General features: G+C 27.4%; 10 protein-coding genes across 14 annotated transcripts; 7 read left to right on the top strand and 3 right to left on the bottom strand.

Moving 5' to 3' along the window:
• Nucleotides 1-19,562: 19,562 nt before the first annotated feature.
• LOC101515418 (protein EXORDIUM-like 5) lies at nucleotides 19,563-20,921 on the top strand. The gene has a single exon (XM_004495347.4). The coding sequence runs from the start codon at nucleotides 19,719-19,721 to the stop codon at nucleotides 20,760-20,762; it is 1,044 nt and encodes a 347-aa protein (XP_004495404.1). The 5' UTR covers nucleotides 19,563-19,718; the 3' UTR covers nucleotides 20,763-20,921.
• An 11,092-nt stretch (nucleotides 20,922-32,013) lies between these two features.
• LOC101515096 (3-ketoacyl-CoA synthase 11) lies at nucleotides 32,014-34,798 on the bottom strand. Its single transcript, XM_004495346.4, has 2 exons — nucleotides 33,808-34,798; nucleotides 32,014-32,975 (listed from the first exon to the last, which is right to left on the bottom strand). Exons 1-2 carry the CDS (start codon nucleotides 34,570-34,572, stop codon nucleotides 32,196-32,198), a joined length of 1,545 nt encoding a protein of 514 aa, XP_004495403.1. The 5' UTR covers nucleotides 34,573-34,798; the 3' UTR covers nucleotides 32,014-32,195.
• Nucleotides 34,799-44,360: 9,562 nt separating this feature from the next.
• Nucleotides 44,361-48,974, bottom strand: LOC101514772 (U-box domain-containing protein 44-like). The gene is made up of 4 exons (XM_004495345.4): nucleotides 48,703-48,974; nucleotides 46,830-48,155; nucleotides 46,114-46,432; nucleotides 44,361-45,903 (listed from the first exon to the last, which is right to left on the bottom strand). The coding sequence occupies exons 2-4, from the start codon at nucleotides 48,057-48,059 to the stop codon at nucleotides 44,411-44,413; spliced, it is 3,042 nt and encodes a 1,013-aa protein (XP_004495402.1). The 5' UTR covers nucleotides 48,060-48,155; nucleotides 48,703-48,974; the 3' UTR covers nucleotides 44,361-44,410.
• Nucleotides 48,975-56,655: 7,681 nt separating this feature from the next.
• On the top strand, nucleotides 56,656-58,279 carry LOC101514445 (CBL-interacting serine/threonine-protein kinase 4-like). The gene has a single exon (XM_004495344.4). The coding sequence runs from the start codon at nucleotides 56,686-56,688 to the stop codon at nucleotides 57,973-57,975; it is 1,290 nt and encodes a 429-aa protein (XP_004495401.1). The 5' UTR covers nucleotides 56,656-56,685; the 3' UTR covers nucleotides 57,976-58,279.
• A 9,122-nt stretch (nucleotides 58,280-67,401) lies between these two features.
• LOC101514121 (putative ion channel POLLUX-like 2) lies at nucleotides 67,402-79,858 on the top strand. 4 transcript variants are annotated; one of them, XM_073367539.1, is made up of 24 exons: nucleotides 67,403-67,669; nucleotides 68,247-68,323; nucleotides 69,678-69,799; nucleotides 70,503-70,789; nucleotides 71,589-71,660; nucleotides 72,199-72,274; nucleotides 72,389-72,487; nucleotides 72,561-72,715; nucleotides 72,806-72,910; nucleotides 74,030-74,110; nucleotides 74,650-74,734; nucleotides 75,297-75,444; nucleotides 75,851-75,927; nucleotides 76,015-76,095; nucleotides 77,352-77,528; nucleotides 77,626-77,739; nucleotides 78,376-78,471; nucleotides 78,564-78,687; nucleotides 78,750-78,826; nucleotides 78,938-78,985; nucleotides 79,074-79,143; nucleotides 79,243-79,316; nucleotides 79,413-79,523; nucleotides 79,607-79,858. In XM_073367539.1, exons 1-24 carry the CDS (start codon nucleotides 67,467-67,469, stop codon nucleotides 79,706-79,708), a joined length of 2,661 nt encoding a protein of 886 aa, XP_073223640.1. In that variant the 5' UTR covers nucleotides 67,403-67,466; the 3' UTR covers nucleotides 79,709-79,858. The 4 variants fall into 4 exon arrangements, with proteins under 4 accessions (XP_073223641.1, XP_073223640.1, XP_004495400.1 ...); XM_004495343.4 differs by having other exon boundaries at nucleotides 67,405-67,669; nucleotides 74,024-74,110; XM_073367540.1 differs by lacking the exon at nucleotides 76,015-76,095 and having other exon boundaries at nucleotides 67,402-67,669; nucleotides 74,024-74,110.
• Nucleotides 79,859-84,216: 4,358 nt separating this feature from the next.
• Nucleotides 84,217-86,486, top strand: LOC101513779 (small ribosomal subunit protein bS16cy-like). Its single transcript, XM_004495342.4, has 5 exons — nucleotides 84,217-84,353; nucleotides 84,461-84,601; nucleotides 85,669-85,714; nucleotides 85,908-86,050; nucleotides 86,138-86,486. The coding sequence occupies exons 2-5, from the start codon at nucleotides 84,469-84,471 to the stop codon at nucleotides 86,182-86,184; spliced, it is 369 nt and encodes a 122-aa protein (XP_004495399.1). The 5' UTR covers nucleotides 84,217-84,353; nucleotides 84,461-84,468; the 3' UTR covers nucleotides 86,185-86,486.
• Nucleotides 86,487-89,451: 2,965 nt separating this feature from the next.
• LOC101513034 (uncharacterized) lies at nucleotides 89,452-92,951 on the top strand. 2 transcript variants are annotated; one of them, XM_012714357.2, is made up of 7 exons: nucleotides 89,452-89,683; nucleotides 89,789-90,049; nucleotides 90,146-90,284; nucleotides 90,872-90,983; nucleotides 91,198-91,261; nucleotides 91,386-91,739; nucleotides 92,616-92,951. In XM_012714357.2, the coding sequence occupies exons 1-7, from the start codon at nucleotides 89,552-89,554 to the stop codon at nucleotides 92,619-92,621; spliced, it is 1,068 nt and encodes a 355-aa protein (XP_012569811.1). In that variant the 5' UTR covers nucleotides 89,452-89,551; the 3' UTR covers nucleotides 92,622-92,951. The 2 variants fall into 2 exon arrangements, with proteins under 2 accessions (XP_012569811.1, XP_004495398.1); XM_004495341.2 differs by having other exon boundaries at nucleotides 91,380-91,739.
• Nucleotides 92,952-95,291: 2,340 nt separating this feature from the next.
• On the top strand, nucleotides 95,292-103,924 carry LOC101512506 (alpha-mannosidase I MNS4). The gene is made up of 16 exons (XM_004495337.4): nucleotides 95,292-95,685; nucleotides 95,767-95,862; nucleotides 95,962-96,048; nucleotides 96,540-96,630; nucleotides 97,065-97,120; nucleotides 97,371-97,443; nucleotides 97,692-97,801; nucleotides 98,087-98,137; nucleotides 98,709-98,797; nucleotides 98,931-99,012; nucleotides 99,115-99,228; nucleotides 101,145-101,224; nucleotides 101,775-101,910; nucleotides 102,278-102,348; nucleotides 102,440-102,686; nucleotides 103,179-103,924. Exons 1-16 carry the CDS (start codon nucleotides 95,437-95,439, stop codon nucleotides 103,398-103,400), a joined length of 1,854 nt encoding a protein of 617 aa, XP_004495394.1. The 5' UTR covers nucleotides 95,292-95,436; the 3' UTR covers nucleotides 103,401-103,924.
• A 5,545-nt stretch (nucleotides 103,925-109,469) lies between these two features.
• LOC101512178 (auxin-induced protein 22B-like) lies at nucleotides 109,470-110,830 on the bottom strand. Its single transcript, XM_004495336.4, has 3 exons — nucleotides 110,520-110,830; nucleotides 110,135-110,425; nucleotides 109,470-110,027 (listed from the first exon to the last, which is right to left on the bottom strand). The coding sequence occupies exons 1-3, from the start codon at nucleotides 110,702-110,704 to the stop codon at nucleotides 109,952-109,954; spliced, it is 552 nt and encodes a 183-aa protein (XP_004495393.1). The 5' UTR covers nucleotides 110,705-110,830; the 3' UTR covers nucleotides 109,470-109,951.
• A 21,113-nt stretch (nucleotides 110,831-131,943) lies between these two features.
• Nucleotides 131,944-134,751, top strand: LOC101511640 (auxin-responsive protein IAA14-like). Its single transcript, XM_004495335.3, has 5 exons — nucleotides 131,944-132,352; nucleotides 132,992-133,230; nucleotides 133,631-133,766; nucleotides 133,927-133,988; nucleotides 134,398-134,751. Exons 1-5 carry the CDS (start codon nucleotides 132,105-132,107, stop codon nucleotides 134,433-134,435), a joined length of 723 nt encoding a protein of 240 aa, XP_004495392.1. The 5' UTR covers nucleotides 131,944-132,104; the 3' UTR covers nucleotides 134,436-134,751.
• Nucleotides 134,752-144,179: the final 9,428 nt, after the last annotated feature.

Raw genomic sequence — 144,179 nt, 5'->3', positions numbered from 1 at the left:
CTAAAAAAAATCAATAATCCAAAACAAAATTGATTTACGTTTTAAATTTATCATCTCGATTTGATCTGGTTTTAAAGGATTGTAAACCGAATAACAAATTGGCCAATTTTAAGTTTAATCTATCAAATTAGCAATTTTTTTCGAAAACAATAACTAATAATTAGATTTAATGTTATCTTGCGGATATAATCAGAATATCGAGTAAATCATTAAATTGTCTTTTGAAATTTTAGATATCAGTATTTATCTTATGAAATTTAAAATGGGAAAATAATACTTTGAAATAGAAGAAAGTCGGATAATATAGTTTACTTTGTTCCATTAATGAGGTTGACGTAAATGTTAAATGATTACACAAGGAACCTAGTTATTAGCAATCTATTTTCACGTAAAAGAGAAGATTAATTTACCTAATTTTAGAAATACGATAAACTAATTGGTCTGATTTTGAAAACAAAATTGAAACTCATTTTAAACAAAAAAACAGAAACTTTTCATCATTGCAACTCTAACATGTTCATTTATATAATTTATTGTTGTTATTATTCCATAATTTATTATATTCTTCTTCCAATAAACTTCATTTATATAATTCATCCACTGAGAACAATGGAACTCATGATGTTTAGAAAACAAGAATGATGGACAAACTAAACTCATTATTTAAGGATCATGGAAGTGAATAGTGTGAAAGAGAAAGTTGATGGACAAAATTGAGTCATTAGAAAATGATGTCAAAAATATTAAAATATAATTCAACGATGTTTATATTTTGTATTTTGAACCATTATTATTGGAGACATTAATTTAAATGTGTAAATGTAACCTTGTAATTTAAAAATAAAATGTATTCCATTTAATATATGAAATTTATAACTTATAAATAAAAAGGTCACACAAAAATTACAATTACAAACAATTAGCCACTTAGATAATTTTTTTCAAAATAAACTAAATACCAAAATGCATTATTGAAGTTCATTTAACTCTAAATAAGTGTCAGTTGATAAAGAATAAGTTTTAATTACATCATCCAAAATGTACCATAACATTATTCAAATATGTGTCAAGTACATCATCTAAATGATTTCAAAAGAGAAAGACTAATAAATAATAAGTATCCATTATATCATTCAAATATAGCAAAACATAAAATATGATTCAAAATGTTTCATTTTTCAATAGCTTCATTCTTCGAATGTTCACTTATGTTTACTACTCTGGATTTGGGATCACATCCATGAATTATGAATGAAATGCATTAATTCTGGTTCATTTGTTTTTGAACTAGACTTAAAAAATAACACTGTGATAGTTAGTGGTCGGGAGCTAGTCCAGTCATAAATGATAGTGTTCTGATGGGTGGAGGTGGTGGTGCATTAATGATTAGGTGTATACTTGATGGGTGGTGGTGCATTCATGAATGGTGGTGTAGGTCCCTGATGGGAAGTGGTCTTATACAAAACCCATCAAATATATAATTGGTCCTCTAAGTTCATATGTTTTAATCTACAAAAATTATAATCAATATACACAAATTAGTCTCTGAAATTGTTCACCTAGTAATAATTTGGTCTCTACAATCATATTAAAAATTACAATACTTGAGTTATCATTCCTTTTCTGTAGTTCTTAATGCATCTCCTTTAACACGTATATATTGAGACAACACTTGATCTTCATTAGTGTATCCAGATTGGGAAAGTGGTATTTCAGTTTATGGAGAAATTAGTGAACAATCTTTGAGATAACAATAGAAAAAAAATGGGAGAAATAATTAGGAAAACAAAAATGGGGAAAATGAGAAACGAAAAATCAAGAAATTACCTTTAAAAAATGGAAAAAGTTCTTTTCCAAAGTTATTTTTAGTTGCAACAACTCTAACAACAATTTTTCTTTTACAATATCATTTGAGAATCATCGAGTTCAAAATTTCACCTATGGAGGAAGAAAAATAAATGATTTTTCATTTTTTCATTTTCTACGATTTAAAAACCATGAAATAAAAAGGAAAAATGAATTATATAAATGAATATTCTTGGAAGAAGAAGATATGAAATTATAGAAGACGAACAATAATGGGTTATATTGATGGAGATGTTACAATTACAATGAAAATAGAATTTCAAATTATTTTAAAAAAAATTGAGTTTCAAAATCAGTGGCATTGCAACGCAGCGGGGCGGAAACAGGTTTTGTCAAAATTACGTGATAATGATTTGGCAAACAATTGATCTCACCACTAGGCATTGCAATGCAGCGGGGCGGAAACAGGTTTTGTCTCCCCCACTCCTGCACTCGAGAAGTCGGAGAATACACGCATCTGCACTCGTTTTTATTGAATGTGAAATTTAAGTCTCTATTCCCGTCCGTGACGGAGTTCGGATTTCTCCGCCCATATCTATTTATATATATAAAATAATAAATTTAAATTCATATTTATAATAATTAATAAATCAAAATAATAATAATTATACAATGATAAAATTAAAAAAAAAATATTTTCTATAGAGAGATTATTATAATTTTTAATATTAAAAAAATATTAAATATATACATATATATATAATTTAAAAATCACAATAATATTACTAGTAGGGCGAGTTCGGGTGGATATCAACACCTCCAAACTGTCCCGCCCTCGAGTGTTATTATCGGGGAAAATCTGCGTCCGCACTCGCATCCAATTGAAGCAGATTTTCTCCGTCCAAATCACAACGGGTTCATATGGATATCCTTGTCATTCCTACTCACCACGTAAGCATTTAATGTCTGAGAAAAATAACGAACCAACTATATTTTCTAACGCCTTTTAATTTGATAGTCTTATTTGTCTATTTTTAAGTTTTAAGTGGTAAATACTCGACCCCAACAAATTTAATGATTCACTCGTATAATATTCAACTTTTTTTGGAATTAACTCAATTCTTCTCAATGAGTTATTTTTATTTAAAAAAATATTACAATCACCAAGTTAATCTTTAGAACTTTTATTTAATATTCATAATTTTACAATATCTAAAATACTTTACTTTAAAAAGAATACTAAAATACCATATCTTTTTAGATAATATTTGATCGTATATTTAAGATGTCATCATGTAAAAGACATATTTTTTTTCTTTTGTTTTTTTTTTAAAGAAAACTTTAGTACTATTGCCCATTTTGGTTGCAAACATGTACAATTTTATTTTACATTTTGTTTGTCTTTATCTATCATGGGGCTGATATCTCATATGGTGAGGATGCAAATAGTTTTTTAAAGTAGGATATATATGTTAGAATTTTATTTTTCAGTTAGAGATGTTAAAAAAATCCTTAATCTTATATCTTTTAATTGAACAAGCCAATTTAAAATGTAAAAACATTTATACATATAACCTATGTGCTATGATAAGAAGTTTTATAAAAAAAACATCATAACAAAAAGTTTTATATTTCCTAATGAATAAATGAAAAATGTAGTTTATATTAACACTTTATTGTTGCCTTCCTATGTTTCAACTCTCTTATATAATAGAGGGTTATAAAGTTGAACCTTCATGGAATAAAATATTAATATATTCAAGTAGTGAACAAAATACGATTTAGGTGGATTTAAAAGACTTGTTCAAAATAAAAAATTGTGAAAAAATATTAATAATGATCGATGTCATATTTTTTTTTTATTTATTGATTTTTTTTATTTTACAATAAATTTAATTGAGTATTATATGAAGAAAAAAAAAATTAAATTCTTCTTAAACTAACATCGATTAAGTCAATTTTTACAAACAAAAATATACTTTCGAGGAACAATCTTAGTAATAGTTGAAATTTCTAATAATTTTTAGTCCACCGTCTAATTTGTATTCAATTTATTGTACTTTTTTTGTAAGGTTCAAAACTTGTATCTCTGACGACCCAAATGCACAATCTCAATGATTACATATATTATTGCTAAAGTTTTGGAATCAACTAATTTCAATTAGTAAATTATGTTAAGTTACACTTTTTTTTTAGTTTTTAATTTCACTTTGATTTCTTATTTATTTTTTCATCTATTTATTATACTTTTATTAATCAAATTAATTATTTTGTTAGTTCTAACAAAAAAAATGTTAAAATCTATACAAGTGTCATCTCCTATTTTTATTTTTTTAATCTTCTCTAAAATTGAATAATGAATTTAGTAAAATTTTAACTAAAATAAAAATATTATACTGAAGAGAGAAAAAAAATTCAAAATTGTTGAGACTCATATAATCTTTAAATTTAAACTTATAACCTTCAAAATCAATTTAATTTTGATTTAGATTTATCAGAACTCAGTTCATCTCTCTTACTCCTGATTTAATTAGATTTCACTATTACGCCACTTTTAACTCTTTTTCAATTTTTTTTCTATATTGGCAATTATGAAAGGACAAAAATGTACAAAAAGAATAATGAGTTTAAGGATTTTTTTTCTTCTGTTTTTGAGTTTCAAATGTTATATTCATTTAAAAGGTTATGAATTTGAAGCTGGATTTTTAATGAATTTTATGATTGAAGGAGTTTTTTTGGATTTAAAGTTAATTTCATTTTTAAACAATAAAATTTATAAGTCACGAATGTTACATCACATACTTAAAAACACACTTATAAAAATGATCAAATGAATCAACAGAAATATAGTTAAAGAAACAAAATGAAACAGAAAATTAATTAAATGATTAAAATAAAACACTAATATAAATTAAGGAACTAAAAATGTTATTTAGCCACTAAATTACTATATCTTTTTGTTGAGCAATGCCAATATATTCAACAGTGTGTGATGGATTTGCATGGTAAGAAATGACATGTGAATCAAATAGTTTATAAGTTTAATATATTTAGTTCTACCATATGTGTAAAGAGTATGACTTTGTGAGAAAACATTGTCTCAATCCTTTTTGTTAAGTTGTGGGAAGATGATAAGACTGCAAGTTTTAAGTTCTAACGGGTAAGTCCAGAATATCATGAAAAATGGTCAACAAACACATTACAATATATGTAACCATTTATCAAAGTAATGGATGAAAGTCCCCAAGCATACAAAGAGAAAGAGTTGTAGAGAAAAGAAGAAGAAATGAAGAAAATAATAATAATAATAATAATAATAATAATAATAATAATAATAATAATAATAATAATAATAATAATAATAATAATAATAATAATAATTTGAATTAAGATTAATAAATTTATCGTTGAAAAGATATAATGATGTGGGATGACGTGAATAAATTATATATTTAATTATAATACTGTATTAAAATATTTAACAATAAATTTTATAAAAAAATTATTTTAATTTATATTTTATAATTTAAGAGATATATTTATTAATTCACAGAATTTTCACTTTAAAAAAACTACAATGTTTTGAATAAATACATTTTAGTTTGTGATTCTTCTATGGTGCACTTCAAGTACTAGTAGGTGGTAGCTACACTGCTAACATTTATGGGTACCCTTTGGTTCTATTTGGGCCATAGCCCATTCAAGATGCAACGCTATTGACTGATTAATAATATTGGGAATCATTGACTAACTCATTTAGTCATATACATGTATGACAAAATTGATGCTTTTCTCAACATTAAGGACAATCAAATTAATGTTTCCCCGTTCCAACTCCTATCCTCTTCCCTCTTTTAATTTCCTCTTCTCTCTTCTCAAGATATAGTTCTACTTGGGGTCTTTGTGGGTTAGGCCAAATTAATAAAGCAAACTTGGGTCGATTCAAAAAAACAGTTTGGATTTGATAATTGAATGATCATGGCTTTTAAAATAAAAAAAATCGATTACTAAAATTGAGTGTTGGTTAAAATCATTTTCAATCTGCAAGCCCCGCTTTCTTCGGAAAAATATTGTTATTTTTATTTTTATTTTTTAAAACTTAAAAGACCTTCCTTTAATTTTTAGCATCTTGCATTTTAGTTATTTTTATACTTTCAAGTATTTTATGAAATTTTAGACCTCTACGACTATGATTATTTTCATGCTTGCAAGTATTTTATGATAAAACTTATGATTTTGATATTTATTGTATGTTTATATATAGGATGTTAAAACAACAGTGAAAATAGTTGTTTATATAATGGAAAAAATACGATAAATATTTGTTTTTGGATTACGAATATAATTTAAAAAGATATTTAAAAAAAAAAAGATAAATCACTATCAGACCTAGTTCAAAAATAGGTTATTTGATCCAATCTGACTCAATATTGTAATCGAAGATTTATTTTTTAGACTCAAACCAAAATCTCCTATAAATTTTAATTATGATTTTCCCTAATTCTCACTAAAATCAATCTATATAATATCCTAATTCTACATATACTTGTTTTAATAGAACATACGCCTTTTTTTTTTACACAATAATAGTTCTATAAACACATGTTAAATAAAAAACTACTGCCTCTATAATAAGTTACATTTGATATAATATTACTGCCTCTATCACACAATTTATAACTCACTTGCAAACAAAAATGCTAAAATAAACAACCCTTTCAAATTTTAATATATTATTAGCTTGTTTTTTCAATTGTACTTCAAAATTAATATTACATATATTACTCCTAATTTATTATCTTCTACTTTATATTTGTATTAATAATAACAGTGAATCTACCGATAATTGATAAAAAAAATTAATAATTTTATTTATTTATTAATTTATGTGAAATAATCAAATAAATCATTTATTATGTTGCAGATAATATCATAGTTTTTTTGAAACTATATATAAGAAGAAAAAACAAAAATTATTCAAACTAAAAAGACTCATTTAATAATGAATTAACTTTGATATTAAATAATTTCACACTAACTATTATAAAATTTATTATATTCATAATAAAAGTAAAAGAGTATAAAAACCGTATAAACAATAAATAAATCTCAAACAACTTGTAAACTTTTGTAGTATTTGGTAGAAAAAATTTCTCCTAAAAGTTTATCGCATAAGAGATGATAGGGAATATAATGAAAGTAGATTATTTATTGTTGCTCTAGAAGGAAATTAAATTATTTCTTTTTATATTTCCACCGATGGATCATGAAAAATGTTAATAAGTGTCATTAAATTATTGATTAAGTAATCAAAAAATGTAAGTTTGTGTTAGATTAAGTAATAAAATGAGTGTTAAATTTATAAAAATATTTTTTGTTTTATATTATGAATACCTAAATTATTGATTAGGTCATTTTGCATTATTGTTTAACAAGCACAATTAAGCAAAATAAATTACAATGGATAATACAACTAATGTGTTTTGGTTAAGTGTGTTTATTAAACAATGATGCATAATGACATAAAGGTTTCTGGATGAATAATGTGTTTTGCTAATTAATGTGTTTATGTCAAATAATTTTATATAATGTGTTATGTCAAAAAATACATGGATGAATATAATTAAAATGATTTTTGAAAGATATAACTAAATGCCATAAATGTTTCTTGGAAGAAGATAAAAATATTATAAAAAACAAACAAAAAATTTAAATTTATGTTTAGGAGAAATGAGGGGATAGGATGAAAATGAACCATGTTTCTAGAATTTTTGAGATTTTGTTTGTGTTAATGTCCCCACTTGACAAAAAGATTAGGACTTACTATGTATAGACCACTTACTTAACGGAGTTAACTTTTTATTTAGCATTAAAAATTAAACTAATATTTTATAATTTAGAGAATAATTTGAATTTTTAACTAAATTAAAGATCAATATGACAATGTTTTACACTTTAAAAATTAAAGGTTCAATTATAGTTTTGGTTCATCTATTATTATCAATTTACATAATTGATCTCCCTATTTTAAAATTCGACAGTTTTGATTTCTCTCTCTCTCTCTCTCATATTTTTGAATTACAAAACATTGATTTGACATATTTTAAAAATTGTGACATACAATTCTATAATATAAAATCATCTAGATACATTAATTTTTTACGACGTTTTATTCAAATTTCATAGGTATTAATCATTTTATGTCATCATATCATATGTCACATTATTTAAAATATTTTATGTCATTATTTTTTAGTTAAAAAAATCAAAGAAAGAGATTAAAATTATCGACTTTTAAAATAAAGGGACCAATTTCGTGAATTAGTAAAAATAGATAAATTAAAATTATAATTAATATAAAATTAAAATAATAATTTTGATAAGGAATAACTAGGTGGAGTAAATTACAAAACATAAAAAGTAACAACAAAAGGGTTCATTAGGACATTATTCTTTTTATCTTAAAACTAGTAAACCATTTTTAAAAAAACTATGTCAAAATAAATAATCCTTTTAATTTTAAATATATATATTTTATTTATATTATTTAATTAATAATATTTATATCACTTTTAATATAATATCTTTTAATATACATTTATAATATTAATAATATATTAATACTTAATAAAAATAATTTAATATATTTATTATTTTATCTTTTATCTGTACACTTATTTTCATATGTTTAAAAAGGTGAAATAACTAATTAATTGTAAGATGAGAGAGTAATAAAAAAAACAGCTTGCAAGAGAAGAGGACATAAAAAGAATGAAGGTAATGATTTTAGGCTGCGGCTCACTTGGATCATGAACTAATCCTATAGTCTAGTGATGTGATGTGATCTTATTGCAATAAATGGCAATTGCATATATTAAGTGAAATCTTCACTCTGATTTTACATGACATAATGGTAAGTACTTCCCATTATGCTTTTCTGTTTGCATTGGCAGTGACATGTTTGCCATAATCAACCAACCATTCATTATTTTATTAATAATAATAATAATAATATGGGACTGTGGTCTTTTTTTCCCATCTTCTCTTTGGCTCATGAAAGAATCTATTTTCTCTTGCATCTACAACTATATGTATAATGTAATTGTTAGTGGTTATCTTTTCGGCTACTCGCAGTGCTACTGAGATTTGATTTGATTTGATAATATGATAGTAATGTTTGGAGTTTGGATTATTCAGCACATTAGAAATTAATTTAATTTATTCTATACTACTTGACTACTTGTTACCTAATCTACAACTGCCTCAGCTTCTAATTTGTCGTGAACTGGACATCATCGCTATTTTTCTACCTATGTCACCTTTTAAATAATATAAAAGTTAAAACAACATTAGACTTTAATAGATAGCTGATGATAATTAATGATATGATACTTTGTTGTTAAAAAAACAAATTAATGATATCATACTAGTACAATGTAATTGGTTGTTTTAGATCAATATATAAAGTGAAATTACATTTAACTCTCATCTTTTTAAATAACACTTAAATATTTATATTTTTTAAAATGTATTTATGTTTCTTACATTTACAAAAAAAATATTATATATTACATTCTTTTTCTGTCATATATATAACTCTATCTATTATTAATAAAAAGTTATTAGAATATATATCCTGTTTGTGACATTAAAAATATAATTATATATTTTAAAATTGTAAATATTAGATAATAATGTATTTTTATAAATAAAAATAAAAATTCTAATTATATTATATAAAAAATGATAAAAGTAAATATAAATGTGTTAAAAATAAAATTTTGATATAATTTTTTAATAAATATAAAGAAGTTAGATATTTTTTTAAACTAGAGAGATTATAAATATTATTTAAAGAAAACTCAGAAAGCGAATGTAATTTCGTCTGTTTATAATAATGCGAGGTTGTTAAGCCAATTATTCAACGTCAAAATGACACGTGAGTTGTGAAATTGTGATGAAGTTCCTAAAAATTTCCTTAGAAATTCTAGTTGCAGAGAAATATGCTATTTTAAAACTTTAAAATCAACCCATTATTTTATTTCTTCTATATTACCCATGTGCAATATTTTACTACTACCCCGTATATTTTATAAATATTCAGCGGATCATATATTTGCGATGACTTGAGTTATTCAGTATATTTTAATATCTATTTGAAGTTCGAACAATATAAATATTTCTCTATTTAGGAATTGTTCTGTTTTTCTTTTTTTGCGTAAAGGAAGTGTTCTGTTTTGTGTCTAGAAAATCAAAATCTTTTATTATTGTTTTTGGAATCTGGCCAATCAAATTATAATTCCTAACGGCCGTATACAGTTAAGTAAAATAGAGTTTTCAGGTTGAAATATTTACTCTATATATTAATAAATGAAAAATAATTTTTATGAATTAAAAATTTAATTATCGCATTTTGTATTTGAAAAAAATCATTTTATAAGAAATAATATTATTTTGCTATATATTAACTTTTTTTATATTTTTCATAATTTTTTTCAATATTTATTATTATAAATGGTAAAAATTAAACAAAAAATTTTATTTTACTGATACTTTTGATAATAAATTATTTTATTATATAATGTTTTCCAACTTTACCCTCTATTTAAGTACTTAAAATCATTATTAATAAAGTTAATCACTGATAAATTTGTCCTTCCTCTAACTAATTACCGACCCTTAATTAAATTTTGCCCTTTAATTAATTATCAACCGCTACCATTTAAAATTGCCTATAAAAATTTGTTGGGCAAAGGAGATAAACTTTTGCAGTAACAATGTTACACTACTAATAGGCAGTTGGCAGTAGCCAATAGATGATGTGTATGTGAACAAGTGATGGAAAAGGAATATCGTTCATACTCTGAATTTTTGTTTTTCTAGATTTACACACAAATATTAATAAATATGTAATTTAGATTGATTTTATGTTTTTATTATTTATTTAATAAAAAAAAAATTTATTTAATGTGTATTTTTAAATTTTTAAAGATTTTAAAAATATTATTAAATATATCTTATTTTTTAAAAATAATCGATTTTTGGAACAAAAGTAAAACTTGACAAAGGATAAGAGATTGAGGAAGTAATTAATACTGTTGTTGAAGATGTAGTAAATAAATACTATAGCATTAACCAACCATGACAATACTTTTATTTTTTTGAATTCGACTTCCCTCCATTCAATATTTCAACCATTGACACATTTTGGGATAACGGAAGATTCATAAGTAAACTCAACATTTTAAATTATAAAATTATAATTAAAATATAAATTCTATTAATCTCTGTAATCTTAATAAAATATAAATTAATGTTCTGATTATTTTTCCATGTTGAAAATTCAATTTCTTATTTATTTTGTTCATAATTCACACAAAATTTGATAAGAACATTTTATTTTTATCTAAATATTGGTTTTTATACTGCTTTTCCGTTTTTTTTAAATATTTTTCTTTCACCTTAATTAATATGATGTGCACACTTATTAATATTTTTCATTCAATAAAGAGTTAAGAGATAAATTTTAACTCATTTAATCTAAAAATCTACTACACTAAAAATCGACAGAAGAAAATCTAAATTCCTAAATATATGTTTCTACGTTATCAAAAAAACATTGAATCGTCTGTAGTCGTTGTTTCCATACAACATCTACCGTGACGGCAAAGTCGATGGCTTATAAAAAAGAAAATTAAATAAATTTAAAAATAAAATCTAACGTTTTTAATGTTGTTGCACGGTGCAGAGACCTAACTTAGAAGATACTAGTATATATTTTGTAAAAATAAAAAAATACTAGTATAGATCAAAGAGAGTGCATTATACAACAAAACAAATAATATCAAATTAACCAAACCTTGAATTAAGGCAATAGGGCAGTAAAAGAATCAACTATACAAAAGGATCGTGCACTGACAAAGTAATTGTGTTAAGGATCCAGCACTTATTGTAGTATTCATTTATTTTTATTAATTAAATAAAAAAAAGTATGTTGAGTATTTTTTAAACTATCTTTGTTTTTATAATTAAATTATTAGATGATAAAAATTTAAAATTCTAAGTCATAATTTGTTTAATAGTTAAAATTGAATTGTTCGAAAATCAAATTTTAAATTTTTATGATCTATTTAGTCTAATTAATTAAGATTAAACAAATGAACCATCAAAACTTAAATTTATAATTAATTAAGATTGAGTTGTTAGGTCGTTAAAAATTACACTTTTAAGTCATAATGAGTCTAATTAATTAATATTGAACCACAAGATCATCAAAATTACAAAAAAAATAGTCATAATTAGTCAAATTAAGTTTGAATGAACCATTGGATCACTAAAATTAGAATTTATAAATCACATTTTATCTAATTATTTAAGATTGAATTGTTGAATCTTCAAAATTAAAATTTATAATTAATAGTCAGTCTAGTTAATTAAGATTTAATTGTTGAACCATCGAAATTAAATAATAGTGAGTCTAGTTAGAAACTTAAGATTTAAGTTATTGATTTCATTTAGAGAATGATAGAAAGAAGAATAAGATATTGTCTTTTTGATTTAAGGATTAAATCTTAAAGTATGAGTTCTTTAGTTGATGAATTTGATTTTATTAGAGATGATGATATGAGTTTATTTGAAGATTTAAATTATGAATTTGATTAATATATGAATTTTCTAAGTTTTCTTTGAAAATGATAATGAATTTTAAGATTTTTTTTTATAAAAAATATAATATTATTAACATTTTAAGATATAAAAAAACAAATCATTACTTAGAATTAAATTAGAAAACAAGAAGAAAAATAATTGAATTATTACTTGAATTTAAGTTTGAGAGGGATAGCATAAGGTATTTTACTTATATATATAGTTTGTGCATATTATTCACACTAGACATGTTGGTTTAATGGTAAAAAACACTACTAGAAATCAATAAATCAATGTTTTCTTGTTGATTTTTCGCGGAAATAATTACGAAGGTAATACATGAGAATTTTGTTTCGGTTCACATTTATATTAGTAATATTTCCACGGCTTCATATTCAGCAAATATTGTAGGTAAATTTTTTTTACTGCATAGTTATATGCGACTATATTTTCAAAGCAAATCCATATTTTTACTAAAGATTTAGATATAGGTAAACTTCCGTGCAGCAAAGTTCGCATTTATAAGATCATTCTGCAGCTAAATTTCTTGCGGAATTTCATGTCAATTTCTATGTTTTATATAAATAAAGGAAAATGATTTTTTAAACAGAATAAAAAATAAAATAACTTCTATGCTATTATCATATTGATACTATCAATATTTTGACCAATTATTTTTTTAAAATTTATCCACGTTGACATTACTATATTATTTATTAAATTTATAAAGTTTATTAAATTTATTAAATTTAGAGTTTTAATATATTTATCTATAAATTAATTTAATAGACCAATTTAAAAAATATTTATACATAACCTATGTGCTATGATAAGAAATTATATATAAAAAAATTATGACAGTTTTATATGTTCTAATGAATAAATAGGAAAAAAAAACTGAGTTTATAGCTAACACTTTATTGTTGCCTTCCTGTGTTTAAACTCTCCTATATAATAGGGGGTTATATAGTTGAACCTTAATGGAATATAATATATACAATTTCAAATATATTTGAATATTGGTTACGGATAAAAGTGACTTTTAACTAGTTTTGTAAAATCAAATTATATGATTAGTTATAAAAATTAGTTATGATAAATAATTTTTATATAGATGTATATTGATTATGTGGATATGGTATTTAGAAGCAACCTTAATTCTCTTTTCTCTCTTGTTCACTCTTTTTTTTTTCTTTCTTTTTTCGCTTATGTTCTATCTCCTCATTTATTCAATTTCAATTTTTTTCTCTTCTAAATTCCCACTCTCTAATTCTTTATTTATTTTGCAATTTCTATTATCTTCTTTGTGTTTTCCCCTCTCTCGTTTCCAACATTGTATTCAAGTTTACTTTAGTAACATTCATCGATGTGAATTGTTTATCTCAAATAGTTTCGTTTAATTCAATTTAACCTAATTGACATTTTGAAAAATTTTAAAATTATTTTATAAAATAAAACAAAAACATTCTCATAAATTATACTACATTCGAATCTAAATATATGATTCTTTAATCCAAACACAAGAAGTAAAAAATAGAGAGTAATATTAAATTTATTAAAATTGATATTATTTTTACATATTTACTTTTAAAAGGAGATAATTTGTTATTGTTTCTATTATAGTATTTATTGTTGATTCAAAAAAAATAAAATCAGTTGGAGTTATATTTTTTTTTAAACATTTAATGTTGTTGATAATTTAAATATGTCCACTTCCTGCTTAATAGAGAGGTCTTAAGTTTATATTCACCCAATAAAATACAACAATGTTAAATCTCTTTAAAAAGAATTTTGTCGTCCATTATACTCCTATTCAAATAAAAAAAAATACCCGTTCACCAAAAAAAAATTTGATTCTCTTAATTTTGAACAAATTTATTTTAAAATACCAATTAAATCATAAATTTAAGGCTAAAAATCATGTTGGTTCCACAAATTTTCAAATCAGTGATACATGTTACAATCCATTCCCTTTTCATCCCACAAAAGTGAATCAAATATGCAGTCTGGATTTCTTGTGTTTCTTTTTGTGTTTGACTCAAGGAAGCACTCACTAATAAGACGTGAATAAAATAGAGGCCACACACTGTGAATATTAATGGGGGAGTTGTTACACACACCTCTACAAAATTCAATAACACCCCACATTGTTCTTATTATGTTTGGACGTATAAACAACTTTATTTACTGTACATATAGTGAACAACTAGTTTATGCTATACTATATTGTTTAATATACACAATTTTTTAGTAAGTGTGTATTGTATTCAACTAGTTTATGGTATCCATTTTAAAAGTTCGTGGGGTTGTAGCAAAGGGAAGATCTGAAATTAAAAATGAGAGTTAATTTTGTAATATTTTCAACAAAATAAAGAGGTGTTGTTAAAATGTGTAGGGGTGGGGATAACATCTCTCGTGTTTAATCCTTAGCTATATCGATAGGTCCACGATTAAAAAAAACCCACAACATTTTGTTTTGGTCTAAAAGATCAAAATCCACAAAGCTTCAACCGCACAAATTAGTTCAAGTACAATCCACAATTAAAAGAAGCCCGACTAAGCCCACAATACAAATTATTTCCAAACAATTTTTGGGTCAAACCATACTTACCTCTTTTTGGTCAAACTCTGCATTACTAGAGCTCGGAAGAAACTTTTTACACATCTAAAAAAATATGCAATTTGTCATTTGAAAATATATTTTCAGATAAATTATGTCATTTGAACGAATATCTTAAAACATATGTGATTTTTTCAGAAAAATAGAGGTTAGAGAAAATTCCTTCTTATGACTTTTAAGCCCACAATACAAATTATTACTGGGTTGCCATTTCATTGCCCATGGATGATTTGAGAGCGGTAATATTTGAACTCAGTATTATGGACCAACAATAGGTAAATACCTAAGAATGACACATAAAGCCACAATCATGAAAACAATGAGGTAAACTTACAACAACAACAACTTTAAAAACATTGATGGAAAAGACCTATTGCTTATATTATGAAAATTATAGTAAGAAGTATAAATTTGCAATTCCAAAAATGGGTATTATGAAACGATTGATAAAGGCAGCTACATGTGTCTGGAAAACAAAATCTAAGACACGGTCTCTCCAAAAATAAACTCATTATTGAAGCAATAGCCCCCGTATAGTACTGCATAATCCCATGTAGTATATGCTTTAAAATCTAGAGCTAGAAACTCAACCTTTCAATTTTGATTTTACCGGAACACATTTGGAATTTTGCAAGGGACAGGATAATTATTCAATATTTTAAAAGTCAGTGGAAAATTTGGACTTCTAGGGTATAGAGTAAAAAATGTCCAGATAACCGTTAAATTAGTTGGAACTAATACTACTACATAGCTAAACTGTGGATGCATTTTATCAAAATAAATAAATAAATAAAATTAAGAGAAAAACTATTGAGTTACATTTGTATCTATTGTTTACAAAATTATAGAAGAGGGAGGATAAATAGAATGAAAAGGCATCTTGTAGGAGAGGTGGCATAAAGAAAATTATTCGGATGTTCGCAATCAAATGCTTAAGAACTTAAAAGATATTAAACAAAAAAAGAACTTTTAAAGGAGTTCCTATATATTTGAAAATTTACTCATTAGTCTTTATAAATTTTAAAGTATAAAGTTGGTCCTTATAATCTTTAAAATTATCAAGTTGGCCCCTCTACGTTTTCAAATTTTAGTTTTAACCAATTTTTATTTTTTTATTTTATTTTGAAGTTTATTTTTATATTTAAAATTCACAAAAATTTGCAAACACTTCATCAAAACACACTCTTATATGGTCATAATTTGTAGGCATACATCTATTTCTAGGGAAGTTTTTGAAACTTAATGTCGTAATAGGCAAACATCTGTTGAAATAAATATCTCATTAATCATATCCAGAACTTATGTGTGAACAAGAAACTAGGTGAAGTAATTACTCTCACAAAATAAGAATGATAAATTCCTTACCGAAGCTATACGGAAGAAAGTCAATATATTTGGAATACGAGAAGCATTTAACTATGCAAGACAAAACCAGAGCGGCAGAGAAGAAGAAAAAAATATCTGCTAAATATAAAAACTACTTGAGGAGAGAAGAATTAAACTCATGAAAGTAATAATAGAAATTGTAATTAAACATTGAGCTATAAATTATAGAAAGTCACACACAAAAAGAGGGAAATATGTTCTTCGAGTAGTAACTACTAGGAATACACAATCCACCTCCTTATCCACGAAAAGCCCTGCGCAAGGTATCCAAGGAGGGAGAAGAGAATGAAATATGTTCTCTCTGTTCTTATCCATGGAGAGTAATAAGCATCAATTGCTAGCACAATAAAATGAAATTACTGAGATAGAATAGAAAAATAAGAGCACATTCAGATATTTACCTCACCAGGAATTAATTTCAAAAATAGACAACCAATTAATATTGAAATGACATACTAATAATTTTTGATACTAAGAAGTTCTACCTATATCAAATACTGCATCATATCTCCCTTACATTGATCAACGAAAGTGCTATATTCACAAGATTTTAATAGCATATCAATCTGTAAATACTGAAAAAAACACAAATAGTTGCATGAACAATTGAAGCAACAGATTTCAGAGTTCAGACCTCATTTGAATCAGGATTAATTTTTTATTTTACTATTTCCTCAGCATTCAACTAGACAGCTCAAATAGATCAGGCACCCCTTAAAAAATCAATATGAATTAGTTTCTTCATTTTGGTTCTAACTTTTTAGAGCATCAATTAGATCCTTTAACCATGCAAAATTGATCTAATCCTTAATAATCTTACTGTAGGTAAATTTACATCATAGATCATACAACAATTTTAATGCCAGTATGTCACTTTCCATGATTAAGAAACTAACTTAAAGTCAAAATAATAGTATAGATGAATGAAATAAAAACACCTATAATAGGGCTTAATTATTAACTCCATGCCAAAATTTGGAAGAATAGGTCAAAACTATTTGGAACTGTATCGACAGCAAAGTAAATTATTTCGGGTGGAACCACCTAGGTGGGCACTGGGCAGCATTGACTTATTTAAGATAAGTTAATGATTCTATTTTAATTTTACATAAGCTGCCCATGCAATGACAAAATAGAGACTTTCAGAAGTTGAGACTTGAGAGACAGGCTGAAATAACAGTAAGATAGATGTATATGATGTGCTAAATAAACTCGGATGCATTAGTTTATGAAACTTTAATTTTAACATCAAAAAAGAAACTTGGAAGTTTTGGTTCTCCAAGCTGCCTCAGCAGCCTCATGACCTCATATTTTCTCTTGGGATGCGCAGATAAAAAGAAACTAACATATATATATATATATATAATTGGGTAATAATTCATATTTTAAGTATTTGAGGGTTGAACGGTGGGAAACAAAATAACCAAAATAATAAGTAAAATAACTGTTGGGTTTTGCTAATAATTATTTCATCCAAACAAATAGTTGTACACTCAAATGACTATCCCCAACTATATTCTGATGGTTCGAGTTGTAAGGGACTTCAAACAAGAGGTTAAGAGTCCAAACGTGACGATCATGAGAAAATCCGGTAAGAAGTAGAGAACTCACTTGTAGGGTGTGTTTAGTTGGAGGGGAGAGATTATTTAAAATTTTAGTTATTTGGTTCAATTATTTTGAGGGAAGGAGAAGGGAGAGGAGCCAAATACCCTTTTCAGCTCCCCTCCAAAAGTGAGGAATTTGAAGGGGAGATAAAATTTGTCTCCTATTTGGACTCAAATATATCATTTTCTTTAATGTGAACTTAAATATTGTAAGGGTGAACAATACCATTTTATATTTCTCTTCCATTAAAATTCCTCCCCACTCCTCGTGGAACGCTTCTGTTGTATTAAACATAATCGCAGCTTAAGATATTCCCCAACAACTATTAGTCAATGTTAAACAGCACCAGATATTTTATAGTTATAACATGGTTACCTAAATAGAAAATTATCCCAAATGTCTAATTTAGGAGTTTATTCAAAGATAAAAAAACAATGGTCTAATTATTTTTGGTCCATATTAAATAATGCTTCATTTCATCATTTTTCAACTACTTAACTATCAACTTACTATAATAGAGACAATAATTAATTCAAAAGTTATTATTAAGGGAAGGACAAGCTACAATAGGAAAAATTGTCTTAAACCAAACAGTTGTGAGTTGTGATGACAATCGAGGAAGTAAATTTATTGGTTTTAAAAACCCAAAAAAATGAGTTTCCAATATATTGTTAAAAACAAATGCTTCTCTTGTAAAATGGTGCCTAGAAATGGTTCCCTGGTAATAGGTAAATGTGCAGAAAGAGTTATTCAACACTGCAGAGTACCATTCAAATGTTCACTAGCCAAAGAGTAATCATGAATGACAAAATCCAACATTTCCCTTAATAACACAAGAATAAATGAAAGTAAAATTTGGACCCCCCACACCAACATATGTAGGAATTTAGTAAATAAAATTAAAATTTCAAACCGTGGGGCAGAATTAGACGTGTGAAAAGTAAAAATAACAGGCCTTGCGGCCCCGCTTGACGCATATCACGGCGAAGAACTTTGTTCTCTCCAAGGCTGAGGCCTCCTCATCATACTTTATAAACTTTACCATACCCACCAACCAATTTACTTTCTACTTTCTTTTGCTCCCTTCAATGAATAATGATAATCAATTATCAACCTGCAATGTAACCCCATTATTTCAAAGAGTAGTAAAAAAATTAAAAGTAAAAGGAAAGGGTAAAACTGTAATACATTAATTAATTAATTAATACAAGAGCAAGTTGAAGTATGAATCTCACCCGTGTGAATTAGGTGAAAGAGACACAGTAGTACAATGGTAAATTAAAATTACCTTCCTTAATCGTAATATTCTGCAAGTGAAAAGAAGATTAGAAGCAAACAAAGAAATATCTGTTTTACACTTTTGAAAAATGAATAAATAAAAGTAGATAGATATTTATTTATGATTGTTTTTTGGCGAGTATAGTGCGCCCACACATGGCAGCTGTCGCCAGCCAATTTCCCTCCCAATCAAATACACCTCCCCCTTTTCTCTTCAATCTCCATTATTACATTACTATATAATCTTATGTCTTGTGTTATTAATTTTGTTAAATATTAACCTCCCTCCACCGTCTCCACTCTTTAAAATAACACCGCAAATAGCAACTCACTACTCTCTTCACTTCACTTCTCTTCTAACTTGCATTGCACAACCATGTCACCCCTACCTAATTTTATTCTCTTTTTTTCCATATTCCTATTCTTTTCACTTGCATTAACTGAACAATACGAAGATTTTCAAACCCTAAACACCAAATTCAACCCTCGAATTCCAATCCCACCACTCCGAACACTATCTTCATCAAAACGTTTTGAAGGAACTTCCGATGTAGTTAAACTCAAATACCACATGGGACCCGTTCTCTCTTCTCCGATTAACATCTACCTCATATGGTACGGTAAATGGGCTAGACCTGACAAACAACTCATCAAAGATTTTCTCCTTTCAATCTCCGATACCACCGCCCCTCATCCCTCCGTCTCCGACTGGTGGAAAACCGTTTCTCTTTACACCGACCAAACCGGCGCTAACATCTCTAGCACAATCTCAATCGCCGGAGAATATTCCGACCTACGCTATTCCAACGGAAAGCGCCTCACGCGACTTTCAATCCAGGACGTAATAGCAACGGCGGTGAGATCTAAACCGTTCCCGGTCGATCACCGGAAAGGAATCTACCTTGTTTTAACGGCGGAAGATGTTACGATGGACGAATTCTGCCGCGCGGTGTGCGGTTTCCACTATTTCACGTTTCCGTCGAAGGTAGGTTACACGCTTCCCTACGCTTGGGTGGGGAATTCAGGGAAACAGTGTGCGGAAGTTTGTGCGTATCCATTCGCCGTGCCAGCATACATGGGAGGAGGTGGACCGGGAAAACTGTCGCCGCCCAACGGCGACGTCGGAGTTGACGGAATGGTGAGCGTGATCGCTCACGAACTAGCGGAGCTGTCGTCGAATCCGTTGGTAAACGCGTGGTACGCAGGGGAAGATCCGACGGCACCGACGGAGATCGGTGATTTATGCGAGGGTTTGTACGGAACCGGTGGTGGAGGCGGTTACATTGGGGAAGTGATGAAGGATAAAGAAGGAAGAACGTTTAACCTTAATGGGCTTAGGAATAGAAAGTTTCTGGTCCAGTGGGTTTGGAGCCCAGTTTTGAATGCTTGTGCTGGTCCTAATGCTATTGATTTGAATTGACCATTCATTCATTCACATATTTCAGACACACGCTACTCATGCTTGTGCTGGCCCCTACTGTATCATATTCATAAATATTATGTAACGATGTTTTTTTTGTAATTTTATTTCCCTTACTTGAGGAAATTCATTAATATTATCGGTAGCTTTTTTTGTAAATTTCTGCACTTGCGTGTACATTGCTGTTTTTGTGTGTGTGTGTGTGCTGTCCCATCTATATGAGTTTTGCGATCCCTGCTTACACTAATTATATATGATGATGATGGTGATTGAAAATACTAGTAGGTACTTTAAATGATTTGGCTGTGATTAAAAATGGAAAATCGAATTCTACATGACAATTTTCCTTTTGGATAAAAGTGGTAAGTGTTTTTTCTATCGGATGCATTCTTATTAGATGGCGACTGAGCTGAGCAACCCGGAAAGTTGGTCAAGGGCATTAGAAGTGATGAAAAATATGATTGTATTTCCTATTTTGCCTATGTCTTAATTTGTCTTTAAATTAAATTATTTGCAACTTTTAGAATTCTTCACGTCTGAAAAGCTAACGGCAAATAGTACCGGATTCTATATAATATCTTCTTACATTCACTTAAAATTAAATCACTTTAATAATTTTTTTTTACATGTTCAACACTCAATTGAAAGTTTACAGTGCAATTTTCATTTTGGCTTTATGAAAACACTCTTTAGCATTTCGACATAACCTCATATCAAGAGACATGAGGTTGATGGTAGAATTGTTATTACGAAGATTGTATGTTTCAATATACTACTTTTTGCAAGATAATAATTTGTATTTTGTAAAGTTAATAAATAAATTTTTATAATTCGCAAAATTTTCCACAATTTTTAGGTTATTTATAGAGTTACGAGTAGATGACGTCACAATAACAATAATATGTAGTAAATTGGTAAGGTACTTATAGACATTCCAACACTCGAGTTTAAAAAGACATAAAAGGCAAGGCTGCTCCATTTTTTTTAATATGTTGATATACGTTTATATTTAGTTATTCTACCAATATATATTTAACTGTGTATGATGAGTGTCAATTTTACTTAAAAGTTATATAGATTTGAGACACTTATTGATTTAACTCAGTAACAAATATGTTGATTTGTCCCCAATTTTTATAATAGTTATGTAGATGTAATTATTTCATGAGAAAGTATCGAAAATTTCATCTAATCACTTGTTTTGCACCAAGTAGGAAAAGCTAGATAAAATCCGTTAATCCAGAATAAGCTAACTAAGCCAGTTCAAGGCAGAAGAATAGTGATTTATGGCATAACAAATTGACTAAGTCAATCATAGCTCACAAGCCAATTGAGATGGTTCGAAGTGGATCAAATTCCTTCAACACGCAGAAACCTTGGACTGGCTAAGCCAACCATAACTCGCTAACTGAATTTGTCACTTACTCATCTCCTTGCTTATGGTATAAAAGAAAAACTTAAAGTAAAAGGGGACTTTCATATTCAGTTTTTGCGGGAGAGAAACAAAGACAAAATAGAAAGAGTTAAGGGAGAAAAGCTTAGAACCATCGGAAGCCATCTCATTTTGATCATGTTGGCTATCATGAAAATGAGTAACTAATCTTTTATTTGTTATGATTGGATGTAATTAATTATACTCTCATGTATGTCTTTTGATATTTATATACATGTTCTAGTTAATTATCAATTTCAATAGTTTATCTTTGAGCTTATAGTTTGTTATAATTTGGCCTCTTATAATTTGATTATTGATTTAAAGTTTAATTGGAAAATACCATTTTAATCTAGATTTAAAATTGATGAACTCTAATAAGATTGTTATCTTCAAATTCACTTTTCTCATATTTTACTTCACTCAAAATCTTTATACCACAAACATTTCGCAATCAAAATAACATAAGATCTCAAATAAGTTTATTTGTAAAAAAAAAAAAAATAGCAGAAACAAGATAATAAAAAAAATTACCATTCAAATGCTAAATTTAACGTGTTTTATCAACAACGAAAATTATCAAGACAAAACTCAAATAAAATAAAAGTTGAGTTTCTTAAAAATAACTCAATAAAAGTTGAGTTTCTTGAAAATAACTCCAACTAGTCACTCTTATAAAATAAAAAAAATAAAAAAGTGGCCTCAAATATTGTCACTATTATAAACAAAATTTAACTACTTTTAGTTTATTTCATTATAATATTCATAATACACTCTTATTTTAATAAAAAGAATATTTAATGATAGTAGTTGACAGTGTTTGCCATCTAAAGAGACAATTTAACAAATTTAGATTATGTTTTATATGAAATCTAACAAACTAATTGCAATTAACTAATTTTCTTAACATTAGTGAAAGTAGTTATTTTTACTTATAATAGTGATCGAAAAGAGTAATTATTTATATTGAAAACATTACTACTCTATCAAGCAACACATCAATTATAGATAAATTTTATAATTTAAAATATTGGCGAATTCAACTTTTTAGATAATTATAAGTTTTTATTTCCTTTATTCTATTTCACTTTATATTTCATATAGAAAATTATTGTGGATTTCCTTATTTAGTAATTAAGTTTAATACATTGATTTTAAAAATATATTTTACTTTATTTTTAATGTTCGATCCCTCATAAAATTTATCATAACTTCGCTATTGATGAAGGGTGCAACTTCTGGTAAAAACTCTACAATTTAAAGTTTACGAATCAAAAGTTTCCTTTAAATTAATTATTACTATCTATCCACATTTCATTTTTCATTTCAAAAGTTCTTTTAAATTTATTATACATGTTACGAGGAAATAACCATTATAATAAAGTATAGATTATTAAATGCATTTCATGTTTTTATATAAAATCAAAATAATTAAATACACCTAATTATCATTTCTAATAAGTATAACAATTTGTATTTTTGCTTATACATGAATTTAGAGGGAGTACACGTTGTATCCATTAGTCGGTTGACTCTTTTGAAACCTTTTAATTCCTCTCGGCAAAAATGATAATTTGTTCTTCCTTTTTACTAAAAATAGTATTAATTCTTTTGAAAATGATATTGAAATAATACAACTCAAAGTTGCTAAAATAAAAATGTATAAATTTACAAATAGATTCATAATATTAAAGTTATTAAAGTGTCTGAAATATTCATATATCTAAAAATATAATATTAAGACGTCACAATTATTGATTAAATTTATAATTTATCAAAGTTGATATATCGATCTAAATTAAACACACACCGTGTATCAAAACGAGAAATTAAAACAACATCGCACCAAAATAACGAGCAAAAACAACATTGCACTAAAATAAATAATTCACAAAAAGAAACCAGACCAAAAAGTTAAATATATAAAAAAAATCATTTACTTAAAGAAATAAAAAATAATTTAGAAATATATATATATTTTAAAAAAAACACTAAACTACCTCTTTTAGATGAAAAAATGTTAAAGAAACAAAACGTAGGCCTATAAATTGGAGGCGGCTGCTATTTAAAAATGATAAGTTAATAAAAAAAATGTATTAATCAATTTACTTGTCTATGTAAACATTTTATATGTTTATTCATATATCAAATTAAACTCTACTTTAATATCACTATTATATTTTTCCTTAAATTATCTCCACAAATATATGTATTATGTATGTTTATATTAGATTTACATATAAATCTAAAAACATTTTACAATAATAAGGCAATATAAATTAAACACATTATAAAAAATTCATTATTAATTTTCTTTCGTTTAAATAAAGGTTCATTAGTTTATTATGTTATTATTCCATAAATTAAATTATACGATCGCGCATAATTTGATTTTTTATTATTATTATTATATCTTTTTAAAATTAATTAATATACTTTACATTGAAATTTATATATTAAAATATCCTATTTTTGTAGACATTCAAGAGGTCGTGATTTTTTTCTTTTAATAAGAAGTCACATATTCGGAATGCGACAATCTACTAAAAAAAATTAAAATTTATAGATGATCGTATCTGAGAAATACAAATTATCGATTGTTCACATATAAATTTCAATTTAAATTATGAATAAAATATGTGGTTATCTATGATCTCGAATTAAGTGTCTTTTATTGTAAATTTTTTTTATATAAAAATAAATTGTGTTCATAAGTGTTTTTAGTAAATTAATTAACAATTTAAAAACAATAAATTTTTATGTTAAAAAAATTACTTTTATATTTTAAAAATATTAAGAATCTATATGAGAGACATGATAAAAGACAAGATAAGAATAAATTATCATATTCTGTCTAAATTAAGTGTTTGATGAATCAACGTGATATGATAAGTTAATCAAAAACTCAATCATATCATGTCTCTCTAATGAAATTTTTATCCTGAATATAAGTTGGGTTATAAACCAATAAGATATGATAAGAACAATAATTTACTCAATTACGCTTATAAAATATAAATATACAAATGTAAATGTAACCAAATATAAATATAAAAATAATTAGTAGAATATGGTCTTAAACTTAATAATAAAATATTAATAATTAATTTAAAAACATTTATGATTTTATCACAAGAATAATTTTGTCTTTTTATATAATTTAATAAATTAATATTCAAAATTATAAAAATATAAAAATTAATTGAAATTTTGAAAGAAATATAATTTATTTACAATGATATTTCTGCCATTTACATACAATATATATCATATCTTTATTTATATTATAACAAATAAAAGATTTATCTAACTACTCATGATTTTTTTAAAATTTTAAATTATTTATTTATTAGTGTCAATTGATGATTTTATATATAAAATCATTTCATTAATTATTTAAATTTTTTATAATTAATTTATATTATTTAAAATATAATAAATTTGTTATAAAAACTAATATATAATTCTTCTAATAATTATTATTTAAATATAATATATATTATATTAATAATATATATAACATATACATAATAAAATAAAATATTATTATTATTATCTTATTTCATATTCATATCAAATTTCATATTCTTTATGCAAATTTTTATATAATATCATATCTCTATCCTCTCTTAAACATGAATCTATTAATTTTATGACAAATATATCTTCATTTGGTGTCTTATCTTTTTCATAAAAAAAAATATCTAGTTGGTCTTTGGTATTTGTCCTAGGCTCCAGTACTTTCTACCAACCAAATCAAGCACATGCCTGCCAGCATTGAACCTCGGCACCTAGCACATTTAACGGTCCCTTTTTACATCACATTTAATGGTCATATGCAAATAAATAGTACCAAGTCAAATAACGAAAAAGCAAATACTCCACTAATTATGTTATTAAGTTCAATAGCACTGTGCAGCTAAGCCTTTAACTCAACCCATGTCGACGAGAAGCTTTTTATTTTTTCTCAAGGATATAAAAAAAATGGAACTGTACTATAATTTTCTTTTGTTTTTTTATTTGACATTTTCAAAAATTAATGTAACATTAATTGTTTTATTAATAATATCTTTAATTTATTAAAGAAAGAAAGAAAAAGAGATAAATTGAGATAATAAGTTATTAAAAGTAGAGTCATTTAACAAATGTTTAAAGATATTTGTTACAAAACTAAAAAAGAAAATAAAAATAATATATTATATAAAAAATATCAAAATTTAAAATTTTAAGAAATAAATTTAATTAATAAATTCTTTAAAGACATTTATTTCGTGTTAATAATTCTAAAATACTTGTTAATAAACTAAAAGAAATGTATTACAAAAAATAACAATTCTATATAAATAAGAAAAATTTGTGATTATCTTAAAACCAACAACTAATAAAAATAAATGAATGAAATGATTTTATTCGGTAGACAGATAAATCAGTGAAAACAACATTCTAATAGAAGAATAAAAGCAATTCCCCCACTTGGCACATGGTAATCATCAATTGGTTATGTTTTGTTTGGCAGGTTTGCTTTTACTTTCGACATTATTTGATTTAATGGAATAGGTAGAAAATATAAAGATAAAATATTATTTTAATCTTTAAAAAGTGAAGTAAACTGTTATTTTAATGTCTAATTTAGTAAAAAAAATACATTAGTTTTTGACATTAAATTATATTTTTAAAATACTTTAATAATAATAAATTGATTTTTTGTTTTTAAAAAGGCAAATGGATGATGGTCATGGACTAAAAGAGGAAGAGCAAATTGAATTAATAGAAGTAAAAGGAAATGAAGAGAGAGTGAGAGACACCAAACTCCAAAACCAAAAGTATAATCTAACTGATTCATGATTCATGATTCATGATTCAGGCCCACTTTAATTGGAAACTTTATTGTATACAGCTAATCTTATGTCCCAGCTCCCAGCTTCTCCAAGGTACTCAATTTTACCCAAAGAGGGTGATTCAGACTCTCTTTGCTCAAAAATATAATTAGTTGAGCCATAATTTTATACTAGTGGATAATATTTCTTAAGTCAATTTCAGATTATACATTTCATATAAACTACAATATGAATTCAAATTTGGTATATCTTTCTTTATCCATATTAGTGTGTAAATTTCGTGATATAAATTTATATGAAAAAATGTTCGTTATTAAATAATTTTATTTTAATTATACGAATTTAAATATCATAAATTATTCACTTTAAATTAATTGTTTGAACTTGAAAAACAAACATTTAGTATGGAAATATCTTTTAGAGAAACATTTTTTTTATAATATATTTTTTTATGCTTTTGAGATGAAATTTAGGTAAGTTGTAACACATTGATAACAAAATTCACATAAAGTAGACTTGGTATATATTTTTCACAAAAAAGAGGAGTAATTTTATTTTTGTGTTGTTCATACTGTATCATCTTCACCTCTTTATCATTTTAATTTTTAATATAATGTTAATATTAATATTAATTACATTCTTTCCAGTCTTACTCACTCTTAAGGGTTTATTCCTTTTTCATTGGAATCAACATCTTGGTGACAAGTTCATTTCTTTATAAATTTTATTTTGGAGATGATGAATTTTACAGTCAATATTATTTGTTTTCTTTTATTGCTAAAATATATATTTATAGTTTAATTGATTGATCTAAGTATAAAATGTGTTTTAATAACTAATAAGAATCAGAAAAATTTACAATTCAAAAAAGAACGAGATGACTACTCTTATAAAAAATATACCCTAAAATTACAAAAACAGAACATAGTAACGAAGAATTGAATAAAACTTCAAATCAAGACACATAATAGGATTACTCTATTTTTGAAGTTGTAATAGAATCTCTTATATTTTGATTTTAACCACTACTAAAATTGAAGTTTGATACTATCCATCAATTGATTAAGATTAAACTCAATACGTTTGAAAATGGAGCTATTACATTACTTCCAAATTAAACTAATGAAAAGACCCTCAAATTGATTAGAGCACCAAGTACACCCATCCATATATTTCTAACTAAACACACATTTGTATGTCAGGAAAGCAACATCATAAATAAAAAAAGGGGTATTATAGATGGAGATTGGGTCAGGTAAGCAAACAAGGGCCAAAACTCAAAAGGTAAAAGCCCAACATAGGAGTTTTTCAAATTTATTTAGATCTCTTTATACTTATATAATTTCAAATACATTTTATATTGATTACTCTATTAACAGATTAATTTTAGTCGCTCTAAATCACATCACGTGGTATGTGTCGTTCTAAAGTGCAAAATATTATTTTTACAATTCGATTGGGTAATAATAGCATCTGTTTTGAGTTAAAAAAAATTGCAACTGTTTTAAAATATTGACTTTAAATTTTACCAACAAATATAAAGAATAAGTTGTGAGTAAAATAATACATTTCAAATTAAAGATTATAACTAGTCAAAATCTTATAATAACAAGTTGAGGGTAAAACGAAATTAGAAGCTCAATTTAAGAGGGATATAAGGATAAATAATTTGAATCATTTACAAGTTTTGTAAATAATATTTTATCCAGTCTTGTTTATAAGAAAAAACTCACATAATTTTTTTTGCCTCACATGTAAAAGTCACTAAATTCAACTATATTCAATACCATAGTTTCAAAAATACTCCATATTTGGTTCAACCTGTTGAATGCCATAAGTATGTCTAGGCCTGTATATTTATTTTTTTTACTAAAAAGCCATTGTGTTTTAGGAAAGAAAGTATAGTGATAAGAAAAACATAACTGTAATCATTTAAACAATACTTATAATGTATGGCTCATTATGAAATACATACACGCAGAATGTTTGTTTTGATCGCAAAAATCTGGAACTTATTATTCAATGCACTATTGCTGTATCACTATATTTGTGAGTTCAAAAAATTAATAAAATGATGACAATTTTTGCATGTATTCTACGTTTATATTTTTATCCCACATTTTATATAATTTTTTTATTTATTTAAGAAAAATATTTTTTTTACTCTACGATATTCAATTTAAGTTCCCGAAAACTTTAAAGAAAGTTTTCCAAAACACTTAAACTTTTGTACAAATGTATTTTAAAAAAATCGAACTTTGTGTATCGAATTTTTTTTTCAAATATTTTGATACACAAATGTGTTTTAGAAAATTTAAACTTTATGTATCAGAAAACTTAATATATTTTTGACATTTTTTCAAGTTTTTCAAAATACAAATGTCTTCAAAAATTCAAACTTTGTGTTCTAATTTTTTTTTGAAGTACTCCGAAACAGTACCAAAAACATAAAGTATATATGTTTTTTTATTTTTAAAAATGATAAAATTAAATTTTTAATAAAACAGAGGTAAGAGTATAAATTTAGGAGTATACACTAAAATTTTCTACATATATCATATACGAAAATAATTTGAAGGCTTAATTTAGAGGCCCAAATTTTTTAAAGCTTAAGACCTTAACCTCACTTGCTTTGGACTTTTGCCGGCCCTATTACAAATATATTAATTTATTTTTGTTTCATTCAATAATTATAGAATAGAAAAGAAAAATAACAATTTAATTATTATAGTTTCATTTAATCATTTTTGTAAATAAAAGGTTTACTTAATTACATAAAAGTTCATGATGATCAACAAAACATATTTACCTGTCATAAATAATTTTAATATGTTGATATGAAATACAAAAGAAAACAATTTTCTTTTAATAAGGGAAGTATATTAAATAAAAGGTGAAATACTAAGGACGGTTGAAACTATATTTGTAAACGTAAATAAATAGGTTGTTATCAAAAGTATACAGTTAATTTATTTAAAAATTCTGCTTTATATTTTAAAAACTGCAACAAATAGTATTATATCCGCATTACAAAATATGGTTGGAATACTCGAGAAATGGTTGGAATACTCGAGAAATAGTAAATTTTGTTTTGAAATATTTTTTATTCAATTTTTTGATTTTAAAAAATTAATTAATAATTATTTCAATCAAAATTCAAACTCGATTTATCTTATATTATTTTTCTTTAACTAAAATTTATTAATTATTTAAATCAAATTATTTTGAACTATCACTTGTGTGTTTACCTCTTCCGGTCTTTTATTTTTTATTTCGAAAAGTTGAGATAATTTTAACAGTCTACCAAGGACACTATGAATATTCCAATGTAGTGTAATTTATGTGATAAACAACAGCATTATAAACTCTTGGCGGTGTTTGTTTTGAAGTATTATATCATACTTTTAAATATTTATTTTTAAGAAAATTATTTTCCAGTGTAATTCATAATTACAATTGTGTATTGGGCTTACTTTTTGATGCATTGAGTTTAGAAGTTGTCTTTCTTGTTTAGTTCTTTAAATCAATTTGAAATAATAACGAGTAATATTCGGAGAAAAAGATATCGCATGCAACTATTTAGTTTAATAGTAAAAAGATAAATATTTAATATATATTTTAAAGATTCGACATCTGCAAGTTATATTTGGGGAGGTAAATATAAATATATTTAATAAACCTTAAGATTTTTTATATGTTGAATTGAGGCACCATTTTCATTTTAAAATTTTTATTATTAAAACAACTAGTCATGATATTTGTATATCTTTTATCTTCTTACATAATTCAATACTTTATTTTTTTTGATCTACCTTCTCATCATCTCACCAACACATTACATTTATCACTTTATTTTTTCTTTAAGTGTTGTATGAGTTTTTATGAAATATTTTCCTAAAATAAAGAGCAAATTGCTTATTGTTACTATAGATATTTGTATAAAAATGAAGAATGATATATGACAACATCTAACACTTTTAAATTATAACCATCACTCTCTCATGTAAGATTTGACCATTATAAATTGGTCAAACACTTCATTTTTGTGTATTATTTTATCTTTTCTTGTGTATTTTTATCTTTTCTTGTGTATTTTTATCTTTTCTTATCCAAACAAAAATGGAAAGATGTCACAACTTCCAACCCAACCAAAACAAGATCAACAAAGGAAGTAGGGACTCATAAAGTGATTTGGAGGAGTTGAAATGAGAAAGAAATAATGAATTAATTTTTTTTTTAACAAAAATTAACAACTACTTCATTTATATCATAATAATTGATTCATTTAATCGTTTTATACATATTAAAAAAAATTTACTAAATTATTTTATTAAATATTAATGCATTATTAATATTATAAATATATATGAAATATATTGATTTAAAAATAATATAAATATTATTAATTAAATAATAGAATCGAGAAAATTATAGATGAGTAATGTGGGGATGAAAGAAGTAATTATTAATGACTAATTTTTTTATAACAAAACATCGACAAAGGTAATTGCAGTCAAATTCCTAATATTGGAAAACAACCGTCAAACCAACCCAAAAACAATAGGACTAACGAAGTTGAACAACACTAAATAAATTGAATCAGTATTGAACCAACGCTAACCGCAACTAAAATATAAATTAGAAAGTCTCACCACTTTTAACCAAAGAATCAGCTGAAAGCACCACAATGATGGATCTCAAACCAACCAAAAACAAAATCTGGGGTCCATAAAACATGAAAACAACTTTACGAAAACCTTTTAAAGTGGGACCCACAAGATAAGTCTCAAACAAACTAAGCAGCTGGTCGAACCGTCCTTTTTTCCCCAAATTTATTCTACCTTTGTAAGGAATAAAAATTTCCATATCATATTTTTGATGAGTTTCACATTAATTACATCCAACCATATCAATATTAAATGAACAGCTTTAGTCAAACATGAACAACTTTAGAACAAGAGACTTAGATTATAGATAAAAATTATGAAGAAGAAAAAATCATGTAATAAATGTTCAATTGGACAATAATTATCCACTTGTTCAACATCAACACACTAGAACAAGTTGGCAAACTAAAAATTTATCAAGTAATTAATCTTTTTCTTCTATTTTTGCACACTTCCTAAAAAAAAGATTAAATGTAAAAATTCCCCAAACAAACACCTAAGTAATAGTTGCCACTTTAGGCACATGAACAGGAAATTGATGAATCTCATCCATCCAAGGATTTATCTCCTGAAGAGGATCAACGGTCCTCAATGCACGCCACACAGCACTATTACACTTAAATCCAGAACCAAATGCAATTTGCCAAGTTCTATCACCTTTTCTAATTCTTCCTTTAGATTCAGCATAAGCCAATTCATACCACAGTGAACTACTAGAAGTGTTACCAAATCTATAAAGTGTCATTCTTGATGGTTCCATATGCCAATCACTAAGATCAAGATTTTTCTCCAATTCATCTAACACTGCTCTTCCACCAGCATGAATACAGAAATGCTCAAAAGCAAGTTTAAAATCAGGAATATATGGCTTAATCTTCATTTTGAAGACTTTTCTTGCAACCAAAGTTGCAAAAAAAAGAAGCTGTTCTGACATTGGAAGGACTAATGGACCAAGTGTTGTGATGTTGGTTTTGAGAGCTTCTCCAGCAACTGACATTAAGTCTTTTGATAGTGAAACACCAATTGTTTTTTTGTCATCTTCTTCTTGAAACACACAACCGTATGATTTGTCATCTGCACCTTTGTGTGTCCTTACTGTGTGGATCAGTTGGTATTTTGCTCTTTTGCTGTCTGATGTTTTGTTGGAGAGTAGAATTGCTGAACCACCCATTCTGAAAAGACAGTTTGATACTAACATTGATCTGTTGTTGCCAAAATACCAGTTCAGTGTTATGTTTTCCATGCTTACCACCAATGCATATGAGTTTGGATGTACCTATATATTCAATTAACATACAAAGGTTAATACTTACTACTTAATGTATTCAATACATCATATATAAATCAACACAAAATTATGTTAGTTTAAATTTTAAATTAAATATACGAGTTTTTCGGATTCATCTTTACTTTTAAAGAGAATATATAACATCGACATCCATTTCAAACTAAAGACATGTTATATATCTATATAGGTCAATGTCAGACACAATATAACATGGACAAATAGAGTTTCGTTCAATCAATTATATTTTTTTAAATTATTATCAGTGTGTCTATAATAATACATATCTATATGTGTCGATAAATAATCGTAAAAAAGAAACAATTTTTGGTACATGAATATCATAAATTTCAATTATGATGATAAGGATTACAAAATTTGTTAACTTCAATGCTTCATTCATGAAGTTAAAACACTTTAAAGGGTCATATGTTTGGAGTTATTGTCAATAGTTTGGGAGAGTCTTATTAAATAGGGTGGTGGCTATAACTTCTAATATTACAACTGTCAGTAGTGGGTGATGCAATTGCTTTAAGAAATTTCTCACATGAATGGACTAGTTATAAATTTGGTCCACACACTCCACATCATATTTACAATTGTAACATAATATATTTTAGTACATTATTTCCATTTAACTTTATATAGTCACCTCATAGAAATGTTTATAAGCAGAAAATAGTATTGAAAATTTGGTATATCTGTCTTTAATTCTTTCATATATTATTTATATTTTATTTTGAGTATATGAAGAAATAGCAAAAGAATAATGAACTTAAACAAGAGTATATGAATTTTAATCAAAATTTTGAAATATTAGTACCTGTAAGAGCTGCTTAGCAAGGTCAATAGAGATAAGTCCAGCACTACAACCCATGCCACCAAGATTATAACTTTGAATATTCCCTCTTAACTTATAATGATTCACAATCATAGCAGATAAAGATGGTGTAGGATTAAACAAACTACAATTCACAATCAAAATCCCAATATCCTTAGCCTTAACACCAGTTTTCTCCAAAAGCTCATCAATAGCTCCAAACATAACTTCCTCAGCTTCTTTCCTTGCTTCAGCCATACAAGGATTTGGTGGAACACTCAAAATTGCTGGGGGCAAATAAGTCTTTTGTCCTAAACCAGACCTCTCAATAATCTTCTTTTGAAAAGCTAAATTCTCATCAGAAAAAGTACCTGTTAACTCAGACCTATGCATGAAAATCTCTCTTGTGCATGTGTAATCTTGTTTTGGCTTATAACATGCAAAATCAACCAAGTAAACACCTCTTGGACGACTCATGAAGTAAAGGGTCACTAGAAATACCATTAAACTTGAACATAAAGTTACTGATACAAGATTGAATTTCAGATTTTCATAAAGATGAACAACATCATGGTATGATATAGTTGATAAATGAGCTGAAGCTGCTCCAAAAAGTGGTATAAGAAAAAGATACATAGCTTTTGAGATTAAGTAATGATAACCAAGTTTCACATATTTGAGTTTCACTGATAGAAGAAAGTTTGGAAGTTTCATTCTTTCTTCTTGTGGAGATTCAACAGAAACTGTTTGATTCTTTTCATCTGCCATTGGTGTTGAAAATTTTGAAAAAACTCTTTCAAAAGAGAATGGCTTTGTGTGATTTTTCTTTTCTTTTTATTTTTTTTGGTTCTCTTAATGGCAATAATTTTTTTGGTTCTAAAGTACTAAATTTTGGAAGCTAGAAATATATCATATGATATGTTTGCCTAAACATGTAAATGTGAAAAAAGAAAAGGAGGAAATGAATGTAATGTAAAAATATGAAAGATGAGAGTGTTTTAAATTAAGGGTGTGTTTACAACGAGATGGATTTATAGGAATTGAAGGGTATAGTTGATACAACTACCCCAACGAACTTTTAATTGTTATCTGTGGGGGCATTGAATTGGCCAACTGGAAAACAGAGTTTTTTTTTACATAAACATTTTTTGTCATTTTTATTTTGCCACCTTTTTATGGCAATTTATTTTCATTTCACATTCATTGATTAGATACAGCAAGAAATAAAAGGCTGCAATAGCATATGCATGCATGTTAATTAGTAGGCCGGTGAACAGTCCACCACTTGGGTCAATATTTCACATTGCTCATTGGTGACCTATACAAATAAATGATGTTACATTTATAGAAATAAAAATAAAATTGATCTTACATTTATCACTCTATACCAAATCTTTATTTTATTTTTATTCTTTTCACTTTTTCTTTGCATAAAGGAAATCCTCCATGCACGTATACCAAAAAAAAAATCCAATTGATGAGGCAAATTTACGCACATAATTTGATAAGCATTATATTTAATGATGAATCACATAAAATTTCATAAAAATCCTAACTTTGTAGTTAAGTAATCTGAAACTCATTATTTAATTATATTAGTATTATTTAAAAAAATTATTATATGTTTATTTGAAGTTATTTAATATAATTTTAAATAACTTTAAAATTTTATTATAATTTATAGAGTTGATATATTCAATCAGAATTTTTTATTTGACAATTGATTTATAGAATCTCAATTATAAATTGTGACCAAGTTATTAATTCTTTCAAACATGGTCATTTACCGTGCAAAGTAATATATGCATCCGCTGATCTTCAACATACACTTACACTTCCACAGTTTTAAAACAATTCCTACCAATTACTTGTACCTAACTTTTTTAATAAATAAGTAAAACCTTAAAATAACTGTTAAATTGAAATCAAAATTTAAGTTCATAATAAAGTTAATTAATCTTACCAAAACAATAATATATTTGTATTTTATTTGAAGATGAGCTCATGAATTTTGAAAAAACATAATTATTTTTTAATAATTTTAGTCACAGTAAAAATAATTTTTTTTAGTCGCTACTAATATTATGTTATTATATTTTTAATCATTGTTTTTTGGTCTTTATAAATGTGATTTTAGTACTTATCTAAAAGGAATAAAATCAAGTAATCTATATATTGGAGGGACTAATTTGAATATGAATAAATTTTACAGAGATTAAAAAAAAATGTTAATGAACAAAAAATAAAAATTGCATATTTCCAAGGATTAATTTCTTTTATTGAGATTAAAAATAAAAAATTATATATTTGTAAAATTATATATTTAAATATATATTGTAGCATTAAATATAGAACATTTAGTGACCTTGTTGAAAGTCTGAAAGCTGTTTCACTATTGTTTTACAAAAGTTGAGAGATTATATTACTCCATTCATCTCTATTTATGAGATTTTTTGCTTTCCACGCTTATTAATAAAAGTAGAAAGTGAACTTAATGTAGCTATTTTATGCATAGATGTTCCTCAAAATTACATGTTTTTCTAATGGGTGTTTATAATTATGGACATAGGAAGTATTATTCATGTTAAGGTCTTTGAATGAGTAGGGTGACATATCTTTAAATAGACTAGTTAGTTAATAAGTTAATGATATTAAATTTTATTTTGAGATTTAAGATAACATATAAGGAATCTTAATTATTATATACAAGATCCTATTAATATTTTATTTTACAATAATATTTTAATTATATCAAAAATTGTTGTAGAAGTCAATGAAAGTTGATTTAGTTGATAAAAAAATGGTCCACCTCCCACATTGTCATGACTGAATTGTAGGTGTATATATATAAGTGTTATTTGAATCTTGATGTCTACCTTATCTTCAATGACTCCCTATAACTCAACTGATCTAAACTTTCTTTTAATATTATAAAAATTGATCTTGAATATTATGCTTAAATTACTGACAGTTTTTCAATTAAGAAAAAGTATAAAATATAATATATATTTTTTTCTTTTATAATTCCAAAGTTTTAAATTGCATTATTTTTAATTTTTTTTTTCTACATTTAAATTCTTACACGATGTTATTTATATTTACTTAATTAGTAGACCATCCTAATAGGTTTAGAATGATTTTTTTAGTAATGTGTACTCTAATGTATTTGTTTTTGGTAGTGATCTATAGTCTAATTTGTTTATAGCTAAATAAGCTTCGAAACAAACCTCAACTTTGTTTTCTTTTTTTTTTTTTTTTTTTTTTATAATAATAAAATAATCTAGTTCGACGTGGACTTGATGTATGCTTGTACAACCTCTTACTACAATGACAACAAATAGAGACATTAGTTCAACCTCTTTATTTCATATATTCATTTTTGGGCAAAGAATTATAAACAAATCTCCTAAACAAGAAAATTACATAATATAATAATTGTCATATTTGCTAAAAAAAAGTAATTCTAAAAAAAAGCGTCTCTTTTAGTTTTTAATTTAATCTTAATTATATTTTTTAATTGTATTATTTAATTAATATTATATTCACAACTCTCAAATTATTATTCAATTTAAATTTCATAATGAAAATACATCTATAAGTTAATAAAGATCGAGTGAAATTATAATTCTCTTTCTTTTATTGCTGATATTTTCTTAATAACTTTAAAACTTCACTTTTTCTCAATATAACAACATAAATACTTTAAGAGTATAGTTAGAACACAAGAGTCACTTTAAAAATAGAGATATTCATACGTTTGAACAATTTATTATTTCAACCGACTCACCCAAATTAATTCACCTTATATATTATTTGAATTTGTTCATATACAAATTCAATCTAAATTAACTTGTTTAAACTCAAAGATGTTTGATTCAGGTAATAGACATTTGATTTTATATTTATGAGTCTGTAAATTTAATCCGTTCATCAGAATATATAATTTCTTAAACTTTATTAATAAGATAATACAAAACTTTTAAATATTAATGTAAAAATGTTTTAATTAAATTTAAGTGTTATAATTTTAAATTTTCAAAATATAATATAAGATATTTTTATTAAAAAGAAAGTGATATAACACCATATTTTTTTAGAATATTTTAAAAATTTATATCTCTTATAGTTGATGATCCAACTCAAATCAACTTACTAATTATTAAATTAGGTTCAAATTTAAAATTAAATAAATAAATATTTTATCAATAAAATTTAATTAATAGATTTAATCAAAATCAATGGAATACGACCCACGAGCACCCCTATTTATTGGTTTGAAATGGATAGGGCATATTAATTGTGAGCGTGTTTGAGTCTTTGAGAGGGGTCGGAGGAAGAACATACCATTCTTTGCTTTTTCACAAAATTTAGTATGCATTCATTTCTTTATAAAAATAGTTTTAATTAAATTACTATTAAAAAAATAGTGAGGTTTATATTATTTTAAAAAATTTGTAGGTAGTTAATCCATTACCTAATCAAAATTAGTTACATAAAGAAATTTATAAATAATATCTACAATTTAATGTTTTATTCACTTGAAAATTTCCTTATGCAGTGACTAATTTTTATTAAATGATGAGTATACTGTTCACAAATCTTTAAAGATAAACAAGAAAAAATCTAAATAAAGATAACTATTTTTGTTCTCTCTTATAATATTAATAACTATAGATTAAATATGTAAAGACAAATGTCAACAAATGCCCAACATTTATTAAAAAACTAAAAATTAAATATATTAATTTTATATTTTTAAATCTTTGAAAATTTAAAAATTATTTTTTAAATATAAAATTTTTATTTTTGTTTCTTTAATAAAGATTTTTATGGTACTTGTTAGTAAAATATATATATATATATATATATATATATATATATATATATTAGTATTAAATAATTTTTTATAATAAAAGAGTGAAGGTGTAGAAAAGAGGGATACTAGTTGACCTGAGAATAAGTAAGTCACCGCTTACTCGCGTGCACTTGTTTGGATGTGACTGTGGAATGCGTGTCAACAATTTAATACACTTTTAGCCTTTTTGACAGTTTCATCCAACAAACCCATAACTATTCCCTATCTTAAATGCTCTAACTTCCCACCAAACACCCCCCCAATTGCCATCTTGCACCATCTCAACCACACTTCACGTTACCAATCTTTATATTAAATATTCCACAAGTAAACTGCCAATTTTGGGTATAAGATTATGGATAATGTACCTACTAATCAAAATTAAACAAGTACTACTTATATAATTTTGTCTATTCAAGGACAGATTAATCATTATATGAGTTAAATTATTGGTTCTTCCATTAGGAGGAAGTTAGCAATGTTAGACAAGAAATATGCCTTACACGAAACAACCTACGATCTTTACCTTTCTTTCTTTTATTATATACAAAAAGTGTTCTTAACATACTTAGGATGCTATTGGATCAACATGATTTTATAGAGATAAAATATAATAAGGAATATGATAGAGATAAAATAATAAATAATTAATTATTATGATATGTGTTTATGTTTGATGTGCACATAAAAATAAATTTGATATAATTAATTTATAATATTTAGTATTTGGTACACACTTGATGATTAAATAATATGATTTATATTATGATAAAATAATAAATTTATCTTTATAATCTGTTTAATTTTTTTCTTTTAAAATAACATTCATATATTTTTGTTTATAAATAAACAAAAAATACTTTAAAAAAATATAAATAATTTATGAAGTAATTTTATATACTTGAAAATATTTGTTTATGTTACTAAAAAAACGTATAATATTAAAAAAAACACATATTATAGATGATGAGCAAATAAGACTGGAACATATATAATATAGTATTTCAACCATTCAACATCAATAAAATAAAAAACAAATCACATATATGATTGGAATATATATAATGAGAAAATGTTTCAAAATATAAAATAAGCTAGAAAGTCATTTGTTCTAATATGCAAGATTCGAACGCAATGAGCAAATGTTTTAAAATAGAAAGTCATTCACTCTAATATAATTAGCAAATGTTCCAACATAATATCAGGAAAGAGGAGAACGGGGAGGAAAGAAGAACACGGGTGGAGAAGGAGATGGTAGGAAAGGATAAAAATGAAAAAATATTTATTAATGTTAATCAATTTTAAAAAATGATTATTTTAACCTATCTTATACAAAGGATTAGAAAATAAGACCCATTTAGAAAATGTTTAAAAATGAAAATAAGACCCATTTCATTCGATAAATAAAAAAAATATTGAAAAGAGAATTAAATATTTATATATATAAATAAAATACACTATCGATGTAAGATTGTTTTATATTAATAATCAATCCTAAACACATTAAACATATACATAACTATCTTTTTCAATTTCTTTTTAATATATGTTGACAAGATAGGATTGATTTCATGTGTAATGAATAGTCCTTATTAATTCTTATAAAAATATTGAAGTTACTAATATAAAATGTCAGCATATTTAAACAAATTGTACCATCATCAATAATCTAATTCATAAAATACATTTTATGTTTTGATTAGTTCTCTAATGCCGTTACTGCTATTGAGCTTGTTTAGCGATCATTATAATTAGTGGCGTGTTTGCCCCTTTAACAATAAGTTGGTGGTGGCCACTTGTCATTGGAGCTGTCAATTTGACAAATCCTTTAATTATTGGCCCCAGTTCACGTGTTGGAGGGGTCAAAAAATTTATAATTTAAAAGTAAGTTCCAGCCCCCTAAAATTTTGTGGGTTTAGTGGGCTATAGGCTCACGTTTTCAAAAAAAAAATTGTTCTTTTTTTTTTTATTTTAAATTTTTGACAAATTTTTTTGATTTTTTCACTGATAAAAAAATTTAATTTTTTTTTAAATTTCTTTTTATTCTCGAAAAAAATAAATTCTTTTCGAGAATCTTTTATTTATTTTTCTTTTTTTTGAAAAAATAAATTTCAAAAATTTTTCAAAAAAAAATCTCAATATTATCAAAATATTGGGGGTCTATAAACCTCCTGAACCTCTCTCTTAAGTCCCATAAAATAATGGGCCGAAATTTTTAAAAAATTATTTTGATAGGAACCTAATATTAAAAATTTAATAAAAAAAATTAAAAGAACTTAGTAATTGAAAGTTTTTTTGACAGCTCCACTTGTCATTCTCATTTCTCATTACAAGGTTCCTTGGCGCCTTCTCACAAGAGGAAATATTCATCCATGTCTTTTATGGGAGTCACGCATCTACAAGTTTTAATTAGTAGAAACAAAATCATACATTTTAAATATTTATAATTATCACTAATAACAAATTTGGAGATTATATGAATGATATTATTTTGTAGCCACAAAATTAGAGACATTTTAATATTTATCAATTATTTTTTTCTATGTGTTTTTGTATTTTAAATTATTGCATTATTTTTTTCATTTTCAATACTATCAAATACATCTTTTACTCTTAATGTGACCAAAATTATTCAAGAAATATACAAGCAAGTGGGGCAAGCTAGCTGCCCCCAATTACCTTGATGTATATCTATATCTCTGTTAACAGGTGGTCTTTGACTCTTGATTGTATTAAGTCGGAGTTCTCTAAAAATTGAATTTTCTTGTCTATTCATAAATTTAAAAGATCGTAATTTAGTTATGAATATTTATACTACACTCTTCTTGTTTTTTTGTTTGTTATAATTTTATCAATTGAGTTGTTTTGGTAAAGTTTTTCTAATGCAGTTTTTATAATTACAATTTTTTTTTTTTTAGATTTTGATCTGGTCCCCATGTTTTCTGTTTCTTTTTTATTTAATAAATTTCTGAAATATTGTTCGATTACTAAGAGTTAACGTGTCAACCTAATTAGATTTTTTTTTTTTCCTTACTAATACAGCACCTCATGAGCCATTTATAAAAAGGAAAACAAATTTCTATAACGAGCATTTTGGAGAATATTTTTTTATAATTAAATTTTAAAAATTAAATAAGATTACTTAACTATAGCAATTATTTATTAGCATACATTATTTTTTTAATATTAACATTGGAGAGAATAATTTATTTTAAAGTATGGCTGGCTATAATAGGAGGGGAAAAGAGGATATATTTTAAGTGATGATTAATCGGTTTAATTTTTAAGAGGAGGTGAAAGCAAACTCCCTCTTTGATCATTTTTTTGATTCCCTTCCATCTTAAAGGTATTTCAAAGGAAATAGGAAGAGAGATAACTAAATCACCTATAAATTATATAAAACATTTCTCCATCTTTTAACTCAAAACATAAAATTTGATTAAAATTTATGTCTTTTCTTCTTTAAAACCAACTCTCTCCTTCTCTCTATTGAACCTATAAGAGGCCCTTAATTATAATCATGTGCACATTTTAATCCTTGTCGTGTGTGAAGAAATCTAGTTATACTTGTACATATAGGCTAAAATCAAATTAATGATGAAAGAGACATAAAGATGAATGGAATTAAGCCAAGGTTGACTTTGGTGGATGTCCCTGCGTTTCAAAAGATTATATTTCTATGTTTTCCAATTTTTAGATGAAAGAGATCCTTTGATTGTTCTACTTTACACAATTAATGGACTATCCATAAACCTACCAATTCAATACAGGTCTATATCAATAACTTTTACTGCAACTTGATCATTATTCATATACTCCCTTCCTCCTTTATGAGTAAATTAAGAGAATAAATCAATAGTATACTTCATTCGTGGGTCTATTATTAGAGTTATTAAATGAATTGTCTTAGATTGGTATATACTAATCTAAAGTCCTCAATCACATGAATGAATGAGTTAGTCTGAACTGCCTTTTATTTTTATTTTTATTTTTATTTTTATTATGTTGCCATTTTTTAAAATTGGTATACTCAATATAGACAGTAACATAATGGATCATTCTAATTCGTTTTTCTTTCAATATTTATTTATTTATTTATTTATTTATTTATTTTAATTTATAAAAATTAATATAAATATAAAGATAATAAAATAAAATTATAAGATAAACACCACATAAATGATATATTAAATGTGCTGTCTAATTTAAAGTATTTTGTATAAAATGTAACTTTAGATATAACAAAATGAAGTTTTATATAACCAAATATATAATCAAATATGACATTTTCTAACAAAATATTCCCTCTGTCCTAAATTGTACTCTATCCATTTCGATTTATAACAAAAAATATTAATGTATTTGATATAAAATTTAGAGTAAATGATCTATTAACACTTTTGCTTATAAAAAGAAAATAAGGGTGAATGTCACTATGACAATTTCCCACAAATTAACAAATGTAGTTAGTATTGTATGAAAAAGAAAATTATAAGTTACTTTATACAAGTACCCACCATTAACTGTATGAGAAACATAAATTCAAAATATTGAAGAAATATAGAGTAATAAATAGTAAATCACATAATAGAAAAAGAAATATTTATGATTAATTGATATTGTAAAATAACATATGATTTGAGATAAACCTATTTTGTTATAATGACATATAATTTGAGATGGAAGAAGTAATTCACAAAATAGATAGCTGGTCTAACAATTCAAAATGGATAATTTTTTGGGCTAGGTCTCCTTGAGTAAAATAAATGGTTATGATCATCCATAATTTCTAAAACTAAATCAATATCCACCACTGGATTATAACATAATAAAATTAAGGCCATAAAATTTAAAGTTAGTAACTCCATATAAAAAATAGTAAGATATAAAACATTAAAAGTTGTATCACTCCATCCGTCTCAAATTGTATCTTGACAATTTCACACAAATTAAAAAATATATGTAATGTTGTATGGAAAAAAAATTATAAATTATTTTACAAAAATATTCTCAATTAATGGTATGAAAAATATAAATTAAAATAATTGAAAAAAATAAAGTAATAAAAAATGAAAGGATATAATAGAAAAATAAATATTTATGATTCATTAGAACAAAAGTATTTTTTAAAGAATGATATATAATTTAGTACGAAGGGAGTACGTTGTATTGAAATTATTATTTTTCTATTATAATAGGTTATAGATTTAGACCACGAAATTTAGCTTTTTTTTAGGTAAAGTATAATCTAATCCAATAAGTAAAAAGGCGAAACAATTATACCAAATAAATTTACATGATCTGGAATGGTTTCACAAATCACTATTAAAAAAAAAAATCAATTAATACTATGATTTAAAGATTTTTATGGTTAATCTTTATATCTAACAAATTCAAGCCAACCGACTGAAAACAATTTGAATGTCACCGATTGTGTTCCTATTTCTTTGAATCTTTTTATAAGAGAAAATAAAGTAGAAAAAATAAATAAATAACTTACTTCTATTTTTCAGTTATATGAATTAGTATGAAGTCCGCCAACCCAATTTATTTTTAATGTAAGTTAAATAGATTAAATAAAATGATTCGTTCATTTTTTGAATTTATTTTTTAAGGTTCGATCTATATTAAAATATGGATTAAACGGAACTATATGATTCAATTCGTTTTGATAATTTTAATAATTTCTGATGACTCATGCTAATAATAAATCTCTTTTATATATAAGCAAACTATTTAGGGCCTAGAGTTTCACTCAAAAACTCCAGAGATAGAAGATGATGAAGACTTTGAATAACGTTCAATCAATGATAATACCTTAGCAGCTTTCCTTCTAAGATGACCATCTCCATATATATTCATGCCAGTAAGACAAACTAAATGTGATCTAGCTGTCACTCCATAGTATTCCACCATTTCCTTTGACACAAACACCTTCTCCATAAGTCCTAAAGCTTCTGCCTTAAGGGACTCACTACCCCAATTCAAAATCTCCAATAAGGGTCTCATTGCATTTGACTCATGCAACAAACGAGCCCCCCTTTGTGGAAATTCCTCCAAAACCAATGTAGAAAGTGTTTGTATTGCTTCATAAGCAGTTGCATGAACCTCACCATGTAACAGCTTTATTAAACCAGGTAAAGCATTTGCTTCCAAGAGACAAAATGTGCTGGTGACACTGCACACACTGTCGTGTGCTGCGCATAATGGAACGCGCGATGATTTGAAAAACCAGCAACCCTTTGGTTTGGATGCAACTGTTAGCTTTGGAGTGCTCATAGAAAGATCGCCAATGAAAGCTGCAGCTATTGCCTTTGCTGTGACTGAACCGGTATTGAGAAAATCAATAAGCAATGGATATATTCCTCGGTTAACCAAATCACGTTGTGACTCGATGTTTGTAGGATCTGTGAACCTGAAGAGAGCGCTGAGAGCATTTTCTTTTGCTTCCATTTTTCCGGTTTTTAAAATGCTTATGATTGCATCAAGTCCTCCCATTTCAATCAACATTGTAGTTAGTTTTCGTTCCGATTTCGGTAGGTTAGCTAGTAAACCAGCTGCAGCCATTTGTACATTATCATTGTCATCATTCTCTAAAAATCCAATCAAAGCTTCCAACCTTCTAGGCTTGAAGAGGTATTCAACTACTCCTTCCGGTTCGTGCTGAGAGAAAAGAAATAGCAGGTTTATCGCAGTCTCTCGAATTTCTGAGTCAGAATCATCAAGAAGTGGAAGAATTAGAGATACACCATTGGCTGCAAGAATTGCTTTCTTCACCAAACTAGTCTCAAACTTGCAAATACCGAGAAGAGCGCGTAGTGCAGGCTTACGAAGGCTGTGACCTGAGTTGGAAGTTTTCTGCAAAACTAATAATTTTGTGATGATGGAATCTAACTCAAGCTGTTGCCCTTCTCCGTCAACAAAGAAATCAATTCCATCATCAGAAGAAGAAAGCTTCTCAAGAATTTCCGAGCATTTCATGGCAATGAATGATCTCGTCCGAGGAGAGAACATTAAATCTAGAATAAGAGGAACACCGCCGGAGGAAGCAATAATTCCTTTGTTAGCATGAGATCCGGCTAGTTTAACCAGCGCAGACAATGACAGATCTTTTGATTCGATACTTCCAGACAGCATATCTATTAAAGGAGTTATAACTCCTTCCTTGCCAAGGAGCATCAAATTTGAATCATCCAAATCCAAATTAACTATAGCTTTTGCCATTGATATTCTCGAATCCGGTCCTGTGAAGTGTGATGAACAGCTAAATTAAGCGCTTATAGCATTAACACTAATCATATTAATGCTTATGTATAAACCATTTCTACAGTAAAAGATAAGATAAGCATAATCTTTTCTGCCATTGCAGTGCTAACTATATTTTCAATGTCATGAAAATCATTCATCTCATAACAATAAACATGTTTCAACTAGAAAACATTCCACCATGTTACCTCGAATCATGCGATCAGCTAGTGGCTTATACCAGCCACAATTAGCAGCAGTGATAATGCTGCTTTCATTTATTTCAAAAAGCTCCATCAAAATCTTACATGCAACCTCAGCTGAATCGTTTTCTGGGTCCTTTGCAAGGGTTACAAGGTAAGGAACTGCAGTATGGTTGTCAGAAAGTTTTTTGCAAAAACATTGATTCCAACCAGATCGGTCTTGAAGTAACTCGTGTAACAAATCAATTGCTGCCTTTGAAATGTTGGAGTCGCTCTTTAAGCACGAAATAATATGATCCCATCCTTGAGACTCGGCCACTTTCTCCTATAACATTTTATGAAATTGTTTAATTTAAATTGGTCTACATCAATCTTTATAGTATATCATTCAATAATCATGTACACAAATTTGTAAGAGAAGAGGACAAAAAATGAAAGTTTGTTCAACAATATAAGCATTTAAAAAGATAAAGAATTAATTTGACACGAAAAAAGATAAATAACATATTTGAAACTTTAAATTAAGTTAAAGGACTCTGGTATAGTTTTACCAAAACATAACATTCAAAAGGATAAAGCAATAGTATAATCAAGGTCATATTTTCACATTGGTTGTGGCTAATTATGTCTCTCCCCTTCATCCCACTAAATTATAAATTGCCAATCCTCAAGAAGGAATTGTGTGGTTTAACTGAAGCAAAAAAGAAAAATGACTTCCTTACCTTGTTTCTTGCATGTCCCTCAACAGCATCTTTCAAAGTGATCAAAATCTTCATCTTCACTTCTCTGTCATTAGACTTCCCAAGTTTAGAGATAACAATATCAGTAAGCTCTCCAATAGAGATCCAATCCTTGTTAATAGAATTCTCCTTTATTAGAGCCTGCATTTGGCTCATGGATTCTTGCAGGTCACAATTTAATAACAAATTTTCCCTAATAGACCTTATCAAGAGACAGTAATTAAGTTCTCTCCACTCTTCAATGGACTGTCTTAGTGGAATATTAGACCTTAAGCTAGTATCTTCAAGAACCTCTTTTGTTTCCGGGTCGGTTTGATTTCCATCGTAAAACCAAGCTTCAATAGCAGATCTCTCACATGTAGTACCTGTGCAAAGGCTAACAGGATCAACCATCACACCTCCAGTTATACAACAAAGGAAAGAATTAAGTGGCATGATATATTTCTCCCTTGAACCATATCTCTCTATCACTTGAAGCCTTTCAAAGTATTGATTCTTAACTTCTTCATAATCCCTTGCTGCATCAGCTCTAGAGAGTAACTTAATGATCTGCTCCAAGAAAACAAATTCGGCCTTTTCTTTCCGAATTGCAGCTTCTTCTTTTTCCTTCTTAATGCTGGCCAACTCTTTTCCTATCTCAGATGGTTCCACTGGCACTCCAACCGCCCTCGCGATCTCCTCAAGTATGTCGTTCGCAAAAGCCTGATCTTGTTTCTGTTCTCTTAGTCCTTGGTTCAACTTGTCAACAATTTCAAGCTGAGATTGCGAAGCCTCGAACTCAACCCTTTGCATCTCATCCTGTAGTCTATGAACCTGATCAGAGATTCTTGATTGCAATCCAGTATTTGCAATAGGAAGTGTAGCCAGAGACTTTCCGATATCCCTCGTGACTTGTTTAACCTCCTCGACTATGGACCGACACTTAACCAATAAGTAGAAACGTCCGCGATTCTTGTACTTTTCAACCAAATTGTTTGCTTTTTTAACATCTTTTTCAAGGGACTCTAGAGCAACTCTTGTAGGTAGTGAATCATTCAATTCTTGAAGCTGTAATTCCTTTAGGACCGGCTCGATATCAAATAGATGTTTTGAAAGGGCCTTGAAACTTTCTTTACCAATAAGAACATCAGATGCTGCATGAGCTGTTCTCAAAACCTGGTTTGTTACCACAGTTAATATTGTACCTATAGGTATGAGTTCCAAACCTACCATGGTAAAAATTTTTGCACTGGTTGATTTTTCTACTCAAACTAAACTCTGTAATCAAATTCCTATAGACCAGTCCTCTTGTAGAGCATAGAAAATATTCTGCATCAGTTCATTAATTCTTGAGTAAGCCACTAAACAGAGAAAATATTTAATTGGTAATACACGTAAACAATTTTTGGCATATATATTTTTACATAATAGTACACTAGTAATTCTCTACTTAACTTTGAGAAGTCAATAACACACCATTTAAGAATCCCTGATAGAAACAAATTGAAAAATTGTATCTAAGCAGCAGCAACTAAAATTTATCATGCTGGGGACAATGTTGTCTATAGTGCAAGCTAAAAGCTAACAATTGGAAAAAAACTGGAAATCAAGACATAATCCAATGACTAACTAATGAAGAGACATTATATATTATCTATGAAGCAAGGAAACTAGTTAAAAAAAAAAGTGCAATGTTGGTTCGTGGACATGTGTCAGACACTCGAACACGTTTTTAATTTGAAGTATCGGTGCTAAAAAGATATTTATAGAACTTTAGCAAATAAAAATAGAAGTATTTAAGGAATAATAATAACCAAGGAAAAGCAAGTGACATGTATTGTAGCAATAAGAAGGAAAAAGAGAGTGGTAGAGTTACCTCAGAAGTTCCAAATTAGGGAGAGAAGCAGAGCAGAGCAGAGCAGAGCTGATTGTGGATGTTGTTGTTATTTGGCAGTGAAGACATTATTTGGGAAGAGAATAATTGAGCTAGGCAATGGTTTAAGCCTTTGAGGAAAATACCAGGAAAGTATGTATCATTTTCTGATATTTCTGTTTGAATGGAAAAACTTTAACACGGTTTGACAAAGGTTCAGAGTGCAGAGAGGGTCACAGACCAATCCGTGGCATACTTTCTCTCCCAGAGTACGTTTTTTTTTTTTTTTTGTCTGGTTAATAAGTGCCTTTATGACATATGTTAATAGTATAATCTTAAATACAAAATAAATGATATTTTATTTCTGCGTTTCTAAACATGTATGTAAAAAATCATTCAAAAACTTTAAAGAAACATATGAGTTGATTTAAAAATATAGATAAAAATTGTTGATATAAAATATTTCAGATATCATTATTTGAAGAAAAAATTAGAGAGATTAAAAATAAAATATGATATAATTGTAGGAATTAAAAACTTATTAAATCCATTAAGATTTTAAAAAGACTTTTTTTGTGATGGAAAAATTTCGAGGCATTCTATCGAGATTCTAATGTAATTAAAATAAGTATTAGAGTATTCAAATAAGATTATTTGAATTTTTTAAATAAAGTATAGAAATTTAGTGGTATTCAATCAAACTTTTTACAACTTATAAAAAATTTTATAATATTAAAAAAAAAATTAATTGATTGGTTTTTTAAGATGGATCTTATTGAATTTTATTAGACTTTTTAGTAGAAAAATCTTTTTCTACCGTATCAGATTTTTGTAGATTCTCATTTCTTTTATCTATTATGATCTCTATATATACCTTCACATATTTTTTAAATCTTTTTATCCTCTCATCTTCTATTCTCATCTTTCTCTCCTCTCTCATATCTATAATCTTTCATTTCTCACTTTTTTTATTCTCTCTTTAGTTCTTTAATACATTTACAACTCTCTTTTTCCTCATTTCTCCCTTTTCTCTTTTTTTGACACTAGTAAGAGGGTAGTTTATCACATCATCTCAAGTTATATGTGTATGCATTGTTATAATAAGTAAAAATAAGTGCGAATGCTAATTTTTTAAATGACCCCTATTTTAAGCTCAACTTTAAAGTATGAGATTCCAATTTTAGAAGTTTAATGTAATCTATAAAGCAATGCATATCATTATAATGACCTTTAAAATAAAAATGAGTTGATAGATAACCTTCTCAATACATCATTGAAAATTTTAATTGATATGATAATGAGAATTAATATAACTTTAAACATCTTAAGAATTTTTTTTCTTATCTATTTTCATTTAAAACTTTAAATGTTTCCTAAAAAATTGAATGAGTTATTTGAAATCTTATAAAAATAGTCTTTTAAAATTTGCAAGATTTTTTTATGTCATTTAAAAAGAATCTTCTAAAATATGAAGACTCTTGTAAATCCTATAAAATCTTACACTGTCTTTTTAAAATCCGCATGACATTTTCAAGTAAATAAAGTCTTTTAAAATATCAATCCAATACAACCCTGTTTACATTAAATATTTAACAATAATATCTAGTTTGAACTATTGAATTCTTCATGTTTTTATATATATATAGGAGAGGCTTCAGAGATGGTTTGAAAGCTTAATACAGTAGTTGTGCATGTTTCCCTACGCATCAAAGAGTGTTTGATGCACATGATATATTATAAATAAGATATGAAATAAAGATACGATAATGACATGATAAATATTATCATATCATGTGTTTGATGCATACTTGATAATAAAATATGATAATAGTATTTTATTTAAGTTTGATACACGCCTGATCTTGACATGGTTTAATATAGGTAAAATATTTTATGCGGTTTTTTAATTTAATTCCAGATAACAATTCAGTCATTTATTTTTTTTCCTCCAATTTAATCATTTATTTAATTAATAATTTGATCCTTTATGTTTTTAAAATATTAAGAATATTATTATTTTTTACAAAAACATGAAAAATTCATCATCTTCAAAAAAAAAATCCAGAAAATTCATTATCAATTTCAAGAAAATTCATATATTCATCAGATTCATAACTCAAATTTTCAAATAAACTTATATCTTCATTTCCAACAACATCAAATCTATCTAATAAAGAACTCACACTTTAAGATTTGAACTCCAAATCACCAAGACAATATATTTTTCTTTTTTCTATCATTCTCCAAATTAAATCCTTAACCTAAATCTTAAAATGTGAGTTTTTTATTTGATGTAGGAGATGAAAATAAGAGTTTATTTGAAAATTTGAATTATGAATTTGATGAAAATATGAATTTTGTTGAAGATAATTACTAATTTTTTGAGTTTTGTATGAAGATGGTGATTAATTTTCTAGATTTCTATAAATAAATAAAAAAGATAATATTGTTGACATTTTAAAACATAAAATATCAAATCGTTACTTCAAATTAGATTAAGGATCAACTCGGGAAGAAAAAACAATGATTAAACTGTTATTTAAAATTAAGTTAAAGATCGCAGGATGTATTTTACCTTTAATATTATATATCATATTTAAATAATAAAATTACGACCATAAAACAATTACATATTATTTTGTCTAAATTAACTTACAATACTTTTAAATATTATGATTGTTTTCCTTGCATATAATTATCAAAAAGTTCTACAAATTGTACATTCTTGATTTGTTTTATTCTAATTTGTTCACATCTTTTTTTGAAACACTATAAGGATAGTGTGAACACAATACTCATGAGCAAGATCATCTTAAATATTTTAGAGATTTTATTCTATTATTAAAAATTGAATATTTAATAAAAAAAATGTAATTATAATAATAAAAAATTTATTTTGTTTAAAAAAAAACTCAAATTACGTTATTTAAATTTTAAATAACATGTCAATACAATTTAAATTTAATATCAACTTTTAACTACTTAAATAGAGTCTTCCTTCTAACACTTTTAGAAACAAATTCATCAACTATGTAACACAAATTCAAAGTAATTTGGAACATGACGAGTAACACAAAACCAATTTTTTTTTCCATCTTGTCTTTGTCTTGTCTTTACTCTTTTGAGATCGAATCAGATCCATCTCATTGCTTACGGACCAAAACATTTTTAAAGGACGAATCACATCTTATCCACCACTATTTAGAGATCTTGTCCACCCCTATTCACTACTACTAGATATTATACTTGTGGGATGTGTTGACGAATTATATTTTTAGAATAATATTTTTCTATATTTTCTATTTTTCTATAAATATTAGATTTTAAAATTTGTTTAAAAGCACAATAAAAAGTATATCCAAAAAGTATACTAATTACTAATAATTGATGAAAAAAATTAAAAAATAGTTCAACCATTATTATGAACAACGTAAATAATAACAAACTATGAGTTCTATGGTTTGAATAAAAGATTTAAAAATTCAAATTTGTTGCTTTTCGTCTTTAATGAAGTCACTGACAGAAAAAAAAAAAATCAATTTTACTCTGTGTAAAATAAAATAAAAATTTAATTTATATAAAGTTATGATAGATACAATTTTAGTCAATGTTATTAATTTATTATATATTTTTGAACAAATTTTTATAAACATGTTTACCATGATTTAAAAACTCCTTCCATAAAAAATATCTCAAATTTTAATTTTTAAATCCATATTTTATTTGAGTTTTATATATTTAACATATTTATATTTAATTCATCATGATTTAAAAAAAATCTAAACTTTTGTAAAAAAAAATTTATAATATTCTAAACATGTTTGTAAAAAATTATTTTAAAGTTTTAAAGTTGAAGGACCATTTAACATGTTTTATTTTAGTAAGGACTAAAATTGTTTGCTAGATAATTTTATATGAACTACAAGTTGTATTTTTATGTTACATAGACTAAAAATGAAAGATTGAAATTTTATAGGGACTAAAAACATATTTAAACTCAATTTTTATATACAAAGATTAGTGTTTTATATTAGGGTTAAATAAATTTTTGGTCTCTATAAATATACTATATTTCATTTTTAGTCATTTTAAAATTTTTATTCAAACAATGGTCCCTTAAATATTTTTGTCAACAATTGGTGTCTCTACTTTTACTTCAACTCGTGCACATCGTTAAAATATTTGAATGATTTTCCAAGCATGTTTAAAATATTATAAGTATCTTTCGTAAGAAAGTTTAAATTTTTTAATAAAAGATGAATTAAATATGAATTTTTAAGCTCCAAAAGCTTAAAAAATCATATTTAGTTAATCTCTTGTTAAAAAATTTTAAATTTTTCTAGACAAGATTATTATAATGTTCTAAATATGAATGCACAAATAAATTATTTTAAAATTTAGAATATATATATATATATATATATATATATTAATTTAAAAGTAGAGGCTAAAGTTGTTGACAAATAACATATAAGAAAATATTATTTAAAGAAAAATTTTAGAGAACTAAAAATGGATTTTGATATATTTATAAAGACAACAAAATTATCTAACCATTTATATTATATTCCATTTATGTTGATTCTTTAATTATTTTTTTGTTTGAAAAAGTAATTTTTTGATTATTAATGATATGAATGTGTTTTTATCCTAAAAAATATCGATTATCTATCTCATTGATGGAAGAAAAGAAAAAAGAAAAATAAACTAACACATTACAAGATGTTGACAATTAGTGGTAATTTTTTTTACAGTTAGTGGTAATTGATCATGTTAAGACAAAATCTCTCAAATGATTTTAATGATAACAAAATTACTTAAAAGATTATGATTGTGGTTAATGACTAATATGTGCTTTTGAGTGTATTCATATAAGAAAATAGGCTATTAATCACCGAGGCAAAAAGGAGAAAAATCTGATACAAAATTAAAGGACTGAAATTCCTGAGGATAGCCTCGTGAAGATGATGAAGTCTCAAATCTGCACATACCTGTCCTCTCTAGAACATTTGCTTTTATTCATTAAAGAAATGCACAACAAAGTCAAAGAATGAATAAATAAAAGTATCTGAAATAAAGAAGTTAGAAGGACAAAAGGAAAAGGACAAGAATAGCTAGATCTAAGTCTAGAGGATGACAGAATAGACTGAGGATGGTCCAGCAAAGTTGAAAGCAACCCATCAAGCATGTGCAAAGGCTAAAATCAGACCATTTATTGTGCTTGCACGAATTAATACATGAAGAAGTCAAGTTAAAGAGAGACAACAACAAACAAGCCAAAAATGGAAGATCACATGTGAAAACAGATCTGATCCTCGGACTGAGTATGACAGTCCTATGTAAGAGGGTAGTTTTTCTCTCTTGTCAACATCACCTCAAAAGTTGAAATCAACCTAGTCTTTAAAGTTTTTGAAAAGGTTGCAGCTCACATGGTCAAAGAAACAGCTTTGCGCTCTTGATAAAAGAGAATAGACAAAGACATCTCAAGATCAAGTTACAAGGAAGCTGTGCATGCGCGAGGATGGCTTCTGCCTGGCCTAAAAAGCCGAATGGCAGTTCTGTAATTATGATGCAAAACCTTGGATATTTTGTAATGAATTCCAACGGTCATCAAGGAGCTTGGACATCTATAAAATGCAGCAAGCTCTTCATCATACAAGACACAACACAATTGCATAAAAAGATCAAGCATCTTAAAGCTATCAAGAGCAACACCTATCCTCACTACATGCTTTCTTCAATCCTGCACTATATCTTTGTATTTAGAATCAATCACTCTCATATTACTTTGCCATTTCCATGTGAGATACACTTGGAAATATTTGAAAATTGATTGTAAGCTTGGTGAAGCTAAAGAATACACATTTTGTAATCATCCTCAGCGTGAGGTTGATTTGTTTGAACTTTAGTAAAATCTCACAAGGGTGTGAGTACTGGACGTAGCCATCTTTGGGTGAACCAATATAAAATTGTGTGTCTCTCTCATATTTCTCTCTCACTCTTTTGCTCAACTCAAAACTGAAAGTTTGAAAAACTCATCATCGGACTAACCATCCTCAGCGAGAGGATAGTTTTAAAAACACTTGAAAATTATTTTTTACAGCAAAATCTCTATTCAACCCCCATTCTAGTGATATTTAGCTACATCAGATCAATCATCCAAAATTGATGGCACAAATTAGTTCGAATCGGTTAGTTTTTATTATTTAATTTCAAAAATATTTTTCTTGTTAAGTAAAGATATCAATGTTATACAGACAAAAAAATTATTAATTTATTATTAAATATATTAATAAATATTAAAATATATGGTATTTTATCCCTAAAAAAATTCCATTATTGTGTGTAATGTATTAATGATTCAACGGATCGTCTGCTAAAATGTTGGTTTGAAAAACTTATATAAAATGCAGTGATAGAAATGGTATGGAAGAGTCTTAAATTTTAGTTCAACAAAAAAAAAACATATTATTAAGTTGAATATATTTTGAATTTGAAATTTTACTATGTGAATTTTTTGTAATAATTATAAAATCTTCTAAAAAATAAATGATATCGAAGAAGACTCACACAACCAATTGTTGAACTCAAAAGGAATGTGTAAATGTTCCGAAAAATTAACTGCGCGTAAAATTGGCATGGGTGGTCAACAACGACAGCTTCTCCGATTTGCACCAATTAAGACGGTGTGATTGGCTTATATGGTTAGGTGTGGGAAAATAATAATAATTGCAAGTTAATTATATGCTTTTGCATATTATAATTCCAGATTATTCCCAAGTTGTCTCACACATACACACCTCTAGGGTATTAGAAAAAAAGAGAAGGAAAATCAAATACAAATGATATTTTTGTGGAGTGGACGACTCAATGAACGGTCACAACATAGTGCATCGGTCTTAATAACCTTTTTCTTGAAAGAGAAGCATGTTAGATGATATTTTTGTTTAAGGTATTTTGTCAGCTATTGGTCATTATCATTAATTATGATCATATGTAATATATTGTTAATTGTTATTTTGTGTTAGTTGGCTCTGCTTTTCGACGAGTCTCACTCTTTTTGTTGATTAGCCATCAATAAGCTTTTTGAGACCAACTTGCATGAAGCGTGTTTGATAATAATAAATTAATCATAGTACATGATGCGGCGTTGTGAAGAGTTATAAAATTTTAAATTTCCTATCGCGTGTCCTTTATTTCAAACCAAAAAAAGATATCTCTCTGTACACTTTCACTTAGTACTTCAAATGCACTTAGGTTGGACCGTAAAGTAAAAGTTAATATTAGAAAAATTATAATTGTAGCACTATATTTGAAAATCCAAAGATACTACTATATTTACTAAAATTATTCACCAACCAAATATAGATTGAATTATAGTTATAGTTGAAAAATGTGCTCCCACTCCCAAAGATTTATATGTCCATCCATGTCTTGGATCTTTTTGAGTGATGTCTTAGATTATATATGAGTATTATAAATGAAAAATGTTATTAGAAAGAAATACTTCATTAAAAATGGTCAATTGAATTTTTAATAAAAAATTAATACCAATAATATGATTAAAAAAATTTAGGATTTTAGTTAAATAAATAAAATATCTATAATTTTATATATTATAAAATTTGCATGAATAAGGAACTTGTTAACCAGACTCAAAAAATAGAGTGAGTGATTGATATCATTCTTTGAACACATCTCCTGTAGGTTGAATATTGTAAATGAGTATATATTTGGGCCGTCATAAATAAAATAGTCCAGTGAAGTCGGCATTACCTTTTCCGATAAAATAAACCCAATACCCGACCCGAGTACAAAACGGAAATGTGATGACTTGGCAAGGCCTCAAAAGTTCTATAAGAACGGTATTCATAAAAAATAAAAAAGTGGAACCCACTAATACTGATGATATTACTTTGTTGAACAGAAGAAATGTTGTGTATATAAACCCATTTCAAGAGAAGCATATATTCTGCTAAGCAAAGCATGGAACCAACATTGCAACGCTCTCAGTCTCATCCCACCATTCTCGGAAAGTACCAACTAACTCGCCTCCTCGGCCGCGGCAGCTTCGCCAAGGTCTACCAAGCCCGTTCCCTCCTCGATGGCGTCACCGTTGCCGTCAAAATCATTGATAAATCCAAAACCGTCGATGCCGCCATGGAGCCTCGTATAATCCGCGAGATCGACGCCATGCGACGCCTCCATAACCACCCTAACATCCTCCGAATCCATGAAGTCATGGCTACTAAAACCAAGATCCATCTCGTCGTTGAGTTCGCCGCCGGTGGTGAGCTCTTCTCCGCTCTCTCACGCCGAGGACGCTTATCCGAATCCACCGCTCGTCGCTACTTTCAACAGCTTGTCTCCGCACTTCGTTTCTGCCACCGCAACGGCGCCGCTCACCGTGATCTTAAACCACAGAATCTTCTCCTTGACGCCGACGGCAACCTCAAGGTCTCCGACTTCGGACTCTCTGCTCTCCCGGAACACCTCAAAAACGGCCTCCTTCATACTGCCTGTGGCACGCCGGCGTACACCGCTCCGGAGATTCTCCGCAGGAGTGGCGGTTACGACGGGTCCAAAGCCGACGCGTGGTCCTGTGGCCTAATACTCTACGTACTCCTCGCTGGTTACCTTCCGTTCGATGATTTAAATATTCCGGCGATGTATAAGAAGATTTCCCGGCGAGATTACCGGTTTCCAGATTGGATTTCGAAGCGGGCGCGTTTCGTGATATATAGGTTACTTGACCCGAATCCTGAAACCCGAATGAGTTTAGAGGCTCTGTTTGGGAACGAGTGGTTTAAAAAATCGCTTAAAGACGAAGCGGAAAAGAGCGTGTTTGGGTTCGATTACGGAAAGGAAGGGAAGGATTTAGGTTTGAACGCGTTTCATATAATATCCATGTCTTCGGGTTTGGATTTGAGTGGTTTATTTGAAACGACGTCGTTGGAGGGTGGGAAGAATAATACTGATAGGAGGGAAAAGAGGTTTATTTGTAGTACAAAGATGGAAGTGGTTGAGGAAAAAGTGAAAGAAGTGGGAAGGGTTTTGGGGTTTAAGGTTGAGGTTGGGAAGAATAGTGCAATTGGTTTGGTGAAAGGGAAAGTGGTTTTGGTAGTTGAGGTGTTTGAGATTATGCCTTCTCAACTTGTTTTGGTGTCTGTTAATGTGGTTGAAGGTGGGTTGGAGTTTGAGGATAATCATTGGGGGGATTTGAAAGCTGCTTTACAAGATCTTGTGCTTTCTTGGCACAATCAAGAATCTTCATGAATATATTATACATACATAGTACACAATGGTTATGATCCTTGTTGAAGGATCTCCATGTTGAGTCAATGGAGTGGTACCCTGTAAATAGTTAGTTGCTAAACATGACTTATTAAGAAACAGATGACTAAGAAACATTAGTATATGATGAAGAATCATGCTGGTTAATAGATGTTTAGTGAGATATACCTCTTCAATTGATTTTTAGTTAAATTACAGGTGTGTGTTTATTTATGTTGGTTTCTTCCATTTCGTGTTTTAAGGAAAAAAATATATAATAATTATTAATGTACATGAGAATTAATGATGCTAATGTTTTAAATTTCTTCTGCCTTTAATTTGAGTCATATAGGAAAATTTATGGCTTTAGTGGTGATTAGGGATTATCATGTTATTAGATCCTATAGTTCTATTCATATCAGCAATTTCTTTGTTCCTATTATGGCTAATTAATATGCAAAGTATTCGTCACCTTTATTTTTGTCGTATATAATAAGACAATATATTAATTATTTTGTCTTCGTGTAGGAAGGCATGCAATACAAAAAGGGAACTTGTAAGGCAGCAAAAAAGATGAATGTGTATGTGTTAAACTCAAATATAATTATATATCAACTAATTTATATATATTTAACGTCATTATTCATATTTAATATTATTATTCAAAAAATATTAAATAGGTTTGTCTTGTTGAAACAATTTTACACTAATAACTAAATAAGTAACATGAGTATTTGATTATCTAATTACTTTATAATAATAATTACAATCATACAATAAGATGACAAAATTAATTATTTTATTTTTATTTTTGATTAAAAATATTTCTTTTATTAATTGTCTATGTTTTCTTTTAATTCGTTAATTTGTGAGGAAATGACCATATTAAGATAGGTCGTTTAGTAAAGTATATTTCTTGTTTACATATAAACATATTTAATTATCATCTTTAATAAATATAAAAGTACATATTTTTACTTACTATAATTGAGTTGAGGAGTACATAATTATTGCTTTATATTTTGTTTTATTATAAATTTAAGTGTAAAATAAATTAACCTATGTTAACTAAGTATAAATGAAAATAGGTCATGCTAGAAAATCAAAATTAAAAATTTTGAATTGAAAACAATAAATTATAAGCTAAAAAAAATTAAAAGTACAATTTCCTTAAATTATTACTATTGAGATTCATGTTTTAATCTATCCATTTTTATTTATAAATAAAAATAGATCAACAAAAATTAATATATTTATTAATTGATTTTCTCTCTTTTTAATTAACTACTTCTTTTAGTTATAAATATAAATAAAAATTAAAATATATTTGATTCAATATTTTATGATCGGAGGAGTATTAACAACTAATAAGGAAAATGTCAAATATTAATAATCGGAAGATATCAAGACATCAAGTTTTATAATTCACATATGACGCGGGCACAGTTCATATGAATTTAAAGTATGAGTTATATTAACAAAGTATTTATAAAATAGAAATTTTGTATCAGACAGAATAAAAATTTTAATTTTAAAAGTTTAATATACAATTTTCAATACACTTTTTAATATAAAATTTCTATATTTAGATACTTAACAAGTGCTATTATAATAATTGTTAACATTTTTTTTGAAGTATACTCCTTTTAGTCATTATGATAAGTAAAAAATATCATTAAATTTTGGTTGTTATTAATAAAGAAAAAATTAACTAATTTTAATTTATTTAATGTTAATATTCTTAATATATTTATACTTTAATATAAAAAAATTTATGTTAGTAGTTGACTGTTTGACATTTAAATAGATAATTTTATAATTTTATATTATATTTAACATAAAATCTAAAAAATTAATAACACTTAACTATTTTCTTAATGAATGTAAAAATAATTATTTTTACTTATAATAGTGATTAGAGTATATCATTTTTCATATTAATAGAGATATGGTAAAAAGAAAATCATAATAGATTTATGATGCATAGAGTAAGTAAACGGTGTTCCAATCCAAATTAGAGAAAACATAAAGATCACTCAACACTTAAAAACAAAGTTATATTTATCTCATTTAAATGACATTATGGGAGATCCATTAATCAATTATTCACATAGACATGGACATTCTTGTATCCATTTGAAAAAAAGAAAAAGATAAAACAAGGACGTATAGTCGATCGATTTATTCAATCAAGAGGCTTTGTTATTGGGACTGCAAAGTGACATGGTCCTACCATATTGAGCATGTCTTCCAACTTTCAACGGCTTCAAATTAAGCATGCATATGATAATTTCTTAAATTATGGGATAAGTTACACAAGTACTTTGTTTATTCAAGCCACTATCCCATGTGAGTGTGGAACCATCAAGCAACCCCGTTTAAATAAATCCAAATACTTTTTTATATGCTCAAAACATATCTTACATTATTCATCAATGTCAATGTTACTTTCTCTCTAATTAATTTCTTCTTTTTAAGTGTAAAGTTTAACATTTTAGCTGAAAGTTCACCACATCATTCATAATTGTAAAAAAAAAACTATGTTTTAATATTTTCAAATTGAAAAAAATACTAAAAATGATATTGTAAAAATATACGAAAGTATTATTTTTATATCGTAAATGTACCGTGATATATCTTAATTATTTATATGGTAACATCACATGCAAGCTTTAAGCAATATAATTTTTTAAAGGCAATATGTATAGGAGTGCGTTTTGAAGATATTTTTTGTCCACATTTGGATTTATACATATCTATGACTAAAGATATTTCTGAATTACATATTTCAATCGGTGTATAAGCTTTCTAAATGCTTCGATTACACACTTGACTGCTTAATTACTACGGTGCCGACATCAATAGAAAAATTTAATCACCTTTTAAAAGCTTCTAAGAAAGGGACCAATTGATGATGTCCCTACTTCAAAGAGATAAACTTAATTAGATATTTTTAAGAGATAAAAAGAAGGATGTGTAAGTTTCTATTAGTGATAACAAGAAAATATAATAAAATACTTACACCTACAATTCCGTCACTCTTTCATTTTCAGTTCAATCTCTCTTGAGAAAAATATAGTTGATTCTAAAGTCTCTGTTTTTCTCATAGTATATTTTTCGTAAACGATAATTAAGGCTTTAATTCACATAAGGACAGCTTTTTTTAAAGAAATTCAATACCGTAAAGTTAACTTTACAGTCACTTTTATATTACATGATATTTATTAAAAGTAGTGAATGTAGTTTGAGTTGGGTTAGTTACTAAGTTGATTAAACATAGTTAATGAATTAGTTAATTGATTAAATTTAGTTAATTGATCAGTTAGTTACTTGGTTGATTAAATCTGAAAGTGTTTTAAGAATAGAGTTATTGTATTTATTATTTTGTAATTTTTCTTTTAAATATTCACCACCAGGATAGAAGGGTCTCTCTTATCTAAATTTGTTTTTTGTTTCGAAGAAAAAAAATCCCTGAAGCTTTGATGGGTTGTTACTGAAAATTAACAAAGTAAATAAATTCATAAACATATAACAAAATTTTGTAAATAATTAAGAAAGTTCTGAATTTGGAGCAATGATAAAAAATAGAATTACATGATTTATTTTTATAAATACTCATTCCCATTTTGTCAATCCTTATAAATAGAAGTACATCACATTCACCACGATCATGCATTTATTTTGCTTTTCAATCATGCAATAAAAATAAATTTTATTATAATATGTTTTTCAAAATATAATCGACGAATATTATTACTATTTTTATAAATACTCTAAATATAATTGAAAATTATAAGGTTTTGTCTAAGATCTCATGTATAAGTTTATTAATTTATTTAGTATCTGAACTTATATAGTTTTATTTTCAAATATCCACTTTTGTAAAAAAATTAAAATAACCACCTTAAAATATATTGTTTACTAATTTATTTTTTTACTAACTTCACTAAAATCTAAAATTATAGTCAACGGTTACACATTCATACACTTAACTCATAGCACTAACTCCTATTTTTCATTAATGAATCAACTGCACTTAACTCCTTCTACTAATTCTCCTATTATTAACTTCTTAATATTGTCAACTTCCTAATTACACTAATTTTTATTTTTTATTTTTTTAAGAGCAGATCAATCGTTTAAAAGTATACTCAATTTGATTGAGTTCCACAGTAATGAAAAATAAAAGTTAATTTAAAAAAATAGTAAATAGAGAATTAATTGCTCAAAAGATAAATATGTAATTTATATTATTCATCTACAAAAAATATAATTAAGTTCTGTAACATTTAACATTTTTATACATAAATTAAACTTTTATTTATTTATTAGGAATCTTTAAGATGTTATATCAAGTACAAACAATCATGGTAGCAGATCTTATAAATTAAAGCAAAATATTTGCATTTTTCGTGTCCTCATATTTTATGGCATATATTATTTTAAAACATATAGATAGAGGACATTGTATATTTATTTGTACATAATATTATGTGAATTGATTTGTAGTTTTTTAAAAGTCAAGAATTCATTGGTAAAGAAATATACGACAAATTGACAAAAATCTTTATACGGTAATACAAAATTCTAAATTATTGAGTCTAAATATATTATTTTTATAACTACTTATATAAAATAAATTTTAATATCATATAGGATAATGAAACATGCTTCTAACTCAAAGTCTATGTTTGACTTACTTGTTAAACCAAATCAAATATGACAAAGTAATAAAATTTGTACACAAAAAATATCCTATACTTTATTTTATATTTAACTTAATATCTATTTTTCATATTTTATTTATGTTTTTTCTTTTTCATATTTTTACAGTATCATTTCTTAACATCTTTGTTTGTATTTTTATATGAAGTTTTGTATATATGTCCTATGTCGACAACTTTATACACTAAACATAAACATGTATGTTTCATAGGTTTCTTAAACAATTCTACTTTTGTGTATATAATTGTTTAATAGTTACACACTTACACCATTCAAATTAATTTGAATCAAATATAAAAATATACCAAACTCACATTTTTATACTTTACACATGCTAAACATTTACTATATTTATAGGTACTAATATATAGATATAGACTAACGTCCAAATGGTCACAATAATATTAAACACCTTTTTTTCATTCAACTACAAAATATTCATATCAAATAAGTTGACTATATAATACTTTTTTGTGTCAAATAATTGCATTATACTTTTTTGATAATATATATTATTGTAGTTGGTTGAAGGATATACTTTATTATCTAAATTTTTATTTACATAATAAATTATTTAAAAACAATAATATACTATAAAAGTCATTTAAAAACAATCTTAAACAAATAGGTCCATTATAAATAGAAGAAACTGGATGAAGAAAAGAGAGGAGGAATTTTGGACACAATATACAACTCAAAGTTGGATGCCACGTCTTTGGGATTCAAATTACTTAAAAATATAGAGAAAGAAGGAATTTAGTAAGCAAGTAATATAAAGAAATTAGAGAAGAAATAATGCAACACAAGAACAAGTAATAGAAAAATTTGATCCAAATCTTGAACTCTATACTAGTATTCGTTTCTCTTTTGGAATATATTGTTGTGTACTTAATTAGAGTTATATATTGAATGTCTTCTTGTTTTGATATTATGAGCACAAAGGCATACAAAAAATATTTTAAGAAATATATATTATTGTTTGTGAAAAACAAAAATTTCATTTACTTTTTGGGAATATTTTCTATTTTTATATTCTAAATTTATGTTTATTTTGAATTGATATAATAAGAAGATGGAAGATTTATATAGTAAAAAATTGTGATAAAAAAATGAAAGAAAAGATAGAAGAATGAATTTTTAGAAATAATAAAAATAGTGTTGTCATTTTCAAAAATGCCAGTTAGACCTACTTTAAAAAAATGTAAACGAAAGTAGTGAGGAAAATATATCATCTAATTTTTATTAATTAAAATGAAAATAAAATAAAAAAATATAGGAAGTAAACGAGCCCTAAAATTTATATGAAATGAGAATATTCCATATATTTAATCTTTTTCCTCAAATGTACCACAAAAATTATGAGAAATAAAGTCTCCAAAAATATATATACTGACACATCTTGTCTTCAAATTTCTCACAATGATTCTCCCTTCAGTATTAAGAATCCACAAATCCAAAAAATAAACATAATTTCCATTACCACAAGTCATGAAGAACACAATGCCACAAAGTTCATGTCAACTTCAAGCCTAGGTCCTCCACCTCCAAATCATATTTGAGAATTCGAATTAGAGAAGTAACCTAACTGTGTTTGGACAACAAACAATGGATATGGATGTTTAGTTGTCTTTTTGCCAATTTTTAATCTTCGTTGGATACCTCAATTTAGTGGTTGTTATAAGTTTAAAGTTGACGCAACAAACCCGATAAATGAGGGTAAGTGGGGTATTGATGTTTTAGTGAGAGATGTTGATCATTTAGTTATTGCTGCTAGTTACTGACAAATCATTTCATTATCAGATTAGGAGATAGATGAAGCTATAGATATACGAAAAAGTTTAAAATTTGCAATATTTCTTGAATCTCATAGTTTAATTAGATGTTTTAAATGTAGTTGACATTGAATGCTAATGAAGAATCTTTCAAATATGTTGGTTTTATTATCGAAGATTGTATTAGTTTTAATGTTTGTTTTTATAAGATCAACCAAACCAGAGGTAGAACCGAGATTAGATTTTTGTGTTGATTAATATTTTTATATTATAAAACAGTTTTATATTGTTATTCAATAAAAAACCGTCGTTCTATTCGAACAACAGTTCAAATACCGTATCGGAAAGTACAGTTTGTAGAATCTCAATATCTACGGGCTTATTAGTTAATGACAATTAGCACATACAATCCGGCTTCTCGCAGATTTTCATAACTTTGCTGGGATAACCTTGCTGGGCAAAAATGGGATATGCATATGAAATGGGTGCTCCAGTTATTATATATATCATGAGCAATACGGAAATCACATATAATTAATTCCAAATAATTATACAAAGGTGGGGTGACAAAACAATTTATTTATTTTTTGGATGTCAATGAATTATTTTTACAATGTGTATGTCTTTTAAATTATATATATATATATATATATATATATATATATTAATTCATATGCGTTAATAGTATAATTTTTTATACATTGTTGATCGATTAACTATATTAATAATCTATCGACACTGTTTGTTTTAAGTTGCAAAAATTAAGGAAGTTTTTAATAAAACAAATGAAACTTAATTTGTTGTTGCTACAAATATATGAGTTAGACCTCAACATATAATTTAATTACTGCATCTAGGCATCGAGCACTATACAATACACATTATTACATTACGTACTTACAATTTATCATACTATAATAGTATTATATTATATATGAGTAGCGTGTAAAGTAAAATATCATAGTTGTTAAAACAATATTGAGATCTGCAACTTAGATTAACTAACAAAATAGAAGACAAACAATTACAGAAGAAAAAACGAAAACGCAGAATGTTCAGAAAAACTAGAAAACGGAGACCGATTAACTTTCTCCGTTTTCTGCAGTTTTGTAAAACCTGTTTTCCTTTCTGCAGTTTTCTAAAACCAGTTTTCTCTATCAATGCAAACGAACATAAAGAAGAATAAGAGAAGAATAACACCAAGAATTTACGTGTTCGGTCTCAATTGTTGAGACCTACGTCATGGGCAAGCAAGCAAGATTAATCCACTATGAATCTTTGAATTTACAAGATTAAAGTCTCCTCAAGATTGTTCTCCTAGTATCTATCAATATTGAAACTCAGCAATACTAGTCTTCATCACAATCTCTCTTTCTTTTTCTTTAATCTCTCTCTATCTGAATTTCTATGAATCATGAATTGCATATGTCTCTCGTAGTTTTTCAGCTCTCACTATTACAACAACATTACTTTTCTGCCACTACATTTCCTCAATGCACTTACAACTATAGTATTTAAAGGCATTTACTTAACTAATTATAACCACCTTGTCATAACTAACTTGGCCAAATATAATTATAACAACTCTTAAGCATAATTAACTTTATGATTTGAGGCACACATTCACAATAGTAGTATGTAAAGTAAAGTAGTATGTTATGAAATTGACATATTTTGAAAGAGTTGGAGTTTCATTGGTAATTATTTTATCAAAAAATTAAACTCAATTAAAAACATGTCAAATCATTTAAAAATATTTATTAAAAATGTTTAATCAAAGTTGTTAAATTTGCTTATTTTTTTAATCAAATAATCTCTATATTATTTTTTTTAACAGTCAAAGTTAATAATTAATTATTATTATTATTTTTTTATTCGAGTTTAAACTTAAATCTTCTTACTTTTTAAACTTTATTTCAAACCAATCTTCTAAGTTTTTAATCCTTACTTTAAACCAGACGAACTATTCATCCCACCCCAATAGTAATTATACTTATATGACATAATCAATAATTCAAGTCACTTAAACTATTGACCCATCAAATGCTTTTGTACTTCTATGAGATAATACTTATTAAAAGGATGACTTGACTTTCCACGGTGGAGGGCCTTAATGACCCACAAGGGCCACCCCACAACCACACTATGTACTCACTCACCTCACTTAACCCTCATGCTAAAATAATTAGGCAGATCCTAGTCTCTTATTTTCTTCACTTTTTTTACTTAAACTTCGTCTTGATATAAAAAATGTTAGAAATTTTATAAGTAGTAAACCTAAATGTTAAAATTTATATGGATTAAAAATCCATTTAATTTTAAAATTTACAATATAAAAAATATATTAATTAAAATGAATAAGTATATATATATAATTTAAAAATAGTAAAATTCTTTATTGAAAATAGTAATAATTTGAATAGTGTAAATATTTTTTTTATATGTAAAAATAAACTTAATTCATAATAAAATAAAAATAATATAATCAAACGTAGTAATAAAAAAATAAAAAAAAAGTTAACAATACACATAATAATTAAAGTAAAACTTTAATCCCAACGAATAAACTTATATCTTCCTTTAAGGAACGATCCAACTTTTTTATTTCGGGAAAATTAATCCACACTCAACTCCGTCAAAATCACGATGGATGATACATGATAGATCTGTGTGGATATCCCAATTAACGGTTCCGGTGCTATTTCTGATATCTATGATGTGTTAAGGCTATGTTGATTATAAAGTCCCAAATCAAGAAAGGGACCTGTGATGCTTTCAAGTGTGGGCATTTTTGAGTTGTATATGACATTTGGCAAGGTGGAATACCGCAAATACCCCTTGACAGATAATTATATCTTTTATACGCTTAGGATTCAATATCTGATCTGAAAAAGTACAGATTAAGTCAGTATTCAGTCTCTTAAACAAATATTAATCCACGAGAATATACGGTCTGTAAAACAAACAAACAAATTTCGTTTTTGTTTTCATCGTGGAATGCAACCACTTATGATGGTTTATTACTTTTTTACCCATCAACCGCAGCAATTTGCACAATCATCATATACTGTGTATTGTTGTGACTCACTTTCCACACGGAACAGAGCAGCGATGTCTCTCACTCAGTTACACATGCACACCTTTCTGCCATCTATTCCAAGGCACATCCATATTTCATCATCAATCAACAATAATTCCAGGTACTTTTTCATCTTCAACTTCTCTCTTCTTATTTATTGATTTTTTTCTTCTCTTATATGCCATCCCCTTAGGTTGAAATGAAATCGATGAAGTTTTTTTATGAATTTTACACGAATCAATAAGTAAAATGGTTCAGTTACTTGACAGTTTATGTTGATTAACATAGTTTATTGTTGTCTTCAGTGGATTTGAATATCCTCATTGTTGAGATTTAACTTTTTGATTCATTGTTCCACTATTGTTGAGTGATGAAGGGATTATTTAATCTGTGTAAATATTTTATGTTTTTATTTTTTAAAATTTATGTTAATTTTATTCGTCAATATGAATGTATGAACCTTTTGAAGTGAACAGTTGTTTACAATTTTGGAAATCATGAAAATGTTAGGAAAATGTTTTTATTATTTATGGAAATGCATATTCATTAACTAATATTTCAGATAAAATGAACACAAATTTTAGAAACTAAAAACAGGAAATGTTTTCACAAAGTAAATCGTCCCTTAAGGTTTTCTATATTTTGAATGAGTTTGTTATTTGAATCATTTTTGTGTTTGATTGCGTGATACTTCACAGGAGGTTTATGCCCTGCAACTTAAGCTGGCTTAGGTCTTCACCATTACGTGGACATGGTATTAGACCACACACTGAAGGTGAGTTGCATGAATCAAGTGAAAACATTGATGGAGTTTCTTTGTTCAGTTTCTTATCAGTTGAATAAGTAATGCTGCTTTATTTAGACATACAGAATGTTTAACATGTCAACATTGAAATTTTGTTGGATAATATATATTGGCTTCTTGTTTATAATGAAGAGATTTATGTACCTATTTAATGTAATATTTTTGGTTTCACTAGTCGCGAGAGATAATCCCAATATTCACTCAACCAAACTTTTTGTTCAATTCTTAATACTGCCATCGTCCCTATTTATAAGTCCCTTTGTCACTTTTCACATATATTAAGAAAAGTTGGTAATGTAATTAATGTGTACATTTTGTGTATGACTATTACTGAATTGTTCTTTGAGTATAGGTATTCAATATTGACTTTTCATCTTTCAAGAAGAATTAATAAAGAGATATAAAAAATAATAAAGGTATCTAGTAATTTGCGATGAAATTTATATTTAGAGACAATTTTTTCTTCTAAAGGAAGCTTATAATTAGGGATAGAGGTAGTAGTTAAAATGGCTTGTCTTTGACTTTTATCTTTAGAAACAAAAATTTACTTCCCTCGCGACTTGAGTTACTGGTTTGTCTCAATATGTATACTTGGAGTTCATATGTGACTTTGGAGTTTTATTGACTAGGTTAATTTTTCAAACTGCTCTTATATTGCTGATCTACTTATTTCCAATTTGTGATCACAATTTTAACCTTTCTATTGTGCCCTCAATCTATCGGTTGTTCTTGTAATTGACATATGAAATTCTTTCTTTTACTTGCTTTATCATCTCTCAGCTTTTGAGTTCATTATACACAACATTAGGTTACTAGGAAACAAAATTAATAATTGTTTTGTGACTAGTAATAACGAGTTAAATAATATTTCCCCCTTATTCTTGTGTCTATGAAATTGTAAAATGAGTGATCTAACTGATGTCAGATTGTCAGTTTTCAAAATGCATGGATAGGGTGATAAATCTTAAATTAATTACATTTATTATTATTAGATATTGTATTTTCATTACCTTCTCCTGAATGAATGTAGACTATTATCTGTCTCCTTCTTATTGTTCAAAATATTTTTTTGTTTTTTTGTTTATTTGCATGACCTTCTATCTGGAGGTTTGATCTATTATTAGCTCTGACTATTCTAAAATGCTCCTTTTCTATTGGAATAAAATAATTCTGTTACCAATTTTTAATATTTCCTCTTTTGGCGGTGCTTATCATTTCCCATGATATATGCTCTTCATTGTTTGATTCTAAATAATTTCTATGAACGGACTTGATTGTTAGCTCTTACCTAAAACTAAAAGCTTAATTGATGAAAACCCTGTAGGGAGATGGGAAGTTGATTTTCACAGGCCAGCTTTTGAGTGCAATTCAAAAACTAGTAAACATATTCCAGAAAATTTGAGAACCAAGTTCATTTGGACGGAGAAAACAAATAATAGTTCTCAGGTAAGAAATGTGTGGAAATTTTTGGATAAAATGTACAAATTTATTGATGGTATATATAGTAAATGTCCTATTTTCTTTGGATCCAGTGCACAGTGTTTCTTCTGCTCATGCTGGCATTTTATATTTTGCAATTATTTTTATTCTTATCATTATACTACTACAGTCTACAACAATTGCAAACATGTAGTTCAAAGTTATACTTGATGATGAAAGTTATTAATGCTTCATAGTATTAGCACTAGGTCAGACTGACTTTGTGGAAGCATGGAACTTTGTATTTCATTTATGACTCATTCTATAACAGAGCATCTAGACTCAACTTGAATTATAGTATTTGCTGAGTCACATTGGATTATGGTGTGATGTGCTCATCAATTTGTAACATATGGAAGGTTTCTAAAACTGGCTCAAGTACATGCTTGAAGGTAAGTTTATGTTGATTATGTTCTTTGAACGTATCATGACAATTCTACTCATAAAGTGCCTCTTTGAACTATTATATAAAAGTGAAATAAATATGTTTGCTAATAGATATAATCTTGTCCCTGGAGCTACGTTTGCTAATAGATATATTTGTATTGTTGTGAAATATGTCAATATCATGGCTGCTTTATTTTCACATATGTTGGATCAGTGGATATATTATTAGACTTTGTAGTGTTTATTGTTTGCTAAATTTCTTCAAATTCCACATGTGTTGCAGGGTCCACAGGCTGAAAACATGATACTGCAATACATGTTGTACTTTGTACTGAAACTGGCACATACAAAGTTTGTTGATCTGATGATAAATGTTGTCCAAGCAATAATTCGAGATGTGCCTCAGACACTTAGTGGAACAAGCTTGCCACTTGCTTGTATCTCTAATGCCTTGAATAAACCTAAGCCTCTTAAATTAGACGTGTCCTTGCCTTCTTTTCATGATATTAGATGGAGCTTCGCTCGGTTGTTGTACTTATTTAACATACAACTTGAGAGAAATGTTGCCACGTAAGTTGATCACTTTATTTTTTATTTGGATAAGAACTTTTCTATCTGTTGGTTATTTAGGTTAATAGATTTTAAGCTACTCACTTGACTAAAGCTTTTTTAAGTTTCGTCATTTTTTTGGTTAAATATGTTTTTGATCCTATAAAAAAAAATTGTCTAAGTTTTGTTTTGGTCTCTAGAAAAACTTTCATATGCTTTTAGTCCCCATGTTTAACAAAAATAGTGTTTTCATCCCTTTTTGTAGGGACCGGAATCAATTTTTTCCAACTTATAGGAACCAAATTTATATTTAACCCTTATGGGAATTTACGGATTTAGGAGATTTAGAGCATATGGTTGGAGAGAAATGCAAAATTGTTTAATAATCAATACTGTATTTGAGTCGTGAAATCAACCTATTGCAAGACTGACAATATTAGATTTGTGATGGGTCCAATCCATCCTTGGAGCTTGCCATGACAGGAGTTTTATGGCACCAAGTTTCCCTTTCTACAATCTAAAGAGCTTCCTTTGTGTAGAAAAGTTTGCATTGCTCCCTTGGGTGCTATGCTTTTGGGACTCTTGGGCTAGCTATTGTAGTTGTTTCAAGGGATGAGAAAGCTCACTTATTTGAGGTTAAAAAGGCTAACTAATAACTGCTAATTTATTTAAACACATTGGTAAAAAAATGTGAAAATTAAATTGGCTTTATTCAATGGATGGAACCTATGGGTCTTGTTTATGTTACAAACTCTTTACTAGTATAAAAAATTGCTATATACATGCTTGTTGTCTGAAATATTTATATGGACTCTGTCAGGTTCTTTGTGGTGCTCCTTGTAGCATGCATCTCGTTTGTTGTCATTGGTGGTTTATTGTTCTTCAGGTTCAGGTAATCGTAGATAAATGCACTCTTATTGTTAACCTATTCTTATTTTGTGGTTTTCTTATAGTAAATGGATTTCTCTTTGCTCCTTAGAAGCCTTGACAAAAAGGAAAAGAATATTTAAAATTATTTTTTGTTGAGAAAGAGCACAAGAAAGTAGATGTGTGAATCTGTGTGTAAATTACACACTGAGAATAGTTACAGTACTTTCATTATTTTCAACACTGCCTCTTGAGCTGGAGTATATAAGTCACCTGCACCAAGTTCGTTACATATGTAACAGATTTGAGAACTTCTCAATGACATTCTGAAGATACCTACCAATTGGTCATTTGAGTTGATGGAGCCATTGACACTTATCCGCTGTATTTTTTTTTCAGCTTTAGTTTGTTATTACTGAGTTATGGGTTCACTTTTATGGCTCTCCTTTGCTACCAACCTAGTTAGATCTTGGCAGCTTAAAATTATGATGAACTAGTACTTGATTTCAGTGCTGCTGTGCTTATATATGTTTGTTAATCTGGGCGAATATTACACTTTCTAGGGGCCATAAACAATCTCTGGAAGATTGTCTTTGGGAGGCCTGGGCATGTCTTTGTTCATCATCTACTCATTTAAAAGTATGTTCAGACGTATTTTGGGTTTCATAATCTGGTTTTTGTTATTAAGTCCTTTCTCATTGCTCTTAAACATTTACTGTGAAACCAAATGACATACATTCTGTTGGCCTGCAGCAACCAACACGTATTGAGCGTGTTATTGGCTTTCTTCTTGCAATATGGGGTATATTGTTTTACTCTCGCCTTCTAAGTACCATGTCTGAACAATTTAGGGTAAGAACTGAAGCATTAAGTATTCCTTAAGCAATATTTTCTGTACATGTCAACAATTAAATCTTCCCAACAGAATAATATGCAAAGGCTCAGGGAGGGGGCACAGATGCAAGTTTTGGAGACTGATCATATCATTATTTGTGGGATGAATAGTCATCTTCCTTTCATATTAAAGCAGCTAAATAAGTATCATGAATTTTCTGTCCGCCTAGGAACCGCTACAGCTAGGTAAAAGCTTCAAACGAAGTAGTTACCAATTGCCCCTATCTTGTGTTTTAATTGCTGGCTTCTGTAACGCACCTTTTCATTTCTATGCAGGAAGCAGCGTGTCCTTCTTATGTCTGATCTTCCAAGAAAACAGATTGATAAGATAGCTGACAATATTGCTAAAGATTTATATCATATTGATGTTCTTAGCAAGAGGTATCGATGCTGGGTAATTTCCTTCTTATATCATGGAAGCAACTTTTGTTATTATTTTTTATCACGAGTGCATGGTGGATTTTAGGGGGAGGTATTGTTAGCATATATCATTAGGATATAACTCGGACAGTTGTTCTGTTAGCTGGTTAGTCCATTAATTAGTTTGAAAGGATTAGAAGGGGATATGTTAAATAAATCAGGACTATAAAAAAAATCAGGGAAAATCAGATTAAGGGGATTCTTTCAGTGTATTTGATAGGTTTAGGATGGAAGTAGAGATCCTTCGAGAGGAAATAAAAATACCCTTGGGGAGAATTCTATTTTCTGTTTTCTGTTCAATTTTCAATAACACATTTTTATTATTTTGATTCTTCCTGTCTTTCTTTCATTTCAACTTCTCAGTGTTCTTAACACAGTTTTTCCGGTATCATTTGGTTGATTTTAGAGAATGTAAATAATGGGGGAAAATATCACATTTACCAATAAATTATCAATGAAGGATTGCTTATTTTCTAGCTTCGTTTCCTATAAATTTATAATCGTTAAGTAAGGATAAATAAAATGCAAAGCCATTATCCTCTTTTCTTTTATAAAAGTAACATCTTGCTGTATTTTCAGTACATTGTTTCTCTGTCAAGCTGGAAAATAGTAACTGAAAAAGGAATAAACTCCTAAACTTAGGCTATAGCCAGATCACAACCTAAAATAAAATATGAAACAAATGTTCTCCTAACGATTACACATTTACAGAAAATAACCCTATAATTTTAGGGTTAATCCAATCTCTCGATTCTTGGGTTCTATAGCATAGCAACATAGTCCTGCAATTTCTTTTTTATTATTAAAGTAGAAACCAACAAAAACAGTTCACACCATCTTTACACTTTCCCTTTTTGGCCCTTTCAAACCCTTTAAAGTTAATTAATATGATCTGCTTTAAAAAATTCAAAGGACACTTCACAAACCCAACATTTTCAAAAAGCTCCTAATTTGGACTATACATGGCTGCAGAGTTGTATAAAATTGCTCTGTTTATTTTTTAATTACATAAAAGAAAAAGTAATTAATTTAACTTTTTTTCATGATTGATACTTGAAAGTTTTGGCTTCACAGTTGCAGCCTTACTTTAACAAAATCATTTGAAAGAGCAGCTGCCAACAAAGCTCGTGCAATAATAATACTGCCAACAAAAGGGGATCGGTAAGAGTTGATGTACTTAAGCTAATTGTACAGTGGTTATCTCAACAAGCAAGAGTTGACTTATTTTCATTAATTTATATTGAAAGTGCATGAGAGTGTGAACTAATGATGTTAGAGAAAATTGTTATTATTAATCATCATCATCTACGGCATAGTGGTTTCTATTTCCAAATTTAATCATCAGTATCTGCTAAAATTGTTACCGTGATTATAGAAAAAGTGAGAAAGAAAGGAGAGAGGAAGAGAGAGATAGGTGAGCACGATTAATCATCAAGTTAGTGCATCCCATTATATGAAATCCTCTTCCTCTTTCTAACTCAGATTCTCTCTCCAAGTGACTTAATTGCTAAACATTTGTTGTTGTAGTCAAGAGATATTTTTTGCAGACTTTTTTATCTATCAACTAATTATTTGCCCCGTAATGTTCAGTTATTTCCATAGATAGCTCGAGTTGTTTTAACTTTTACTAAATTTGACTGTTACTTTATGCTGAATTTACTTTTATTAGGTATACTGATTTTAGATCCTTTATATGTTAGGTATGAAGTTGACACAGATGCATTTCTTTCTGTTTTAGCCCTTCAACCAATTCCGGAGATGGAATCTGTCCCCACCATAGTTGAGGTTTGTTACTCATGAGCAGCTTTATGTAAAACTAAAGACAAATTTAAAATGCAGAGAATAAAACTGCAAAATATTGAGGAAATTATGATTTCATTCCTTGAATCAAAATAGATACAATGCTGGTGTCCCATAAGTACAGCTCGGATGGTAGATGCAGGTACATTTGATATGTTGGGGCGCGGGTTTCAACCCGTGGTACCCTTCTTTCTTCACATTTGTGTTTGAGTTTCGCCGCTAGGCCCTTTAGAACAAATATATATACACATACACACACACACACACACACACACACACACACACACACACACACACACACACACACATACATACATGCAGTGCTTATTTAAATAAGCAGATCCGAATCTAAGAAAGGAAACAAATCAGAATCACTATAATAGGAGGGATTGACTATATGAGATCCCTTGATTTTAGACAGCGGTCCTGCATAATATAATATAATAAAGTAATTACATAACAATTAGTCAATAAATGACCGATTCTCAGCCATGATTTAGTATCCAACGAAAAATTGATTTGAAATGTTCTTAATTAATGTATGTAGGTTTCAAGGACCCAAACATGTGAGTTATTGAAGTCAATCTCAGGATTAAAAGTAGAGCCAGTAGAAAATGTTGCATCCAAATTATTTGTTCAATGCTCTCGGCAGAAAGGGCTTATAAAGATCTACAGGCACTTGCTAAATTATCGAAGTACTATATTTAAATGCTCATGTCATGTTTGTAAGGGTTGCTCGTTTACCTCTTTCTTAGATTAATAGATTTTGTATAATGGTATTTTATATATGTTTTGCTTTTTAATAAAATATAGATGGATTTCATGTAATTTCTAAATGCTTTATTTGATAAATTCTTCATTTTTCACGGTTCCTATATTTTAGTTAGTTGTTATTGATGTAAATGAACATCTTTACGTGTTTATAATTCTGGCCTTAAATTTTGGTAATGTTATCAATTTCCCATATTAGTTTGTGTTACACTATAGTAGACTGAGATTTTGTCTTAAATTTGAAAACCAGTTAAAATCTTTATTGATTTTTATTTTGTATCCCTGCATGTATATATTCCTATATTTAATGCTTTTTACTTCTGCTGGCAGAAAATGTATTCCACCTTTGCAGCTTTCCTGATCTAGAAGGAATGACATATAGGCAAACGAGACATAGATTTCGAGAGGTAATTACTTTCATCAAATGTAATTTCTTGACTGAAAACCATTTATATACTTTTACATTAATGTTCTCTATATTGATATTATTTCAGGCTGTTGTATGTGGCCTATACCGGAGTGGGAGAATATACTTCCACCCAAATGATGATGAAATTCTGCAGCAAACTGACAAAGTATATTGACTTACAGATAACTAACTCATTTATATCATATATGTCTGTTTCTACCTTTAATCTTGGATTTTGTGAGACTTAAATGGTTCAAATGGTTGTCTAAACAAGCAAGGGCTCTGGTTAATGTTCCAGATCATTTTATCTGGCAAATGTTTGTAAATTGCAATAAGAACAAAACCAAAGATCGAATAGTCAGTAAGCTAGAAAAAGAGAGTTTGATGTAGAGACATGAATAATTTAGAGAATAATACATTTTATGACCTTGGCCTAATTTCCTTTTTGACAATTTCCCTCACGGCAGTTCTCTCAATGCCAAACTTTGTCCTTTTGAACTGGAAATTCATAGCTTGGCATTTGTATTACAAATAAAATTTTCTCTTTTATTATGGAGAGTGGGAGAGAATTGACTCACATTTATTATGCTATGATATTTACAAATTCACATGTATGTGACTTTGGGCACATCGAAATTAATATCCACTAGAATAACCTTTTCAGCTTTTGTATATCCATTGGTCTGTAAACAAAATCGGTAACCTTTTCAGCTTTTGTATATCTATTGATCTGTAAACAAAATCGGTAACCAATAAGGTGGTTCACTTCTATTGTACGACTATGTCGTATATTTTTTTTATATTAAGCTTGTTTGTACTATTTGACTATTTGTCTACCCAGTTTAAATTACTTCTTTGTTTTCTATAGTTTCAGTTGTAACAATGTTGCACTGCGAGTACCATATTTATTCAATCAAGTCTTTCCATTATGTGTCATTAACATGGTTCTTTGGTACTTCTGAAGCCAGAGAAATGTCATGCTCTGTACCATTGAATGTATATCTCCTCAGTTACGTGGGTCATCACTATTTCTCACTATAACAATTTGGATCATGGACAAAACCGAATAGGAGTGTTTTTGGTCTTTCTAGTCCCATCAGAAAAGTACCCAATGTAATTAATGTTCTCTAAAAGGTCAATATCTTTAGGTACTTAATACAAGAGTTACAGTGTTGTTTGCTTGATATCTATCAATTTAGTGATGGTTGTGTTCCTGAAATACTGGGAATCGGGATAAGGAAAAGAAGCTTTGTGTGGGGGAACTTTGCCTGTGGCAGTATGGCTGGATCAAACCTGATCACTACCCACAGCCACCCACTTGACCAACAGGATAAAGGCCTGTTGGTTAGTTTCTATTTTTACAACATCAGTCAATTTTCAAAGTGTACAAGCATTCTGATATCACTCAGCTTTTTTCGCTAGGTACTGTTCATTGGATCCCTAGAGGATAAAAAGCAACAAATTGTAACCCCAAATGGGAAAGAAGGAAAGCATGGAATTCATAATGAGGAAGTACATGAAAAGGATGTGGATTATGCCTTCGAATTGAGTAAATTTAGACTTTCTAATATTGTAAAACGTCGCAGATCAGGTTCCAAGGTGTGACTTCCTGTTCTATGCTGTATAGATGTTTTCAATGTGTTATTCTACGGGTACTATTTGAAATGCTTAACTTTTATCAGTTATCACCATTTAGGCATCAGACGGGAAGCTAGGACCAAAAGAGTGCATTCTTTTACTTGGGTGGCGACCTGATGTAGTAGATATGATTCAAGAGTATGATAACTATCTTGGTCCTGGAAGTGTTTTGGTATGTTTATATCGTTAGAATCTTTGTTCATCCACACATTTCTGTAAATGTATACTTCAACCAATAAAAACTGAATTATTCTTCCCCTAGTAGTAGTAGTAGTAGTATTTTGTGAAACTTCATCGACCACACTTTTGTAAGTTTGGATTTGCAGCTAGTCCTGTTATTGAAAAGCTTCAAGGAGTTTAATCGAAAATTGATTACTTACCCAACATATTGTGGGCGTGTAATAATGAAATTAAAACGGTGATCTGTATAACATTGTGATCCTCTCTCATTTCCTGCACCTTTAAAAGTGTTATTGCCTGTCGATGTCGGGGAAAAGCAGAATATACATATTCAAAGTGTCTATAATGCACATAGATGTTGTCAATCAAGTGAAACAGATATTTTAATGAATCGACGTGGTTTACTGTTTGCTATAGTTGCATTAACCTAAAATGCATTATCCTATCAGATACTTCTGGTTCTGGTATGGACAAATCTTAATTCTGAACCACCAGCAGATTGATTTTTTTAGAGATTGTGTAGGGTTGTCTTTCTAGGTTATGTATGCATTCACTTGAAGTTAAATACTTGTGGTTTCATTTTTGTGTAATAAAATACTTATGGTTTCTGGCCATAAATAATATGCAGGAAGTATTATCAGACACACCACTAAAGGATAGGATTATTAGAGAAAGCAACAGCATTGGTTATAGCAAACTCAAGAATGTCCGAGTTTCTCATAGGGTATTGTCTCATGCAATCGATTAATGTGCTAAAAATTTCTTTAAATTTGTTTTTCTTTTGATATGATCTTTTGCTTCTTTTGGATACTATAGATTGGAAGTCCCATGGACTATGACACTGTAAAGGAAGCCATTTTGAATATTCAGACTTCTTTGAAGAATGAAGACATTCCTTTGTCAATTGCTGTGATATCTGACAGAGAATGGCTTCTTGGAGGTAATTATGCACACACAAATTTGTAACTGAAAATGGCATGCTACTGACTATTCTCTTTGCAGATACATCTAAAACAGATAAGCTATCTTCTTATTCTATCCTACTTGCTGAAAATATCTGCAACAAACTTGGAATCAAGGTGATACATATAACTTTTCAATGATTATAGGAATTGTTCATTTTGAAATATAAATTATTATTATGAGTAAAGAGGATTAAGTATCGTTGGATTAAATTGGCTGTTTTGCAGGTACAAAATCTAGTTGCAGAAATTGTCGATTCAAAATTGGGGAAACAAGTATGTATCTTGTTGTTTTGGGCTTGATCTCCCAAATTTTAGATTCTGGTATGTTTTGTTAATGGTAATTATTTATAAAATGCTGCAGATTACTAGAATCAAGCCATCAGTGATCTACGTTGCAGCAGAGGAAATAATGAGCCTTGTAACTGCTCAAGGTCATTAATGTTTGTCCTCTTCTTGGTTGAGCTTTATTTAATTGTTGTGGTATTTCTTCTGTGTCATTGTAAAGTTTTTTTTTTTGAACTTGAAATCAGTTGCCGAGAACAGTGAACTAAATGAAGTTTGGAAAGACATACTAAATGCAGAGGGTGATGAAATATATGTAAAGGTAATAATATCAACATGACTTATTTGCCTTACTTATGCTTTAAAGTGCATATAGACTTTAAATTAGAACATGGTGCATTTTTTTTCTGATACACAGGATATTGGCCTTTACATGAAAGAAGGAGAAAATCCATCATTTGCTGAGCTTTATGAGAGAGCATATTTAAGGAGAGAAGTGGCCATAGGTTATGTGAAAAACAACAAAAATGTATGACAATTGCAATTCAAGTTTGATTTGAATAACAACAACAATTGGTTTGAACATGTTACTCATAACTTTTCCATTTTCAGGTAATCAACCCAATTCCAAAGTCTGAACCCCTCTCTCTTGAATTGACTGACTCATTGATAGTCATATCTGAGCTGGAAGGTGAACAGCCCATCGTTTTGTAATTATGAGGCTTTAATCATGTTGAGAATGATTTAGGACAATTCTTATTCCTATTAGGATGATTGGTATTCTTGTGTACATCTCTCCTTTTTCAAGCGGGGGATTTATTTAGAATAAATAATAAATAAATTTGTTACAAAACGATGTTTAAATGTAAAATATGGAAATGGAAATTTAATTTACTTTCTTGCACTGCAAAATAAAAAATGCAATTAACCCGTGTCCCTAGTTCAATAATGTTGTTAACATTTTGATTTGCCCCATGATATCGACCTAATTTCTATATATAAAGTTTAATTGCTATGATGTAAATATTTGTTACATTGTCAAGTATCCTCCAATCACAGCTTGTGGCTTTCACACGTACATTCAATTATATTTTAGGTTTTAGTCCCTATTAAATTGACTCTTAACAAAATTGGTCCATGCTATCAAAATACAAGCTTAACAAGGCAAAAGAAATGATGACTGGATGAACAATTTTAATGACTCAGCATCCAAGTGGCATGTCTCCACATAAATAAATAAATTAATAATATAATCTAGAAACTATTTGTTTTGAAATAAATAAATCTGAAAACTTCATTAAACAATTCGCCATAAACTCCATTATACAACAATGCACTATTAATTTCTTATAAAAAAAAAACAATGCATCTGCAAAGACACCATAATTGGTACAATCATTAACATTCAATATAGATTCTAACAACAAATCTACATTAACTTATATTTTCCTAAATCGAGTTTAGGTTGATAATTTCAATCACTTCAATCATTTTTCATATAATTTCAATCAATTTTAAGGTTTATATTGCAAATAAATTATTCAAAACTATTTTATTCGATTTAAGACATTTCATATAATCTTTTTTAAAAGCCAAATCATATATATTAACAAAACTTATTCAGAACACACAAAGTATGCCATGGGTAAGAAATAACGATCGAAGTTGTTACAATCATATAGTTCTAAAATCTAAAGCTTATAAAGAACCCTCAAACTACAATTAACATAAAACCAGCTACAACACGCAAACACCAAAATTTGCTAATTAAGACATCAACAAATACAATGATCAACAACACCTAAACGCTCAACAAGATTAATCTATTATTAATTTAGTTTAACATTCAAGTTTTTATCCTGTTATTTAAGTTACCGCCATGATAATAGTTTTATAAGATCAAGCAATTGATTAATAACACATACATTTTACTTAAAAATTATATAATTTCAGGTTTCTCAAATAGACCACATACATGTAGGCCAAAAAAATGGGCACAAAAAAAAATACATTTGAGATCAAGGATAGACCCATTTGATGGGGTGTGCCGTGTGTGGACAATGAATAGCACTTGGTTTTGAAAAAATAATAATTTTTTTAGTATTTGATACACTAAAAAAATGATACCATAAACAGAAAGAACAAACAAATCTATGTTTATAGATTGTCTATATTATACTTTGATTTTTTTTAAAGTGTGAATTATTGGTATAATAGTTTTTTTTTTTATCTTACAATAGATGATAAATTCAATACAATTAACTCACACAACTGTAAAGTATGAGTTCGAATTCGGACAAGACGTTCGACCTAACAATATCAGTCAGTTGAGTTAAGGTTTAAAGACCAGTATAATAGTCTTTAAATATATTAAAATTACAACAACAACAAAAATCTAAATGTATTTTTATTAGGTATTTTGATGTTTAAAATTGTCTCTAGTTGGTTAATTTAATCCTCAAGTATATCTGTTATTAGTCAATTTGGTCTATAAAATTAATATTAAATGAAATATTTGAAGATGTTTTTGTAATTTTAATAAATTCAAAAACTATAGTGACAACACATCACACAATTAAAGACAAAAATGACTATTTACTCGGTTGATAATTTCAATCACTTCAATCATTTTTCATATAATTTCAATCAATTTTAAGGTTTATATTGCAAATAAATTATTCAAAACTATTTTATTCGATTTAAGACATTTCATATAATCTTTTTTAAAAGCCAAATCATATATATTAACAAAACTTATTCAGAACACACAAAGTATGCCATGGGTAAGAAATAACGATCGAAGTTGTTACAATCATATAGTTCTAAAATCTAAAGCTTATAAAGAACCCTCAAACTACAATTAACATAAAACCAGCTACAACACGCAAACACCAAAATTTGCTAATTAAGACATCAACAAATACAATGATCAACAACACCTAAACGCTCAACAAGATTAATCTATTATTAATTTAGTTTAACATTCAAGTTTTTATCCTGTTATTTAAGTTACCGCCATGATAATAGTTTTATAAGATCAAGCAATTGATTAATAACACATACATTTTACTTAAAAATTATATAATTTCAGGTTTCTCAAATAGACCACATACATGTAGGCCAAAAAAATGGGCACAAAAAAAAATACATTTGAGATCAAGGATAGACCCATTTGATGGGGTGTGCCGTGTGTGGACAATGAATAGCACTTGGTTTTGAAAAAATAATAATTTTTTTAGTATTTGATACACTAAAAAAATGATACCATAAACAGAAAGAACAAACAAATCTATGTTTATAGATTGTCTATATTATACTTTGATTTTTTTTAAAGTGTGAATTATTGGTATAATAGTTTTTTTTTTTATCTTACAATAGATGATAAATTCAATACAATTAACTCACACAACTGTAAAGTATGAGTTCGAATTCGGACAAGACGTTCGACCTAACAATATCAGTCAGTTGAGTTAAGGTTTAAAGACCAGTATAATAGTCTTTAAATATATTAAAATTACAACAACAACAAAAATCTAAATGTATTTTTATTAGGTATTTTGATGTTTAAAATTGTCTCTAGTTGGTTAATTTAATCCTCAAGTATATCTGTTATTAGTCAATTTGGTCTATAAAATTAATATTAAATGAAATATTTGAAGATGTTTTTGTAATTTTAATAAATTCAAAAACTATAGTGACAACACATCACGCAATTAAAGACAAAAATGACTATTTACTCTTTTTTTTTTTTTTTTTAATATTATACATATGACAAGAGATGAAAGAGATATATAGTGCATTCACTAAAAATTTGTTTGTATCTTCTAGTTGAGATAATTCATTCCACGTACTTATATTCTCTAATAAAAAGAGATGTGAATCATTATCATTAAACACCTTGATCATATTATTAGTAAACCAATTCACATGTCCGCTCTCCAAACCATCATGAATCAATTGAATATCTTTCCATCATACCGACTATTTACTTGATCCACCTATCATCCCATCATGTGCCAAATTGCATTTATGCGACAACACTCTAAACCACAACCTTCTTGATTTGTCCTTAATATGCAACACCATTTTTCTGATAAAACAATATCAAACTCACAAATTACCCACACCTAACCCATCTTTATCATGTTCAAGACATGTCTTATTCTATTTAATCCAATGAATCTTACTGGCCTCTTTATTACTCCATAAAAATAATTTTTTAAAAGGGTTCAATTTTAGAAATGATACTTGAAGGAGCATTGAGACACTCACAAGACAACTTTAAGGAGTAAAATGTGAGCACCCATAGATAGATACAATTCTTCAATCTTGAGAACCTTCATCTAATTCTATTTATAATTGTATTTTACAAAGATAACTTCCTTATATTACCATAAATCGGGATAGTAGGGTATTTAAACTAGCTTAACCCAATTTACTACTTAGCAGCACTCTTGTTGCTTCTTCCAACCAATGGTGATTAACATTAACACCAACAAGTAGACACTTATGGAAAAACAAGTAGACTTCTATGGAAATTCACCTAAAGTCATGGCACTAATTCAAAAAGAAATTTTGTTTTAATGACTCTAATATTAAACCAACACTTTTTCCCCCAAAATTAAAATATTGTCAACAAAGAGTAAATTTGACATACTACATTACACTCGTCTCCATTGTCAATATGAAAATCGTTAAGACAACTAGTAGAGACCAAAACACACAACATATAAGCCTTTAGCCAAATAATTTTTCTTTGACGGACTCCTATTTTCTAACACAATAGCAATTGTCGATCGAACACACTACACTACCAAACCTCTGTCTTGTTGAAAAATTCATTCTCATTGCACTATATTTAAAAATCTCTATTCCACTAAAACAAAATATTTTCACAATCTACCTTAAATAAGTTAAAATCTATTTTTTTTGTCTTTGTTTCATTTTATACTTCGTTAGCAATCAAGATATCATCCAATATCTGATACTCTTTAACAAAAATAAATTGTAATTCATAATTCAGACCATTGTCTTTCTCTAAAATTAATATAATAAAGATATAATTGAATCCTTTAATAAACCTACAATTTAAATGAAACTCATTGAAAAATTTAATAAAATCCATCATAATTGCTATTTTACACTTAATATGCATATATTTTTTTCTTAAACTTTAAACACAGTAAAAAAAAAATTAAACTGAGTATTTTATTATATTTTTTCAGTTTTTCCCATTTTGAAAACGAGGCGATGAAAAAAACAAACAAAGCAATATAAAAGTTTATAAGATAAGAGGATTGGGAGGGAACGGTAACCGCTAAGGTTGAAAGAGAGAAATACTATCTTCGGAGCCAACCAGGTTTGTTGTTTCCTCTCTTTTGCTTCTCAAATTTATTTATTAAAGTGGTTGAATTGAACAATGAAGTTTGTATTTTCATCAAAAATTGGGTGTTATTATTATTATAGGTGAAAAGATGGTGGTGAGTATTCGATTAGCGAGACTTGGGTGCACTCACAACCCTTTTTATCGGGTTGTTGTTACTGATAGCAAAGCTGCAAGAGATGGCAAGAACATTGAAGTTTTAGGTTACTACAATCCTATTGCAGGTTAACCTCATTTCTTCTCTATCTTCATTTTCTTTTTAATATTTCTCTCTTTTCAGTGTTGTTGCTTCACTATGTTATTGTTATGTTTAATTGCAATTTTGTTCCTTTCTCCTTAATTATACTCAGAATCTGAAATTTGGTTTCCTTTTAACTTTTTTCAGTTATGGACTAATATTTTACATACATTGTGAATGGCATTTTCTAAGTTTGTGATAGGTTCATTAAACAAATTTATGTCTATGAAGTGTCAATTTTTAAGAGTTTGAGTTTGTAATCTCAGAAGGACAGTTCAAATTCCCTTGGGAGGTCTACACAAGGAGAATTAAGGTAGGAAGTGTCTGAGGAAGATTGGGGTGTGGATTAAAATAGGGAAGTCTGTAGAGAGAATTTTGGGCTGGGAAGGTTGGGAATGGAATTGGAGGTCTTTTGGGGTGAAAGAAGGGAAATTTTGACTCTGGGTAGTGCCCTTTTTTGGTTTCTTTCTTTTTCATTTTGTTTACTATCCAACCATTTTTTGGTTGGGTCACAGATAGTTCTCTGTTTGTAAGGAACTTTACTTGTATGTCTTGTAAAGAAAGTTCAGTGTTCCTTTTATCTTCCCGTTTTTCTGTTCTTAATTTGGCCCTTATCTATTTGCATCTTAATGGACCCAGTTGTGACTTTAATTAATTTATATATAAATTGAGTAACATATTTAAATATAACAAACTGATGTATTTAAAGTCGCCAGTGGGTTCATTAAGATGTTTTACTTTGTAAAGTATCATGATGCATAAATTTTTATCTGAATCACTATTTTTTGCTAGAGAGTAGATGATACTATATACTCTGATGCAGGGACCTGATTTTATCATTTAAAAACATGGCGAGATTTTGGATTTTGTTGCTTCAAAATATTATTGAGGGACCAAAACTGTTGGTCGTATTGCCATAGTAAAAAGATTACAAATGCAAGTTGCAAATGTTATGCCTAGTTGTTACTGTTATGTGTACCAGTTAGGGATGAGGAAGATGGTTAAGTTGATACACATCAAATCCTTTTTTAACTTGATTTACTTTTTGTACAGCTAAAGATGACGAGAAAAGAGTGAGTATCAAACTGGAACGTGTGAAGTAAGTAACTTTATTTAATTCTAGTTTATCTAGTTATTTTTTTACTGGTAATTTATCTACTTCTTCATTCACAATTTCAGGAAAATTAGTGATAATTTTGGGGATTGTCGACCTCGTTCCATCTTTATGAATTTGATATGACAGAAATCTCCATCATTCTTTTAATAGCATAGATTTTCCTCATCTTCTTTAGGTATTGGCTTTCTGTTGGTGCTCAACCTTCAGAACCTGTGGAGACTCTTTTATTTCGAGCAGGTTTACCAGTGAAACGTAAAGGCGGAGCGTTTGATAACTACCCTGACCAGCCAGCCAATGCCAATGACAAAGAAGTTGATGGTAAACTGACACTCCTTCCCTTTGAATCTCTTGTAGTATTGTTTTTGTATTCTTTCTTTATCTCATTTCATTTGCTATTTATTTTAGGTATATCTCCAGAAGCTGTATTGTCTATCGGCTTACAAGTTAACTGAAGAGAATAACAGCCATATGTTTGGAGAAGGTGGGTTGTGTTGTGAGTGTCATTCAATGCAATGGCAAACACTTTGATCAAAGTTTGTACTCTGTTAAATTGATATGTCATCTTGCTGTTGAAACATCAACTGTTTTTTCTTCTGAAACTTACTTGGAAGATGTCAGTACAATATTTGGATGTAGCTTATTTGATTATTGCTTTATTCCTCTACCTGTCATGTATGCATGCCTGACATTGCTGTTTACTCTTTAAGTTGATTTTTATGTTTATGGACTTATGATCACGGGGATTCATTTTGAATATTATTCTGTTGCCTTTTTATTTATTTTTTTGTTATAAAATATATTATGCAAGTAATTATCATCGTAGAAAATGTTTTTAAAAAATATAAATACTTTTGTAGTTATAGTTGTTAAGGCACTTCTGCGATTTTATGCTATCTTGTCTTCGACAAATCATAAACCTCTCTTTGGTTATTTTTTTATTGCTAGTTTTTTTTTTTTTCCACAACATGATAAGCATTAAAAACATTAAATATTTTGTTTCTTAGGAACTATGTAAAAATCTTCACAAACCTAAATAATATTTTTGTGCAATCTTTCAGAGATGCATGAATATTGAGTTATTCTGAAATTTATAAGAATGAATATTGAATTTTTAAGTTCTTCAAGATCTATATAACATATCTAAACAATATATTAAATGATAAATAGTGTTTCAATCCTTTCAAGATTCATAAATATTGAATTCTTCTTAAATTTACGGGGAGTAAATAAACATGATATATATTAAAAAAAAATAATATGTAGAATATTAACATGGAGATATTATGAAATATATATGCCCTGAACTTACTATTCTTAGAGCTTCATGTGGATAACTTGAGTGAATTAATCGAAACAAAGACATGATATAAGAGAGTAGAGATGAATAAGAAAAAAAAAAAGTGAATAATATTAATCTCTTATTGTCTTTTTTCTATTACAATGTGAGTCATATTTATAACAAAATTTGATTTTGTTGTGGTTTGAAAATCTTGATTTCACGCATTTGATTATAGGGTTAAAAAAATGACGATGTTAATATTATAATTAAAAATATCAAGTTTGAATATGAGTTGTTCGATCTCGATTAATCGACTACAAATATTTCAACAACATGAATGCCAAGATTTTCAGAGAATCTGCATCCCATTGGAACAATTTGGTATATTGAGTTTCATAATGTTTAGACTCGTGCGTAAATTGAGTTGTGATATTTTAAACAAATGTAATTCAAGTATGTTGAAGTAAACTTAATTAAAGTATATCTATATAAATTTAATTTAAATACATTTATGTAAACTCACTTGTGTAAATTATGCATTTTAAGAATTTACACAAACACAATTCAAATATGTTAACATAAACTCGGTTTATATATGTTTAAATAACTTTTAAAATGGATATATAATTAAGAATAATTTTGTCAATTTGAGCCTTTTAAAAATCCACAAGAGGTGTAACTTGGAATTATAAGTGAAACCAAAAGCTTTTAAAGTATCGTGATCATGCAAATTTGGTATTGGTGATTTTTGAGCAATTTTTACCTCTAACTTTAGCCCCTTTATGATTATGAAGGGCCCTTCAATCTTACATCATTTGGCGCATACATATCCAAATGAAATGATGTGGCAATGACGCGTTGCCTTTGAAAAATCAAGAGTCTTTGATTGTGTTTGAAAATTGAATTAATTGAATTGAAGTTGAGATTGTGAAGAAGAAGAATGATGAGAAGGTGTGCGACAAAAGCGAGCATAGTCAATAACCTGCTTAAACTAAGAAACAGTGAAATCTGTTATATAAGTATTCATCATATGGAGTTTGTTACATTTTTGTTGAAGAAGTAGGGGTTTGAGAAGAAAGGACACATCCATGTTTTTCAAACCAACAAAAGCAACTTATAGTATAGCTATTTCTTCTTCCATCTTCATCTTTTGTATAATTGCTTCACCTACCACCATGCTTCACAGGGAAAGAAGAACAAGACTGAAGAATAAAGTGTAAAAAAACATGGGATGTTGAAGTTTTTTATTTGGGTTTGGTTTTAGAAAAATAAAAAGAGGTTATAAAAGAGTCGGGGGACGAGAAAGTCAAACAACTGTATCAGGTGCATATTGGTTGAATTTTTGCTTTTTCTTTCATTTAGTTTATATTGATCAGAAATTTTTTAAGTGAAAATTCGTAGCAATCATGAAATATTAGATAATAAAAATATATTTATAAAAATATTGATTTTTTTTATATTTTAATTATATTTAAAAATGTAGATAATTATTTATTTTACAAAATCTTTTAAATTCTTATCAACTACTAAAATTTAAAAAATAAAAATAAGAATGTTTCCACAAAATAAAGGATTGTGATTTAAAGGTTTAAGATAACCAATTTAGAAATTAACTAAACTTCAAAGTGAAAATCGCTAAAAAAGCAAAACTGGTGAATTGTAAATTTTGGGGATACTTGCTCAATTTTTTTAAACTCAATTTTTTTTTAAAGATAATTTCTCAATTATCTTTTCAAAATATAGAATCAAGAAACTATTAATATAAAATAATTTTATAATGATATTTAATACAAATTCTCTATTTTATTCTATTATCTTTTATTGTTATTTTAAAATTGACCTTAAAACATGAAAAATTGTAACTCTTATTTTTTATTAGACATGAGTAAAATTGTTTTGACTTAATTATAATTGTAGTATCTTTATTTTTATTGATTTACGAAATTAGTCTCCCTATTTTAAAAATCGACAGTTTTAAATTTCTTTTTAGATTTTTAATTAGAAAATAATGACATGAGATATTTTAAATAACGTGAATATGATAACGTAAAATGATTAATACCCATGAAATTGAAATAAAACTCAATAAAAACTTAGCTTTTAATTTCAAATTTATTTTTATATTTTTTATTTAATTAATGACATATAAATAATTAATGTATCTAAATGGTTTTATATCATAAAATTATATGTCTCGTCAATAAAAATATCTCAATTTTATATTTTTTAGTTCAAAAATCTAATAGAAAAACTAAATATGTCGACTTTTAAAATAACAAACTATTTTCATAAATTGATAATAATATAAAGACTAAAACTGTCAACTATTAAAATAAAAAATTATTTTCATAAATTAATAATAATATAGAAATTATTTTTCGTTAAATCAAAATTAGAAGTAATAAAACAAAATTTTAATCAGAAATAATCCCTCCGTCAGGTTCCGCGGTGTTATGTTTATACAATAAAAAAGCTAGACGAAGAAAACAATAGAGAATCAGAAAACCTAACCAACGAACAAAAATACCCAAAACATAGACATGGCTCACGGCGGTGACAACAAGCGGCGCGTGAGGGTTAACCCCGCAAGCCGTCGATCCAACGCTAAGAAATTCAAACCTCCCGTCTCCCTCAAAAACCAGATTCGATCCGCAGAACGCATGCTCAGAAAGGTAACCTCCTTCCCTCCTTCCCTCCTTCCCTCACTCAACCCCTAATCCCAATCCTAACAAACCCTAGTTCAATTTTTTTTTTCTTTCAAAATTTGGAATTAGCAGAATTTACCATCGGAGGTTAGAGAAGCACAGGAGCAAAAGTTGGAATCACTGAAGAAGCAGCAGGAAGTTCACACTCGCCTCGCCGCCGAACGCAAGATATTCTTACGCGATAGAAAGATCAAGTTCTTCGAGAGAAGAAAAATCGAACGAAGAATCAGACGCCACGAGAAGCTTCAACGTGCTTCGTCTTCATCATCTTCTGCTCAATCTGCTTCTCCTGATCAGCTTGCATCGCTCAAACAAGATCTTCAATATGTTATGGTTTGTGTTTCAGTGGTTTTCAAGTGACAAAACAATATATATTTATATACTTGCTAATAGAGTTGTGTATGGCTCCATTTTAATTTCAATGTGCAGTACTTTCCCAAGAATGAGAAATATGTTCCTTTATTTAGTGGAAGTGATGATCCGGAGATAGTTGATAGGCGAAATGGGCTGCGCAAACAGATTGAAGACAGGTTAACTGCTGCTGCTGCAACTGGCAAGGATTTAGAAGGTGGTTCATTATCTTTGCTTTCATTTTATTTTTTTGATATGTGAATACTAGTTTTAATCGGTATATAGCATAGTAGAATTTGAACAAATCGTTGCTATAGCATAGTAGAATTTGAACAAATCGTTATTGCTCTGGGATACGCCCTTGCTCTTTAATACAAAGTGTTGCGAAATAGTCGCTATTGCATAGTGGAATTTGAATAAGTTATTTTCCACAATCTGCAGTTGACAACACTGGTGTTACTATGTTATGTTAGTAGACAGAGTTTGAACACTTGACCTCTTTCTCAATCTCGTATAGGTATCCCAGTCCCAGCTCAACCAATTGAACTATGCCTTGGGGACTATCACTAATTTCATTATTACAGATTCTAATTTCTATACCCTCCTATTAGATTGATTTTAGAATCAAAATATTGCTATTGCTACTTACCCTTATTTTGAAGTGCTTGGTTTTAGTTGGTATGAGCTAAACTATGTTTGAAATTGGGACCGTGTCCTTTGGCTATATTTATAAATGTGCCCTTTGTATTTATGCCTTTTTCCTGTTTGATTTAATGTCAACGTGATTTTATGCTACTGTTGCAGAGACTGGCAGCGAAGATGATGGGCACTTGGATCTCACTGATGATGATTTTTTCCTTGCTGGAAGTTCTAGTGATGAAGCTGATGCAGATGATGAATGGACAGACAAAAGCAGGTTAGCTGAGATGTTTTAGTACTTGGTCAATTATATCACTGAAAACTCGTATATACATGGTGTGCAGTCTGGTAAGGGGAGATTAGGATGTAAAAAGTAGAGTATATTCTACTGGTTTTGTTTTTGGGAATTGTATTAATGATTGAGACAATGTTAACATACATTGTGTTTTATTTTGTTGAACTGAACGTATAAAATTATCTATTGGTTGCAGAGAGCAGGCTTCTAGTGCTTCTGGAAAAGCCGTGTCTGGCATGTCCAGTGATGAAAAAAATCAGGTGTGCAGCAAGAGTAACAATTAATAATTTGTTGTTTTAATTTTAGATTTACTCTAATACTGAATAGATAGTCACACATTATTTTGCAGTTTTTAAATATCTTCGCTCATTTTTGTAGAGGCAGATTTCTGCTAGAGCTTTGATGCCTCCTCCTCGCCCTTCGAACAAATTGTCAAGGTTTGGGTCATCTTCAGGCCAAAGTTCATTTAAACAGAGATCTCAGATTTCTACATCCAGCCACACATCAAACAGAAAAAGCAGCTCAGACTTCAGAGTAAGGAAACCCTCAGACTTCAGAGCAAGGGAACCCTCAGACTTCAGAGCAAGGGAACCCTCAGACTTCAGAGCAAGGGAACCCTCAGAATTCAGAGCAAGGGAACCCTCAAAATCAGGGACAGGTCATGGCAGTAGTCTAAGCTCCAACTCTGATGCTCACAAGCCTCGGAGAAAGAGAAGACCTAAGAAGAAAAATAAGCAGGTTAATAAGCTGTACTTATTCTGTGTCTATTCTATTATATGTTGCATTACATATTTTCAATTAACTTGCATTCTAACTCAAAACTTCATTATATAAGTTTAGAAGATAAGATTATGACCTTTTTAAGTGGTCATATCATGTGACCGTTAAAAGCTTTTTATTGCGATAATAATTCACATATGAATGTTTGCTAAGGATTTACTCTTATCACTCTTGCAAAAAACAACCCTCTCAGTAGATGCATTCCCTATGTATAAGTATATTCAGTCATTCACTTCTGCTTTCTGTGTTCAAGTCCCATAGCTTTCTCATATCTTTTAGTTTAATTACTTTTCCATTGTGCAATTAAGGTAATGGCTTTAGTTATTGTTGTTTAATATGTCTCATATTCAATAGTTTGTGTATAAATGCCTATAATCAGTATTCGAATGTGGAATTTTATCAAGAAAATAGTTTCTTACTGGGTTTTCTTCATTGAAATGGGAGTTGAAGCCAGAATCATGAGAATATGATAAGAGGATTAATGTGTGTTTGTTTTAATGTCAACACATACCAAAATACACTTGACTTAAATTTCTAATTTGTTGTTATTGTGGCAACTATGTTCAGTTGAGTGTATTTGATGCCAAATCGACAACAGTCCAAAACACACTTTACTGTTGAATACTCAAATAAATATGAAATAAAACAGGATGTGGTATGTTTCACCATACAGTGTGGGCTTAAAGTCAATACTTACATGTATATATGTGCCATCTTTGGTAAACCACTTACCATTGGTTTCTTTGTTTATCAATGCAATGCATCCAATATTTACTCTCCTCTCTACTATTGATGTCTCAATTGTAATACACATTTTTTATTCTCCACCTGTAGGCATGATGGCTAAGCTGAGCATTGCTATGGAATTTGGATTTAACTTCTTCACATTCATTCAAGATTATTACAGTTGTTTTTTATCTGGATGGGTCATGTTCTGCGGTGGACATCCCGGCGGGAGCCTCTTTTACTGGTCATTATTATTATGATCATATATGTACTGACTTGTTAGGTTAGATTGAATTTTTCATTGTAGATTACTGTGGGGTCTTTAAATTTGACCACAGGTTTCTGTAAATTAAATTTCAAGTTGTTTACGGACAAACCAAAAAATTTGCATTATTATTGTATTGACAGATATGGGAAAAACATAATTGTACTGGTTTCGCCGCAGTTAGCTGGATCTTTTACAATTTTTAGATTTATGGATAACTCATTGACAAGATTGGTTGAAGGATTACCATGTTGTAGAATTAATATAGTTGAGATGAGTCCTTGACAATCTTTGTTTGAAGTCAGTACTTTCACAAGTTTGAGTAATGGATTCAATGGTTATACCCTATAGGGTCTCCGAGATTTAAGTCTTAAATAAGTTTCTAAGAGGAATGCTAAGGTGATAGTCTCAAGCACACTCCCTTAAATACATCTAAACACATAAAGCCACATCACCTTTTTTTATTTTTTTATTTTTATATATATATATAGATATAGATATATATATGTTCTTTTACTTGGTTACCGACTATACTAAATTGAAAATTTTAAACTTTTTATTTTTTTAATCGGTCTTAATTCCTGGTTTTCTACACTCCTGTGCTGATATCAAACTTTTCTAAATTTCTTTGGCACTTTTCCATGCACCTTGTTCTCTAGTTAAAAGTTGTTGCTGCCATTGTATTGGCAAGTCAATATGCAACCATGTTGTAGAATTAATATAGTTGAGATGAGTCCTTGACAATCTTTGTTTGAAGTCAGTACTTTCACAAGTTTGAGTAATGGATTCAATGGTTATACCCTATAGGGTCTCCGAGATTTAAGTCTTAAATAAGTTTCTAAGAGGAATGCTAAGGTGATAGTCTCAAGCACACTCCCTTAAATACATCTAAACACATAAAGCCACATCACCTTTTTTTATTTTTTTATTTTTATATATATATATAGATATAGATATATATATGTTCTTTTACTTGGTTACCGACTATACTAAATTGAAAATTTTAAACTTTTTATTTTTTTAATCGGTCTTAATTCCTGGTTTTCTACACTCCTGTGCTGATATCAAACTTTTCTAAATTTCTTTGGCACTTTTCCATGCACCTTGTTCTCTAGTTAAAAGTTGTTCCTGCCATTGTATTGGCAAGTCAATATGCAAAAAAAAAAAAAAAAACACCATTGGAAAGTTGTATTGCTCAAAGTAGGGAATACAAGCGATGCAAAACACCAAACAACAAAACCTCATTGCCACATCAGTGTTTGGAATGCTTAATATCAATTTTGTTTTTGTCCTCAACACAAGATTTACCTTCAATAGATGGAAAAACTGAAATAGGGAAAACATTTAATAATTTTGCAACTTTAATGATTTGATATTGCACAATACTCAGTTTAAAAGTAAAATTGGAACTTTAACATGAATAATGGGTTGCAAAATGAATATCTAGAAATTGATATTGAACAACCATGGGAATTGTGGAGAAGATGTAACAGTTAAATTACAAAAAAATAGAAACTGTCCTGTTGTCTTTTGACATGTAGAATCGATTACCAGGTAAAGGAATGGAAAAGAAGACATGACGTGGCTTTATGTGTACGAGTATTTTTAAATGAGTGTTAGAAAGCGTGACTTTAAAATTCCTCACTCTATAATTGTCATAATTAGCACATCCATTTTTATTTTGTTCTGGTCTTTGTGACTTTTTCTCTATACAAGAATCTCTAACTTAGTTTTCTTTTCATTTTGGTCCGATCAAGTGCATATACAACAAAGTGTAATTTTTGTAAAATTACAGTAATTGTTAGTAATTTTATCAATGTCAACTCAAAATCAAACATATCTTAAATAGTGAGATTGTTGAGAGAAGTTTATTTGATGATGATACCTGGCACGTACTTACCTTAGACAAGTTTACATGAAGTTATAGTTTGAAAAAAAAAACAGAAAATGAAGGACTATTGCTATAATGGATTTGTATCTGCAAAATGTCAACATTTACATGGCCATTTATTTATTTGATCAAACAGAAGAGGAAACATTTATTGAAAGGTGAGAAGCAAGGAGATTAGCTTGGGGGAGAGAGGGAAAGAAGAAGAAGGAATATTTAGGTGGTATAAAGAAATATTTCATAGAGGTTAAAAAATACTTTAGTCCTTAATTTAAGAAGAGATTAAGAGTCCGTTTGTTAGCATTTATTTCATGATTTTTTATTTATTTAAAAATAACTCTTTTTGAACGCTCTCATCAGTTTTTTACGAATTTTTTGTAAATGACAATTAAAAAAAATTAAAATTATTTAAAGTGAAAAATTATTATTTTTTTAATTAATCTATAACAAATGGATCTTAAATACTTTATAAGTTAATATTACATTAGTATCGAGTGAATATTTATTATTTCCTCAATTTTTTTTTTCCATTTGTACGATTTCATTAAATTTCCTTATAAAAAAAATCATTTTATTAATTTTAAAATTAAAGTTAGAAGTTTTGTCAAATATTAAAATTAAAATAGGTGGAAAAATTGATTTACGCTAAGAAGCCCTTAAAACTCATTTGGTAACGGGAATAGCAGAGAAAGCGAAGCTAGAAGGAATGCGCGAAAGGATGAATAGATAGTTTGAGCGGTGTTATTGTTTATCATATCATAGATTTCTGTGTTCCAATGGAAGGTTTTAGGAGGAAGACGTGCATTCAGATCCGTTCAATGTTAGCGTTTATTTGTTGTTGTTACTTCACGCTATCTCTCGCCGATAGCGTCACAAGAGAAGAAGCTAAGCAACTAAGAGATGAAGTTGGTGAAATGTTCTATCACGCTTTCAATGGTTACATGGACAACGCTTTTCCACTCGATGAATTGAAACCTCTATCATGCGCAGGAGAGGATACTCTTGGTGGTTATGCCTTAACCTTGGTTCGTAATTAAATTCCACTTTCAATAACTATTTTATGATTCTTTGATTCATTGGAAATTCTAATTGAAATTGAAATGCAGATTGACTCGTTGGATACTTTGGCTTTACTTGGTGATCGTGAACGTTTTGCTGCTTCTGTTGAATGGATTGGTAAAAATCTTCGCTTTGATATGATAGTGAGTAGAGTCAACTAACTTATTCAAATAAATTAATAATGAAATGTTAACTTGTTTATTTGCTTATTGTTGTTTATTCTATGTCTGGTTGGATTGCAGAATAAAACCGTTTCTGTTTTTGAGACTACTATAAGGGTCCTTGGAGGATTGCTTTCAGCTCATCTAATTGCTTCTGATTATGCTACGGTATATCAGTTATTATTATTTTATAATAATAATACACGTTAATTGTTGAGCTTAGGTCTTGTTTAATGACGGATGAGAAGTCATTAAGAATGTTGATAGGAATGGAATGTCACCTTGGACCTATTTGGATTGACTTATTTGAGTTTATCTAATGACATAAGCATTTGTAATTCTGTTGGAGAACTTATGAAAACAACTTATGATAGCTTATTAATATAAATTCTCTGGGATAGCTTATGAAAACATCTTATAGTTTATACGAAAACAATTTGACTTTATACAAAAGGTGGTTTTTAAGTGCTTACTTGATTCACCCTTTAGGTGGTAGGATAGTTATTTTTCAGGCCTTTACTTGTCCATCATTCCATTTCTTTTGGGGGATTATATATTCATTCATTTTACTGATTTGGCATATCTTTTATATAAGAACATCTTAGTATTCATGGACATTTAAGGTCTTAAGTGATTCTCGTCTTGTCTAATGTCTGTAGGGTATGAGAGTTCCATCGTATGATAATCAGTTACTGAACTTAGCTGAAGATCTTGCAAGGAGGTTGTTACCTGCATTTGATACTCCTACCGGTATTACTTGATTCATACATAATTAGCTGATCTTTTAGTATGTTTTTGCTCATAATTATCTTTTTCAATTCCTGAGAGGATTATTTTATCTGCGATATTTTTTCAAAACTAAATATATTATTTCTAATTTGCACATTGATGGCATTTGAACGCCACTGGTTCACTGACACTGACACATACAACTGAAGAATGATAGCGTATATTTACGGAAAAATTCTTAGCGCTTCATATAGAATGTTTAAATTTTGAGGGCTAAAATTTGGCATGAATTTTTTTAAAAGGAAAATTTTAATCTGGAAAAAGATGGAAAGTGCGATGAAAGGGAGGATAATGTATACTTAATAATTCAAGATGGTGGAACAGAGAATGTTGTTTTACTATTTCTTCCATAGTGCATCATATGTTGACTGTTATATGCCATTTCCTATTTTCAGGAATCCCATATGGGTCTGTAAATTTGTTACATGGAGTTGATAAACAGGAAAGCAAGGTAAGGTCTCCACCTATGCTTTCTCCTTTATGTTAGAAGATGTAGGTTTATGTTTACTAGTCAATGATCTGGTAAAGTAGCTAATAGTGTCAAATGATGTATAAGAAACAAGTGGGTGTAGCTGATTTTAATTTAGCTCAGGAAATGGCATCTTTGCTCCACTATTTTGGTTTTTAAGAAATAGGAAATTCTTCCAAGATTCTTTCTCTTTTTTCTGTATTATGTTAAACATTAGTTCTTTGGTGCTTAGATAACTTCAACAGCTGGTGGTGGAACCTTGACTCTTGAATTTGGTGTTCTAAGCCGTTTGACAAATGATCCTAGTAAGTTTACCATTTTACCTTTTTATCTTTTGTAAATTTTGTAGGGTCTTATAATCTGTGTTATGATTCCACAATTTACAATCTTGTTGTTGTTGTTGTTTCTGCATCTTAAATGTTACCTGTTTTCTCTATCCACAATTTTTTTGCTGCTTTTGCCATTTACTTTGGTTTTTAGCTTTTTTTTACTCGTCAATTTTCTGCTCGTCAATTTACTTTTAGTCCTTTCTGTATGAATTTTTAACATGCAGTTTTTGAACAAGTCACCAAGAATGCAGTGCTTGCACTTTGGGCACGGCGTTCAAAGCTTAACTTGGTTGGTGCTCATATTAATGTTTTTACAGGTGAATGGACACAAAAGGTACATAACGCATTTTATTTTTTGAAAGTTCCACACTGAAGAGATTTAAGGAACCCATGCATGCATCAGAGATATATAATACATTAAACATTCTTTTTTTCTTTTGGCATTTTGTCATCTATTTATCTGTAGTGAACCAATATTTAAAATAATGGAGCCATGAAATATATAGAATTTTATGTCCTACTTTCTTTAGCATTTATAGTGCTTTTATTCCTATTATCTACCGGTGTACCTTGCAAGCTATGTTAGTTAATAGCAGTAACTCTCTTTGCCTTTCTGCAGGATGCTGGGATAGGAACTAGTATTGACTCTTTTTATGAGTATTTGTTGAAGGTTAGTAGCAGGAATTTAGTATGATGAAGCCTCCACAGAGCAATTTGTACTGAAAATATAATCTGTATTAATCTGCAAAAGTACCCCTGTTCCGTATTACTATCTAGATTTGGTTTAGTATACCAAAACATATCTATGATGTTGCATGTATTTTGCTTACATATTTCGTGTCATGTGTTTTCCTGTGTGTCTGTATTCAAGTGGACAAACGTTTTTGTTTTATTTGCTTCTGCTTTACTGTATAATTTACTTTGTATTCTTCCTATCTTGTACATTTCTCTTCTTTTGCTTCATTGTTTTATCTAATTTAGAAAAGAAAAAAAAAACCTTATATATTTTTGATAATTAGAAACTACTTTTATCTGCCCCCCGCCCAAAAAAAGAAAGAGTAGAGGTAATAAGGACTATAATTTTTATTACAAACTTTGAACCTAGTCTTGTTGTTGGTATCATCTTATTTATGCTTGTCAATTATCAGCCCTATCTATTTTGCTTACATGAAAAATACATGTAGTGGTTAAAGATCCTTATTGGGGAAAAATGATTTTTTTTTTCATACATGATCTTTCAGGCTTATATATTATTTGGAGATGAGGAGTACTTGTATATATTCCAAGAAGCTTATTCTGCTGCGATGCATTATCTTTACCACGACCCTTGGTAAAAGCTTGTGGCAATGCGTGCCACCTTATAAATATACTTGACTAGCTGTCTAAGTTCTTTGAAACTCATAATTATGTTTATTTTTAATGTATTTCAAGTTTGAAACTTGGACTTGTATTAATGCTTCTAGGTATGTAGAAGTTAATATGGATTCCGCTGCTATTGTCTGGCCATTGTTTAACAGTCTACAGGCATTTTGGCCTGGCCTTCAGGTTTTTTTCTTCTTGTTTTGTGATATAATGTAGTCCTTTTAGTTGATCTGTATAAATAATTATTAAATGGTTTAGGCTAATCATAGCAAGTATTTTTGCAAGGTTTTAGCTGGAGATATCAATCCTGCAATTCGTACCCATGCTGCCTTCTTGAGTGTCTGGAGAAGATATGGTTTTACCCCCGAGGGCTTTAATCTTGCTAGTCTCAGTGTTCAGGTATATTTAGTTTTGACACTTGAGAACCAGTATGGCTGTTAAAAAAGGCTTGTTTAGATATAGATAGAGTTTTCTTTCTATTTGTAGTATTTTAAAGTAATTGGTGATGTATTGCACCCGAATTTGAACAACATCCTCTTCAACTAAAGGTCAAAGTCTCTGTTCATATGATAAATAAATTATTTTATCGAAAAAAGAATCTCATTAGAAAAAAATAGGAAAGTACAACTACGGGGATTAGGGGTGGACAACCGGTCGGATATGGGTGAAAATTGTCAATCCACCGCTAACCGAATGCTATAGTGTAAGAACCATCTCCGACCGTTTTTGTCAACGGGTTTGTCAGATGTCGGATGGGTTGTTACGGGTTTGAGGTTTTCAAAGCATAGAAATTCATTCCAGATTTTAGAATGTTAAAAGATGGAAAGAAGAAATAGAAAACTCGATGAATGACAGAAAGGAAGTCCATTCCGACTGTCTAGTTTCTGTGTGGGTAAACATCTTGCTTTGAATTCAAAGAGAAAAATCTCTCACAGATGAATTAACTTGGTTGCATCATAACCATGAAAACATTTTTGGATCTTGCATTCAAATATGAGGTGAACTGATGGTAGAAAACTTAGATTGAGAGAGTTGAAAAGGACTGAATGTGGAATTTTGAGATTCAAGTCTGCAATATAGTGAGTATTGTTTTGTTGGAAAAAAATTATTTAAAGAGGTATTTTTCAAAGACAGATTAAATGACTAGAGTAAAAAGAATTATAGATTTAATATTATTATTAATTAGAACATGAGTCCCAAAAACTCAAACTCATGCATCGTTTCCCATACTTCTGAAACAATGAATAGAGTGAAGTGACAAGTCTGTAAGAATACTCGATTACTCCAACTAATCTTGTACTATTTTGTCTCCTACACCTATGAAACTAATAACAAAGTAGAGAAGTTGTTTCTTTAGTTCATTCTCGGTCGGTATCGGTTACTACTGGATTGCAATTTGCAGACCAGACTCGACCAAGTGCATCTGTTTATACTCGACTTTTTTGCTTTGGTTACCCGATTGCCGATGTAAACCTGACCGTTTGGCAAAAGCTGAATTTGGTTTGCACGGTTTCGGGTGGGTCACGGGTTTTTGTCCACTCCTAACGGGGATGATGAGATCCTTCAAACATAAATGTCAAAAAATTGAGATTGCAACAAGGCTGCAGGACTATATCAGATATGGCTCCATTCATAAAATCACTTGAACCGAGATCTAAAGAGAATCAATTAACGAATTCTATCCCATATCAAGTTTAAAGGCAAAGATGCATCCTTGTTTAGAGCACCTGGCTGCAGTCAACTGCAGCAAAATATGGTTAAGACAACAAGCTGGCAAAACTCAACTTGAACCGTAGAAAACTTCATAGCAAGTCGGCACCAATAATTATGAAGAGTCCCGAAAAATAACAAGAGGCCTACTCTTTTGAACCGTAGAAAACTTCATAGCAAGTCGGCAAAACTCAACTTGAACCGTAGAAAACTTCATAACAAGAGGCCTACTCTTTTGAAGTTAGATCTTAACATAATATCAGAGAAAGAGCAGCTTGAGATATATGACTTAGCAAGTGTTTACTCTAAAACTAATTGCAAGATGACCATTATTGGTTTTATCATTTTATGTAAACACATTTAACGTGTTTGTCTTGTCGGTGTTAGTCCTGGTGCAATTCAAGCAGTTAATGACGGATTGACTGGGAGATTTTAAAATATAAACCGGCCATTCAGTTGACAGCCCTTCATTTTCATTTAGCCAAATCTAAACCTTTTTATTGCCAAAAGAAAAGTATCTTACAATTTCTTCTAGGAAGAAGCTTTTGCTTGATTATCTCTAATATTTATGATCAGTGTATATTTTTTTTTTCTCATTATATCAGCATGGACAAAAGAGTTACCCGCTGCGGCCTGAGTTAATAGAGAGCACGTATTGGCTATACAAAGCTACCAGAGATCCTAGGTCGGCATATATCTGCTTTTATTTTGCAGTACCATTAATAAAATTTTGCTTGATAATGTCTGCTTAATATAGTTCTTCAACTGTATACTGTACATAGCCCTTTTTACCAACATAAATAAGGCTATCTTTGTACTTACAAATTCAAAAGAAGCGTTCTCTCTAAAGGTTCTGTCTCTCTCTCTTTACATGTTTGTTGCTACTTCACTTTTCATTGCAGCATGAAGGCTGAAGCCTTGAACCAGTCTTCACTAGCCTTGAGCCGGCACTTAGAATTCCTAGTAGCCATTATAGATAGATAGATGGTTTTCATGTATTTTGGTGGATTTTTTTGTTGCTATTCTTCTTTTGCCTTTAGAGGATGCACTGTCATTCACAATTTTTTTCTAGTGGTCTGCAATTATGATCTTTTTTTTTTCTTTTCTTTTTCCTGCAAAATAGGAAATTGAGACAAGTTGTTCATGTTCAACTTTTATAACAGTTTTTTTATAGCTGTGGTGTAAGTTTTGTTCTATTAATATGAATTTTAATTCTGTCGTGTATTTCTTTGTAGATATCTTGATGCTGGGAGGGACATGGTTGCTAGTTTACAGTATGGGACTCGATGCGCTTGTGGATATTGTCACATTTCAGATGTTGAAAACCACAAACAGGAAGATCACATGGAAAGCTTCTTTTTAGCTGAGACAGTAAGAATTTATTTCTTATTCTAGATGATTTTGAGAACAACTTTACTCGTGCCCTCGTAAACTTTTCCAAACCCTGAAAACTAAAAGTTTAGTACATAATATTTTCAGTTGTTTCACTGAAAATCACTGTCAAATAAGGTTAGTCATCTTTATTTAGGGCTTCAACTGGTGTTTCTAGTAGTATTGCGGAGATTATGATTTTAGGGGTGACTTTGGTAAAACATCAATTGCTAGCTCTTGTAAAAGCTTCAAGTTTTTGGGTGAAAATCAAGGAATGGGTTTATTTTTTATCCTGCCTTTCATTTTTTGTCTTCTATGATTTGTTTGAAAGAGGAGGAATTTTGCTAATGGCCTATGTTACTATTAGGTCAAGTATCTTTGGCTCCTTTTTGATTTAGCCGTGGGTCCTGATAACCTTGTGGAAAATGGACCATACAAGTGAGTAGGCTTATGCATTTACAATTTAGTGGCTGGTCCTTATTATACTATGAAACTGAGTTGCTTCTCTTTTCTGTTTGTTGTGAAACAGGTACGTATTCAGCACTGAAGGTCATTTACTGCCTGCTACTCCTCAGATCTCTCTAGTGAGGGAACATTGTTTATACTATGGGGCTTATTGTAGAAGTGGTGATTCGAGACAAACTTATTTTGTGTCCGAGGTGGACAAAGATAAGCAAGAATCAAATGATAGTAGATTTTATGGGAGCCGGACTAAAGCTACATATTCATCAGAGTACACTACTTCTGAACCAAGTGCCTTTTCTGGTTTGATCAAGGTACTCTCTCCTCCCATCACTCTCACGGATTCATGTTGCACTTGGACCTTCTATTCACATTATTTATCTTATCCCAATCTAGGACTTTAAATGGATAAATTTATTTACACTTATTTCTTTTTAATACATTGGAAGTATAGAAAATTTGGTTTCCACCAAAAAATTTATATTTCTTATTCTTTATATATTTTAGAAGATAAAAGTGGTTCAATGATAGAAAGTGGATCATAAACTAAGTGGAATGAGATTTTTATCAGAACCATGGTTCCCATCTACACCACACCAGTGGGGTAACAGACGTATGACAGCTATACATAGTTGACAAGTAATGGCTGATTGATAATGAATTGATACACATATGAAAGAATAAATGACAGATGGTTCTATAGAAATCTGATTTGGGTTCCTATGTGATTTGGAAAAAAATTAAATTTTATAATTCAAATTAGAAACAACTCTTTCATGTTTGAGTGTTTTGTTATGATTCTGCAGGGTTTCTGCCCAGGACTAAATCATGGACAGAAGTATGGTTTTTCATACGTGCATTCAAATGATGAACGTAATGATTATGAAACCATTCAACAGAAAGAATCAACAACTGTACAAAGCCATTCAGTAATTGTTCTTCCTGCCCAAAGTTCTCACCATTCGGAGCCTGATTCCGGCAATGATCATAATGATAGTCAGACTACTGAATCAGATGTTACTTCTTGAAGTGAGTGAGAGCTCTGATGTTAATAGTGACCAAGGTGCTGACCCAATTTATGGATGATTAGATCTCAGTTAAGCAAGAGGATTGGCGGGAAGGATAAACATTTTCAACTTTATAGTGCTGTACTTCTCTGGGCTCTCCACCTGAAATATAAATCGGAGTTTTGGTAGTATGTTCATAATTGAGAAAGCATAATAAGTTTGATAATATAGCAACTGTTGATACGGTGAGCAATAACATGGAGCTGAAAGTGTTGAATGACGATTGAACTGACCCGGTAGATGTACTTCTTAGGTTGTGCTACCAAAGAAAGGTCTGAGACTGTATGCAGCCTCTTGATCATCATCGGCCTCGTGTACAAGCGTGTAATGTGATTTATTTTGTTGTATCATTGTCTCTTGTTGGTTCTTGTAACCTATTTTCCCAGAGGTAGTGTACGTGTGATAGGCATTGTCAACATCAAATTAGACCACAATTTCAATTGCTGATAGACTAGCAAATCTTAATCATCCATTTTGTTCATTTATATGATTCCTCCGAGGGGAATGGTGAAAATAGCTATGCAGAGCTATTTTAGCTGGATTATGTTCTCATGTTAGATCAAGCATTACATGATTCATGGTATATTTCATCCCTCAAGAAAATCTGTTATTTTCGAATGAAAATGAAAGGAAAGAAAATAAGGAAATTTATTTCACTCATTTGATTGAGCTCGGGAGACATGATATCATCTAGATCGTTATTTAATTTTCTCACCTAAAATGAGAAGGGGGGAAAATGGAAATAAAACAGCCATCTATTTGATCACTTGAAAATGGAGTATGGTGTGCATTGTAGATGGAACTAAGATTATATGTTGCTAACGCACTTTCTAAACATTTTTTTCAATACACTCTAATCCGTTGAAGGTGAAATTTAAATGTCGCACTAAATTTATCCGAAGCATACATGATTTAATTATGACACTCATTTGAATTTCAAACAATTAAAGAATGTTTGTGTAAGAGAAAGTATGTTGATAAACTCCTCTTCAAGGCCATGAAAGAAGCAAGTGGTGGAAGTCTTGCTGAGCCATGTTAATTTGGGACTATGCTAATGACTTTTATTGTATTCTTTGATAACCCAAAGGGAAAAAAACTTTCATTCAACATAAAACCCACTATGCGAATATTTGATGAGGAGCAACTCAGGGTTAAAAAGAAAGATCGAATACATTCTTACTCTCGCTCTCTATAGATGGAAAAGATATCAATAATCAATTTCTTGCATATGTGATTATTAATGTTGTGAACAAAGACAATTGGAAGTGGTTTTAGAGTCTATTTTATGAGACGGATGAGCTCAAATAAGTTGAAACTGGCTCTATCAATAATAGGGTGACTCCATATCACTGTGTATAAGTGTGGACATATCACTATCAACTTATCTTAAGGATTTATATTATTTACATTTTTTTTAAATCACACTTAGTATAACAATTAATTTATACTTAACCAGCTTCTTTAAAAAAGGATAATGGCATAATAGTACTATAATTTTTTGTTGATAGGATAAGTATTTTCTGACTTTGTCCTTAAATTCTAGTCTAATAGACTAATTCTGATATTGTTAGACTAAACATCTTGCTCATATTTAATTTTATGATTGCACAATTGTACAAGTTAATTATAATATAATTTATCATTTAAAATAAATAAAAAATATTTTCCAACGTTAATATATCGGGTCTCTTTCCAATGTGTTGTTTTACAGCACATGAGAGTGGGAGCATATGTTCCCTTTCTTATGTAAGCAGTATTTTTTAGGTCAAACAGTATTTTGAAACATTTAATGTTTACAACAATTATTTTTCTTTACTTGTGCACTAAATCTTGTTTCCTGCTACATTGTGCAACAGTGAGGACAATTTCTGCTCCCATGTCAGTAAAATATTACTAAGAGTGTGTCTTTCCCTTAAACTTTGCCGGGAAGAGGGATCTTAATTAGCTAGATTCATTCATTAGCATTATTTTATATTGTTTACGTAGTTTCTTTCGATACCAAATAATAAATTTACTATGTTCATATAATTTATTTCATTATGACTAGTGCTCTGTTGCTAAGCAGAGAATATTGCCACAAAACTGAAGCTATGTCTAGTGAATATTATTATTTAACAACCCTTTTGTATGTTAATTTAATCAAGTTAGTTATTACCCAAAAATTTCCTCAAAAGAAGTTATATATGCTAACACCAATATAGATAACAATACGCATCTTATGAAGTTGTTAAGTGGGGACAAAACAAAAGCAAGCACGAACACAATCTGAAAGTGATGCACTTTCATGTCATGCTGAGGATTGTTTAGTAACTTTAATAGATTTTCTCATTGGTCGAGAAGATTTTCTTAGAAAATAAATAGTTAATATTTTGTAGCAACTGATGTCTGAATCTTATATAAGACATATTCTAAAAGGCATCTGATTAAAATTATTATTAAAGGGGGAAAAGTAAGTTTTACCGATATATCACAAAAGAAAATCATATTTTATACTTTTTTTTACTCAAACAATTATATTGTATCCTGAAAAGAATTTCTATACAAATGTAAATCTTTTTTTGTCTAACGTCACAAAAATTACATTGGACCGAATCCAAGGCAATTGAATGTTATATAGTATTAAATTTATGTAGCAATAATTTCATAAGTTTCTAAGTATACAATTAAATATTTTGAGGAAAAAAAACTATATATATACAACTGGATGCGAATTCTCAAATTAACTATAAATTATTATTTAAAAGACATTGAGTTAGTTATTTTTATATTAGTTGAACGAGTTAAATTTTGAAATATATATTTTTTATTTATTAAATTATCGATTAAATTATTGTCTCAACCTTAAAAATCACAATGATCATGTATCAGTACTTTTAAAGAGTAGTTTGATTTTTTACCACTTTTAAATATATAATAGATAGTTGAAAATTTCCACCCAACGCAGCTGTGAAAATAGAGGAGGTCTTAGATGGTTACAAATATTTAGACACAAATTTTAATACACCTTTAAAATATTTAAAAGAAAAATAAATAAATAAATAATATGTATTTTGTGTTTATGTATGCCCAAATAAATGTTTCCAACCAAGTATTTTTGAAGAAAATAATCATCTTTATGTTTAAAAGAAAATCCTATTTATAGTTAAGAAAACATATTTAAAACGAAACTCTGGAAAGAAAAAAACTTTTCAAGCGTGTGCGGACAGCAGAGATAAAAAAGTGAATAATCTTTTTCTTATGTTCCTCTTCTTTTCTTTTTGACGGTTTGTTACACTTTCTTTCTTGCTTTCTCTTTTCTTTTCTTTTCTTTTTTAGACATTCTTGCTTTCTCTTTTCTTTGGACTATTTATGGTAAGAAATAATATTAGGATACACGGCTAAGGAACATTTTATTATGTCGAAAGTCACCGAGTTAAAAAGAAAAGGGGTCAATGGGTTTCGATTACACAAGCATGATAATTAGTATACGTACTAGTATGTTACAACTTCAACGTGGTCATTTAAATTTAGTTCCCTTTAGTTTGTTTTTTTTTTTTTTTTAATATTCTTCGTCGTTTAAATTAGATTATTATTTATGAATTATTATATTAATATTTATAAAATTAACTTTTAAGTTACGACTCGTTTATATTTTGATCATTTAACACAAACTGAGATTAAAACTTAGATTAACTTTTTGGACGTATGGTAAATTGAGATTACTTAGATTAAAACTTTTTGTCACATTTTTAAAACTTTGTTTAACTAATAGATTATTAATGAGTTTTGATTGCATAACTTGCATGATGTGAATATCTAATGAGTTTTTAGCTGAATCACTATACTTTGTCTCATATTTTTCGTGAAACTAGCCCAATGACGCATACGTTTGTTAAATATGGTTTAGAACATTTGATGTTATTCCTAATTTTTCTCCACCCCCTATTAGTTTTTAAGAACTGTATTGCTTTTACTAGTTAGTTTTTTCTTTGGTTTCCTTTTTTGCAGTCTCCTTTTCTTTCATTAAAAAAATAAAAAAAAATAAAAAAAATAAGCATAGGATACTTTCTAACCCCAAAAGAAGGCCCACAGAAAATATGGAGCAAAAAAGGCACGATGAAAATGTTATTAAAATGAAGCTTCCTGTTCTTTGATACAAGTCGATTATACAGCCTCCCTATATAAAAATGCCGCCACCATTAATTAGGTGAGGTGCATATAGTCCATATTCTCTATACGCGTTTTCTCAACTCTAATTAACTAACCTTTGACTCCATTTATTCAAATCATAATTACAATTACAAAATAATTAAATAATATGGTATAATTGGTGCTATGTAATCAAATTTTAGGTATGTCGTTATGAAACTGATTTTTTTTTTTTACTAAATTAACTGATTTGTTGAACTATTAACTTTATGTAAGATATCATTATATCCAAAAACAAAATATAATTGGTTGTTTCAGTGTCCTTTAATTTAATTTTAACTTTAATTTTAGGTAATTATTTATTATTTATTTGATTTTTTATTTAATTTAAATAATAATTTAATCATTTACGTTTTAAAATATTAATATTACCTTCTTTTTTTTATACAAACCTAAAAAAATCGATCTTCATCTTGAAAAAAACTTAAAAATTCAATGTCACCGTTATACAAACTTCTCTTGCTATTAATATTCTAAAATTATTTAGAGAATTGAAAAATATTATTCTATCTATTCTACAATAATTAACCTATTTAATCATTTGAAATAAATTAAGACAAATATATAAATAAAAAATAATTTTATTAAATAATTTTTGTTAAGTATTGAAGTATATTGCCATAAATATAAAGTGAAATGTATTGAATCAGAAGATGGCAGATGAAATATTAATTAAAAGTATAAATGTAAAAATAAAAGAGAAAAAAATTATATAGAGAAAAATTCCATTTTTTCTTTAAACTTTTTCTTCTTTATTCACCGGAAATAAGTGATTTTGGATCATCTTTTGACCTAGAATATCTCATGTGCATCTTTTTCTCTTATTTTAATCTAAATAAGTGATTTCTACGTAGATAAGATTTTATTTCGTGTTTTCGTTTTTGTGATTTTGCTGTTTCATGGTCTGTTCAACGCATTTGAAGGCCAAAAGTGAATTTTAATATAAGGCTTAAAGTGAATTTTCTAAATTTTAATATGACATCACTAAATTAATATAATTGATATAAGATTTACATGTTTTAATTTTAAAAACATTAAAGTATGAGATATTTTTATTAAGTAAAATTTTTTTTTTTAGACCTTTTGATAAAGTAAAAAACTTGCCTCTGCTACAATGCATTGTTGTTTGATTTTTTGTCTTAATACATTGTTCATTTGATTTTCTTCTTGTTGTTGTGTATCTTTAATTTAAATTGGAAATCAATTAGTGATTCAACCAATAACTAAGTCCTAGATTCAAAGACATGGATATTCAATTACTTTGATTTTGTCACATTATTTATAGACATATATCGTTTTATGCTGTTAACTTATGTTTTGAATTTATTTACAGATTCATGATTTACATCGTTATGAATTTGTGTTTTTATACAATATACGCTACCAATTTAAATAAATAACCAATTTAAATAAATAAATAAATGAATATCAATTTTGTTTTATTACTCATCAAGCTTGAGGATACTCTTAGCAGAAACAAACTTGTTCATGACTCAAGATTTATCTTATTTGTTCATCATAGAACTAGCAGTCATTAACATCACTTTAAGAGATTATAAATTTTATAATTTATTTTCCCAAACTTAAAAAAGAAGATAAGATAGCAGGGAAGAATACTCATTTCAATTTCAGAAACAGGTTAACAAACCAAAACTCAATTTTATCTTGTTATAAATTTTAATTAGTTAATATATATATGTGATGTGATCCAAACAAAACACTAACCTAATACAAGTAATAATCTACCTTAATATATATATATGTGATTATGAATGAGACATGAAACTTACATCCAATAACAAAGAATATTAAGTTACCAACAAATAAAAAGAAAGATCAAAGTTAAAGGCACATGCTTAATTTGAAGTCCATTCAATATAACAAATTTATACAACAACACTTGAGTAGTAGTATATTACACTGTATTCTTGCATCAATACAAGAAAAAAAACTTGGATAATTAAACAATAATAGTCTATAACATCACCCTTTTCTATCCCTTTCACATGAAGCAAATCTCTATGAGATTTCTCATTTGAAACATGTAGAAAAAAAAAAATCAGTGGAAATAACATGATTGAATAGCATCCAACCCTGAATGCTAAAAGTAACCAGAATGAAATAAATGTTTGAGGAAACTAAGAAACTGCACTGTATCTTCCATTTCCCTTCCTTAGAGCACAACTTCAGATAGGTATGCTTATAGCATAGCATACACTACAGTGATTCAAAAACTCATTAGTTCTTTCCGAGAACACAAGCTGTTAGGTTCTTTCTTTTTTCTTCCCTTCACACCAAAACACTTCTTCTCTTTTGCATAGGAACTAAACACCACATCCTATACCTCTAGCTTCTGATCCTTTCATGATTCTTAGTCTTTTGCAAGAAGTCACAAACATGCTGCACAAAACAAAAATAAGTAAAGTTCTATCAGCTTTCATTCAACCACAAAATTAAACAAATTTGGGTCTATTTATGGAAAAGAGAAAAAGAGAAAGAGAACTTACTCCCATGGAACATCTCCAACTAACATCCAATCACCATCCTTGTCTTCATAAGTAGGTTCATAATCAGATCCTTTATAACCTTCTTTTTCAGAGTAGTCACCTATGGTTAACTTGAACATATTTTCCAAAGCTTTGAGGAGTTGTGAGTAACCTCCATAGACCCTCAAATCAATCTTTCTAAGGTAAGGAGCTCCATCCAAGCTCACTTTCACATAGATCCCAGAAGCCTCAGCCTCTTGCAAGCTGTTCTTCCTATAAGATCTTATTGGTGGCCACCCCACTATTTTAGCCCTGTCATATCAAAACATTCATCATAAAAAATCAATATTCCAATATAGAAATGAAAGAAAAAACAAGTCTTGATATTAATTTTTGTTAAACTTACTTTGAAGGAGGTGCTGCATCAGTGTTAGAACTTTTTGAATCACACTCTTTGGAAGTTTCAATCAATGGTCTTTTGTTGTTTTTAACAGAAACAGAAAGAAGTGTTTCCTCTGTCCCTGGAAGTCCCAATCTAAGCTCAGTAGCCTTCAAGTTAAGATCAGTCTGATATGCCACACTGTTTTCCATCTTCTCACTGATTCAGATAATGTTGAAGACTTTGGAGATGGAAAAAACAAGTATGCAAGGTTTAATTTTATATATGATGAAGAAGGAGAGGGTGGATTTATTTATTAAAAAAAAGGAGAAAGACAAGGAAAAGTGTCGGTAGAAGGAGGAGCAAGATGTCCCTACAATTGTATAAGGGAAAGAAAGGAGTTTTGGGAGAGAAATGAGGAGCGTTGGCTTAAAGGAAGAGGAAAGGGAACATGGCCATGTGAAGGGTAGGGTCCTCATGCCATGTGCCTCTCATTAAAAAACATCTATAACTCAAAATATTAAAACAAAACTACGACTTCATTCTTTTAAATTGATTCATTTTTCTGAAGGAATTCTTTAAATTTTTTTCTTCTTGAATTGGTCATTAAAATTTTATTTTTTTTATACTGTTAATTTTTTGTCTTTTTACCTCATTATAAACAACTATTAATGCAATTAAATATCATTTAATCATTAAAAATTTACTAAATATTGTAATAATATGTCTACCATATTGCTCTTATATAAAATATCAATCAAACCTTCTAAACCATTATTGTAAAAAAACCTTCTAGACTTTGTTTATAATTTTATTTTATTTTTTCTGTAATTATTTAAATACAAAAATAATCTTTTAAAATTTGATAATAAATTTATATTAACATAATCAATGTCATATTTTCTTCTACTAGGTTGGATAATTTTCATTTTGTAATTTTTAAATATTATTGTGACACTCGCAAGTGTTGGGTAGACCCACCAACAATATTTGAACACTTGTTACAATTTGTAATTTACAATAAAATATCATTAGTATTTATTTTTATCTGAATTCACTTACTTCTCATAGAATTGTCCCTGTGATAATTAGGAGTTCAACCAAAAAAAGATAAGTAAAGTCCGATCAAAATTTTTTTTATTTAAAATTCAAACTCAAATTCTCCTAAACAATTCATCTTTAAATAAATTTTACTATCCACTTCAAACTGATCAATTGGTTCAATATTATTATTAAAATGGCCGACAAATATTAATAAATAATAATAATAATAATAATAATAATAACAATATTTATTGGTCATTTTTACCACTTATGAAGTAATTTATGCTATATTCGTCTCTAAATATAAGATATCTTCGACCAATGTACAAAAATTAAAAAAGAAAATCTCATATTAAATTTATCATGTATACTTTCTTTTCAAAACTATTTTTTAATTATCAAAAGAGATATCTTTTACCGAATCTCCAATGTCGAACTAAGAGGCATCACAATTATTCAATAATTTATATTTGTTTAGTTCAAAATTGATAAGAATCATAAGGGAGCTTATGATTCGGATTTAGTTGGTTTTGGAAAATTAGAAATCATTCCAAAGACAATTTAGGACTCAGAGATCCAAACTACACAATTTCCTAAAAATGTAATTCATGAGGTATTTGGTTTCAATCTATCTGGTTCAACTAACACTAATCATCAATGAGAGGATCTTCAATATCCAGACATGTGTTGTTGGGTCTTTGAGTGATGTGGTGTTAGAGGAGGACAATGTTCAAAACTACCAAATCTCTTCTATTTTGGTTGTCAACACTTTTACATAATCGTTCCACTGTTACTGAAGAGTCTTTTACATGTGATTTCAAAGGCAAGAAAAAAATATTCAAAAGGAACTTATGTTATATATATAATTTTTATCGAATCATCAAAGTAGTATTCGAAAGATACATCTTACTATCATAAAAATCTTTGAAGGATATAACTTACTATCAAAACATTTTTTTGCCGTTATAAGGTCAAGAACTAAATTGACTAGCATTTTGATTATTCGAGAAATAATTGGAGTTTTGACTGAGTCAGAGATCAAATGACAACGCCCTAACTCGGATGGACTATGATGGCGATTTACCATTTTTTAAATAAATTTTTAGCTTCAAAAATTATTTAGTCTTCTAAATCTTTACATTTAATTAGGGATATATCTGTGAAAAACTAATTAATGCTTCTTTGTAACTTGAAGAGTGTCTTACATAAAGGAACAATTTTTTTTACAAGAGAGTCTTATATATAGATATAAAGATAATATTATACTTAGTTAGGGGCATATGTACACATACGACATTGGGGATTCAAGCCCCCACAAGACAATCAAAATTTACTTTGATATAATTCTATTAAATTTTTTTTTCTCCACTAAGTCTACTAACTACACTTATCCATTAAGCACAAATTCATATTTTTACTTTTTACTTTGTAACTTTTCATCCACTGATTCTCCTAACTTTTCACTTTGATAGAATTTTGTCACAAATAAAATGTCTCCTAACTTTTCACTTTGATAGAATTTTGTCACAAATAAAATGTACAAACATATAAAAATATACACGGTTGAATGATTCTTTAATTACATATATAGAGACCGATATATTTAATAGTATTGATAATAAAAAATCATTGTATATTTTTAAAATATGAACACTTGTAGAAGACAATTGTAATATATAAAAACTTTTATGTATTTGAGTTTGGTTTGTTGTTATAGTAATGTATTTTGTAAAGATTCTATATTTTTCTTCACTCAAAATACATAGACTATTTTCTAGCTCCACCAAAAGAAATTTCTAAATCCATCACTGTACATAGTCATATTTAATTAGTATAATTAACATATATAATCATTTCATGCAAATAATGTTTAGCATCTTAATTTATTTAGAAAGCTCAACACGGGTTATTCTTAAGAGTGTTTTTCTAAAACTTCGAAGAGTTTTCAACAATTTAACTCTTTGTTTCGATGTAACTAATGATGTTAAAACTTTACCTCTTCGGTGTTAGTAATAGTTTATCTAAGACAATAATGCAAAGCGCAAATAAGAGTTTGAGTAATTATCTCGTCCCAATGTGAAAATCTGACTCTATAAATAGGCATCGAATCATGTTTATATGTCACATGTTAGCTTTTAGTACAACAACTTTGGACTGTCTTTCCCAATACCATGGATCAAGTCACACATTGTCTAATTAATACGGTAAACCAAGAGGGAAGTCAAAGCTATAGATTCATTCTTGTTATACTTCTTCCATCTAAAAATAATTGTCAAAGTTGTCCATTTTATATAGATTAAGAAAAGATAATAAATGAATTCAAGAGAACGATATATATATCATATCAACAATTAGTTAATTTTAATCAAGATGATAAAGGTTCAATTTGTTGTTCGTGATGTATAATTTTAAATTATAAAGTTAAGTTATTATGTAAAATAACTTTATTTCAGTGAATTTACAAGGGAATGCTAAATTTTAATTTTGTTTAGTTTAATGAACTTTATTTATGTGAACTCTATTTTATTAAATATAAGAAATGCTAAATGTTGTGTATCAACGTATGATTCTTTTACAATTGTTTCACTATTTATTTTAACTCTGTGTATTTAGTTTTTATATCATCAAATTCTTAATAATAAAATAATGACAATTTGTAATTTATAAATACATAAATTATAACTTTTTATGTTATGTTCAATTATATATTTTAATTGATAATTATACCATAGTTTAAAATTTATATTTTCATATTCGTATTTAATATGTGTGCTCAATTACACTAATTATATTTATTTATATACAATAGACAATTTAATACTCCCTCTAATTTTTATTATAATTTTTTTAATCAATTGCACGTTTATTAAGGAAATCAATAAAATTAATAAATTTTTTGATTTTATAAAAATATATATATATTTACAAAAATATCCTTATTCATTTTCTGTAATTTTTCCACTTACCAATATCTATCTAGAATTAGTCTATCTAAAAGTTTTTTTTTAATTATTGAATCAATGTATATAAAATTGTTACAAAAAATTAATAAAGAGTATTATAAAAAGGATAAAATAAAAAATAAAAAAATTAGTTAAAATTGGTTACAAATAAAAATAGATTTTGTTTATGTATAATAAAGAACGGAGTAATAAGTACACATTAACTGTACAATCCGTTTGACTTAGTATACCTAAAACACTCCGTCTTTATAAATTGACGGACGAAGTATATGAAATAAGTTATTGTCACAATCCGTAATTTGTTAATTAATTTTAGAATCAATGATGGTTGACTCTCAGATAAATATATGAAAATTTATTGGTGTACATTCATTGACACTATAAAAGAATGTGATATATTAATGGTGTTATATAAAAGAAAAATAAATATAAAAAAATTATAAATATATGTATCATTGTCATAACTTTGACAATTTCATAATATTTGTCATAATTTTAACAATTCTACGATAGTCACCTTTTTCCTACCATAATTAATATTATTAATTCATAAATAAAAAATTATAATTTTAAAAAGTAAGTAAAATAATTTTAAATATTAAAAATTTTATTGGAGTGTAAAGCGAGTGTATACTAAATATGAGGTTTACGTAATAAAAAAAGCAATACTACTAGGATAATTCTCAATCCAAACAGAACGACGTAATAAAATAAACTTATATAGCTAAAGAATGAGTTGCTTTATTAGTAGTTGATTTCACATGTCATATTAGAAAAGAATGAAATAAGAGGATTGAATTAATGACCACAATCATCAATTCACCACCATCCCAAAATAGGACTTGTCACTAGGAGGTTATTTGAATGCAAAAACCACATTAACATAGTCACCTCCAAGTCAAAACATTAATTCTCCACAAAGTAGCAGCTATAACAAAACCCTTAATCAATGTTGATCTTGTAATATGGTTGAGAAGGAGGAGACCAATTAGGGTTTTCGCTTTTCAATGATACCCCACGTTTTACTATTATTCTCACCAACATGAATCAATTTACCTTCAAAGCAAAATTTGTTTCTAACATGCCAAATTTCACGACTAATGGACAATATGGTATATATAAGAGTTGGTTGGTGGTTAGAGTGAAAGAGTTAATGATAAAAAAAATATCATATATTTGATTTTTTTTGTTTCTAACAAATAATAATATTATTTAATAAATATTAATTACTAACAATAGTTATAGAAGAAAAACCTAATGTGACAATATACAAATTTTTAAAGTGATCAAGACCGACGAAAGATTCAAAAATATCTAAAATTACAAACAAAATTGTTAGTGTAGTCATACATTAAATATATTTATATTTACGTTTTGAGAAATGCTAATATATATTTAATATCTTAAAATTAAAAAATTTAGATTAAAGATTGTGTATTTCATTTTTTTTAAAGTTAAAAATTGTTGTTTTTAAGACATAATTATTATTTGACTATTTGTAGTATCATTAACACGTATCCTTAACTCAAATTTAATGTTTATATTAAACGTGGAGAGCTATATGCTAAAAGACTCTTAAATCCCTACAGATTAATAATGATATTCAAGTTGTATTTATACGGTGTCAACTACTTTTTGTGTTTAAATAAAATTGTTGAATATAAAACATAATTAAAATAGAACTTAAGAATATGTTTAGCAGTTGGATATTTGAAAGTTTCAGAGGAGAGAACTTTAGAGCGATAATTAATTATATAAAATTTTAATCGAACATAATTTATTTTTTAAAATATTTTACGCGTGTCTTTAATTTAAAAAAGAAAATAAATTATTTTCTCCTTTTTATATGAACCGGCCTTGCAATCTTGATCTATTTTAAGATATATCGGCAAATTTACTAACAAATTGATTCCAATATAAAATGAGAGAATCCTCTTAGAGGAAAAAAAACATGTAAACATGACAGATCTTTAGGTACGTGCTGCTGCTTAATGTAACCAAAAGAATACACATTGCAACTCAAACAATAAGGTACAGGATGTCAAAAGCTGTAAATGTTGGACATAAAGCTAAAATCACACAAGTCGGTGCTATTATATGTATATGCTTCTTCCTTAAACGGTGGCTACTTTCTAATAACTTTGACGCTTTTTAAGTCTATTTGTTTCAATATGACTCATATTTAATGTTTCAATATGACTCATATTTAATGTTTCAATATGACTCATATTTTGCACCTTTGTATTTAAATGTAAATTAAGTTTAATAGAAGAATATTTCTATTATATAAGTCAATTTAATATGTATTGATACAGTTGATATTTAAATTCATAATTAAATAAGTTATTATTTAATATTTTTTTAGAAAAATATTTAAAAAATTATAATAACTAAGAGCATCTCTAAAATGAGAGATATTATTATACTATTTTTTTTTTATTAAGGATCATTCTCTATTATCCACCCCATTAGAGAATAATTAATATGTCTATTAGACAGTAAATATTTTATAGTTACTTTTTCTTTCTTCTATGACTACGAATCTCACCACCAAATAAGATAAATAATGTGTATTTGTTATTATTGTTGTTAAAAACTAATAATATAAATTTATTAGTGAATTTTATTTAGTAACTTTTTTTAGAAGTGACGGATTAGAGTAATTGATTGTTCGTTAAGGACTATAATTACAAAAATATAAATGCATGGTATTTACACATGGAACCATACGAATCACATTTACACACTCATTTTGGAAATTTACTATTGTGGATGCTCTAAATAATATTCATAAAAAAGTATCGCTAAAATAACATTTAAAATTTTCTAAATTTATTGTTAATATATCTTAAATGCAATTTTAATAATCTTATTTTAAAAATTGAGTTTTTATCCTCTAATTCAATTTTTTTCATGACTTTCACCCACTCTATTTTGGGGTTACTTTTTGTTGATGAGGCCTATTTATTAACGACATAGAAATATTTATGTGGTCGCAATAAATATCCATGTCATTAATATGTTTATTAATTATTAAAATAAAGTATTTAAAAACTGAAATATGAGCAAAAAAACGAATAGACCACTTCAACAAAAATAACCCTAAAATGGGATGATTGTGGAAAAAAGTGAAATAAAAACTCGTTTTTTAAAATAAGAAATCAAAAGTTAAAATTTTATAAAATAAGGGATTGAAAATTGTATTTAAACCTACTAATAATAGTGAATATTAAATATATATTAAAAAATAATATAAAACATTTATATAATGTTTATAAACAGTGAAAAATAGTTGAATCATGTGATCAAATACATTTAGTTGAATCATGTGATCAAATATCATGCTGTGTTCTAAATTCTAAATTTTAACAATATTCTCTTGGATTTGTTGTATATCCCAACAACTTTTTTAAATCTCCACCTCTCTCAAATTTTATGTTTGTTGAGCTAAAAAAATGTTATCTTTGATTTTTACTTTTATAGTATACAATTTTTTTTCTTCCAAATACACAAATATAAAGACAACGTTATGTTAGTATTATAAAGTTAACTCTAAAGATGAAGAAAAAATATCAATTATGATACACATTTTTTTTCTTCATTCCTTGAAGATACCTTTTATATAGTAGCAACTAAAAGATGGTTTCTACAGTAAATAAACAATATAAACCGTAAAAGAATAACTTGTGTATGTTCTAATATGTGAACAGCCTATTTGAAAAAAAATAAAAAATTAAAGTATTATAACTAAATAAGATAAATGATCAAAATTTTAATTTTATCTAAAACTTAAGTTTGATCTAATGCGTCTATCCATTTCAATTCTCCAACTCTAAACACTAATGAACATAATGAATATGGTATACTGAGTATATATTAACTATTTCTCACTAGAACTGTTAATATTTTCTATATTAATTTTTGTTATTGTTCATCTTGTTTTATTTCCAAATGAAGAGTAGAAGCTAATTTGTTCTTGACTATGGAAACTTGGAAATTAAGTGGATAAGATTTGATTTTTTTTAAATATAAATAGACATTGTTAATTAAAAAACTTTATATGCCTATTATATAGTATATTTATTTAGGAGTGGGAATAGCCACAAATTAACTTTTAGAAATTTCGATTTAATATGATATTATATTTATATTTTTTTTAACATCTTCAAATATGCCACACAAAAAAAAGGTACATGAAATAAGAAATTGAAGAGGTTAACCAATTTATAATTGAGAACAAAATATAAAATCAATATTTTTACAATAATAATAATTTAAATTTACTTAACTAAGCATGCTCTCCTAGTTCATCTAAAGTTATTAATTTTTTATAAACATTAAAAAATATATTGTTAAAAAACTTTAGTTTAATCTATTTAAAAAAATATGATGAGATTTAAGTCTAACTAAGCTATAAACCTTTACTAGTGTAACACTCGGTTAAAATCGTTTTGGTACTATGGTGATACACAAGGTCTACAATAACAATATGTATGTGTATATCTCAAAAGATTTGTTAAGCTACACCTATCTATTTTTTAGAAAGAATATATTGGCACATTATAACTAAAACGTTGAATACACTCGAAGGTGTATGTTGCTAAAAAATGAGTTGATGTGCTTTATTTAGTGCAAAAGCATTTTTAAATACAATATTTTGGTTGATGTTTAGATTACAAGTACTTTAGAGATCTTCTATTAGAGCAAAGAGTAAAAGAAATAATGTATAAACAAATAAAGACTAGACAAAGGTTCTATCCTCTTATGACTAGACGAAGACAAACAAATCAAGACTTTACTTCAGCTTGACAATGTAAGTCTGGTGACACACACCCTAGTTGTTGCAAGCTTCAGTTGACTCTGATATATGAGCAATGTAGTACCTCGATTGCCTCTAATGAATCCAACATGGATTACATTCCTCTACCTCTGTCTCTAACAAGCGTGACGAGTAAGTGATTGTCTCTGATAATCTCATCAAACGTCTGACTTTGAACTTTTATGTATCTTTTAATAAAATCAACACTCTGACAAAATCAATGCCTCTGGAAAAATCAACGTTCTGACAAAAGTTAATGATTTGATAATCTACAAGACATCATCTGATCAATGAATCCTCTGTTTGTGCACATTCTGTGATAATCATCCATAATCATTTGTCTCTGATAATCTACATTCTCTAATAACCCGCTTGCTCTGATGGTCTGTAAGACAATACTTTAAATGTTGTATCCTTTGATCCTATATCCACTGTTTCCTCTTATTATCAAATATATTTCAATGATTAATTTCTAATAATCAGTTATGAGCTCAACGAATAGATTTATCTTCAATGGTTCAATTGTTGAAACCCACGAAGATACAATATGTCTTTCTGCAAATAAAGTACACAAGTCTTATCCTGAAGTACAAAGGTCATACACCTCCAACGAAAATATATCTCAATGGACATATCCCCCCTGTATTTAAGAAGAATAAAATCCTATAAATACAAGTGAGAGAGATAGAATATAAAAGGACAATGTGTTAAAAAGAAATTATAAAAATACCAAGAATACATCAAAAGAAAAATATGAATAAAAAATCATCTCAATAAGAGAGTTATTAGAATTGAATTAAATTAGTCAAAGTGTTTTCATACACTTGAACTGATATATGATTTAATATGTAACATCCTTTGAATGAGAGTTAGAATCGTAACAACATATTTTGTGTCAAATTAGACACAAACTAGAATTGATGTAAATCAATTCGATAATGGCACAATCCTTTCATCCTTAAAGAGGTACTTGAAAAGGAAGGTACAACGACCTTCATGAACCTCAACGGCAGGATGCCAATATGTTGAAGAACGGTTATGGGTACGAAAGCCTGAAGAGACTATATAATAATACTCAAAGCTTAAAGAGGTAGAGTAAATAATACTTGTACAACTATTTATTGGAAATAATTGATTAAGTCATCAACTGTACTAAGACATAATCTCTCTGTAAGGGGATGATTAGAGGTAGCAACAATTTATTGTGAACTAGTATAAAATGTTTGTGTTTCCTTTATTTCCCCTTTCATTATCGCTTCATAGTTCTTTATGATTCAATCTTACCCCTTCTAAATTTATTTTAATAGTAAATTGAATATTGTTATAAAGAACAATTATTGAGAGAAAAACTAAATAGTATATTGAAAACGACAAACACAATTCAAACCATCTCTTCTTTATTGTGTTTTCTAGCACTTTCACGTTAGCAACTCCCCTAAGCATTTGTTAGAATGCACTTTTAGGATTTGTTTGAGATTTGAGTTTTCGTGGGTTGAGCCTATATTTTGATATATATTTGATATTTTAATTTTTTTTAAATAACAATATGATAAATGAACTTATAATATAATGTTGTTAAATTTTTTAAAATATCAAAATATAGATTTAATTCTCCAAAATATTCACTCAAGAAACCAACTCACAAATACACCCTTAAAAGAAGTGTATTATCAAGTTATAACTGTATATTTGTTAAATACACCATACATTGAATTTTGCTAAAATATTCGTTCTTAAATTTTTTTTGGGTGTATTCTAAATTCTCAGTATATAAATTAGGGAAATTGTGATTTACATATGTTATTGGAAAGTTTTGCAACTATTTCCGCTTGATCATTCCTATCTGAGCTATCTCTCCCTCTCCATGTTTCATCATCCTTCTCGTTGGCATGGTATTGGAAATGACAAAAACAAAAAATTGAGAGTGTAATAATTTTCCAAAAATAAAATTTATAACTGTAGAAACTAATTTTCCAAGTTTTGTGGGACCAAAATAATTAAACTAAATTAGATGTCTCTAAAAACTTTAGCATTACAGCATGCTCAACTCGATAGAATCCAAGATATTGGTTAAGCTAAAAGATACACTTGTCATCTTATCTAGATGCTCTTGAGGCTATTGTGCTACACTAAAAAAAAATTATTTCCTCTTGTAAAAATAGATATATACTTATGTATATTGATATAGATTAGTGATATATATTTGGAGTGACGAGTTTACAAAAATAGATTGAAAGTGAAGATTAAATTATATATCCGACAAGAAGATACCTATGACAATGAAGGTGAAGAACAAATGAAACACGTGTGGTGTCTCTTTGATGGGTCCCTACCCTACTCAATCCACACGAGAGGACTAGTAAGATCAATGGACCCACAATGATACAACCATCCACACAAACAAACAAACACACTTTACCCATTTCAAACTTGAAGTCCAATCCAACCCACTTTTATTGTCTTGTGTCCTTTTGGTCTATATCCATGCACGTCTATGCATTCAAGCCCATTCGTGCGCAACCTTTAAGCTTCAACTTCATCCTTATTTCACATCTTTCTCATTCACTTCGGAGTTGGGACCCGCCACTTATTATTATATGAATTACAACAAAAATGTGTTTTTTTTTTAAATATATATCATTATTATTATCAAGAAAATGCTAACGTGTGTCTTGAAAATATGTTAATAATTAAAATGTAGAAATTTTATCTTTAAATTTATATTTTTAATTCATTAAAAGTTCAAACATTATTTTATGTTTAATTTTAATATTTTTAAGAGCACCTATTAGTTTGACTTTTATTATTGTTGTTGTTATAAGTAGAATTCAAAAATAATCATCGGCTTTGTTGATAATTAATCTTTATCAAAAGACTAATTGATTTTTTAAATGGAATCACCCGTTTCAAATATTTCTTAAGTTTAGTTACTGGTATAATCACGTGTAAAAATGTAATTTGTATGATTTATATAAATAAATTTTGAAAGAAAATATCAAATGTATATGAATTAGTTCATTGATTTTTAAAATGTGTTTATACCTCTTCCTAAAAAGAAAATTAATCTTAAAATATTTCTTACATTAAATTAGATTACGATCTTTCACTTTAAATTAATTTTATTCAGAAAAAAAAAGGATGAACTAACATTTTTGGTGAACTTTCGTTGTTGGTGGAATTGATAAATGGTCTACTAGTTATTACTTATTGTCGGACCGGGCTCCCCTATATGAAATGGGCTATACCCTTAAAAACTTTTCAACAAATGGGCGACAAGAAAGGAGTTTGTGAAGAAAATTATACTTCGTACCCTTTTAATTGGTCTGCATACCCTTACACATATAATACAAATTTATTTGACCTTCTTGAGTTTTAGTTACATTTTTTCTATAATATTTTTGAGTTTCCGACGAAATATAATTTTTTTTTTATGAAATATAGAATTATCAATATATCATAAGAGTGCACACATGAGAAAAATTATTATAATAGTGTAAATTAATTTTATATTAATGGTGAATAGAAATATTTGATTTTATTATTATTAGATAATTATAACTGTTGTGATTAACTAACCACTTAATCAAAAGTTTGAATTAACTACTAATGTAATATATTTTACATCAGCATTACATGACCGTCACGTTTGTAAAGACTTACGACATCCTTGTAATTATAATGATAATTTTACAATGACAAAAAGAATACACCAATGATTAAGAGAAATAATTTGATAAAAACTTGAGAGGATAAAAAAAAAATTATATATAAATTGATGAAATACAATTGTTATTTTGAAACGTAAAACTATCTAATATATCATTGAAGATAATTATATAAAACTATTACGGTTGTTCCTTCATTTATTGTTTTTCTTTCAAATAGCCTAATGGAGGACACAGAACATGTTAATCCAAGACATCAGCGTATATTTTCTTATGTGGGAAAAGGTTGAAAGAAGGAGGCAATAATATTCCTAGGAAAATTAAATGTCAAGATGTGTTACATAAATACATCAACCAACTACCAATGGAAGATCACAATCACTTGCACATCTTGGGTCCTTACTCCAAAACAGCTTCCATGTGCCATAGATCTCTAATATCTCATGCAATTTTTCAGAATCTCTTTAAATCAACATATTCCCACTTCATATAGGCTAATATAGTTTAGCTAGGTAGGCCAATATATAACCTTACTAGCATGAAACCTGAATCTTTCAAAGTGAGAAGTTTTGTTTTTTTTATTTTTTTTTCTTCCAAAAACATATATATAGAAGAAGGAGAACAACTACTCTTTTTGGACATACATATATACTAACCGATAAAATGATTCATATATTCTTTTCTAAAAGCATAGGGATTCTTTTGTCAGCCACTACTTGATTCGGCATCCACTTTGGTTTTAGCAAAGATTATAAAATATACATGCTTAAATATCTTTTTAGTCTTATAAATTTTTAATTTTTAATTTATATAAAATAAAAATATAACTTTTAATTTTTATAAAATTTTATGTATTCAATTTTGATCTATATTATAAAATAAATATATATTTTTAAATAAATTTTTTTCAAGTATATTTACAATAATATAAAAATAAAATTCACAAAAAACGAGTTTAAAAATCGATTTCAAAGTATATATTTTCGTTATTTTTATCTTGAATTTTATATATTTAAAAATTCATATTTAATTCATTCAAAATTAAACAAATCTGAATTTTTGTGCAATAATTTTTTATAATGTTATAAACATATTTGCAAAAAAATCATTCAAAAATTTTAAAATTTAAGAACAATTAAACATATTTCATTTTAAAGAAATTAAAAAGATTTGACTGATTATTTTACATAGGCTAAAAATTATATTTTTATTTCATAAGAATTAATTGAAATGTTGAAATTTAATAGAAATTAAAAACATTTTTTATCTTAAAATATAAAAATACGAAATAGGTCTTATTCCCCTTTCCTAAACCCTGACCTAAACAATCAAAATTTAAAATTATTTGATGAATATGTTAATTATTATTAGGATATACCGGTGTATATTACTAGATCAATAAAGTTATTATCAGTCATATTTTTCTAGATAATTACGGGACTGAGAAAAAGAAGGAAAAAAAACAACAACAACTATAGAGAAAACGGGAGAAATATACATTCCTAAAATTATCATATAGAACTTGAATTACCGCAAGGGTGGGCTGATTAAAAAGCACAATAGTCATCATTGATACCTATATGATAGGAAATGTTATGCTCTAAAATACTAAGAAAGAACTGTCCTCGATGTTTAATATCCAAAATACATTAGCCAAAGGACTTTCCCTCGGCACATGTAATGAAGTTTCATCTAACTGCCCATAGTGAGAGCAATAATCTCTCATGTAATGCTTCTGCTACATTCAACACTGCCACAAAACGGTTAATACGGGGAAATACCTACACTACAACAAAACAATTCAGGTGGTCAAAAGTTCCCACAAATGAGAGAAAAACAACACATATTTCTGGCAACTTATGACATTCATAAATAAGTCAATCATAAAATTTTGGGACAGTCAAAACAATCTCAAAATTGTTGCCACGATAAAGCTAAAACACAATTTATCAGGGTTTAAGTCAACACAAACTATCTCAAGTTTATTAAAAAAATAATTTATAAAATTCAAAATTAAATTTTAAAAAATATATTATATATAAAAAATTAATATTAATATTAATATAATTTAAAATTTAAAATTTTAAAAAAATGTTATATATAATAAAATATATATAATTTTAATATTAATTAAATTATTATTGTTAAACAAAAAAATTCCAAAATTAATAAATTATATCATACAAATCAAAAATAAAGCACACTATAATTAAATAATGATGTACAATATATTCATACATACTCGAAATAAAAATAAAAAATATTATTTCAATACATCAATCATCATAATAATTCCTCTTATTATTAACTCAACTTCATTCTATCATTATTTGATGGAATATTACCGGACGACAAAAGTTTCTCAAAAATATTATTAATTAGTGTTTGAGATAACATAATTTGAAATTAAATTTCATCTTTAAGTACAACACTACTAGTCGACGGAGTCATAACTATATAAAAAACCTGTATGATATTATTGAATGAATATAATTCTTAACAATTCAAAAGTATAATAGTAAACTTCATAAAAAAAAAAAAAAAACAATTTAGTCAAAACCATTATAAACTTTACTTTTTCTTATAAAGTAAAAATTCACACATATTCCTCCTCTTTCTCTTGGCCCCATGCCCTTGATCCTACACTGATCTCCAGGTATTAAGTTTTTGACCAAAGACCACATAGTTTGACTTGGTTGTTATTGACACTAAATCAAGATACAGGTATATTAATTAGGACCACTCTTAAAAATCCTTCTATATTACAGCTAGTATGACAAAAAAATTAGCTATATGAGATTATCTAAAATTGTATTAAATTTCTAAATAGAGAAGGATATGCACGGGATTTCTCTACACTGAAAATTGGCTTCTTGTATTCTTATGTGATTAAGACTAGATGAAGTCTAAAAGACGAAAAGGGTATGTTTTTATTTGGACAAGTCCATCTGGGAATAGTTCTTAGAATATGTGGCCAAGAGGACATGAATCCAATTGGATACTTATTATTGAGGTAGGTTAGAAAGAAACAATCCAAGATGGGGTTAAGTTGGGATGTTGACAGGGCAAGGGCACAGCTAGGGTTTGAGATGTTTCCTTCTCTTTAGGATGTGACTTGTCTCTAAGTCATTGCCATACCCTAAAAGTTCAATAGTTATGATATAGTGATTTATCATCATCATGTGCCTTGCTGGAGTGTTGGAGATTTGCAATTGCTATCCAATTGTATTTGTTTATGTTCACATTATTTGAATATCATTATTAGGACACAATTTTCTAAAGATGATTATATTATCTACCTTCACACATAAACTTGCCATCCTTTAAGATATATAAAAATATAATTTTATTTTTTTAACTATTTATAATAAATTTTAAAATTGATCGTTTAAAAAGTTTCAAGAAATTTCGAAATAAAGATTACATTTCGAAAATTTAAAAAGTTTCGAAAGTTTTTAAATCTGAATTTTTTTAAATAAGGTTACATTTTAAAAATTTGGAAAGTTCTCAAATATTCCTATTTCGAAAATTTTGAATTATTTGAAAGTTTTGAAAATTCTGAAATTTTATATTTCAAGAAGTTTTGAATTGTTCAAAAAATTTAGAAATTGTCATTTCGAAGCTTTGAATTTTTTTTAATATTTTGGAAAGAGATGTTGAAAAAATAAGAAGTTGAAAATTTTATAAATTATAAAATTATATTTTCACGTTGATTAAGGGAGTGACAAGTTTAGATATGAGAGTACAAGGTATAATTTTTTTTCTAAATTTATTTCAAAGTCCCCTAAAACTAGCTTGCTAGCTTTTCTAGTATTTTTCTTCAAGTACATTTTTAAGTAGCTTTTGTAAATTTTTTTCCTTTATAAATTCCCTAAGATGGAAACTATGATTTCAAGTCCTTCATTATTAGTTTAAGATCTGAGAGCAATAATTGTCTTTTTTTTTATATGTAAGAATTGTTTATAGAAATGCATGTGCTAAAGGCTTTAATGGAAGCGTCTTAGAAGAATCTCATCTAAACTATAAATGTGAACAATTTTTTTTAAACAAAATAAAATTGTATTATATACGCGTGTAATGCGTTAGTCGTGCTTTAATTTGGTGATGATTAGCTACCAAAAAAACAATTTGGTGATCATCATTGATTGATATATTATTTTTTCATTTTATATAAATTAAAAAAAATTAATAAACAAACTAAGAAACATATATAAATAAAATAGATATTAATGCATTTATTAAATTACTTTTAGCAAATAATTTATTCAAAATAAAATATTTATTCTTCAAAAATTGATGTGTCATATTTGATCTAATTATATATAAAATAAATATATTAATTTTTAAAAAATCCTTTTGTTTGTATTTATAAAAATATCATAGAAGATTTTAAATTAAAAGTAGTGAATATAATATTAATTAGAAGGTCTATAATTGAAAAATAATAATTAATATTACTTCATGCTAATGATTGTAAGTCACATTTTTAAGAATAGATCAATTATTACTTTATATTTTTTTTTTCTGAAAAAGAAATATATCAATTATTGTGAATCAGAGATAGTATTATCTTAATTACACCCAACGAATTTAATGAAACGGAAGGAGACTGAAAAGACATGGAATATTTCAAATTGACTAAAACTTATTTCATTTGCGTGTTTATTGCTATGTCTCAGAAGAATTTTATGAATGAAACAAGGACCTGTGGGATTTATAGATGGATGATATATTTACTACGTTTAGTCAAAAAAAAAAAAGTATGTTTACTACATTTATTAGTGCAGATTAAATTCATAAATTTACCAAAAGAAGCCTGCGATGTATATAGTAAGCGTCTCTTGATTGTATGAATGAACAGTCAGATACTCCGTTTAATAATTTAATACAAACGATAAATTTTATCATTGATTAATAATATAATATATTGATTAATAATATAATATAGTAATGATTAAATAAATAAAGTTTAATATATATTTAAAATTTATAGAAATGTAATGTAGTCATCGATTTTTATTTATATTTTTAAAATTTTATTATACATTTATTTAAAATAATTTAATGAAATATTAAATAATTCTAAAATTTTATAAAATTGTGGATCAAGTTGGTCTCTATTCAATGAGAGTTTTTTATTTTACACAATCCATTGCTAAGAAATATAAGATTCATTATGACGACCGAGATAATAAAATTAAATTATATAATAATAAGAAATTGTGAATTAATTCTTACTTAATAATATATTAAAGTATTAGTAATACTAATTACTAGTATTATATGTATAGAAGGAAAAAAAGCACACTCCTGCTCAGCTAACTAGTGGTGCATTGAAGGCTGGAATTCTTTAGGGATACAAAATCTTTTGTTGTGATCGATAAAAATTATTATTATATTTTTGCTTCAAAAAGTTATTTTGAATTGAGGGCATATCTAGCTGATGATGACTTCTATCGACCACCTTGTATTATCTAAATCATTGACCAACCTTGCTTCCTAATAATTCCCAAAATGACTTTGTATTACATGTATGTTTTCACCAAAATAGTATAAGTGGGTCTTTGAATTAAGTAATTTGAACTTTTAGGTCACTTAAGTAATATAATTTATTTTATTTATAATTTTTTGTTTGGGGTATAATAATTAAAATTTTGAAATATAGAGACCAATTAAACGTTATTTTTTACTAAATACATGTATTATTTTGACTATATTTAATAAGATTAAAATATATTTTGCCTACAATGAAAAGTGCAATTGTGAAGATCATTATTTGAGATCATTAATAAGATTCATTCAAAGATTTTAATCCACGATCTGATTTTAAATCCTAAAACAATAATTAAGTGATCCACATATTTACTACAATTATTATACAATATTGACATAATATAATAATATTATATAGAATGGGGGAGGGGGCAACATAGATTTGATAATAAACATTATTTTATGTGATTTTTTTAACTAAATACATGTTATATTTTTTCTATATTTAATATAAGATCAAATATATTTTGCATAAAATGATGATAGCAATTGTGAAGACCATTATACGAGATAATTAATATTTATTTTGATCCACATATTTAATTTATGTATCATACAATATTGACATAATATTATATATAGAAAATATCTCTTGCGATCCTTTAACTTAATTTTGAGTAACAATTATGTTATTTATTTTTTTTTTTTAATTTGATCATTTATGTTTTAAAATATCAACAATATTATCATTTTTTTATATAGAAATTCACAAAATTCATCATCATTTTCAAATAAAACTTAGAAAATTAGTAATTATCTTCAATGAAATCTATATTTTTATCAAATTCATGACTCAAATCTTCAAAGAAATTCATATTTTCATCTCCAACCAACAACAAGATCAAATTCATCAAACAAATAACTCATATTTTAATATTTATAAGATATTGTCCTCATGATTTGCTGATCAAATTTTAAGTGTGAGTTATTTATTTGATGGATTAGATGTTGTTGGAGATGAATATATTAACGCATATGAAGATTTAAGTTATGAATTTGACGAATATATGAATTTTTTTAAAATGAATAATAAATTTTTTGAATTTTGTTTGAAGATAATCATAAATTTTTTGAGTTTTTATAAAAAAGTAAAATAATATTATTAATAGTTTAAAATATAAATAATCAAATCATTACTTAATATTAAATAAATAATCAAATAAAAAATTTAAATTTTATTTAAAATTAAATTAAGGAACTGGACGAGATACTTTGTTTATTATATTGCGTAAAACTAACATTTTAATTTGATTCTCTAAAAGACATTTAGGACTGAATACTTATATAAATTTTTTGACACTTGCATGTGAGTGTTGCATATCATTACAACACAAAACATATAATTATATTTAATCCCTTTTATTTTTTCAAACTATTACAAATATTCGATATCAATGTCATTTATATTTGTCTTTCACAAATTACATATAAATTAATTTATAATTCTTAAACGAGATATAACTATTAAACTATGTATATATAATTGCTTTGGGGGAGGGGCCCAAACCCCTATTTACCACTATCTAAATCCGTCACTCAATCCATCCACTATACAATATACACGTTAGTGGATATTATTTTATCTATACATTTAAAAATATGAATGAATTTAATCTATTCAACTTTTTTCCAATATCTCATGGATTACATATTATTTTAAACAAATCTAATAGATTACATTAATTTATTTTAAAATATATACTCTTTAGAAAATATTTTATTATGTTTGTTTCAAAAATATACTTTTTAATTAAAATGTATACTTAATATTTAAAAATAGTTTTTTATTATTATATTTTAAGAAATTGCTTTCTATATTATTTTAAAAATAACTAATTCTAAAATAAATTTATTTATTTTCAAAAGTTAATTTAAATTTTATTATTTTGAAAAGTTGTTTATGAAAAAAATTACTTTTTCTATTTTAAAAATAAGTGATTTTTATTTAAAATAATAATAATTTAAATATTATAATTAATTATTAATTAAATAATAAAGATAATGGTTGGTGGTGGCCGGTTGTCGACCACTGTGACGGTCGTCAAAGCTCCGTCACAATGTGTCGTAGTGACAATTGGAACTATGCCTCTTCTAACGCAGTAGTTGCCAGAGCTCCCACGTTAACCATCACCCCTATTATTTAAATAATAAATAATTTATTTAGTTTAAAAAAGTAAAAATATTTTTTTTGAAAAATAACAACAAAAAACAGTTTTTTTAAATAATTAAAAACAGTATTTACAAAAAATAGTTTTTTCTTAAAAAATACAATTTTTTATTTCCAAGATTAAAAACAGTTTTTAAAAGTATAATTTTTTAAAAATTATTTTACAGGAACTTTTTCTAAAAATAATATAAAAACTATTTTTCTTTAAGAGTATATATTTTTTTGTAAAAAAAATAGTTTTCAAAATAATAAATAAAATCAATTTTAAAATAAAATTTATTATGGTCGATGTATAATTTATTAGAATGTTAAAAAAATTATTATTGTAGATGTATAATATATAAATTGAATTAAATAATTTTTTTACTAGTTTTTAGTTGATTTTAATAAATTAATGGATAATTTAAATTAATTGATTACCATTCAAATCTCTGAATTAAATCCATCAATTTTACCACCGCAATTGAGCACCACTTCTTCTATGAATTGATCCTTCAATGCTTTGAGCAGAGGTTGTTAGCCTCTTTTCTCCTTTTTGTATTTGAGTTAGAATATTTTTTGTACTCGTTGTTGTATATTTAAATGTCATTTTAGTTGCTTAAAAATTAAATTTATATACACTTGCAATTATATCTAAACGATAGAAATTTAATCACGTCTTCTTCAAATAAAAAAGAAGATTAACCATTTGAATAAAAAATAAAAATAAAATTAAACCTCCACCAATGAATGTCTAGACACAAAACACAATTGAATAACTAATAAATAAATAAAAAAAAAAGGGTAGGCATAGGCACAAAATTGGTTTGAATAATTTGAGCAGGACAGTGCAAAGCATTATTGTTTGGCAAATAGGTGTATATCTATAAAAGTAAAATTAGGAAAATTGAAATGTATTAATGTGAAGACAGGGAAATAGAAAGAAGGTAAGTAGTCCAGAAATGAGAGGACAATAGAATATGGAAAACTAACAAGACCAAGTGGCATGCATGTGATTTGAAAATTACAAATAAAGAGTGACTATAGTTTATTGGGGAGACATATATAGGTCATTCCATTTGAGCAGGTACCTTAAATCCCGTTTGTATATATATGTAATTATAGTCGGTTCATACATCAACGGTTCTACATATATCCACGTGTCGACATGCAACTGGTCTATAACATGTTGTTGAAATAAGCATGCAGCCACATAAACAAGTTCCTTATTATTGAGGGGGCTATCACTTTCTCTCTCTTCTATTCTATATAGCCAAAACCAAGCAGCATTATAATACAAGAAGACACAGGAAATAGGGAAGCAAAATACTATAAACACTTTCAGAGTGGAAAAAGTAAAAAGAGTTTATATAATTTTTTGCTAATTAATTAAGGTTTGAGTTTTACATTGAGAAGCCAAAAATGGCTACTTTGATTGGAAAGGAGAGTGGTTTGAACTTGAAGGAGACAGAGCTTTGCCTTGGTTTGCCCGGTGGTGGTGGTTCTGGTTCTGAGGTGGAAACTCAAAGAGCTGCTGGAAAGAGAGGTTTTTCTGAGACAGTTGATCTGAAGCTGAATCTTCAATCCAACAAGGAAGATCTGAATGACAATTCTAAGAATGTTTCCAAGGACAAGACTCTCCTTAAGGACCCTGCCAAGCCACCTGCTAAGTAAGTTTCCCTTTCCTTTTCTAAACCTTTTTAACAAAAACTACACTATCTATATCAAATTTTGTCTAAAAAATGTATTTTTTATTTATTTATATATTATTTTTAAGAAAGTGTTACGGTTATTATTTGTGTGTAAATGTTTTTTACACATCATAATTGTGAGATCATTAAAAACACTTTAAATTTAATTATAATTAATTTTTAACTCATATATATCATTTGATTGTAATTTGTCAACCATGTGAAATATTTTACACTTAAAAGTGCGTGTATATATGTCAATTAATCTCAATTTAGAAATAAAAATAAAAACTTTCTTAAAAGCTGGATCTATAACACTAAGTCATATTATATTATACATGGATGTCTTAATTTTTTTTTCCTATAAAAGTAAATATTTTATTATGAAGTATAAGAACTACTTTAATCGGTATTCAAATGACAAACTCAAGATCAAACTACGCAAATTATTATTATAATAATATGTATTTCTTAGACGTTAAAATATATGCTATATAGTTTGCATGAGGTATATATGAGTGTCCGAATTGTATGCAATATATTTGAAGCCTAAAAAAAAAGAGAGAAAAGAATACTAGTTGAGATTTATGGGGATTTGGAATGAATAAAATATTTCAGGGCACAAGTAGTTGGTTGGCCACCAGTGAGGTCATACAGGAAGAACATGATGGCACAAAAGGTTAACAATAGTGATCAGGATGGCAATGAGAAGACAACAAGTAGCACTACTGCTGGTACATTTGTCAAGGTTTCCATGGATGGAGCACCTTACCTTCGTAAGGTTGACTTGACAATGTATAATACCTACAAAGATTTATCCGATGCCTTAGCCAAAATGTTCAGCTCCTTCACCACTGGTTAGTATATTTCAATATATTTTCCTTAAAATAATAATTATTATTATTATTATGTTGTAGTTTTGATAACATCAGAAACTATTATATTGTGGTCTAAATGGCGGTTTACAAAATTTTATTTAAAATTAAACTACTTTTAGTATCCACTTTTGTTAAAAATAAAGTTAGATGGAGTATATGTTCAAAATTATATGATGAAGGTTTTAGATCTTGATGGATGCATGGGAATTGTTGATTGTTGATGATGCATGTGCGAGTTGGATTAATTATTATGATCGTGTTGGGATTGTTACATTCTAGTTAGCTAGCTAGATGATTAATGTGGGTGGCTAGCTAGTTGTGATTAATTATAGAAGAATATTAAATTGGTTTTTGTGTTTGATAAAATTTGGGTGTATAGGTAAGTATGGGGCCCAAGGAATGATAGACTTCATGAATGAGAGCAAGTTGATGGATCTTCTTAACAGCTCTGAGTATGTGCCAACCTATGAAGATAAGGATGGCGACTGGATGCTCGTGGGAGATGTCCCATGGGAGTAAGTTCCTTCATCCAACAATATATTTATATATAAATTAATAGCCTCCATCTCTAGCTATTATGTACATTAATAATTTATTCAAATATTATATATATGTTTTCACTTGACCAAGTTTATTTATCCATCAAATTAACCTTCATTCTTTTACTTTTTGAAGGATGTTTGTTGAATCATGCAAGCGCCTGCGAATAATGAAAGGATCGGAAGCAATTGGCCTTGGTATGCATAATATTACATTCTTAACCGGTAGAAAAAGTTCAAAAATATAAATTTTGTTGTTAAGTATCACAAAAGTCAAATTTGACAATTTTAATTTTTGTCATAATTCTCATAATTTAGAAATTGAATTGAGATTGACTGTAGTCAATATTATTGACTACAGTACATCATTGAGTATAATTATTGAACTGTTCGATCGATGATTTGAATTTTATATATAAAATTAATTAAATTTTAAATTTAATATTTGAATGGTCTAATTTTAATGAAACGGATTAGATGTATTTCACAACAATACACTTAAATGCCCTAAATCCAAATCCATAGGAGTCACACTTTGTGTCCCCCCTCCCTACAAATCATTTTGTGGCTCTTAATTATAGTTCTAACGTTGGCATTGTACTTTCAGCACCAAGAGCCATGGAGAAATGCAAAAACCGAAGCTGAAGCTGTTCTAAATCATATCCTATATCAAAGTCCCATAACAAAGTGGACCTATAAGAAAAGATATATGATGATCAAGCACTTCTTCCTCTCATGGAGTGTTGTGATAGTTTGGATGTGTCATGTGTTTTTGTTTTGTTCGTATATAGATTCAAACTTTAATTTAAAGTATTTTGTAATATTGGACAAGAAGCAATAAACTTATAACCTATATACTATAGTTTGCCTTGTTTATTTATGTGATTGCTTCCAAGCTGTCGTGTTTGTTGTGTGCTAAATATATACACTTTGAATTTTAATGCATATTTTATTCCCTTAAGAGATTCTTCTTTTATTTCATTTATTTAGTATTGATTTGTATAATGCAAAATTATCAATATGTCTCAGCTGGATGAGGAAGGTGTATTAAATTTTTATAATGTTGTTAAGTGATGGAGGGGAACAAGGCCATGTGATATGTTGATGGAGTTTCGTTTATGGCCATTGGTTTTATAGTAGGTCCTTGTCATTTAGTTTTGTTAAATCAAATTCGCATTAATAGTGTAGGGTTGGTGAGTGAACGCGCAGTTGGATTTTTTTTTATTTTAAGAGGGGAATATCAATCAAACTATACATAGATCAATATAATATAAAATATTATTAAAGGTCAATGATGCATATACATATACATATTCCAATATATAATGCAAACTGCAAAGTATAAAAGAATTCTCGGATCGGACACTATGACAGCTTCATGTCCTAGCTTTTGATTAAAATATCCATTATTTTAAGGGATTTGTTGTCTGTTGAGAATGCATATAAAAGAATTGAACTTAAAATATCCATTATTTTAAGGGATTTGGAAATGAAAATAATACATGACACCTCAAAATTTCTCTAAATATTCTAGATATGCACTTCATATATAGGGGATTTAAATATGGACAATATGACATTTTAACTTGAGTCAAGAATCAATGCTAAGTCAATTCACTATCTAATACTCTACTAAAATATGAAATATATATATATATATATATATATATTTAAATTTATTTAATTTAAATTTAAATTACATAAACCAAAATGTTCAATGTAATTATTTTTTATATCTCATTCTGAATGAAATACTTATCTAATAAAATATGCACTCAATTTTTAGATCCTAAATACAAATTGGTGTCATGCCCTCTTTACCTCCATTAACTCGGATACATAAGATCAAAACATTACATATAATGCATAAGGAAGAGATCATTCATTATCATCAATTGTTTTTTAGTTTTGAAAAATTGTTTTAAAAATAAATTTATGTCACTGAATATATGATTGAGTTGAATTATGGACTAAGTCGCTCTCTTTAAGACGTTTCGCGGCACTGTACAAATTATACAAGACAGACTACCAACCACGAATCAAATATCATCAATTATCAATTATTTTCATCATCATTTCCAACAAATACAATTTGCAACCAATCAAATATTCTCTAAAATAAAATACAAACAAACAAAAATATTTGAATAGTTGATGTATCTTATCTAAATTTTAGATCAAATGCATCAAATAACCCTCTACAATAATCCAATATACAAATATTCTTCCACCATACCTAAGCAAAATAATTGAGCCTAAGAACATGTTCAGTGTAGAGAATTTAGCATTCCCTTATTTTCTAAGTTTTGTTCCTTTACTTTTTTTTTTACCATTCGAGTACGCAGATTTGGCATCTCTTGTTGATTATGTTCTAGAACCTACATAAGCATCATCAACTCCTCATTGTTTATCAATAAAAATTATTATGAAACAAAATTGCAAAAACATAAGAAGAAAAAAATCTATATATGCAATTCAAGTAGTTTTTGTGAGATCAAGTATAGGTTGCATATTGTAATCATCTTTGAAGTAAAATTGATTAAAGTTGCTTATAGACTATTTAAATACTATGTGGCAATTTGGTCCACGAAAACTAATCCAAGCGACCTAAAAACCTTATCTCATTCAGCATGCTCTAAAAAGACCAACAAAAAATGACTAGTTACAAGTGACACCCGATAAACACGGGTGGACATTCACGTTGGGTTACATGGGCCTCCTCCGACCCTGCCAACTTTTTAATAGTACATGTTGCACTATATTACTTTTTTTTTTTTTAATGAATGTTGCACTATATTACTTGTACATGTCTAATATTATTTAATTATTGAATTTTATTACCCTACACATACCTATTACTCTCATTTTTATTATTATAAAATACATATTTTATCAAAAATAGTAAAAGTTGGATTTTATTTTTAAGGTTTATATTAGACACATCATAATTTCTACTTCAATTAATTTATAACGCATTTTTTTATAATCTTTTTTATTCGAGTCATTATAATAAAATAAACATTTACTTACATAATTTTTTAGTGATAATATTTAAAATTGCAGGCATAGATAATATATCCACAAATAAATTTTTCACTGTTGGCGTAGGTGTCTCATATTTTTTATGACATAAATTTGTCACTAATTGTTATAGTGACACGTCTGAAATTGTGGATATAGACAAAGCGTAAAATGAAATATTTTTTTAAAGAAGCTAAATTCTTAATTGTTTGTGAAAACTTTTCTTACACAAATTTTTAATGCCCGTACATTGAAAAAAAATTATAGAGTCAATTCTTAATCCTTAATTTTTTCAATGTAGTCGACATTCATTCTAATAACGATTGAACGAACCAATTCTAAAGTAAATGCAATTCATTATATAAATGCTAAGTAGTAGGAACCAATTCTGAATTTGGTATTTTACTTATGTTTTTTAGTTCTTCGACTGTTACTAATTATGAGCTAAATATCATTTGTGTGTTTTGTTTTTGTTGTTAATTTTGTTTCTCATTCTTCCTTAGAATCCTTGTCTTGAAATGTGGTTGAATACTTAGTAATAATTTCACTAAAAAGTTCTGTTTTAGATACAGTTTATTCAATTTTAGATACAGTTGAATACTTTGTTGCAAGATTAAATTTAATCAGTTTTAGATGCAATTTTCATTAATATGTTTCATTTAATTTTGTCTTGTTAACCACATTTGGTAAACATATTGATGTATTTTAGATATGTGCATTGTCAAACATGTTTATGAATCAAATACTTTTAATAACATTGATTATTTTGTTATTTCTTTTCATTTTCTTTTCCTATTATTAGTTTGATCTTTGCTCACTTTTGAATCAATTTTTTCCTTTGTTGTTATTTTATACTAATATCTAAGTAAAACAAGTTTACACTAAAAGTATTTTAGAAAATACAATTTTATTTGTATTACACTAAAAAAGTAAATTTAAGACAATATCTATAACTCTTATATAACTCTTATTTAAAATGAATCATCTTGTTGTTGTTTGTAATAAAAACTAAATTTTGTCTCCCTATTTTATCCGAATCGCAAAAGTAGTCCCTCCATTTTGTTTTTTCTCAGTTTTGATCCCAAAAAAGAATTTTGGTCAAAAACTTGATTAAGTTTTTTTTTTTTTTTTTTGCGATTATTTAAGTCACACCATGCCTCAAGATCTTGTGGTGCAATAATTGTACCTGAAATCTATGAACATAAATGGTGTGGTGCAGCTTAAAAAAATTAAACTTCATCAAATTTTGGACTAAAATTCTATTTGGGACCAATATTAGAGAGAAACTAAATGGGGGACTATTTTTATGATTTAACTAAAATATGAGGACCAAAATTGTTATTAAGTCTTTTATTTATAGTGCAATTTTATATTTGATAAACTTTTATTGTGAAAAAAGATCGGTTACATTGATATGGAATAATTTTTTATCATAAAAGAGGAGAGGTTATATACGAAGAATATCATATTTTCCCTGCTTGGAATAATATCTCTTTTTGCTTTGATATCATTGGGCTTCTCGGGGCAGATGTTGGGTATTGCTTTAGAGTACACTTATCGGACGTTTATTTATTTGGGCCGAGCTTCGGCACAATTTCCGTTGAATTTTTTTATCCTATATCCTCTACCAACAAATATGTGAAAACTTCATTTTATCTTTAATTATTTTTAGAGAAAACATAATCTGTAATATTAGTGTAAATCAATTTTATATTGATATATAATAAAAATTATTGATTTTATTATTTCATCACATGATTTTCACTGTTATTATAAAATAATTTTATATAATCAATGGCTTGTATTTTTTGTCAATGTAAAATAATTTACACTAACAATGTATGATTATTAAACTATTATTTTTATTTATCTATTTTAATGAAATTTTCTTTTAAATAAATTTCAATTGAAATGAGTTGCAATTATATTTCTAATATGCAAGTGACAAACATACTCAATCAATGTAATATTCCTTGATATTATCATTGTATCATTGGGAATATAATTCAATATTTATTTTAAATATTTCAAAATTTTACATTGATAATTAAAATGTTATTCTCTAATATCAACCGAGAGCTGCGAGAGAGTCTTGCATGTTCAATCAAATAAATATAATAATTTATTTAAATATATCTGATTTAATACTTCACTGTTACTTTTTATGGAGGTTTATATTATTGTATTTCTCATAAAAATTGTTATATATTACTTTTATAAATTTTGTCTCCTTTCCATTACATTAGGGGAGAACGAATTGTAACCAACGACTCTATTATATGTCTTTTCTTATTATATAAATATATACACTAAATTATTGATGCTACTTCATTGTGTATGTCTAATAAAACAATTTTATTGACACAAATAATGGGACATTTTTGCAAATTAAATTTTAATAAGAACTAAAAGTGAAAGAACCTTAAATGTCATGATGAAATTAAAAAAAAAATTGCAGACCAAATTAGCTCTATATTACATAGACCAAAAACACTTTAACCCTATTATTGGTAAATCATTTGTGTTTTTTTTTTTTTTTATATTTTTAAATTCTTATATTTATTTTTAAATGTTAATGATTATTAAATACATAGATACAAAAATATGAGATAGGAAGTCCCATTACGGGATACGACCATTCTATCTACATAATGGAGAAAAAAAAGAAGAGTAATTTGGTGTTTAATTTCAAAAGTACGTTGTTTTAAAATTTAAGTAATTTATTTTTTTTGAAAAATAGGCGAGATTAGTATCTATATATAAAAGGGATATATATTTTTTGTATATGAATATCCTTTCCAATTTTTTTTTTTATCTCACAACTCCTTTATGTTTTCTTAAAAAAGTTGTTTGATCTTTTTTTAAAAAACCTACTTTATCTTTTTTTACTTCTCAATATCTCTCTTTCAATTTAGTTTGTTTTATGACATGATACATAATATATATGAATAATTGTGTAACATATTTTTTATTTCTAAATTTACCTTCTTAGTTTTTCTCACTTGATATAGTGCTTAAATATTATTTTTATACACATTTAATAATGTAATTTTTCTAATAATTTATAATCAATTTTCATACAATTTCATTTTTAAGTGTATATGTTTTTTTATACCACAAATTTTACTATATTATTAGTAAATGTATACAAATGTTAAATATATAAATAATTTATAAATCATAATCTGAATCATATACAAAGAAACATAATAAAATATACACACATTAATGCAATAAAAAAAAGGAACAAACGAATACAAGAGTGTCTATTTATACGTTAGTTATAAAAAAAAATTTATAAAAAAAGTAGAAAAATTTATTAGGTTCTTTATTATTTTAAAATATATATTATTTTGATGTTTAATTAAATAGATAAATATAAATTTACATCTAATTATTTTCTATGTTTAATCATATCATTTTAATAACTTGTCATATTACTATATTTTAGCAACAAAAAAAAGTTATAACCAAAGTTGCATTAAGTGTAATATTTAATGATATGTTTGGCAGTGAAAAAAAATAAGAAAAAAGATAGAGATGAAAAAGAGAAATAGAATAAAATAGAATATATTATTTTATGTATTGTTTGGTTTAAAAGAAATATGTTAAAAATAGAAAGAAAAAAGAAGTGTCATTATTTCTATAATCAATGTATAATTTATTAATTAAAATTTACAAGTTCCATATAATTAATTTGCTAGTTTTATTTAATTTATTAAAGTAAAGAAAAATTAATTTAAGGATAATTAATTATTTTAAGTTATTATTAATTCACTGTTTTTAAAAAATTAATCACTAATTTAATAATTTATTGTTTGTAAAATAATATTATGAGTTTCTTTATTTTTAATTGTTTTTTCTATAAAAAAGTAATGATTATTATTTGATGTCTCATCTTGGATCAATTCGATTTCGTTGTATCTTTAATAAATTCACAACTTTTCAATTTTGATCAAATTAAAGAACAAATTAAAATTTAAAATTTAATATTATCAAATATTAACATTGAGTAAAAGACAAATCAAATCTGATTTAACTGGTAATTTATATACCCTACTTCTTTGTACTATATAACATAGCTCTAAAAATTAAATATGGAAAATTGTGGGAAAAAAACAAAATCCAATATGATCACTTCTTTTTCCCGCTTCCGTTTCTTCGAACTTTCTAGTGGAGAGAAATCCAAAACATGTGGGTCCCATCTTCCCTATTTATTTCCTAACCTTCTCTCTCACCTCTTTCTCTTTCTTCTATTTCAACTAATCCAATCACACTAAAAAATTAAAACTATTTTCGTAGATATAGTAATAAAATTATAAACCAAAATGAATTAAGTTTAAAAAATATCATTTATTTTCTCGTTCCCCGCCATAAAGAAATATTTTGAATATCACCGAAAGATTTTCAATTCAAAGTTCACTTGCAAGTTGGTATGTAGTCAAAGTATGCAGATGTTGTTAATTTATGCAAATAATGACATTTCCAATTGCATCAAATATGTGTTTGATTTGATCACTTGGCAATTCATCCAAAATTGATCACTGGACAAATAATATATCAAAATTCACTTGTCATTTTCAACGGTACTCTCGTGAGATAATAAAACTATAAAAGCAATCTATATTAAGAACAAGATTGAGTAATTAACTAATCAATAAAAATTACGTAGATTTCAATAGGGATGGTGACTTTATTGTACTTTTTTTGTCAAGTGTCAATCGTGTGCGTGAAACCGTGGTATTGTATGTTCCAACACGTTGACAAAGATAACTTAAATACATTATACTGTTTATAAAAAAATACATGAATTTAATTTGTATACAATATGTATAATAATAATAATTATTAAATCATTAATAATATATAATTAGTAAATTATTAATAGTATTTAATTTTATTATAATTATTTATAAAATCATATAAATAGTGAATTGTATAAAATCTTTTACACTTATAGTATACACAAATTAAACTCAAAATACATTATATTTTACTATTTAAGCCTTATATGACGTTATTTCTAATTATTACTAAAATTTGTTAAAAAATTTTAAAGTTAAATTTAACATTGAGTCTCTTAACTTATTTTGTATTTTTAATTTAATTCCTTAATTTGTTTTTGTTCTATTTTGGTCAATTAATTTTATCTCTGTTAATCTATATATGAATAAAAGATATACTTAATTTAAAAGAGAGTAAATAAAAGATTATCTTTTAAAAATATATTTTAATTTGGATACATTTTAAAATTTTAAAAACTAAATAATGTGCTTTAAATTAAAAAAAAAAATTATTAAATTAAAGAAGAGTTTAGTTTTTATGTACAATTAATGTAAAAAGTTTGATACATTCAAAAAATGATGATCAATTAGGTAGATGATTTATAAATAGCTATGACAAAAATCAAATATCATTAATAGTATAGTGATTGTGATTGATTAATAGTATAAAAGTTTTATACACCTACTATATATATAAATAAATGGAAAAACTATTACTTCATTTATATATTGCCAATTGAAAAATTAAATTTTGTAAAGTAGTATTTTGAGGAGAAATAAATTCCAAAAAATTATCTTAAATTTAAATTTGAAAATCATTAAAAACTAAATAGTTGAATAAAGTTAGTTTTTTTTTTTAAAGATAAAATTTGTTTCAAAATTAATATTTTTATAGGAGAGTGAATATATGATTGGACCAAACTTCAATGCATGTTGTTAGGTACTTTTGGTTTTGTTCCGAACATAAAAAAATTGCATAGATTTTTCAAATTCATAATTTTTACAAAATTTATTTTAATTATAAAAGTCTATTGTTTTTTGTTGCTAAATCACAAAAACTGTAATTTAAGAACCACACCAAAAACATATAAAATATGCATCTAATTATTGTCCCAAAATACTGATTTTTATTAATAATCAAAATATAATTGAATGAATATAGACTTTTAAATTTAAAAAATAAATAATTTGTTTTCAATTAAAAAATAAAACTTTTAAATTAAATTTTTATTGCCATAAAAAAATTATATTTTTAAATTCGAAAATAAAATTAAAAAATAATTAATTTATACTATTGATCGAGACATTAAACTTTGTTCCTTAAAAAAATTTCAATTCAATGAAATAAAATTTGCAGGTGAAAAAATTATCTTAAATTTAAATTTGAAATAAGTAAAAACAAAAAACTTGAATAAATTTTGGATTTCTTTTATTGAAATATCATATTTTTTGAAAAAATTAATCAAAATGTCCCATTTTAAAAAAAGTATATACCCCCTACGTTTTTTTGCACCTAGCAGGTCGCAGATCATATGTTTAATTTTTTTTTAATATTTGAATAATTATTAATTTAATTAATAAAAAATAATTAAAATATTGAATAAAATTATATTATATTTTAATAAAATTAATAAATCAAATCAAATAATTTTATGTTATTAAAACTCCTTCTCATTTTTACTTCGATCTAATAAGTAAAAAAAATAATAATACAAATAAAATATTGTTAATGTAATAAAAAAAATATTAAAAAAAAAATCAAAATCATAATAATAAAATTAAATAAAATATCAAAATTATTGCGGTTGAGTAGATGTACAAAAGTAAATAATGTGTTATACTGTTTTAACAACTCACTCCTATTTTCCCGTTAAATTAACACTTAATATTATTTTGTTAACAACTCTATCTTATTTTTATTCATAATATAATAAATAATAATAATAATAATAGTAATAATAATAATAAAAAAAAGAAGAATATTAATAAAATAAAATTAAATTGCTAATGTATGTGCAAAATAGAAGTGAAACGTTTTTTTTTACATTAATAATATTTTATTTTTATTATTGTTATTTATATTTTGTTTATTTATTAGACCAGAAACAAATATGAAGGAGTTGTTAAAGAAAATAGAATTGTGTTGTTTTTTTATCTACAAAATATTAGTTTAATGTATTTTTTATTAAATATATTTTATTTGATTTTATTATTCTATTTTATTATATTAATAATATTTTATTTTTATTATTTTTTATTTATTAGATCGGAGTAAAAACATGAGAGAATCGTTAATAAAATAAAATTGTGTTGGTATTATCTCTACAAAATATTAAGGATTCATTATTTGTTTTAGCATATTGAATTAACCGCATTAATTTTGATGTTTTTTTCCTTTAATTTAATATATATTATTTGATTTTATTAATATAATTTTTTAATAATATTTTAATTATTTTTTATTAATTAAATTAATAATTATTCAAATATTAATATAAAAAAGAATAAATAAATAAATATACTACATGGCGCATGCGACCTGACAAAAAAAATTATTTAGATAAAAACAACCTAATTTTTTTAT

The sequence above is a fragment of the Cicer arietinum genome, chromosome 4 (genome assembly GCF_000331145.2).
Source record: "Cicer arietinum cultivar CDC Frontier isolate Library 1 chromosome 4, Cicar.CDCFrontier_v2.0, whole genome shotgun sequence".
Lineage (NCBI taxonomy): Eukaryota > Viridiplantae > Streptophyta > Magnoliopsida > Fabales > Fabaceae > Cicer > Cicer arietinum.
This window is presented reverse-complemented; position numbering and strand designations above follow the sequence as displayed.

Coding starts and splice junctions, on each gene's coding strand:
- LOC101515418 (XM_004495347.4), top strand. CDS start 19,719: ATGTCACCCCTACCTAATTTTATTCTCTTTTTTTCCATATTCCTATTC.
- LOC101515096 (XM_004495346.4), bottom strand. CDS start 34,572: ATGGCAGATGAAAAGAATCAAACAGTTTCTGTTGAATCTCCACAAGAA. Junction 32,976..33,807: donor TTGCTAAGCAGCTCTTACAG/GTACTAATATTT, acceptor TTGAATATATAG/GTACATCCAAACTCATATGC.
- LOC101514772 (XM_004495345.4), bottom strand. CDS start 48,059: ATGGTAGGTTTGGAACTCATACCTATAGGTACAATATTAACTGTGGTA. Junction 46,433..46,829: donor AGGGACATGCAAGAAACAAG/GTAAGGAAGTCA, acceptor AAAATGTTATAG/GAGAAAGTGGCCGAGTCTCA. Junction 45,904..46,113: donor AGCTGATCGCATGATTCGAG/GTAACATGGTGG, acceptor CACACTTCACAG/GACCGGATTCGAGAATATCA.
- LOC101514445 (XM_004495344.4), top strand. CDS start 56,686: ATGGAACCAACATTGCAACGCTCTCAGTCTCATCCCACCATTCTCGGA.
- LOC101514121 (XM_004495343.4), top strand. CDS start 67,467: ATGCAACCACTTATGATGGTTTATTACTTTTTTACCCATCAACCGCAG. Junction 78,472..78,563: donor ATGTCCGAGTTTCTCATAGG/GTATTGTCTCAT, acceptor TGGATACTATAG/ATTGGAAGTCCCATGGACTA. Junction 79,144..79,242: donor GAGCCTTGTAACTGCTCAAG/GTCATTAATGTT, acceptor ACTTGAAATCAG/TTGCCGAGAACAGTGAACTA.
- LOC101513779 (XM_004495342.4), top strand. CDS start 84,469: ATGGTGGTGAGTATTCGATTAGCGAGACTTGGGTGCACTCACAACCCT. Junction 84,602..85,668: donor TTACTACAATCCTATTGCAG/GTTAACCTCATT, acceptor CTTTTTGTACAG/CTAAAGATGACGAGAAAAGA. Junction 85,715..85,907: donor ATCAAACTGGAACGTGTGAA/GTAAGTAACTTT, acceptor CATCTTCTTTAG/GTATTGGCTTTCTGTTGGTG.
- LOC101513034 (XM_004495341.2), top strand. CDS start 89,552: ATGGCTCACGGCGGTGACAACAAGCGGCGCGTGAGGGTTAACCCCGCA. Junction 90,050..90,145: donor AAGATCTTCAATATGTTATG/GTTTGTGTTTCA, acceptor TTCAATGTGCAG/TACTTTCCCAAGAATGAGAA. Junction 90,984..91,197: donor GAATGGACAGACAAAAGCAG/GTTAGCTGAGAT, acceptor TATTGGTTGCAG/AGAGCAGGCTTCTAGTGCTT.
- LOC101512506 (XM_004495337.4), top strand. CDS start 95,437: ATGGAAGGTTTTAGGAGGAAGACGTGCATTCAGATCCGTTCAATGTTA. Junction 98,138..98,708: donor TTTATGAGTATTTGTTGAAG/GTTAGTAGCAGG, acceptor ATGATCTTTCAG/GCTTATATATTATTTGGAGA. Junction 99,013..99,114: donor CATTTTGGCCTGGCCTTCAG/GTTTTTTTCTTC, acceptor TATTTTTGCAAG/GTTTTAGCTGGAGATATCAA.
- LOC101512178 (XM_004495336.4), bottom strand. CDS start 110,704: ATGGAAAACAGTGTGGCATATCAGACTGATCTTAACTTGAAGGCTACT. Junction 110,426..110,519: donor GATGCAGCACCTCCTTCAAA/GTAAGTTTAACA, acceptor TTGATATGACAG/GGCTAAAATAGTGGGGTGGC. Junction 110,028..110,134: donor GTTGGAGATGTTCCATGGGA/GTAAGTTCTCTT, acceptor TGTTTTGTGCAG/CATGTTTGTGACTTCTTGCA.
- LOC101511640 (XM_004495335.3), top strand. CDS start 132,105: ATGGCTACTTTGATTGGAAAGGAGAGTGGTTTGAACTTGAAGGAGACA. Junction 133,767..133,926: donor GTGGGAGATGTCCCATGGGA/GTAAGTTCCTTC, acceptor TACTTTTTGAAG/GATGTTTGTTGAATCATGCA. Junction 133,989..134,397: donor ATCGGAAGCAATTGGCCTTG/GTATGCATAATA, acceptor TTGTACTTTCAG/CACCAAGAGCCATGGAGAAA.